General features: G+C 34.2%; 2 protein-coding genes across 2 annotated transcripts; both read left to right on the top strand.

Annotated features, from left to right (window-relative positions):
- Positions 1–21,565: 21,565 nt before the first annotated feature.
- LOC124082207 (transmembrane protease serine 11G-like) lies at positions 21,566–51,824 on the top strand (the record flags this gene model as incomplete). Its single annotated transcript, XM_046428663.2, has 9 exons — positions 21,566–21,689; positions 22,696–22,814; positions 25,801–25,868; positions 28,793–28,953; positions 38,524–38,562; positions 39,446–39,617; positions 46,315–46,574; positions 49,161–49,303; positions 51,222–51,824. Coding segments are annotated over 9 exons (1,248 nt in total), but the record flags the coding sequence as incomplete, so codon positions are not given.
- A 22,894-nt stretch (positions 51,825–74,718) lies between these two features.
- Positions 74,719–126,579, top strand: LOC124082246 (transmembrane protease serine 11A). The gene is made up of 10 exons (XM_046428720.1): positions 74,719–74,726; positions 86,718–86,839; positions 88,776–88,894; positions 101,932–101,999; positions 104,895–105,055; positions 109,704–109,742; positions 111,653–111,824; positions 115,789–116,048; positions 119,527–119,669; positions 126,418–126,579. The coding sequence occupies exons 1-10, from the start codon at positions 74,719–74,721 to the stop codon at positions 126,577–126,579; spliced, it is 1,254 nt and encodes a 417-aa protein (XP_046284676.1).
- Positions 126,580–143,897: the final 17,318 nt, after the last annotated feature.

The raw sequence follows: 143,897 nt of genomic DNA, 5'->3' as shown, positions 1-143,897 counted from the left end.
ATTGATCCTTGGTTTAATTTATTGCACTTTGGGGGTCTTTGTCTTGGTGAATTCTTGGTGAATGTTAAGGAAGTTGGTGCCAATATTTAGGTGATGGAGTTTTAACCCTATGTTTTCTTCTAGCACTTGTTAAGTTTCTAGTCTAATTCCTAAGTCTTTGATTCATTTCAATTTGAGTTTTGTGCAGGTGTGAGAGAAGGGTCTGATTTCATTTTTCTACATATAGCTATCCTGTTTTCTAGGCACCATTTGCTTAAAAGCTTGTCTTTTCTACAATATATATTTTTGGAACCTTTGTCAAATATCAGATGGCTATAGATATGTAGATTTGTCTCTGTGTCTTCTATTATATTTCATTGGTCTTCATGTCTATTTTGATGCCTATACCATGCTGTTTTGTCACTATAACTCTGTAGTATAATTTCAGATCATGTATTGTGATGCGTCTGCTTCACTTTTTTTGCTTGGTGTTGCTTTGCCTCTTCTGAGTCTCATTCTTCCAAATTAATTTAAGACTTGTTTTTCTAATTCTGTGAAGAATGTCATTGGTGTTCTGATGTGAATTGCACTGAATCTGTATATTGCTTTTGGTAGCATGGCCATTTTGACAACATCGCTTCTACCTATCCAAGAATATGGAATGTCTTTCCATTTTCTAAGGTCTTCTTCAGTTTCTTCAGTGTTTGACAATTTTGATTGTCGAGCTCTTTTACCTCCTTGGTTAGATTAATTTCCAGTTATTTAATCATTTTGAGGTTATTGTGAATGAGACTATTTTCCCGGTTTCTTCCTTGGCTGAGTCACTGTTGTAATACAGGAAAGTTATTGATTTATGGTGTTATCTCATGTCTTTGCTATGCTGTTAAACTCATTTGTAAGCTCTAGAAGTCTTCTAATGGGTTTTTTTTTTTTGGGGGGGGGTGGTTCTAGATAGTATCATATCATCAGCTAAAAGAGATACTTTCATTTCTTCTTTTCCTATTTATATCCATTTGATTCCCTTTTCTTGCCTGATTGTTCTGACTAATGTTTCAAGTACTATATTGAATAAGAGTATGAGAATGGATAGCCTTGTCTTGTTCCTAATTTTATAGGAAATGCTTTTAGTTTTTCTCCATTTAGTATGATGTTGGTTTGGGATTTGTCATAAATGGCCTTTATGATGTTGAGGTAAGTGCCTTTGATCCCTGGTTTCTATAGCATTTTTAATATGAATGGTTGTCAAATTTTTATCAAAGAGCTTTTTTGCATCTGTTGAAATGATCATGTAAATTTTGTCCTCAATTCTGTTTAAGTGATGAATTACAAGTATTGATTTGCATATGTTGAACCAAACTTGCATCACTAGAATGAAACCCACTTTATCATGGTATATTATCTTTTTGATGTGTTTTTTGATGCATTTTGCTAATATTTTATTAAGGATTTTTGTGTCGATGTTTCACGGATATTGGTCTGTATAGTTTTCTTTCATTGATGCACCTTTGTCTGGTTTTGGTATCAAAGTTATATTGGCTTCATTAAATGTATTTGGGAGTGTTTCTTCTCTTTAAATTTCATGGAATAATTTGAGAAAGACTGGTGTTATTTCTTCTATAAAGGCCTGATGGAACTCAACTGAGAATTCCAGATGGCTCCTCATCAACTTTCTGAGGCAAGTTGAGATACCGAGCATGCTTTTTTTGAGCACCAGCACACACTGAAGCCTCTGGATCACTAAGATTAAGCAGCATTTTTTATCTCAGCCTTCTCTGTACAAAACTATGTCCCCGCCACTACACTCTATAGTATATCTGCAACTGCAGTGCTTCTGGGGCAACCAGGTTGGCTCCGATGTATTCTTTGTTTATTGTATCCAAACTTCTGTATCCCTAAGCCACTTTGAATGTCCAATATTAAAATTTATGAAAATACCTCTTTCACCCACATCACTGAGAAGCTGCACACCCACTGATTTGGTTTCACACTGTAGTTGTAGCTTGGGATGCAGCTTTCCTCTACTCCACCATCTTCCAAGTCAGTCTCATTTTCTTGATGTGCAAGAATTTTATAATTTTCCTCCTCCTGTTTTCTATTTTAAATTCTCTTTTGCAATTTCTGCCTCATTCTTCATTTTAAAAAAGCATTTAAAAATTTGTGCTTTTTTAAAGCCTAATGCACTACAAAATCCATATTCATAGACATTCTTTCTTCCTTATGACTCTATGCAAGTTTTTTTCTGAAACTATTTTACCAATTTATCATGTCTCTGAAATATGGGAATGCCAATTTTTAATTAAAATTAGCTAGCATTATTAGATGTATAATTAAAAGCATATAAAATAGCATTTGTTTTGGTATTATAGTAGACAATTCGGAAAAAAATCCTGCAAGATCTTCTACCTAAATCCCACTACCTAAATCCCAAAGGTATATACCCTTGATCATGTTACATTGCATAGCAAAAGAGATTTAATAAATTTGATTACCTAAATCCCACTACCTAAATCCCAAAGGTATATACCCTTGATAATGTTACATTGCATAGCAAAAGAGATTTAATAAATTTGATTAAAGTTACTATTTAATTGTGTTAGAGTTGCAATAACAAAAAGATAATAAACAACAAACATGTATTGCTCACAGTTCATGTTAGAGTCTGTAAACAAGTCTGGATGGCGCCTGGCAAAATGCCAGAGGGAATGGTTTGTGAAGTAATGCCAGCCAGCCATTAAGTATGGAGATTCCTTATTGGTTGACTGCTGTATCTAGTTTATGTTAATTAAGATAAGCTGTGCGAAATGTATAAATACCTCTGTTGTCCTACAATAAAGGGCTCCCACTCCTGCTGTATTGATCTACACAAGTCGTTCGTCACCCCTCAGTTATTTTGCTGCAGCCGGACTGTGGCAAGTTCAAAAGTCTGGGAAGCATCATGTCAAAAGACTAACAGATTCAGTCTGTTATATAGACATATATGTGCACCTTCTCACATGGTAGAAGGGATAAGGCAGCTCTTGGGGTTGCTTTTGTAAGCATCATTTAGAACTTTTAAGCATCTTCATATCTAATTAGCTCCCAAAGTCTGCCTCCTAATACCATCACTTTGGTGGTCAACTTTTTATCATATAAATTTGCAGCAGAGGTGGGGAACACAAATATTCAGATCATAGCAGTTACTAATAGTTTGACTTTAAGTTAATCAAAAGGGATTTTATCCAATGGGTCTAATGTAGTATGTTATAAATAAAGCAATTTAGAATTATATGCTTTTTCTAGTAGCAGAAAAAGAAATTCCAAGTGTGAGAAGATGTACTATTGTTTTGTTGAAGGGGCCATGTGATAAGGCATATTGGTATTGGCAGCATGTAGAAGCTGAGGACAGCTCTGACTCACAGTATGCAAGGAAAGAGGGCCCTTACTCCTTCTACAAGGAACTAAATTCTGCCTTTGGCTGAATGAGTTTGGAAGTGATTTTTCACCGTAGTCAGGTATATAATTTTCTTTCCAATTTCTGAGAACCTAAGCAGAAAACAAACTTGAGCTATACAAACTTATCTATACTTCTGATTTATAGAATAAAAGTAAATAATTTTTAGATGGAGAGGTTATGGTAAGTTGTCAAACAATAATAGAAAAATGACAAAAACGTAGAATTTTAAATTTATTAGCCAGTTTGAATATTTTCCTCTCTATATTAATTTATTAATTGTAATTATAACCTGTCCCTGTTCTGTCAAAAACATTTTTTCAAATGAAGGAGTAGAGAAATAAATAGGAACATTAACTGCCAGAATGATGACCAGAAAGACTCAATAAGTACAGAATGCCTTAGTATTTGCAAGAGTACTAGGAAGTGCTTTGGAAGACATCACAACTTTAATTTTCAAATCATTCACTAATGGAAGAAATGTGTTCAAAAACCCTAAAATAAGCAAACTAAAGTTAGAAGCTCCCTTGAAGGAAAAGTGTGGGTAAAGCATTGTCCAGGTTGTGTGATGTTTAGGGTAATTAGAGGAAAGAACATTCTAGAGAAATTACCTTAGAGACTTTCAGTCTATGGAGCCAGTGCAGAAAGATCCTAATTAAATATATGAATTGACACTAACAGTGAAGTGGATTTTGAGTTGCAGACTGTAACATAAAGAAAAGACGTTTTTTCACATGCAAGACAAAAACTCAAAGGGACAAAAAGATTGGATGGAGAGAACTTGACTAATTCAAAGAAAGTAGACAATAAATAATGTGGCTGAAAAGTTGAGCATGCATAGATGATTAGATGGTGAAGACCTTAAGATGACCGTTGGTTCAATATATGTATTACTTTTTCCACCTTAAAAAGAATCCACCTTTAGAATAGATACAAATGAACCACTGGGCCAGATATAATGAGCACTGTCCTATTTATTGCACTAGTCAAGAGCATTAAAGATTCATGAAAGCTGATTTTATTTCAGACTTGCCTCCTGTAGAGATGGATGGCTGGGCCAGAGATCAGACTTGCACTGACTCAGAAGGAAGACTGCTACCTTTTGAAAAGCAAATACAAAACTCCTCAAAGCATCAAAGGGTGTGGCTTAGGGTTTAGACTTGAAATTGTTTCTCACTTAATTTTAATTAGCCAGAACCAGGAAATTCTTAACTTCCTGTAACAAAGATTTATCAAGTGAGTCTTCACCTCAAACCATACTATTGGTTAATATTTACCCTTCCCAACTTGTAAAACTAGTTTTTTTTTAAATCCTTAAGTATTCTTAACTTCAGTCAGCTTACAAATATGAAAGAGTACCTGGGATACTACTCATTTGACAAGAAATCACAAAGCAGCACAGTGGTGGTGGAGGAGTTTACATTCTCAACAGTGTGTGATGTATCAGTAAGTTTAATTTTATTTCATGTTTGAAAGATTTTTTTTTAATGTTTGTGGTTGCCAATGCAAATTGGAAATTATTTTGAGTTGGCAATCTAATCATTTTTGCTCTTTTATTAGAGAAAATGCCATAGTAATAATACTCTATCAGGAAGCTATGCTAATGATTTTTACATTTAAGTTTTAAAAACTTAATATTGGATCAGTCTAAAATTTAATTTACTGTTGAATTTTTAATTGAAAAGTTTAATGTGACAATGAGATAATCAGAGAAAGGGAGAGAGAGGAAAAACAGAGCCAGGCATGTATTTGTAAGTTTATAGCAGTGAAATGGCACAAGGAAGGAAGTGTTTCTCAAGTTTACTCAAGAGTTTAGAACATGTAATACTATTTGTGATCTTCCTAAATTGTGCATTAAATTGGTTCATGAAAAAGAAAGGAAATATCCAGACGTATAGGAAATATTGTACTTAATCCCATTCTGAAACTGATAAATATAACTGAAACTCAAAAAATAGAATTTTAATTTAAAGATGTACTTTGCTATTTAAAATTTAAAAATTAAGAAATAATATAAGAATAATTTTATATAAGCATATAAAAAGTGAGAAGCAAATATAATTGCAAGATTCTTGTAAATTAATAGATTTTGAAATCTATAGAAATATACCTTAAACATATTTTAGCCCTCATTTTCCTTTATGATCCATTCTGCATTTTTAAAAATATTTTTTGACATTATTGAACATTAGTTCTTCACCTACAAATATGAAATAAATTAGTAAAACCTACTCAGGATAATAAGGGAATTTCAGATGTTTTTTTAATAAGCAGAGTTATTGCATTTTTTCTTCATTATTAATAAATGGATATTTGTATATAAAATTCAATGAAACAAGTGGATTTTCAGACCACAATCTTCTTAAGAGTTAATTTTATTCTTCCAAATGATCTAAGATGTTCTCCTTTTGTGAAATTGACCAAAGTATCTTACATGCATGCATGAATATACCACAATGAATCTTTTATGTATAATATAATGCACCAATTAAAAAATAAAATAAATAGATAATACAAAATGTTTCCCTTTCTACCTGCTCTTCTTTTTTCACCACAAATTAAGGTTTATTTTGTTAAAAGAAAAACATCTTTCTATTTTTACTTAAAAGGATCTCTAATCCATAGGGGGAAAAATAATGATGCCATACCAATAAAAATAATTTAATTAATCCATTTTCTCTTTCACATCTGTGCATTGATTCAAGTACTATTATGTGCTAGGAGCCATTCTTGTCCTGAGAGACATGCAATAATTATGTTTCTATTAGGACTTATCTAAATATTAATTTTGTACTACAACTAAATAAAGGTCAAATAAATCCACAAGAAAGGTAGACAGACAAGTGTTAGTGACATAAAAGGAAGGAAACTGGGGAAATGGAGTGAAATAAAACTCTGGGAAAGCAGAAGACCTATGTCTAGTTAATAGGCCTGGCAATCATTTAGGCTTGTATATTTCTGTTACCTTCTATTTCAAAATTTTCAAAACTGTCCTCTCCAGGGCAAAGATTCTTGAAAATTCCACAGTCTTACTTTCTAGTTATATAATTAGTATGCTCACATAATATATTTTTTGCAGTGTCAGGTTTGTTTTCCTTTTTGTGGTTCAGAGGGAAGTGAAGGGTGAAGTTGTGAGGATGGGTGCAGAGGTGTTGAAAAGCCATTTCTCCTCTTCCCATTAATAATCAGTGCTTCGGAGGGTTTTCTCCATTTGGAACACACAAACAGATCTTTATTAGTTTTTGTCACCTGAGAGTAACGTGAAGAAAATATTATCTTATTTTTTGTTGTACATGCCAGTATTGAGTACAATGTTTGGCACACATTTTAGGGAATTACTTAATTGTTCTTCAAATTTATTTAGACTAATTTCCATTGAACAATGCATCTCCTGGTTGTTTGGGTCTCATCCATTTCACACAAATAGATTTTATACCATTTTTATGGCTACATTTTATGTAGAAATATTTTATTCATTTTCTAGGAAACCATTTTGTATTTAAAATGATGTCAATAAGCATAAATACATTGATAGCATCTAATTCTTATTTGCTTTCCTAAAAATGAGTAACTATAATATAGACTCTTAAGATGATTTCATTTCTACAATAAAGGTTGGAGTAATTTTACATTTCTCTTTTCCTCATATAGAAATATTAGAGTCTCTTTTCATATAGTAACACCCAAGAAGTGAATTTTAATTTATTTTCCATATAGATTATTAAAAATCAAGATTGTTGATTTAACAACAGACATAAAAAGATTTTGTCAAGTGAAAAAGGTATAAATGTAGAACACAGGATCTAGTAATTTAAATCTAGAGACCAAATTTGCCATGTGAGAAACTTCCCTTGTCTTTTATGATAGGGCCTTGGGTCATAGGAGTTCAGTAGTGTCAGTGTAGCACTAGATGAAAAATGAGAAGATGGACCCAAACCAAACAAGAGTAATTAATATTGCTGAAGTAGCATTATTTCAAGTTTAAAAGTGCAACTGTAACTATATCAGAACATATATATATACATACACATATGAATGTACATATGTATATTCACATATATTTTTAAATAAGACACAAATATATCTGTGTTAATTTGTGATTAGGTATTTTTACAGGAAAGTGTCATGAAAATACTTTAATGTATTCATTTTTTAAAATTTTTCAATAGAATTGAAGTCAGTATTACACTTATTCATATATTATAATCATTATTATCTTAGTAATAAATATCCCCCTGGATAATGTTTGCCTAGTCAAAATTGGCTCCTAAAGACAAATTCTTTTCTGCATAAACAATTTCACAATTCCTGAAATGCCATTCCATGATTAACATGATAAATTTCTTTGTTTCATTGACTACTCCCTATAATAATCCCCTGGACAACTGAAATATAGTTCTTTCCTCAGGACATATTTTTTTTTTTTTTGATACCAGGGATTGAACTCAGGGGCACTCAACCACTAAGCCACATTCCCATCCCTATTTTGTATTTTATTTAGAGACAGGTCTCACCGGGTTGCTTAGTGCCTCCCTGTTGCTGAAGCTGGCTTCGAACTCTCCATCCTCATGCCTCTCGATTCCCAAGCTGCTGGGAATACTGGTGTGCACCACTGTGCCTGGATCAGGATATAATTCTTTATGGCCTTCTCACATAAGTGTTTTTCATTCTCCCAAGAATTCAAGATAACTTCTTGGTTGAGTGTTTGATCTTTGCTATCCTTGTCATTGACCATTACTCTCTACAGCCTTGTAAAATTATCTATTTTGAGGTTCATATAATTTTACTGTCCTTGCTCAATGTTAACCTGATAGCACCCCCCCCGCCCCGGTTATGCCCCCTATTTATTGAAGACTTTTGCACTTCCTTCCCAAACTCCTTTTCCACTCCAATTCCTACATTTGCCCTAGGTAGCATCAGTGCCTGTGGTAGGTACACAATAACCTAGTCATTTATTTCCTTGATGTTCTCATCTGTATAATCTATTCAAACACTACTCTCATATCCCCACCCTGTAGTTGTCATGACTGGAAATGATTCTATCTGAATCATAACTTTGGATTTCTATCACAGTTCCAAACTTCCTTCTTACAGTCTTGCTTCTAATGGTCCAGAGTTTTTAAAAACTCACTTATTCTTCTAATTTTTAAATTCCTTATATGTATCAGCTGCCACCCTCAATACACACACACACACATATACACACACACATTTGTACACATGTCCACACACATCTTTGTTTCTCTTGTGATTCTTAGTTTCCTTATTTAAACAAATTCTTTATTGGTATCATGAACTCCAATAAGTTCTCTTGCCAATTTCTCTTTCATCATTCACGCTATTCCAACTTCTCTATCTTCCTAAAATTTCCAGTTCCCATCACCTGCTGTCTCATATTCTACTACTTCAAAGAAATAAAGTTGTTGATCAACTAGATAAAAATGCCTTCAACTTCCTCACATCAAACCAACAAACCTATCTGCTCACATTTTTACTCATATTTTCAAGAGGACCTTACAGTTATACAAGTTTCCCCAATTTATTAGATTGGGTCAGATGAAAATGTCAATATATGACTACTTTTTTTTCTTGATAGAGAGAATTGAGCCCACGGGTGCTTAACCACTAAACTACATCCCCAGCCTTTTTTATTGTTTTTTTGTTTGTTTTTTGAGACAAGGTCTTGCTAAGTTGCCAGGCTGGCCTTGAATGTATAATCCTCCTTTCTCAGCCTCCCAAATTGCTGGAATTACAGGTCTGTGTCACTGCACCCAGTTTATATATGACCACTTTTAAACTACATAGAAGATAAATTTCATATTAGTGAAACTAATAGTTTATAATTCATGAACATTAAAAATGCTCTGCACCCAATGCCCTTCCTAACTTCAGAATTAGTTAGTTTTAATTAGTTAGCTGGTTAGTTTTTGTCATGGAAGGAGACCCTCAGAGTTATACAAAAGTACATACAAGAGGAAGTGAGGGGAAAGGGAAAAATAATACAAGGGGGACAAATGAATGTCAGTAGAGGGGGCAGAGAGAGAAGAGGGGAGGGGAGGGGAGGGGAGGGGGGATAGTAGAGGATAGGAAAGGCAGCAGAACACAACAGACACTAGTATGGCAATATGTAAACCAATGGATGTGTAACTGATGTGATTCTGCAATCTGTATATGAGGTAAAAATGGGAGCTCATAACCCACTTGAATCAAAGTGTGAAATATGATATATCAAGAACTATGTAATGTTTTGAACAGCCAACAATAAAAAATTAAAAAAAAACTCAAAAAAAAAATAAAGTATATTTTAAACTCTCCAAACCAGAAGAAAATAAATTTCTCTATCAACCTCACATTCATAGATGACTTGTCTCCCTCTTCCCATCCACAGGAAAACTCTAAAATTTGTTGGTACCCACTGTCCCAAGTCATTTTTAAAATTTTTTCCTGACGATATTTTTACCATATTTTTTCATTTGGATTCCTATTCAGAATTTTGAGAACAAACCCAACAGAATAGCTTCTTGTGTTCTGTTTGCAAGTGAACTAATTTTCTTCCCTAAAAGGTTTTAGCTTCTTCAAAAGGAATAAATATTTCCTAGCATCCTCCTTTTGGGGGTGACCTGAAGGTCACTGTCTAGACAGTGTCCTCACTCTCTTAAGACATATACCATGTGACCAAGGCCTGCCTCTCTCTCAAGGTCTGCTGAGCAGCCCCAGCAGATATCCTTGATTGCCATGGCAACCACAGACAATACTAGTGCTCTTACTTTTGACCATCCATCACTTTCATAAGTCTGGAATTCTTTCAAATCTACTGAAAATAATAAAATTATGTCTTAATATAATTCTGCTCAGCAAAATTTATTCCCAGTTTGCAAGCTTCTGTTTTTCTAATGTGTCCCTTTGGAGTGGTAATTTTGCATTAGAAAGTACAAAGGAAAGTATTAATAAACAGAAGATATGGAATTTAGGTGGGATCCATTAGTTATTGCTCTTACTTTCTTGGGAAAATTTCTTTAGCCTCAATAGCCTCAATTGAAAAATGGGCATAACAATATTTACCATATGAATTTCACATAGTTGTTGGGTAAATCAAGAGTTATGGAGCATGTTAAGTACTTTATAAACTGTAAAGTGCTTCATAAATGAAAGCTACTAATTATCATTGTTATTATTAGTAGTACAACCTATGCTTTACCTCTATACCTCACCTGTTGTTCTCTCAAACCTGTTTGAAATAAGGTGGGGCAACCTTGAGTAAAAGACCACTCCCTTCCTTTTCTGGGGCCTTAAGACACTTGAAAACCTCTCTTAAGAGGCTCTGATTATACCAGGCAGAATGCATCAGGCAGAAAGAGTTCCCACCAATTAGGATAGCTTATCAGATGTATGCAAATGACGTTTATGTTTAGCTGAGGTAACAGTCACCCTCTGGCTGGTATCTTGCCACTAAAATGCAAGGGTGAGTAAGAGGAAAGTGGGGATAAAAGAATTATCTAGACAGAGATCCCTTGATTACAATGTTGACAGGAAACTCCAAAATGAGAAAGACTTTTTTTTAAAAGAGAGAGAGAGAAAGAGAGAGAGAATTTTTAATATTTATTTTTTTTAGTTATCGGCGGACACAACATCTTTGTTGGTATGTGGTGCTGATGATCGAATCCTGGCCGCATGCATGCCAGACGAGCGTGCTACCGCTTGAGCCACATCCCCAGCCCTTTTTTTATGGCTTATCCATCTTGATCAGAGCAGCTATCAACTGTTAAACTTTTTAAAACCATCAAATTCTATTCCACGGTTCAATCAGTCACAGATACTTCTTTAATCAAGTCTGATGATTGCTAACATTGAGGGAACACTTCCCATATCTTCTTTCTCACAACAGCCTTAAAGAGATTATCTCCATTTTTACAGAATAACCTCAGGCACTGACATGTGAGGCTAGGTCACACCTCTTGTGAGTACTAAGGAATCCTGTCTGAAAATAACCCAGGTTCTTCCTATCACATACACAACCTCTTGGAGAGCTAGTAAGGCTGCTTCAACCACCTTTAAGAAAAAAAAGTAACATGGAAGAAATCTTGCCTACTTTCTCTTCAACATTTTGTGAGAGTTGCCAAATTGGATGAAAGAGGTTGAATATCATTATTACTTATTTTCCCCAGAACCCATTGATAATTAGAATAGTGTATTAGCTCATTGTCTTCAGACATCTTTCTTATATGTCTGGCACATTAGAGTGCTCAATGTTCAGTAAATCTAATATACAATATAGGACTTATACTGTATTATATCATTAAAATTTTCTGCAGAGTAAGTAATAATTGTTCTCACCATACACACATAAAAATGGCAACTCTATGGAGCACTAGAAATGTTAATTAGCTTGTTTGTGGTAGTAATTTCACAATGTATACATATATCAAACGTCATATTATATACCTTAAATATATACAACTTTTGTCAATATCTTAATAAAGCTCAGCAGGAAAATGCAAAGGAGTAAATAGGCAACTATCAGTCTTGTTCTTGCTCAAAAGAAAACATCAACCTAGATAATAATCCTAATAGGAGACAGATCCCAAAGAGACAACAATATGCAGATCAGTGGAACATCAAGAAAACTATCTGGCAATTAAGAGAATGTTCCAGCTTTTCATCTTAATTATCTAGATAATTGTCTTAATTCTTGACTTTCCTTTTCAAAGTGATTCAGAGCAAGAGAGTGTGGGTTTGAGGTTGTATGTCAGACAATGAGTATAATGAGAGCCCATGGGATTTATGCTAGGAAAGAAGAGTGATACTGACTTGAGAGTAATGAGGGAGATAGAGTGCAAAGGTGGTAGGATCAATGAGTTAAAGGCCCACTAGGACTAAAAACAAGGTATAAGGCAGTAGTAAGTGGAACCTCGGTAAAGGTTTATATTATGGAAAAATTGAAGCTATTGGTAATGACAAGATATAGGGCCTAACTATGGGACTGAGCAGCTTAAAGTAGATAGAAGGGGAAGCTCAGTGACACAAGTATACAGAATAGAAGACAGGACATGACCAATATGATAATATGAGGAGCAACAAAAAATAACAGAAAACTTCAAGAGAGTTAACTGTGCAGGATCCATGAAAGGAAATGGCTCTTAAAATAAGGAGAAGGCATTAGAACAGCACATTGAAAGATTTCCAGAAATGTTAATGCAGGCAGCCGGGGAAAGAGGAGAGTGGGTATTTCAGATGGAGGAGGTGTTGTGAGCAAAGCACTAGGTTGGGTGAATGTAAGGAACATAATAGCACAGGTGAAGGGAAGCACTGTGCATTAAGAGCACTAAAGTCAGTTCAACTCAGCAAATGAAAGAACTTTCTTTTAAACAAGTAAATTACATTCACCTCTCTCACTCATTTAAAGCTACCCAATGGATTTTTTAGAATTAGTATCACCTTGCCTTTACCTCTCAGAGCCCCTGAGATCTGATCCTTTGTGGCCAACTTCCCCCACCCTTCCTGGAACTCACTGCAGTTCAGCCACATTGGCTTCATTTACTGAAGAAATTCAACAAGCTCACTCTTGTCCTGCTCTCAGAACTTTCTGCCTCCTGGTTGCTCATTCCCCAGCTTTTCTTAAGCCTGTTTCCTTCCAATTCACCTCTCAGCTCAAATGACATTTCTTCACGGATGACTCCTGCTACTTAGTCTAGCACCCCATACTCCCAGCCCCCAGCCTCTGGTTTCAGTCACGCATTGATGAATTTTACTTTCACCTGTCAAAACTGATGATTTTTATTTGTTCATTTTGGTCTCCTCTAATAACTATGAGCTCCATGACAGCGGGGATCTTGTCTGTGCTCTTCGTGACAGTTTTCCTGGCAGTCATCACAGTTTTTAGTACATAATGAGATATCTATAATTATTTATTGTACTTTTAGGTAAAAGAGTTTACAGCCTACATGAGAACATAAGGTTTTTGAATAAAGAAAATCACATCATCAGAATTTATGTTTAAAAGATAATTCAATTAGTGACAACATATCTGGAAATAGAGACCAGTTAATGTCTCCTGTAATTGTACAGGGAAAATATATTGAATGCCTGAGGTAGGATGGATTAGGGAAATGCAGAGACACATAGGGAAAACAAGTCAGAGGTGGACTGATAAGATGAAGGAGACCTGGAGAGGGAAATACTATATGATTTCAAAGTTCAGAGAGCAGGTAATCGGGAAAGGCCTGTTTTTGTTTTAAAACCTGTAACTAAAGGGAATATAAAGGGAGCTTGGAAGAGGGATAAGAAATGTGATCTGAGAAGAAATGAACAGACTAAGGTAGAAAGAATAACACAAGGGCTGAGGTTGTGGCTCAGTGGTAGATACAGTGCTCACCTAGCATGTGCGGGGCACTGGGTTCGATCCTCAGTACCACATAAAAATAAACTAAAGGTATTGTGTTCAATAACAACTAAAAAGACAAAGTATAATATATATATTATATATATATATATATATATATATATATATATAATAAAAACAAGTTAGAAGAAAAGAGAGACAGAAACTTCTGTGGAACAGCAAAAGGAAAGAAAAGATTGGCAAAGATGTGGAGTATTTATTACATTATTCATTGTTGATGGAATTGTAAAATGATACAGGCTCTTTGAAAAAGTCTAGCAGTTCCACTACAAGTTAAATTGAATTATCCTGTGACCCAGAAATTCCACTTAGATTTATAATCTAAAGTAATGAAAACATGTATTCTGTACAAAACTTTAGCATAAACATTAATAGCAGCATTATTCATAGTAGCCAAAAAGCAGAAACAACCTAAATATCTATCTGTTGATGAATCGATAAATAAAATCTGGAAAATTCATAAAATCGAATATTATTTGGCAATAAAAAGAAATTAAGTCCTGATACCTTCTACAACATGGATGAATTTTAAAAACTTTATATTAAATGAAAGAAATTAGATACAAAAGACAACATGTTTATATGATCCTATTAATATAAAGTGTCCATAATTGAGACAGAAAGTGGGATGGTGGCTGCCTACTGTTAAGGTAAATGGGTAGTGACTATTAATAACTATGAAATTTCTGTTGGAAGAAGATGAAATACTAAAACTAGATTATGAAGCCTGACGTGGTAGCATGTACCTATAGTCCCAGCTACTAAGGAGGCTGAGGCAGGACATTTTAAGTTCCAGACCAGCCTGCATAACATGGCAAGATCTTGTCTCTCAAACAATAAATATAATAATAAACTAAGAAATAAAAAAAGACTGTGATAATGGTTGCACAGCCATGTGAATATACTGAAAGCCATTGAAAATGTACACTTTAAATTGTTAAGCCCTATAGTTAGGAAACAAGATGCATACTTTGTCAGAACCCCAAACAAAAGAAATATGTGAATTATATCTCAATAAAGTTGTTAAAGAAATAAAAGAAGAAAATGGGGAAAAGAATACAGGGAAGAAAGACAAGAAGGAAGAGATGGAAACCCTCTAGAGACTCAAGTTTTCATTGAATGTAAAAGCTCTCCACAGCTATTATTCTGGAGTTGTCAAATCCATGATCTGTCATGATCCTTCCTTTCTCGGCATTTGTGTGAATATTCCAGCAGTTTCAAATACTTCTTTCAAAAGTTCTTTCTCGCTCAAGGAAGACCTTGGTTGATTTTCTTTTCAAGCTTCAAATTTTAATTTTTAAATAAAAACGATTTCCCAACTGTTTGAATTTTCAAAACAAGCCCTGCTTTCTTGTAGAGATTGAAATTCATTGTATAATGGCAGTAGGACAAAAGGTTTTTAAGGATGAATGAAGCTTAGTAGAAAACATTAATAGAAAAGCAGGACTTCCCCCACCCACCCTGCAATTAAACAAAACAAAAATAAGCAATATTGACAGAAATGCTAGAGAGGAATTTAACAGTCATGATGTCTTCAATAGTTTCTGTCAATAGTATGTATGACCTTTTTGGTCCTTATTGGGTTTTAAATATCTCAATTCTCTGAAATTTCCTTATACTATTTTCCTAAGATGATTCCAATAAGTTTGTATTAATGCACAGAGGATTTGGGTAGCACTACTCTCTGACCTTGATTATTCCCTTTTGAACTCTTATCTATTAAACATCAGTTATTTTAATAATATTTTAATTTCTGCCACCTGGTTGCTCATTCCCCAGCTTTTCTTAACCCTGTTTCCTTCCAACTTTTCAGCTATGAAATATTATGTCTTTCTTATTTGCGCACTCTGGAGCTATGAAAACAAGGTACACAGCTTGCCAGAACATGAAAAGTAAAAGAAAACACAAGTCTCATTTAAAACAAGTCTCATTTACTCTTTCCATGACTTTTAGTGTTTGTGACCACATGACCAATTTTATGAAAGTCTCACTGTATGCCTTCATTCTTCATCTCTAAATCACTAGGTGACAGCATTTTGGTTAAATAGCATTTGAAAATCTGCAGGAGCTAGAACAGGTGCAAGATTTATCTAAGGGAAAAGAACCTGAAGATGTACCTTAGTAAAGTATGGTAACATTGAAAGAAAGTGACATATTGAAGAAGCGAGAAGAGTGCTTTTTATTCTGCTGAAGTTTGTTTCTATAAAAACAGACCCTGAGACAGTTTAGACAGTGAATCACTTGGAATTTAAATGAAGGTAGGGATGGGATTAAAAGGAGAATGCTTTTCAAAAATGCTTTGACTCTTTGTCAATGGATAGTTTTTATCATGCTTACCTTCATGGTGGTATGAATACACCGTGTAAGGATGAGGTCACTTATGGCTTTTCCTTTTTTGTGTATCAGATGTTATGCTAAGGCTAGAATTTCCTCTGCTACAATGAATCCACTTAGTCTTCTCACTGGCATAGTCTGACCAAAGCTAAATGCTTGGAAATGAAAGGATTAGAGGAAGGCAAAAGCCAAGAAGAAAAGAAAAGAGAATGATTTTTATAAATAAAATTATAATTGTAACTTGATTCCAGATAAATGCTTACTTTCATCTTCCTCCTGCCATGGATAAAGAAATTTATCTCCAGTAAAACTCTATGATTTTGTGTTACAAATAGCTTATGACTGTCTCCTACTTTATTGTACATTCTTTATTCAGTAGACAAATATTTATCAAGTTCCTAAGAGGCATATGCTTCCCCCTGTCTAGAACAGCCACTGAAATTAGCCACTGTTCATATATACACAATGGAATATACTCAGCAATAAAAGAGAATAAAATCATGGCATTTGCAGGTAAATAGATGGAGTTAGAGAAGATAATTTTAAGTGAAGTTAGCCAATCTCCCAAAAAAACAAATGCCAAATGCTTACTTTGATATAAGGAGGCTGATTCATAGTGGGACAGAGAGAGGGAGCATGGGAGAAATAGACGAACTCCAGATAGGGCAGAGGGGTTAGAGGGGAAGGGAGGGGGCATGGAGTTATTAATGATGGTGGAATGTGATGACCATTATTATCCAAAGTACAGGTATAGAGACACGAATTGGTGTAAACATATTATGTATACAACCAGAGATATGAAAATTTGTGCTCTATATGTGCAATGAGAATTGAAATACATTCTGTTATCATATATAAATATATATTTATTCTATTATCATATATAAATATATATATATACTCCAAAATATTTATTCCTTTTTTTAAATAAAATATTTTTCTCCCTATTTTTTTTTTTTAATTTTTTATTGTTGGCTGTTCAAAACATTACATAGTTCTTGATATATCATATTTCACAATTTGATTCAAGTGGGTTATGAGCTCCCATTTTTACCCCATATACAGATTGCAGAATCACATCAGTTACACATCCATTGATTTACCTATTGCCATACTAGTGTCTGTTGTATTCTGCTGCCTTTCCTATCCTCTACTATCCCCCCTCCCCTCCCCTCCCCTCCCCTCTTCTCTCTCTGCTCCCTCTACTGACATTCGTTTGTCCCCCTTATATTATTCTTCCCCTTCCCCTCACTTCCTCTTGTATGTACTTTTGTATAACTCTGAGGGTCTCCTTCCATTTCCATGCATTTTCCCTTCTCTCTCCCTTTCCCTCCCACCTCTCATCCCTGTTTAATGTTAATCTTCTTCTCCTGCTCTTCGACCCTACTCTGTTCTTAGTTACTCTCCTTATATCAAAGAAGACATTTGGCATTTGTTTTTTAGGGATTGGCTAGCTTCACTTAGCATAATCTGCTCTAATGCCATCCATTTCCCTGTAAATTCTATGATTTTGTCATTTTTTAATGCAGAGTAATACTCCATTGTGTATAAATGCCACATTTTTTTTATCCATTCATCCATTGAAGGGCATCTAGGTTGGTTCCACAGTCTAGCTATTGTGAATTGTGCTGCTATGAACATAGATGTAGCAGTGTCCCTGTAGCATGCTCTTTTTAGGTCTTTAGGGAATAGACCGAGAAGGGGAATAGCTGGGTCAAATGGTGGCTCCATTCCCAGCTTTCCAAGAAATCTCCATACTGCTTTCCAAATTGGCTGCACCAATTTGCAGTCCCACCAGCAATGTACAAGTGTACCCTTTTCCCCACATCCTCGCCAGCACTTGTTGTTGTTTGACTTCATAATGGCTGCCAATCTAACTGGAGTGAGATGGTATCTTAGGGTGGTTTTGATTTGCATTTCTCTGACTGCTAGAGATGGTGAGCATTTTTTCATGTACTTGTTGATTGACTGTATGTCCTCCTCTGAGAAGTGTCTGTTCAGGTCCTTGGCCCATTTGTTGATTGGGTTGTTTGTTCTCTTATTGTCTAATTTTTTGAGTTCTTTGTATACTCTGGATATTAGGGCTCTATCTGAAGTGTGAGGAGTAAAGATTTGTTCCCAGGATGTAGGCTCTCTATTTACCTCTCTTATTGTATTTTTTGCTGAGAAAAAACTTTTTAGTTTGAGTAAGTCCCATTTGTTGATTCTAGTTATTAACTTTTGTGCTATGGGTGTCCTATTGAGGAATTTGGAGCCCGACCCCACAGTATGTATTTTTAAATAAAATATTTTTCTCCCTATTTTTTTAATAAGAACCTGTTTAACTTAAACAGTAGCTAATATCTTTTTTGTTATATATATAAATATTTATATATATATATATTTATATAAATATTTATATTTATATTATCTAAATACATATAAATATTTATATTATTTATATTTATATATAAATATATTTATAAATATTTATATTTATTTATAGCCACTGTTTAAGTTAAACAGGTTCTTATTAAAAAATATAAATATTTATTTATAGCCACTGTTTAAGTTAAACAGGTTCTTATTAAAAAAATAGGGAGAAAAATATTTTATTTAAAAAAATAGGAATAAATATTTTGGAGTGTCTCTGCATGGTTAAGGAAATAAACTGGAACATTTTCTCACTTGTGACAACTAAGACTGCAGTTTAGTCACAGTGATGTTTCTGGTGTTAGAAGCATAATAATTCAATAGCTAATCATATCCTTTGGAAGATATAAATGTTGTTGCAAAACAAGATCCCTCTTTATGAATTGTTTTCTATATCTGACTCAGAGACAAACACATTAAGAGGGTGGGGACAGTGTTTTTAAACTTTAAAAAAAATATTAATTTTTTTAGTCATTGTTTTAGTCAGCTTTGTTACTGCTGTAACCAAAAAGCTGACAAGATTAATTTTAGAGGAGGAAAAGTTTATTTGGGGGGTCACAGTTTCAGGGGTTTCAGGTCCACAGATGTCCACTCCGTTCCTTTGGGCCTGAGGTGAGACAGGACATTATGGCAAAAGAATGTGGCAGAGGAAAGCTGCTCAGGACATGGCCACCAGGAAGCAGAGAAAGACTACGGTCAGCATACCAAGAACAAAATCTAGACCCCAAAGGCATGTCCCTAGTGACCTATCTCCTCCAGCCACACTATCTGCCTATAGTGATCACCCAGTTAATCCATTTAAGTGGATTAACGCGCCAATTAGTTAAGGCTCTCACAAGCCAATCATTTCACCTCTAGACTTTCTTGTGCTGTCTCTGCATGAGCTTTTGTGAGACACCTCATATGGAAACTATAATGGCTTTTATATACTTCCTCTAAAAAGGAAGTATTGGTTCTTCTCTGGAATTCTCTTAGAAATTTTCTGCAATTCTGGTAGCATTTTGTGAACACTGTACTCCTCCTTTATTCCTCTAAGAGAAGAGCTACTGAAGATTCTTCTCTATCTTCTCCTATGTTTTGTATATAATAACTCTTGATGAATACCTGTTGAGCCAGTTAATAAATAAGTGTATTAATTAAGTCTTCCTACCATCTCATCTGCATATTCCATTTTCTTGAATTTGTCCTAGGTTCTCATGTCCCCTTGTCTTTGCTTATGCAGTTCTCTCTTCCTGAGGTACATGTTGGCCTTGCAGTTAATTCTTCCTCATCAGCCTTCAAAGCTTAGTTCACCTGACAACTTCTCTAAGGCAAAAACCATTTGTATCCATTCATCTTGATAGTGTTTTGGGCATAATTCCACAATAACATATAGCACTTTTATTATAGTAGTTATTCCATGTGCCTCGATTATACATCATAAAATATAAGAGAATGTATCTTTATTATTTTGAATCTGTAGCAGATGATTAATTGGCATGCAAAAGAAACTCACTAAAGATTAACTGAATGAGTTCATGATTGCCATGGCTTCTATTAATAAAGGAGATATGTATTTCCATCAGCTTTTGCTTGTGCCTAGCTTCATTCCCATTCTTCTTAAGACACTTCAGATGTTTGCAGATTGTTATGCTTTTGTCTTGCTGCCAACCAAAAAGTTACAGGCCAGTGTGACTCTAGATCTTTTCAGAAACCCAGCTGAACTCAGAATTAGTGCTACCTGACTACTTAGCAGAGCTCTAGTTGATGGTTGTGGTATAGAAAGAAAACCTATGAATTCCCCTTTGCCCAAATCCAAGGACATCAGGGACATTTTCACCCCTTCCAATTTATTGTTGCCTAAAGGAGTAACTCAACTGATTCCTTCAGTTATTTATTGGGGCCTGCTTTCCTCTTTACTATTACCAGGCATTAATCCAAGAAAAATAATTCCTTTTTCTTCATGTATAATTTTGACAGAGCAAAAACCAGCACCTCGAATTCTCAGAACCATATTCCTATCCACTTTCCCTATGGTTTAGACCTCATATGGACAACCCGTATTGGCATTATGTGAGCCTGCCTCAACTCCGTAATTGTTCATATTTTTCTTTCAGACTGTTGGCCCTGCCACTGGCATGGGACAGAACTTTGTCACATTACCCTGTTTCCATTGGGTCTCCAAAATATCAATCAATTTGCTTAACACCTTTTTTTAACCACATATGAAACAGTAGTTACTGAAACTATTATTGCCTTAATATTTTTCTTTAAATTTATTTTATGCTTACTCAAATAAATGTGACTTTATCCTAAGCAATATCATCTATAAAAATCACATGCTTGAAATGTAACCCTATGTGATAGATAACTCATTATATCATACCAGAGTACCTGGGTCCAATGTCTTAAGTTAACACTATTGACTTGTTTGTTCATAATATCAGTAACTTTCTCTTGTTTTTTTCTTCATAATTTTCTTCTATTTTATTTTCTTAAACCTCCTCAATTTTAGATGTTTTTCATATGCATCATAGATTGTACCTCCTACAAATGGGAGCCATAGGTTTAAGTATAAAGGTACGAAACAAAGTTCTAACAGCCCAATATTTCTGGCTTTGTCAATATTTAACTAGATTTCAGTAATCTCTGTACTTCTGTCTGTTTATGTTAGAATTAGAAGAGTGACTGAGATGCTTTTGTTCCCTGAGGTTCATCTGAAGCATATGAGCCAAATATATGATATTAGTTTGTTAACAAAAATACTGAAATTCAGAACATCTAGTATTATGGACCAGAAAGTATGTAAAATAAGAATTCATTGTAGTATACTGCTGACTTTGTAAAGTCAAAATATAAAGTTAAATGCCAATTCAACTTTTCATAGAATTTTTTTCCAGTAGTCTACAGAATAACACATCCAAATGTTAACAAATATAATATGAACCAAGAATTCCAGAAAACAATATTCTATACCAAAAAGAATAATTATAAAGTCCTATTTTGTTTTTAATATATATATCTTTCTCAAAAGACCAGGGATACTGAGTGGAAGAAGAAGTTCATTGAAACCATGGGTGATTGCCATTATTATCACAACAGTCGTATTAGCTCTGGCAATAATTGTTGGTCTCCTTGTTTATTTTTTGGCATATGGTAAGTATCTATCCAATTGTATTATTTTGGAAATCTGATGTTCTATTTCAAAACCTTAATATTTTCTAATATTTCAGAATGAAATTTGCATTTGAATAATTTTAAATACATTTGGGAAATAATAATCCTTAATGATAAAAATTATTTCTAGCACTTAAAATCTAGTGTGGTTCAAACAATATTATATCTCAATGCACATATTTACATGCTGTTACTTTATGGTACAATAATATTCAACATGCTGGGAGAAAAAATTTTTTAGTAGAAATTTTAACTTTGAGGTCAATTTATGAGACATTCCATCACTAATTAGTAGCTTGAAAGTATGAATGATCACAACCAGGTGTCAGGATACAACTTAAAACCATGGTGACTAGGAAAACATATGATCTTAAAAAAGGGTTAGGGGAAGATATTTTTCATAGCTATTGAATGCTTAATATTTAGGAGTTCATCAATTATACAACTGCCTTAGTTTGCTTAGTGTTGCTATAACAAAGTAGCTGAAGCTGAGTACTTTAAAAAGAGACTATTTTGGCTCACTATTCTGAAGCCTATATTGGGTGAGTGTACCTGATAAGAGACCCTTGGTCACATAACAACATAGTGGACAGCATTGGAGTACATATAAGAGGTGAGTAGTGCCTGCAGAAGAGATTATGGAGCAAGAGAGAAAGCAAGAAACCAGGGGGGTGGCAGTCTTGATCCTTTGTAACAACCCACTTTCACAAGAATTAATCCAGTCCTCTGAAAACTAACCCATTCTTCAAGACCAGAATTAATCTCTTCTCAAGAGCAGTCATGATCCAATTGCCTCCTACTAAGCCCCACCTGTACAGGTCCTCCCATGCTTCAATACTGCGACATTGAGAATAAGATTTCCAGCATAGGAATCTATGGGGGATAAATCATATCCCCCATATTTTTTGTTTTCATTCCCTATACTTACGTATATACAACTCAAATACACTAGACATAAGTATTTTGTTTCTGTTTTCACTTCCAGATCAGAAGTTTCAGTATTACCAGGCCTCCTTCCGGATTCCCAATATTGAATATAGTCCTGATTTTTCTGTAGAACACTCAAAAATTAGGACCAACCTGAAAAATAAAATCAATAATGAGGTAAGTCTGAGCTTTCCTGGCATCATTGCTACTCTGAAATTTTCATTGTTGTGGTAGTGGGGTGGAAAACAGGGCAGATTACAGAATATTTTGTTAGAGAAAGTAATACATTGAATGGGAGACGGCCCAAACTTAAAAGTCAGAAAAATCTAGATTTATGTCCCAATTTTTTGATAGCAAGAGGCAAATTGAGAGTGTTTAATTGAGTTGCCAATTAAAATATTCAATACCCAGTTAAATTTCAGGACCTCCTAAAAATATCTTAATGTAGTATTTGAAAGATACTTGTAGTTTAAAAATCATTCATTGTTTATCTGAAATTCAAATTTAACTTTATTTTTATTTCCCAAGTAAAGCAATTCTAACCAATTTTGTCTCAGGAAGTCTAGAAAAAAATACATTAAACAAAAGATAATTGCACTGAGAGATTAAAACACATAAGTCCAACAGAAAAATGAATAGCTGGAATATAAAACATATTATGAGTCATCTAAAAACAACTGAATCATTTAGGTACAAACAACATTACCACACACCATTTATTAAGACATTCTGTGGATGACCCTGATGCCCTTCCTATTAGGCAACTTACCTCGAACACCTACTCTGGAAAATATTACCCCAGAAACACACCGAACAGCTCTTTCCCTGAAGATTTTAGCTATATCCACAGGCTTGACTGAATTCAGCATTGATGAGAGATGGAACATCATTCCTGCCTTATTTAAAATATTTCTTCACTCATTTCACAATCAGAAGTAGAAGCTGATGAAATGAGTTGAACAATGTAATTCAGTAAGATGGGAATTTCTTTTCAAAACCAAATCCTAAGAAATTTTGATTGGAGGAGAAGAAAAAAAGCAGGATAGCATTTGTAATATTTTTATATATGAAACTAATATATTGAACCCAAATCCATGGAGTCAGAAACATCTAGATTTACATTACAATCTTATTCTGCCACCCTAACAACTTTTAAAAAAAGTGATTTGACTCCTCAAATTTTCAACTCTAAACTGGAGATAAAGTTACCCACCTCTCAAGAGTTTTCTAAGGATAAATACATACATTTAATAAAAATCACAAAATGTCTTAATAGATGTTAGCATCTCACAAAAATTTCATATCCCTTTTCTAGAGCACTTAACACCTTACAGTAATATATTATTGATTATGCCTGTGCCCCCTCTGGACTTGTGAATTCATTCAGGCTGGGGCTGTCTCCTTCTAGTATTTCTGATGCCTCTCAGTACCTGTCATATGGTACGATTTCATCAAGGGGATAACTAATAACTAAATGACCAATTCATTATTATTTTTCCTGCCCCTTAAAGTATAAGTGGAGATAATATAGAAAGGGAAGTGCAATAATTTAGACCAGAAGTCAGAAAATGTTTTCGTAAAATGCAAAATAATAAATATTTTTGGCTTTGCAATTATATAGTCTTTGTGTAATTACAGCTGTCATTGTAGTGTAAAAGCAGTCACAGAAAATACATAAGAAAACTTTATTATGAACACTGGAAAAATTTGAACTTTGTAAAAATGTTGAATGTCAGAAAATATTATTTTTCTTCTGAATTTTTTTTAACTATTAAAAAAATGTGAAGACCATTCTTAGACCATGGGGAAAAAAAGCAATGGCAGGACATAGTTGACCTTTGATTATAGTTTACTGACTCCTGATTTACAGTATAAGTTATAGCTACAGTAAATATTTTCCTAAAATAAATGATTAAAACAAATACCTAAAGTGAATTTTATAGATTTCTTCTGAAGTTCAATAATGTAGACAATATTCTATATAACAGTATATAACAATAATGTGTATGTATGTTAAATATGGACGTGCATATTCCAAAAACATAAATAATAGTTTCTTTAGACTGTGATTTACAGGTGGTATTAATGCTTTTTATTATAGTTTTATATATTGATTACTTTATAAATATTTTTATAATGCATATGTATTAGTTTTGTTATATAATATATATATATATATATATATATATATATATATATATATATATATAACTGTTTCTTTTAAAAAGTTTCCCTTCATGGTCAAAAAGAAAACACATGGCCATTTGTTTTTTAATGAATATTGATTTCTTAATAAACTTCTTACCAACCTGTCCAGTATGATATCACACAACATTTCTCTATGAAAGTTACAAATATTGAATTAGATGAGTGGAAAGCATACTTTTTTGACACACAGTCTGTTTCACAACTTTGCAGCTCTTTACTGATTTGTACAATTAGTATTCAAACTTGGGTTCACATAATGTTTGGCATATGATCAGTTGTTTTCTTGAGAAGCCGGCTCAATGAGCCAATGGTAATACACAGGCTTGTAAGACCACAGGTCCTATACAAGCTACAATTTTATGAGGGTATCACAGAGAAATTACCTCATGAGGAAATCTAAAATAACACACAAGTGGCATTCATAATCTTATCTAAGTAATCATTTCATGCATTTCTCACGCTAAATACTTGATTTTTGAGAAATGTCCAATACCTACATGTTCTCCTCCCCTCCTCATTTACCACAGAATCCAAATTTGACCTAAATTGTTTCACTAAAACCTAAAACCTGATCCTTCAGTCACGTCCACAAGACTGATAACTGAGTTTGAATAACATTGACTGATGAGCAGGTAATGAGTCCATGTATATCAAGTTGTCAAAGCTACTCATTCTCCAATGCTTTGTATATGTTATAATGATTGTTGAAATACTTAACTCTTTATTTTGATCATCTTTGAACATATGGAAAGTTGTTCAAATATCAATATCCATTACAGGGATGATTTTATGAAAACGAGATTATGCCCAAATGAGCTCTTTGGTAATAACAAACAATATCGAAGTAAATAATATTTGTATCACAGTAGACGTTAAATAAGCATTTTGTGATGTTTTGAAATGCTTCAAATTCATATTTAACACAATTGTATTCTGATTTTTGTTCTTTCTTCAGATAGATAAGATATTTCAAACTTCCAATTTAAAGCATCATTACATCAAGTCTCATGCTGTCAACTTTAGGTAATTACAAATAATTAATTTGTATGATAGAAAAGCCAACTTTGAGTTATCACATTTCTTACATTATTTTCTTTGTGGACAAGACCTAAAGATCTCAGAAACCCAAGAGAAAAACTAGCATAGTATTATTAAATTGTTATTCTTCATATACAATGTATTTATGTGGGAGTGTTTCTTGAGTAATTATGAAATATATTCTATTGGTTGTCCTTTTGAGACTTTAGCATTTTAATTGAAGATTCTGAAAATCATTAAGTACTTTTCTCATTTTACTGAATTTTTTTACAATAAGCAACTATTATTTTTTATAAACATGAGTGTATATTCACATGTATAAGATATACATACAAAATTAGTTGATTTAACAAGCATTTTTTATTTATTTTTTTATTAGTTGTTCAAAACATTACAAAGCTCTTGACATATCATATTTCATACATTAGATTCAAGTGGGTTATGAACTCCCATTTTTACCCCAAATACAGATTGCAGAATCACATCGGTTACACATCCACATTTTTACATAATGCCATATTAGTAACTGTTGTATTCTGCTACCTTTCCTATCCTCTACTATCCCCCCTCCCCTCCCCTCCCATCTTCTCTCTCTACCCCATCTACTGTAATTCATTTCTCTCCTTGTTTTTTTCCCATTCCCCTCACAACCTCTTATATGTAATTTTGTGTAACAATGAGGGTCTCCTTCCATTTCCATGCAATTTCCCTTTTCTCTCCCTTTCCCTCCCACCTCATGTCTCTGTTTAATGTTAATCTTTTCCTCCTGCTCTTCCTCCCTGCTCTGTTCTTAGTTGCTCTCATTATATCAAAGAAGACATTTGGCATTTGTTTTTTAGGGATTGGCTAGCTTCACTTAGCATAATCTGCTCTAATGCCATCCATTTCCCTGCAAATTCCATGATTTTGTCATTTTTTAGTACAGAGTAATACTCCATTGTGTATAAATGCCACATTTTTTTATCCATTCATCTATTGAAGGGCATCTGGGTTGGTTCCACAGTCTAGCTGCTGTGAACATCGATGTGGCAGTATCCCTGTAGTACGCTCTTTTAAGGTCTTCAGGGATAGTCCGAGAAGGGCAATAGCTGGGTCAAATGGTGGTTCCATTCCCAGCTTTCCCAGGAATCTCCATACTGCTTTCCAAAATGGATCAAGGAGCTTGATATCAAATCAGAGACTCCACGTCTGATAGAAGAAAAAGTTGGCTCCGATCTACATATTGTGGGGTCGGGCTCCAAATTCCTTAATAGGACACCCATAGCACAAGAGTTAATAACTAGAATCAACAAATGGGACTTACTCAAACTAAAAAGTTTTTTCTCAGCAAAAGAAACAATAAGAGAGGTAAATAGGGAACCTACATCCTGGGAACAAATCTTTACTCCTCACACTTCAGATAGAGCCCTAATATCCAGAGTATACAAAGAACTCAAAAAATTAAACAATAAGAAAACAAATAACCCAATCAACAAATGGGCCAAGGACCTGAACACACACTTCTCAGAGGAGGACATACAATCAATCAACAAGTACATGAAAAAATGCTCACCATCTCTAGCAGTCAGAGAAATGCAAATCAAAACCACCCTAAGATACCATCTCACTCCAGTAAGATTGGCAGCCATTATGAAGTCAAACAACAGCAAGTGCTGGCGAGGATGTGGGGAAAAGGGTACACTTGTACATTACTGGTGGGACTGCAAATTGGTACAGCCAATTTGGAAAGCAGTATAGAGATTTCTTGGAAAGCTGGGAATGGAACCACCATTTGACCCAGCTATTCCCCTTCTCGTTCTATTCCCTAAAGACCTAAAAAGAGCATGCTACAGGGACACTGCTACATCGATGTTCATAGCAGCACAATTCACAATAGCAAGACTGTGGAACCAACCTAGATGCCCTTCAATAGACGAATGGATAAAAAAAATGTGGCATTTATACACAATGGAGTATTACTCTGCATTAAAAAATGACAAAATCATAGAATTTGCAGGGAAATGGATGGCATTAGAACAGATTATGCTAAGTGAAGCTAGCCAAATGCCAAATGTTTTCTTTGATATAAGGAGAGTAACTAAGAACAGAGTTGGGAGGAAGAGCATGAGAAGAAGATTAACATTAAACAGGGGTGAGAGGTGGGAGGGAAAAGGAAAGAGAAGGGAAATTGCATGGAAATGCAAGGAGACCCTCATGGTTATACAAAATTACATACAAGAGGAAGTGAGGGGAAAGGGGAAAAAAACAAGGGGGAAAAATGAATTACAGTAGATGGGGTAGAGAGAGAAGATGGGAGGGGAGGGGATGGGGGATAGTAGAGGATAGGAAAGGCAGCAGAATACAACAGAGACTAGTATGGCAATATGTAAATCAGTGGATGTGCAACCGATGTGATGCTGCAATCTGTATACAGGGTAAAAATGGGAGTTCATAACCCACTTGAATCAAAGTGTGAAATATGATATGTCAAGAACTATGTAATGTTTTGAACAACCAATGATAAAAATTAAAGGAAAAATAAATAAATAAATGGAAAAAAGAGAGGTAAATAGGGAGCCTACATCATGGGAACAAATTTTTACTCCTCACACTTCAGAAAAGGGTACTCTTGTACATTGCTGGTGGGACTCCAAATTGGTGCAGCCAATTTGGAAAGCATTTTTTATTTATTTACCAGGAAAAATTTTAGAAGTTTTAGAAACTCTCCTCTCCCTGAATGTCATCAAGTTTTCTAAGCAAGGAACAATACAGGAATTGATATCTGTTTAATATAGAAAGTAGAAAAATCACAACAATAAAATGCCTAGAATATTTATGTTGTACTTTCTTAAAGATATTTAAGTATAAATGTAGGACATAATAATTACTATGACTATGACCTCACTCATTCTGGTGTCTTTGTTTTTCAGGCCAAGTGATAAGGGTTTGAAAGTGGATGTACTGCTTAAATTTCAGTTTACTTCTAACAGTGCAAACACTATAAAAAGGCAGGCTGATGACATTTTACACAGGATGTTGAACTCAAATGAGAGCTTCTTGAAGAAAGACCCTTCATTACCTTATCTTAGAGGCAAGAAATACTGCTTTTTTTCTTCTCTTATGATGGTTAATGATTTTAACAATCTGCTCATTAACAGAAATTATCTTTATTTCATCATAAAATGAAACCACTTTCATTTAAGGATCTTAGTGACTTGATAATAAAGAAATCTCCACACAACACCAAAGATTATCTTCCTTCTTCTAGTCTGGAAATAAATACAAAAAAGAATTGTGTGATGATACAATGGTACTTATTCCCTTTTAACTAATGTTAGTGAAATTCTTTGGAGTAAGGATGCATGGGGTACAAACCTACATTCTGCTTTTGATACAGTAATCTGTTAAGACTGGCTATTTTCCAATGCTTTCTCTAATCTGAATCCATAATTTAAGAGTGATGTAGACACATGAACTACAATATATGGAAAATGAACATGATATAGGCTCAAGTAGAAAAAAAAAACAGATGATTTTAGATTACCCTATCACATTCTTCCTATATCACACAGGATAGGATTAGGTCAGGACATGGAGTTGGCAGGAGAAAAGAGATGCCAGACACTGATAGGCCCTGTCTCAAGCATAAATACGCTATCTCACTTTAGACACAGACATAAAAAGCTGGTTGATAAATGTTTGGGGTATGAGATTCAACAAAGTTCATTATAATTTGCAGATGGTTGCTAGCCTATGAATTATCTTCAAAGTTGTCATATTTTACCAGAACTTATTTAAGTTATAAAACAAGATTGGAAGTCTGATAGAAAATTACAAGCTACCAATAAATCTTCCTTCTGTACTTTTTCCCCCGAAAAGGCTTCAGAGGGTTAGAGCCTTTACGTTAATAAGGGAGAAAATTACATTACATATTTGGCCAAAGTCAGAATGAAGAAAAAAATATCTTGAAGATAAGAACTTGAGGTCTCTGTAATGCCCAACATCTAGTTCTATTAGTCATGCAGCTAAAACATAGTGGACTCTCAATCTATGCACTGAACTTTAGACAGCAGAGATAAGACTTCCTCAAGGAAAGATTTTGTTGAGAAGATGCAGATATGTGTGAAAAAGTAACTTTACTTTTAAGAACTTTAATTTTGATGTTGAGCTCCTGTTAAGTCAAATGTTAGAAACATAAATTCCTCATTTCTGAATCTACTCCCACCCCTAGGATATTATGGGAATCTACGCCCTTCACAATGTTGCTGGATGAGGGTTGGGGGGTTTAGGTCGCAGTTATTGGTTCATGCAGGCATCTGCTGATCTCTTTACTGCCATATCCTCAGTTGCCTATCTAAACAAGTTGTTAGACATCCCCATTCCCATCAAAAGCCCCTCAGAGTGATAATTCTTCCTAATACTTCTATGCTTCACAAGGATGCTTGGCAATTTGGATTGCATGTTTTTGTTTCATCTCTTTGCAAAAGCCTATAATTCCTTGAACGTAGGAACTGTGACTTCTGTAGTCATAAGACCATCCCAAAATTAGAATAACACTCCACATAGGGTACGAACTCAGTATTTGTAAAATGTTTGATTTTTAACTCTGTAAATTAACACAGTCCCTTGAAAGTGGGCAAGAAAAAAAAGGAGTCTTTTAAAATTAGTAATGTAAAGAACATGAGTAATCTGAAATCATTCCTTTTTCCACAGTCTTAGAAATGTATTAAAAAAAACAAGTGAGATATTTATACTTTAATATTTTTTTACACAAACTTGAGTTTTATTAAGTAAATACATTTAAATATATTTCATTCCTTGGTATTCTTGGGAGATTGGTTCCAGTACCCTCCACAGACCCCAGATACCAAAATCTGGAAATGCTTTAGTCCCTTATATAAAATACAGTAGTATTTGCATATAACCTATGCATAATGTTCCCTATGGTTTAAATTATTTCTAGGTTGCTTATAATACCTAATACCCTATAAATGGTATATAAATAATTGTCATACTGTATTTTCTAGGGAATAATGACAAGAAAAAAGTCTGTATGTGTTCAGTACAGACACAAATTTTTTTCTGCGTATTTTTTATTTTCCATTACTTGAATCTTCAGAAGTGAAACCTGCAGGTGTGAAGGGCCTACTGCATATAGTATAGAGAAACAAATGCATGAAATGTACTGTAGGAGAGACTGAGTGATGGAGGAAAATACCCTAGATCAAAACTCAGAAGACCTGTATCCCCACAGTAAATCAATAGTAGGTTAGTTAAGAGAAGTTGATGAAACATCATGTCTCAGTGTCTGCTTTACAAAATGAAGATCATTAATAACTATGGAACTAATTCTTTAAGAAGGTGTAAAAAAAAAAAACTCAGAAAGGTTCTAAAGACAAATAAATTGATTTAATATATTGTTTACATATTTTCTCATGTATCTATTTTTAACAATCTTGATTCTGGGAAGTTAGAGAACTGATTAACTTGTCTTTGAAAGATAAGTGAAGAGATAAAACACATACATGGGCCCACAAATGGATATTATAAGAGTTATCTGGATACAAAGCTCAACACAAAGAAACAATATATAAATGTATTAAGCTAAATCATTTAAAATGTTTTTATAAGATTATAATAAAGAATGAGGGTCAGTTTGAGTTTAGTTTTCTGAGGTAATATAACGTAGATTACAGAAACAGTTGTCTGTATCTTTGAAGAAACACTGCAGATTAAACATAATTAATTTTAACTTTAAAATAAAGTTAAGACTTTATTTTAACATTTATTATATGTGAACATTTATTTTCATTTTGTAGAAGTTACAATTCACCCCAGTGGTTCCAAGTGACTAAGTTAAAAAGAAGATCAACAAAAAAGAGAAAACAATTAGTTAAAGAGCAAATCAGCCAAAATTGTTAATTATTTTTTAAATCTGTATTTTGAGTTGTTGCTTTTGTTTTTTATAATCTTTCATGAAATTTTTGGATAATTATTTTATTGATCCTAAAATATATATTCATTTCTTTTCATCATTCAAGTGCACATAATATATTAGAAAAAAACACATAGAATTCATTTTAGGAAAAGCGAGAAGTGGTAATTTTGGGGTTGCTTTTAAAAATGACTATATTTTTACAGAAGTTTCTAGTTTACACCATAATCAAAAGAAAAATAGATTGTATGGAGATAGTGGTCATAAAAACTTCATTTTATGTCAACTATGTTTGTTCTATGTCATATAATGTTTAAGCTCTTCCTCTAAATCTATCAGAATCACTTCAGATACAAACATCAAAAATCTAAATATAAAATAATATTTGGTATTACTTTTATTCAAAATACCATAATCTAAAAGTTTTTAAGTTTTTACAATAATACTGCTATTTGCAGTTTTCAGTCACTGACACTTTTACCTTCTAAATTTTGTATTTACCATATTTATAGCAGCTTTAACATTAGAGTAGGTTAACTAAAAACATTAATCTTTAATATTTCATTTGTCTCATTTTGTGGTTCTATTTCAAACAAAAATAGTGCTATTTTTCAGTTGGATTGGATACTTCATCCACTATTTATTTAAATTTTGTTAGGTAGGAAAATGAATATTTAGTAGAACTGAAAGAAATCGTAACAAATCAAAAAATTAAAACTAATATTCTAAATTACATACTAACTATCAAGAAAAAAAATTCTCTTTTCAGATGTATGTATGTCTCAGTAATATTTTACCATTTTCCCCTTACTTTTTTCTTACTTTTTTCTTTTTTTGACCGCATACGCTTGAATTTCCCCTTCAAATGACAATACTTTGGGAACATTTTCTATAAAAAGAGTAGGAAAATAATTCAGACTTTCTACTACTATGCTTAATTTCTTAAAGTTTTATTTGGAAATAATTATGGATTCACACGAAGTTACAAATTTACAGGAAAACCTCATTCCCTTGCACCCTTTCCCTTGTATACGTAGAGAAATCTGTAACACTGCATGTATATGCTAAATTTTTTGTGAGAATTTTTTATCTAAATTCAGGAGCAAAGGTAAATTTTTTTCCTGTTTGTCTGATTTTGGTATCAGAGTAATACTGGGCTTCCCAAATGAGCTCGGAAAAAAATTTCTTCTTTGAATACTGTTGTAAAAATTCTCCTGTGAAAGTGGACCTTAAGATTCTTTTTATTACAAATGCAATTTCTTTACTAGTAGCAATATTAAGTTTATCTATACCATCTTTGCAAGTTTTAATAGTTTGTGATTTTTATTTATTTATTTATTTATTTAGTACTGGGGTTAGAACTCAGGGGCACTCCATCACTGAGCCACATCCCCAGCCCTATTTTGTAATTTTATTTAGAGACAGAGTCTCACTTGCTTAGTGCCTCACCATTGCTGAGTCTGGCTTTGAACTCTTGATCCTCCTGCCTCAGCCTCCCAAACTGCTGGGATTGACAGTTTGTGATTTTAAAGCAATTTGTTCATCTGGACTTCTAAGCTATCTAACTTATGAAGTTACTTGTAGTATTTCTTAATTAATAATGAATATTATTTTCTCATTAAGCTCTTTTATCATATCCCCTCATTTTACTCTTGATATTGGTGATTTCAATCTTCTCTATTTCTTTGTCATTTTTCCCAGAGGTTTATAGATTTTCTTGAATTTTTTGTAACATGTTTTCTGTGTGTCATGATTTTTTTCTCTATTTTTTCTGTTTTCAGTTTCATTAAGATTTTTATCTGGATTGCTTTTTATCTTTATTATTTCCTTTCTCTTCTTTACTTTAGGTCTATTCTTTTATGTTGCTAGTTTTTTGAAATAGGAATTTAGAATATTAATATCAGTATTCATTTATAATGTATAAAACATTAAGTGTTATAAATTTCTCTCTCCAAACTGTTTTATCTGCATCCAACAATAATTGGCATGCTTTATTTTCAGATTCATTCTGTTCCCTGTAATTTTTATTTTCTTTGAGATTTCTTGTTGGACCAATGATCTATTTTGTAGTGTATTTTAATTTCCAAGCATTTGGAGATTTTCCGATTATTTTTATGGTTTTGATTCTCAGTTTGACTCCATTATGGACAGAGTAGATGATCTGTTCAGTACTTTCAAGTATGTTGAGGACTATGACTCAGGATATGTCTACTAGAAGAATATTCCCATGAGTGTTTTGAGTATATTCTTGCTATTGTTGTGCAAAGTATTTTTAAGTTCTATTAGATATTATTGATTGCTAATGTCATTAGTTCTATATCCTTGCAAATTTTCTGTGTAATAATTAATTATTGAAATTGGGGTATAATGAAGTTCCTATCTATAATTGTGGATTTTTCTATATTTCTTTTCATCTCTTTCAGCTTTTGCTTCATTTATTTAGAAATTGTGTTGTGTAATTTACAAACATAGATTGCTACATATTCTTGGTATATTTATCCTTCCATTGTTATATAAGTTCCCTATTTGTCCCTCGTAATTTCTTTGTTCTGAAGTTCAGAGCAAAGAAATATCAATATCAATAGCAAAATCAAAATCTAATATCAATATCAAAATCTAATATCAATATAGTTATTCCTGCTTTTTATGGATTATTGTTATACTGTTTTCTTTCTTTTCACATTCAGATATGTAGATATGTCTGAAATGAGTTTCTTGTAGATAGCACAGAGTTGAGTCATATTTTTCAATTCCTTTCTTCCAATCTGTCTCTTAATTGTAGTGTTTAAACTATTTACATATTAAAATGACTATGGATATGTTAAGGCTTAAATCTTTCACTTCATCATTTGTTTTCTGCTTGTACAGTATCTTGCTCCAGAGTTCCTCACTTTTTGCTTCCCTATGGGTAACTGGAACATTTTTTTTTTTGCAGTTTCATTTTGATTTACTTATAGACTGCTGCAAGTGTCATCACATACACATGTAACTAACACAGCCTATAAGTATCAACATTGTACCACTTCAAATTAAATGTAAAAACTTCACTTCCATTTGGGTATCTTTACTCTCTCCACTTTTTAAATATACTTTTCCGAAGTATTTCGTCACCATACATCCAACACAACATCAGTTGTGTTTTGTTTGAACCATAAAATATGTTTAAAGAAATTCATGAAGTAAAAAATAGTCTTCTATGTTTATTTGTACATTTATTCATTCTGTGCCTTTCCTTTCTGAAAGTTTTAACCCTCTTTGGTTATAATTTGCTTTTCTGTTTGGACAGTTTTCTTAGCCATATTTAAGATAGATCTGTTAGAAACATATTACTTCAGTTTCTGTTTGCTCATCTAGGAATATATTTATTTCCTCTCCATTCTTTAAGGATATTTTCACGTGATATACAACTTAGGGTTGATAGTTATTTCTTTTCAGAACTTGAAAAATACTATGCAATAATTTTGGCTTCCATGACTTCAGATGAGAAAACCACTGTCACTTAATATAATGTACCTTCATAGATAATGTATCATATTTCTGTTTTTAAGAATTTTTTCTTTGTCTTTAGTTTTTAGTAATTTAATTATAATGGATAATGAGGTAAATTTCTTTGAATTTATCCTCTTTGGCATTTTCTCATCTTCTTGAATCTGTAAAGCTCTGTATTTCACCAAATTTGAAGAATTTTCAACCATTTTTTAAAAATTACTATTTAAGTCCCATATTCTTCCTCCACTTTTTCTAGTTATCTGATTACATAACTCCTAGATTTTTTAATTATTATCCCACCTATCCCAGAAGTTTTGTTCATTTCACTCTGATTTATTTTTGCTCTGCTCTTCACACTGAGTACATTCTACTGACTTGATTTCAGGTTCACTGATTCTAGTCTCTATCATTTTCCCTATACTGTTGGCATAATCCACCAAACTGGTTATTACTGTTATTGTTGTTATCAGTATTATTATCATGGTTATTATATTTCTCAGTCCTATAATTTTTCATGGTTATTTATTACTTGTATTGCTTTGTTGATAGTTTCTATTTTCATTTGTTTCAAGATAATTTATACTTGATTTCTGAATGAATTTTTAGCAGTTCTTTAAAATCCATATCATATACTTCTAACATCTTATTTGACTCAAAATTAGCATTGGTAGTTATCTTATTCACATTATCCTTTTTCTGTTTTAGGGTATGGAAAGTAAATTTTTTATATCCTGAATATTTTAATTATTATTTTAGGAGACCCTTAATCCTATTTAATTCTTCCATTTTACCAGTCAATGTACTTAGGTGAGGAGTATAGATTCTTTCTTACTTTTGTTATTTCAATGACAGTTCAGTTTTCAGATCTTTGCAGGGCTACCCTGTTATGCTGGGGCTTCCTCTCAATCACTGTTGTCAGTGCCATCTGTGAGAGTAGAATATGCTTTTCTTGGCTACCTGAATCAGTAGGCTTCCCTCTATGGAGGCTGAACTGGGCTTGAGTTTCCTTACACCAGTGGGTGGATGCAGGTATCTGCTGACACTGTCTCTGTGGGTACTTCAGTTTGCCTGCCAGTGGCTTGGTTTTAACATAGGATTGGAATGGTGAAGGTTTTGATTACTGTTTCTAGAAGAATTAACTACCAGGCTTAAATTGTAACGTAAGATCTCTGTTGTCTTTACCTCTTCCCATTATTTTGGATAGAGAGAATAGAGTACTCTCGGGATATTTTATCTATGCTTGTTAATAATGACAGATTGTAGGCCTTTCTGGTCCCCAGTCTAGGCTATATTTAAAACAAAAAGAAAACCAAAAAATTCCACCATTTGTCCTTCCTCAAATTTTGAAGACTTTAACTATACTTTGTGTTTCTAGCTTATTGCTATCTAACAAAGAATTTTCAGAATATAGTTGTCTCTCAGTAGCAATTCCCTTACATAAAGTGGCTTAGTGTTTGCATATAACCTACCCAATCCTCAAATGTATTTTAACTCATATCTAGATTACTTATAATACCTAATACACAGCAAATACTGTGCAAATACTTGTTATACTGTATTATTTAGGTAAGGATGACAGGAAACAACGTATATGTTGTAATATACAACTTTTTCAAATATTTTTGATCCAAAGTTGGTTGAATTTACAGATACACAACCCACAAATATAGAATGCCAATGGCAATTATATTTATAGAAAAGTAGGGAAAAGTTGGTTTATACAATCTTATTCTAGAACTGAAGCTGTTCAATTTTTCATTCTGAAAGAGGTGTACATCTACTATATAATGTTCATACATAAGATATAGCCCTTTCATAGAAGTTGATCAAAAATTTCTGAATGCACAGCAATGAATTTAGGGTTAAATTAAAATTATTTGTGAACTAACCATAACCCCACCGCTCTAGTGCATAGGGCTCAGTAAATTAGTAGTTGTTATTATTGTTCATTTTTTCACTTAGCAAGTATGTATTGGAAGTCTATTTGATACAGGAACAGAAGTCTCTGTCCTCATACAACTAATATTCTAATTGCAGTAAGAAAGATAATGACCAAAAAAGTAATTAAATAAACAAGGTAATATCAAACACTGAAACCCCATGCAGAGAGCAGAAAATAGGAGACTATGTTAGATTTGGTTGTCATGGAAAGTCTCTCTGAGGGATTTTTAAGTTGTAATATGATTGACAACCATAAAAAGACCAAGGGAAAACATTTCTGATGAAGGGGTCATCATGAAGAAAAACTGAAGGTAATGACAACCTCCACACAGTCAAGAAACAGAAATGCCAAGGTGGCCACTGAGTAATGGCTCAGAGCAAGAGCTATTCAGAATGACATCAAGAACATAAATGGTGACCATGTCACATAGTCTAGGAAGGAAGGCTGTGTTTATTCTAAAGGCTAGGGAAGCCATTAGGGAATTGTTACTATTGTTGGCAAAATCTAACTCCAAGATTTACTCAAACTCCCTAAGCATAGTACTTTCAGATGATCTTAATGTTCCTCTTTAGAGTCTGACCTATATTAAAGACTTATTCCTTTGCAGGCTTACCAAAAGTCTAGCCCAGCTTTCATCTTAACACAGTATGGGTCTGAATTCTCATTATACTGGGCGGCATAAGGAACAATAAAAGTAACTTGGGGAAACAGTCACAGATTGTATTCTTTCTCTGTTTTAGTTTATGAACAATAAGACTAACAAGGTAACATGTTTTGAGGATTTATTAGTATACTGGTGGATTTGGATTCCATAGGGAGCACACAATACCTTTATTTTGCTTCTTTGGACCAAACTTAGATATCAGGCTTCAAGGATGCCTTAAATAGCTTCACTATAACCCAACCATGCAAATGAAGATAGAAAGAAATGGTCTCTAGATATATAAGAGTAAGCATGGGACATTGGTCTTACACCTTGTTTAACTTCTGTTTTTATAAATTAGTATGGTGTTAATTAAGTCAATGGAATTCTCCTTCATGAAAAACAATATCCTACTCTATGCCCATGATTTTATATTCATGAGCCAGGATGTTCCTAGAGTCCACATGTGTCAGAAGAATTTAATTTACATGTAGGTCACTTGTTTGGGTAGAATTTTATTCTACTAAATTTAAATTAAGAATTTCCTGACTAATGCAGTTCTTCCCAGTCAGCAAAAATCATGTTAAGTATGCATAGTGTTTTAAATTAAAACAGTTCCATCACCAAGCAATGAATTTGTTTTTTTTTCCAGAAATGAATGGAGCACAAGCAGAACATATTCTGAACAGTTGTAAGTTCAAAAATATCATGGAGATTTTTATAAATCAAAGAATAAAGCACAACATTCTTAGCCTTTCTGTATTTCCATGTTTACAGTTTCTCAAATGCATATATTATCTCTAAATTGTTATGTAATTTGATTATATTCAAGGGAAACAATTACTACTAATAGTTTGGGAATTGTTCTTTGACAATATTTTCTCTTCTCCCAAGAAAATTTCACTGATGACTTCTTTAACAATTTCCTTGTATTTTTTTCTTTTTTTAATAATATATTTTCAACCTTTCTTTTTTTATTCTTTTTTTTTTGTTTATTTATTTTTATGTGGTGTTGAGGATCGAACCCAGTGTCTCACACGTGCAAGGCAAGCACTCTATTGCTGAGCTACAACCCCAGCCCCAATTTTCTTGTATTTTTTCATATTTATTTTTATTTGGCTCCCTTTCTTAGAGTAGAATTTTTTTCTTAACGTTAAATTATATCCACCAACTTTAATATAGAAGCTTAAATTTATGCTATAGTAGTGTATTTTAAAGTATTTCAAGAGCACAATTGTTTTTCTGCAATAAATAACACTCAAATATATTCAATATCACTGAGATAAATTGTTACACATTGAGAACATGATCCAGGAAAATATGAAAAAAAATTGTAAAGGAAATTGCTTTAAAAACATAAAATCTGGTATTAAGTAATTATTAAAATGTTATTAATTATTCAAAATAGGAACATCCCACTTTCAATGTAAATAGTTATTATTATATGTAATGTTAATGTCAATGAAATTTTTAAGGAAAGTCCCATCTAAAAATGTTTCTAACTTTAATTATGTACCAAACATACCTAGACACGTCTATAACTCTGGAATTAAACATCTTTTTCCTTCTGACAGGTTGTGGTTTAGGGAAGGAGTACCCACCCATGGAAAGAATTGCTAATGGCCAAGTAGCAAATAAAGCTGACTGGCCATGGCAAGCCAGCCTGCAGATAGATGGGGGCCATTTCTGCGGAGCATCTTTGATCAGCGAAGAGTGGCTACTGACAGCTGCTCACTGTTTTGAACTGTAAGTCCTCAATCCATACCACAGGATGGCCAAGTTCAGCTCTTTTTCTCATTTCCAAAGACAATAATTCTTATCTTCTTTTCATTTCCTTCATGAACACCCAGAACCTCCCAATGGCACTTATGATTGCCCACAGGCTTGCAAAGAGTGGCGATTACTAAGGAGTAGCAGAAAATTTATAGACAATCTTCAGCTCCATCCAAAAATACATTCTCTAGTGATCTCAATTTTAACAAGAAACAAGCCAACACTGGAAAAAATTAAACACTTTCACTAGTTTTCCTGAGATATACTATAGATATTTTAAAGCTCTGTTAATACTATTTATATCTGATTAACCCAAAAGAACATCTTTATTTTTTTAATTTATTTTTTTCCTTTAATTTTTATTGTTGGTTGTTCAAAACATTACATAGTTCTTGATATATCATATTTCACACTTTGATTCAAGTGGATTATGAACTCCCATATTTACCCCGTATACAGATTGCAGAATCACACCAGTTACACATCCACTGATTTACATATTGCCATACTAGTCTCTGTTGTATTCTGCTGCCTTTCCTATCCTCTACTATCCCCCATCCCCTCCCCTCCCATCTTCTCTCTCTACCCCATCTACTGTAATTCATTTCTCCCCCTTGTTTTTTTTTCCCCCTTTCCCCTCACTTCCTCTTGTATGTAATTTTGTATAACCATGAGGGTCTCCTTCCATTTCCATGCAATTTCCCTTCTCTTTCCTTTTCCCTCCCACCTCTCACCCCTGTTTAATATTAATCTTCTTCTCATGCTCTTCCTCCCAACTCTGTTCTTAGTTACTCTCCTTATATCAAAGAAAACATTTGGCATTTGTTTTTTAGGGATTGGCTAGCTTCACTTAGCATAATCTGTTCTAATGCCATCCATTTCCCTGCAAATTCTATGATTTTGTCATTTTTTAATGCAGAGTAATACTCCATTGTGTATAAATGCCACATTTTTTTTTATCCATTCGTCTATTGAAGGGCATCTAGGTTGGTTCCACAGTCTTGCTATTGTGAATTGTGCTGCTATGAACATCGATGTAGCAGTGTCCCTGTAGCATGCTCTTTTTAGGTGTTTAGGGAATAGAACGAGAAGGGGAATAGCTGGGTCAAATGGTGGTTCCATTCCCAGCTTTCCAAGAAATCTCCATACTGCTTTCCAAATTGACTGTACCAATTTGCAGTCCCACCAGCAATGTATAAGTGTACCCTTTTCCCGACATCCTCGCCAGCACTTGTTGTTGTTTGACTTCATAATGGCTGCCAATCTTACTGGAGTGAGATGGTATCTTAGGGTGGTTTTGATTTGCATTTCTCTGACTGCTAGAGATGGTGAGCATTTTTTCATGTACTTGTTGATTGATTGTATGTCCTCCTCTGAGAAGTGTCTGTTCAGGTCCTTGGCCCATTTGTTGATTGGGTTATTTGTTTTCTTATTGTTTAATTTTTTGAGTTCTTTGTATACTCTGGATATTTGGGCGCTATCTGAAGTGTGAGGAGTAAAGATTTGTTCCCAGGATGTAGGTTCCATATTTACCTCTCTTATTGTTTCTTTTGCTGAGAAAAAACTTTTTAGTTTGAGTACGTCCCTTTGTTGATTCTAGTTATTAAATCTTGTACTATGGGTGTCCTATTCAGGAATTTGGAGCCCGATCCTACAGTATGTAGATCGTTGCCAACTTTTTCTTGTATTGGATGCCCTGTCTAATTTGATATCAAGCTCCTTGATCCATTTTGAGTTAACTTTTGTGCATGGCGAGAGAAAGGGATTCAGTTTCATTTTGTTGCATATGGATTTCCAGTTTTCCCAGCACCATTTGTTGAAGATGCTATCCTTCCTCCATTTCATGCTTTTAGCCCCTTTATCAAATATAAGATAGTTGTAGTTTTGTGGATTGGTTTCTGTGTCCTCTATTCTGTACCATTGGTCCACCTGCCTGTTTTGGTACCAGTACCATGCTGTTTTTGTTACTATTGCTCTGTAGTATAGTTTGAGGTCTGGTATTGCTATACCGCCTGATTCACACTTCCTGCTTAGAGTTGTTTTTGCTATTCTGGGTCTTTTATTTTTCCATATGAATTTAATAATTGCTTTATCTATTTCTACAAGAAATGCCGTTGGGATTTTGATTGGCATTGCATTAAACCTATAGAGAACTTTTGGAAATATCGCCATTTTGATGATGTTAGTTCTGCCTATCCATGAACAGGGTATATTTTTCCATCTTCTAAGATCTTCTTCTATTTCTCTCTTTAGGGTTCTGTAGTTTTCATTGTATAAGTCTTTCACCTCTTTTGTTAGGTTGATTCCCAAGTATTTTATTTTTTTTGAGGATATTGTGAATGGAGTGGTTGTCCTCATTTCCATTTCAGAGGATTTGTCACTGATATACAGGAATGCCTTTGATTTATGTGTGTTGATTTTATATCCTGCCACTTTGCTGAATTCATTTATTAGCTCTAATAGTTTCTTTGTAGACCCTTTTGGGTCTGCTAGGTATAGAATCATGTCATCTGCAAATAGTGATAATTTAAGTTCTTCTTTTCCTATTTTTATGCCTTTAATTTCTTTCGTCTGTCTAATTGCTCTGGCCAGTGTTTCGAGAACTATGTTGAACAGAAGTGGTGAGAGAGGGCATCCCTGTCTTGTTCCAGATTTTAGAGGAATGCCTTCAATTTTTCTCCATTCAGAATGATGCTAGCCTGAGGCTTAGCATAGATTGCTTTTACAATTTTGAGGTATGTTCCTGTTATCCCTAGATTTTTCTAGAGTTTTGAACATAAAGGGATGCTGTACTTTTTCGAATGCTTTTTCTGCGTCTATTGAGATGATCATATGGTTCTTATTTTTAAGTCTATTGATGTGGTGAATAACATTTATTGATTTCCGTATATTGAACCAGCCTTGCATCCCAGGGATGAATCCTACTTGATCATGGTGCACAATTTTTTTGATATGTTTTTGTATCCGATTCGCAGAATATTATTGAGGATTTTTGCATCTAGGTTCATTAGAGATATTGGTCTGTAGTTTTCTTTCTTTGAAGTGTCTTTGTCTGGTTTAGGAATTGGGGTGATGTTGGCCTCGTAGAATGAATTTGGAAGTTCTCCCTCTTTTTCTATTTCCTAACATAGCTTGAAAAGTATTGGTATTAGTTCCTCTTTAAAGGTTTTGTAAAACTCTGCTGTATACCCATCCAGTCTTGGGCTTTTCTTAGTTGGTAGTCTTTTGATGGTTTCTTCTATTTCCTCAATTGATATTGTTCTCTTTAGGTTGTCTATATCCTCCTGACTCAATCTGGGCAGATCATATGACTTAAGAAATTTATCTATGCCTTCACTATCTTCTATTTTATTGGAGTATAAGGATTCAAAATAATTTCTGATTATCTTCTGTATTTCTGAAGTGTCTGTTGTGATATTGCCTTTTTCATCCCGTATGCTAGTAATTTGAGTTCTCTCTCTTCTTCTCTTCATTAGCATGGCTAAAGGTCTGTCGATTTTATTTATTTTTTCAAAGAACCAACTTTTAGTTTTGTCAATTTTTTCAATTGTTTCTTTTGTTTTGATTTCATTAATTTCAGCTCTGATTTTAATTATTTCTTGCCTTCTACTTCTTTTGCTGTTGTTTTGCTCTTCTTTTTCTAGGATTTTGAGATGAAATATGAGATCATTTATTTGTTGGTTTTTTTTCTTTTTTTTAAGGAATGAACTCCAAGCAATGAATTTTCCTCTTAGAACTGCTTTCAATGTGTCCCATAGATTCCGATATGTTGTGTCTGTGTTTTCATTTATCTCTAAGAATTTTTTAATTTCCTCCTTGATGTCTTCTATAACCCATTGATCATTCAGTAACCTATTGTTCATTCTCCAAGTGATGCATGATTTTTCCTTCCTTCTTTTATCATTGATTTTCAGTTTCATTCCATTATGATCAGATAAGATGCATGGTATTATCTCTACTCCTTTATATTGTCTAAGAGTTGCCCTGTGACATAATATATGATCTATTTTTGAGAAGGATCCATGTGCTGCTGAGAAAAACGTGTAACTGCTTGATGTTGGGTGGTATATTCTATATATGTCAATTAAGTCTAGGTTATTAATTGTGTTATTGAGTTCTATAGTTTCCTTATTCAACTTTTGTTTGGAAGATCAGTCCAGTGGCGAGAGAGGTGTGTTGAAGTCTCCCATGATTATGGTATGGTGGTCTATTAGACTCTTGAAGTTGAGAAGAGTTTGTTTGACGAACATAGCTGCACCATTGTTTGGGGCATAAATATTTATGATTGTTATGTCTTGTTGGTGTATGGTTCCCTTAAGCAGTATGTAGTGTCCCTCTTTAACCCTTTTGATTAACTTTGGCTTGAAATCTATTTTATTTGATATGAGTATGGACACTCCTGCTTGTTTCCGAAGTCCATATGAGTGATATGATTTTTCCCAACCTTTCACCTTCAGTCTATGTATGTCTTTTCCTATCAAATGTGTCTCCTGTAGGCAGCATATTGTTGGGTCTTGTTTTGTGATCCATTCTACTAGCCTGTGTCTCTTAATTGGTGAGTTTAAGCCATTAACATTTAGGGTTATTATTGAGATATGGGTTGTTCTTCCAGCCATATTTGTTTATTTCTGTTACTAAACATGGCTTGTTTTCCTCTTTGATTATTTTTCCCCCCTTTACTGTCCTACCTCCCACTGTTGGTTTTCATTGTTATTTTCCATTTCCTCTTCCTGTAATGTTTTGGCGAGGATGTTTTGAAGAGATGGTTTTCTAGCTGCGAATTCTTTAAACTTTTGTTTATCGTGGAAGGTTTTAATTTCATCTTCCATCCTGAAGCTTAATTTCGCTGGATACACAATTCTTGGTTGGAACCCATTTTCTTTCAGTGTTTGAAATATGTTATTCCAGGATCTTCTAGCTTTCAGAGTCTGTGTTGAAAGATCAGCTGTTATCCTGATTGGCTTATCCCTAAATGTAATCTGCTTCCTTTCTCTTGTAGCTTTTAAAATTCTCTCCTTATTCTGTATGTTGGGCATCTTCATTATAATGTGTCTAGGTGTGGATCTCTTATGATTTTGCACATTCGGCGTCCTGTAGGCTTCTAGGATTTGGGATTCTGTCTCATTCTTCAAGTCTGGGAAGTTTTCTCATATTATTTCATTGAATAGATTGCTCATTCCTTTGGTTTGGACCTCTGTACCTTCCTGTATCCCAATGACTCTTAAGTTTGGTCTCTTTATGTTATCCCTTATTTCTTGGATGTTCTGCTCAAGGTTTCTTAACAGTCTTGCTGAGCTGTCTATGTTCTTTTCAAGTTGAAATAGTTTGTCTTCATTGTCTGATGTTCTGTCTTCTAAGTGTTCTACTCTGCTGGTAGTATTCTCAATTGAGTTTTTAAGTTGGTTTATTGCTTCCTGCATTTCTAGGATTTCTGTTTGTTTGTTTTTTATAACCTCTATCTCCCTGTATAGTTGATCTTTTGCTTCTTGGATTTGTTTATGTAATTCATTGTCGAAGTGATCTTTCATTGTCTGATTTGGCTGTCTAATGTCTTCCTTGAGACTCCAGATCATCTGAAGCATGTATATCCTGAATTCTTTATCTGACATTCCATCTGCTGCAGATATTACCTCTTCTAACGTTGAGTTGAACTGCATTGCTTGTGGTCCTTTCTTTCCTTGTCTTTTCATACTGTTCGCGTTTCTTTCTGCTTGGTGAAACTGTTGTGTTATTGAATTTTCCCCCTATATATTTATATTGCTCTCGTATGGTTGCAAAGTCTCCCTCGCAGGCGCGGGCAGTGGCTCTGCCCCTCCTCCAATTGGGGCAATGTGCCTACCATGCTGGCTGGCCGCTGGGCCTGTTCTGCCGGTCGGTAGCAGGTCCGCCTACCTTGCAGGCGCGTGTGGCAGCTCTGCCCCTCCCCCAAACGGGGCGATGTGTCTACCATGCTGGCAGGTCGCTGGGCCTGTTCTGCCGGTGGGTCGCAGGTCCGCCTACCTTCCAAATTAACATCTTTAGTGCTGTACTTTTACCCATGTATGCTTTTTCAAGTTTTAACATCTGAGACCATTGGAGATAATGAAGATATACAGTAACCATAGTGAAACTCACATAAATGGGATCATATTCTGGTTAAAATGCTAAATAGAAAGGGAGCAAGAGAAAACAATACATAACATATATATCTCTAAGATATCTTTCTCAGCCCGACTCAGTTTTTTCCCCCTTTGTCTTTCTCTCCATAGCTATGTATATATTTATATAGCTATACAAGGATACATGAGTACTTGTTTGTGTATGTGAAAATATGTAGGCAAATATGTCTCCTATTTATTTATTTATATTTTCTTCAATTAATCAGTATTATTTCATAATCAAAATGGCAAAATATGTTTTTTCCTTTAAAAAATACAAACTCCCCTCAAACTCTTGCTCAGGGAGTAATTTAAGCTACCTGAGAATGAGGACTGTTGAAATAATCCGCTAGTTGAAAGTAAAGCTGTTCTAGGAGAGAAGCCTCAAATAAGAAGGTGAGAAGGTTCCACTCAACCATTACATTCAAAAATGTGCCCTTTTTTCACACTAGTGCCCCATGCCATCCAGAGTCCGGGCAACTCTAGACTATATCATAAGTGAACACACTGTGCTCCTTTTAATCTATGATCAGTTACAAAAACCCCAAACTATGGACGGCAAGTTTTGGAACAACCCTGAATCCTCCACTGATGAGAAGACAGGTGCAGTCAATCATTGTTCACGAAAACTACGCTGCCCACAAGCGTGATGATGACATCGCTGTGGTGAAGCTCTCCACCCCAGTCCTATTTTCTGAAGATGTGCACAGAGTCTGTCTCCCAAATACTACATTTGAAGTCTTGCCTAAGAGTAAAGTGTTTGTCACTGGATGGGGAGCATTAAAGGCAAATGGTGAGTATCTCAGTAAAAACAACAAAGCAAAAAATACAAACTTGGACCTAGCTTCCTTTTTCATAAATATATGAAATAAAGCATAAAATCAAAATATCAAAACACCTCATGTCAAATACACCAAAATCAAAACAATTAAAACAGATATGATGGATTTTGAAAACTTCATTACTATTAGTAAAACACAATACCTATATTTATTGTCATTTTTACACACTATTTTGGAAACATGTTGGAACCATCTTTTCAAAATGAACAAAGCATATCTTCTCACATAATGTTTTTCTTTATTTATCATCTTTCATATGTAAAGATTCTACCATGGCTGCATGATTTCTAAAGTATACAATTTGCAAGCACTGGTATGATAAACTTCAGTATCATGCAACTAAGCAGAAACAGCCCAAGCAAGGGATCTGAATTGTTCTTTACCCAGCACAGAGTACTAAATGGGGTTCTTCTGACTCATGTACCTATACAGCTATTCTTGAGTATGAGACTTCATAATTTTACTTTATTATTAAAGTCTGAAACTACATTTTTATATTTTACTCCACTTAATGACAGACAATAAATTGCAAAAATAATCTTTTAAATCTTGATGAGTCTTCAGTTCCTGTGCTTTTTAGCTGAATGTTTTCTTACCTATGGTTTATTCTGCCCTTAGATTACTGATTCTTATTCTAGGCTATTAATAAATTTTGCTTATTTATGTACTACTCACAGCATAGCTTTGATCTACTAAATTTTTATCAGTTGAGTTTTATAGAAACTTACTTCCTTACAAATGCACTTAACAATTCTAAACTTCAATCCAGGCTGATACACTATTGCCATATCTTGAAGAGTTCTTTTCCTCATGTCTGAGGCATTTGCATTGTTCTATAGGAAATGTGATAAGAAGGAAGAGGAATTAAATCCTTTGAGTTTTAAAGCCATTTGAGTCACAGTAGAAATGGAAAACATCTACCACTTGAGTAGCACCATTACACTTTCTTTACATGTAAAATTAGTAACTCATCAATACAGAGTTATACTTTGGGAGTAATTTGATATTTCATTATGAATTCTTTAAAGTCCAATAGTATGCAGGTTAGTGTACCTATTTATTCTAATAAGTTGCATATTTTCAGATATAACATTATGAACTTGTAAGACAACAGACTAACGTTAACTGCATACATATACATATTTTATTATGGTTTCTTTCTGCATTTTAAAGCTGATATGGACTACTCAATTTTTTCTCTTCCCTCCTCAAAATTATTCAGTCTTTCTAGATAGAAATCTTCTTACTAGATAGTTTATAAAACTAAAATTTCTATTTTCTAGATAGTTTCTTCCTTGAGTAGTTGATAATATAGAATAACTTTTTATATTGTTAGGCACTTTAATTGAAATTTTTAAAGTTGAGATTTAAAAATTATAAGCATTTGCAATTTAAAACTAGCATCGTTGACAATTAGCTAAACTAAATATTGTTACACAAAAATTACTAGTTGGAATGCAGTTGATTAAACCCTGGGGATATCTAAAATTTTTTAAATGCCATTACAGACAGCAAAATAGTACTAAATATTGCTGAAGCACTTACACAATAAATAGATCAGACTGTGTAAAAAACTGTACAAAGAGCAGTTTGTGATTAAATTCTCTCTCTAGGAGCATTTCAAGCAAAATCAGAGATGGAGAGAAGAGAAAATGTTCAATGACCCTTCCATGCTTAAAGATAATGACTGAGGTAAAAAATTTCACTAGACTCCAGATAATCTTTAAAGAATGTAGAGAAATGGAACTTAATTTTTAAGCAAGCCAGTCAATATTAGGAGCGTGTACTTGCAAGTTTCAAAACAGAGAATTGGATTTCTGTATTCAAAAGTTTCTTACAAAAACCCCAGAAATCTAGGTCAACTCTTAGAAGAGCTCTAACTTTCTAACTATCCATCATTAACACTGAAGTGCAGCTTCAAGACCATGAGAATTTTATTTACATTACCCTAATATCTTCAATTCATCATAATAACTTTCATTTATTGAGAACTGAATGTGGGTAAGTTACCACCATAACTGATTTTATGTATCATATTTTACTCCCACAAAAAACATGAGATAGGTATCATTTTATCCTGTCTACAGGTGAGTACAGAGATCCTTAATAACTTTTCCAAGGTCACATAGCTCTTAAATTGTGCAAATAGTGTTCAAACTTACATCTGCCAACTCTAAGACCAGGATTCTTAAGCATAGAATTGCCCTGACTCACTGCTCAAATTACTACTCAAATGAATCCCTCATCTTCTCCTTTGTCTTTGAATCTGTTTCAGAGATCTATCTTTATGTGAATTATTAATATAATTTTAAAATAGAAGGTATTAGGTAGGAAAGGAAAATATAATGGCTAAAACAATATGTATGCAACAAAATAATACTTTTAATATTATAATGAATTAACAAATGCGTAGTTAATTAATAAAACATGATCATTTCTTGTCCTAGAATTAGTAACTTGTTCTAGTATTTGTTCTGAAAAGCAAGTCAAGCTGTTTTCAGAGTAAATATAGTCTATTTACCTTTTTCCTCATTTAGGTCCCCTTTCAAATACACTGAGACAAGTTGAAGTAGAGATCATAAGTAATGATATATGTAATCAAGTTAAGGTGTATGGTGGTGCTGTATCATCAGGAATGATATGTGCTGGATTCTTGACAGGAAAACTCGATGCCTGTGAGGTAAGAATAGTCTCAAATCAAAAAAAAAAGACTCTGTTGAATAAAGATGATCTTACTAACCACAGACCAATGTCACATCACACAATTCTATGATATTAACTTATGGAGGAGAGGAGAGTATAAAAAGAAGAGATGAAAGAATCATAAGACATATACCTTATTTAATACTTTACAGACCATGTAAAATAAAAAGTAATCAGTTGCAAAGTAGAGCTTTGATTAGAGAGAAGTAATACAAACAGATAGTAGAAACTAATCTAGAAAGCATATATTCAGTGTTTCAAGGCATGTTCATATCCAAGATTTAGGTATCTAATCACTACTAAAAGCAAGCTGCTGTGAGATGAGATCTGCAAATATCTCCGTGGCCAATGAAGTTTTTACCTCATTGGTACCTAAATATTTGACCGTAAGTAATGTACATCCAGATAGAATTACATTATTTAGAAACCAATAAAAAATAATGTATTTATGTACATTTATTCCTTATAATGTGCTATCTCATTGATCATATCTAAAAACTAAAAGATGCACTTAGCATTTTCCCCAACAAAACATTAATTTTAGGCAATAAGCATAATTTAAGGAGAATGTCAAAATTTGTTATTTAAAGGACTAAACCCAAATAACTAAAATAATAAAGATTTTACCTACAGTATTTGAAACTGAGTACAACAATTTAGTGATTTTTTTTGAAGAATAACATCCCTTTGAGAATTTGAGTTATATGTGCACATTTCTTACATGCAAACATGCCACTATTGATCTGCTTTTGACTGTCATGTGAGGGTAATAAACATTCTTTCACTTATTCATTCAAAAAAATTTTGACTTGTAAGGCACTTGGAAGTTGTTGAAAGAAACAAACACCTTAGAAGAATCATAATGCATTTACAATCTAGCACACAAGTAACTTAAACAAAGGAAGAGATGTCAGAATTTGCCTAAATATACCAAAATACAGGGTATTATTAACACTCACTTTACTTCCCAAGAGAGAGAAACAACATGGTGGTCAAAAATAAAACTCAATTATGACTTAGAGAAGAAACATACACATGTATATGTATATACAGATGTTCTTTTTTTCATGAGTTCACTCTGCCTTGCTTTCTTTCACTATTAGCCCAGTAAAATAGCGAGGACCTAAATTAGGAAGTGGGCCTGAGGGAACTAAGAGTCAAGGGGTTTTTTTTTCTGGTAGAACAGGATTTTCATACTCTATGCACCAGGGAAAAATGGGATGAAAATAGAAGGGACCGGACTAAAGACATAAGACTCTAGAACTCCTTGCCTGCTCAAACAGGATCATTTCTCTTATTTAAGAAATTTACAGTGGACTTTCATATGACAATTGTTTTGGATGAACTGGTCCATTGCTAAAAGACACACTTAACATCCTTTGACTAAACCCTGGTTTAAAGATAACACAGAGAAGTTCTCATGATTTAGATACTTTACACTGGTTCGTTAGGGGTAGAGATTCCACCTTAGTTTCAAGCAAAATCCTTTCAGTAATAAATAGTGCACATTTGATACAACATTCCAGACACCTTTCTATTAACTAGTGTGATTAGAACAAAGTGAGATACTAATTCAAAAGTAAGAGATTATATTCCTAGCTAATAGAGTTTGGAGTGTCTTCATAGAGAAAGTGACATGTTAGTTGAATTTTTAGGTCATTGCTTATGAAAGAATTGCCTATCTAGATAGTTCTCGTTGTGGTTCCTATTTAGACAGAGAAAAAGGCATTAGCAAACATTAAGAAATAGATTATCGTATTAATAGTAATGGGAAGTATAATAAAATTCGTTTCACATATTTCAGTCCAAATTATTGATTTTCTTTAGATGCCAATTGACTTTCATTTCTGGCACCCTTTCATTTATCACATTGACCATATTTTCTTCTTCTTCAGGGTGATTCTGGAGGACCTCTGGTTATTGCACAGGGTAGAAACATCTGGTATCTAATTGGAATAGTAAGCTGGGGAATAGACTGTGGAAAAGAAAACAAACCTGGACTTTATACCAGAGTGACTCATTATCGGGACTGGATTAAATCTAAAACCAACATCTAATATAACAACTAGCTCAACAACTAAACTGCAGTTGTCATATGTGGTCTCTAGCAACATGTATTCAGTGTGTGTTGTCTTGTGTATTATCATAAAGTTCAAGATGCAAATAAGTGTGGTCTGATGCCCTTCCCCTTAAAAATGAAGAAAGGATATTTTCAAGTCACCTGAAGTGATTTGCTGACCATGAGTGCAGATCATACTGTTAGCTCCACAAAAATCTGCCATTCCTGAAAAGTCTCTGATTATCTCTTGCTCATCTTTCTTTTCCCACAATTCATTTTAGAGTAATCTGGCAGTTTAACCAGATAAGTACAAACTGACAAGGGATTCTCTACTTTTTTCTGACAGAGCATTCTTTCCTTCCCTGATGACTCCAAGTTTTTGTCTTCATCAAATAATCCTCAAAAAGAATCTCTTGATCCACTGACTAGACAAGATAATTTTAGCTGATGTTGACACAAATGAAAGAGGAAGCACTAGACCTGAAACTAAGACTTAATAATTGAGTTGGCACTGCTGTGAAACCATCCCCTTTTGCCCTTAGATGTGCATTTAACTTTTCTTTGAAACTTGGAAATAAATTGATATTTATATTTTCATTCAATGGTGCAAATTTTAAATTTTTTTAAATAAACTGAGGTATATCTTTAAGCACTGACTAAATCCTTGGATCAGAGAGCAGGAGAATAGTCACATACTGCCTTTCACCGGATTCTTCTCTAAACTATGTAAAAATACCTTTGGTGTTAAGTAATTAAAGGCAAATTTGCTTGGACTTTTCATTGATTGAAAATGTAAAGATGCAAGGATTTAATAAGAAGCAGCTATTTTCTGCTCTAAAAGGAAGATATGTTCCAATCCTTGTGTAAATTTAATTTTCACTTGTATTTCATTATCTCTTTTAAAAAAACATGTATTTTTTTAGTTGTAGGTGGACACAATATCTTTATTTTATTTTTATTTAGTGCTGTGGATTGAACCCAGTGCCTCACACGAGATAGGTGAGCACTCTACCACTGAGCCACAACCCTGTCTCATTATCTCTTAATTCATTTTATTTAAATGGTTTTATTTTTATTTTTAAATAACTTCAGAACAATTAATAGGCCTGAAGATTTGGATGTAAATATAATTTGGATATTCATAACTTGCATGGGAAACCAAAATAAAGTTATATATTCATAAACAATTTGCTATGAGATTTTGGTAAAGACATTATTGTATAGTATTTTAATTTAGTTTTAAAATGGCAGGCACATTTTGAAGAATTGTATTTACAGAAAATATTGAGATAATAAGAAAGCATTTTTGGAATAGCTTAATTTTATGATAAAATTATCATTTTCATATGTATTTAATTGCATATCTTATAGTATTGTACATGACTATAGACTAGTATTAAACAAAATTTAAACTTATTCTGTACATCTAAATCTTTATCCCCTCTTTTTATAATAATTTAGCTAATAATATAACTGTGGTCTAAGGTTTTCTTTGGGGTTTTATATTCAGTAAGAATCTCTCTTACCCCATGAAATATAATATTTCATATTATATTTTATATATGTTAGAATATATTTATGATAATAAACTCAAACTCATCCTCTCTGATCATCAATGTAATATATGTAGGGTTTCTCAGCCTTTGTGGTATTGTCATTTTGTCACAAATAATTCTTTATTTAGAAGTGGGGAAAAGGCTGCTATATTTATTATAGAATGCCTAGCAACATTCCTTACCTCTATTCAGTAACTGCTGGTAGTACATCACCAAGTTTTAACAACCAAAAGTTTTTTGTTTTTTTTTTCCTTTTGAACAAGTTTTTTATTATGTTAAAGACAAGACATGACAGATAACATGCTTGTTTCTACTTATAAGAAAAGTAACAAGTAACAGAAGCTAGGCTAGTGGTCAAAAGACCTTCATCAAGCTAATGACCTTGGATAAGTCATTTCGTCTCCCTGGGGGTGTTTTTCATTTGCAAAACATTACCAGAATGTAACAGTTTTATAGTCCCTTACATCTCTAATTTTCTGAGGTTCTGTGATTCTTTCTTCTTCACCAAATATTATGTTTGTTCTTAGGTTTTAAAACATGCTCTTTTTTGGGCTGGGGCTATAGCTCAGTGGTAGAGTGCTTGCCTAGCAGGTTCGAGGCCCTGGGTTCGATCCTCAGCACCAAACAAAAATAAATACATAAAATAAAGGTATTGTGTCCAACTACAACCAAAAAACAAATATAAAAATAAAATAAAATAAAGGTATAGTGTCCATCTACAACTAAAAAAGATGCTCTTTTAGAATTTTTTTTCATTTAGTTTCATTTGAGATAGTTGAATTTTAAGTGCCTTTTCAGTATACATTACACTGATAAAGATTTTATTATTTCTTATTAGTGTAATGTGTTTGGTAACTGTTAAATCAACTTTATACTTCTGGAATTGCTTGAATAATTCTTCAAAATTTCTTTATTCAATTATTTTAAAGATTTTAAAAGGATTTTACACCAATATAAATAAATAAAAATCTCCTAAATTTTCTTACTTTATCTGCTTTTTATTTCTTTAATTAAAAATCAAAATCATGGCGTGGGGTTGTGGCTCAGTGGTAGAGCACTTGCCTAGCATGTGTGAGGTACTAGGTTCGATACTCAGAACTGCATACAAATAAATGAATAAAGTAAAGGTTCATCAACATCTAAAAAAAATTTTTTTAAGTAAAAATCATATTTACTTCAGCATGTAAATTGGTATCTTAACTGTTATTTTTATTTTTTTATTTTTATTTTTTTTATTTTTTTTTAGGGAGGGAGGGAGGGAGAGAGAGAGAGAATTTTTAATATTTATTTTCTAGTTTTCGGCGGACACAACATCCCTGTTTGTATGTGGTGCTGAGGATTGAACCCGGGCCGCACGCATGCCAGGCGAGCGCGCTACCGCTTGAGCCACCAAAAGTTTTAACAACCAAAAGTAACTCCTCTAGGGAGCAAGATAATCTTCAGTTAAGAGCCACTACAATAGGTCAATAATTGTTTGGGAAAAGTCACTATTTAAAATAATGCACTCACAATTTCCAACATGCATTTGAAAATAATTTTATTCTCTTCATTTTTATAATGCTGATGCATTAAAATGATAAAATAAAATCTATCATCACTCATATCTATAAAATTCCAAACAAATTAAGATCATTTGGAAACTGAACCTGGTTGCAGAAGCTGGAGAAAAAACACTGAAGGCTGAACTATGATAGAATCTATCTCCCCCACCATCTCTCTGTCTGTCTCTCTCTCTCTCTATCTATCTATCTATCCATAATGGAGAGAGAGAGAGACAGAGAGATGGTGGGATAGAGAGAGAGAGAGAGAGAGAGAGAGAGAGAGAGAGAGAGAGAGAGACAGAGAGATGGTGGGATAGATAGATAGAGAGAGAGAGAGAGACAGAGAGATGGTGGGGATATATATATATATATATATGGCTTATTTGTCAAATGCCTAAATCCTGCTTCAAGTGTATCTGTATACTATCTTCAGAATGTTTAAATACATACCACTTGAAGAGGTTTATGAATTCAACTGAGGCAGAATCTACTAACATGTAGAATGGAGAACAGAACAACACTGAGCACCAAAACTGTAGTCTCCAATATGGTAGCCATTAGCCAGATGAAGCTATTTAGATTTAAATTTATTAAATTTAAGTAACTTTAAAATTAATTTCTTTATTCATACTAATGACATTTCAAGCACAAAATAGCCACATGTGACTAGTGGCTATAGAATACTTCCATAAATACAGAAAATTCCACTGAACATCACTGACCTAGAGCACTCTAGGCAACCACTTACATAATCACCTTATGTGCATCTAACAAACACTTCTTGAACTTCTTTGTGTTAGGTACTGAGTACTCTAGACATTAAATACACATTGTATATAAAATCAAGTCCCAACTCTCAAGGCCATATGAAGAGGCAAAAGTCTTCTTAACAACTGCTTTTGAAAGTAGGAGACTTATGGAGAATAAGATTAGCCCCACATGGCATGATCGTTTTTTGACTTTCCTCCCTCAAGTGTCCCAGTCAATTAGAAATAAATAAATAGGAACTGTGTGAGTTACAGCAGGCCTGCAGGAATCGCAGGTAAGGCTGAGGTGATCAGAAGCTGGTTTTTCAACCTGCCTTAGAAAAAGATCCCAGAATATTTCCAATTAACAGAACATTACAGAATCAAAAAATGCTTATATTGTTGTTTTTTTTTAATTGATGGAATATTTCTTATAACTCAGGAAGATATATTAGTGGCAATTAAAGAAAAGGATAACAACCATTGGAAGAACATTAGGTGACTTAGTCACACAGATTAAAAACAGCTAATGACATTTTAAGCAAGCAGCCAATACAAACAGGAATTGAATCATACAGTCTGTGAATGTTATTTTATTATAGCTAAATGCAGAAAATGGGGAAACAGCAGGTCACCAAGACTCACACTAGTGTGCAGGAAGGAGAGTAAAAACACTTAGACCAAATATGCTACTATGCTGCCATCTTCTGGTCCAGATTATTTTCAAAACGCAGTTTATTGTAATTTAATTTCAATGTATATTTCCCAATACAGGGTAGTAGTACAAATAAAAATCTGGCAATCTTTCACAAATATTGTCCTAAGCAAATTGAAACATAAGGTTTTGTATATCCTTTTACATTGTTCTATTATGTTACAAACATAAACAAATACATCTATTCACTTATAAAGGATCTATCCAATTTGTTTCAAAAAAATAGATAATTTTATAAATGCACATAATTTTATAAATCCAAATAAGTGTATGTGTATGTGTGAATGCGAGAGAGAGAAAGAGAGAGAGAGAGAAAGAGAAGTGTGTGTAGGCTTTTGTTTCTACCAAAATGGTGGCCTGGAACAGTATATTTGCTCCATCCTCTAAAATCCCAGATAAATTACAGAAAAAAATGAAGTAAACATAGAATACTGGGTCAGAACTGGAAAAGAGGCTATCCTGAATTGGAGTATATAAGGAGAGAAGGTGGCTGAAATCAAGGATAGAATAAGAACACAGTTAAGAGAAAAGCTTTTTAAGTTTTTTATCAAAAACTAGTCTCAGTAATCATAAATTCAGCAAAGTAGCAGGATATAAAATCAATACCCATAAATCAAATGCATTTCTATGCATTAGTGATGAATCCTCTGAAAGAGAAATTAGAAAAACTACCCCATTCTCAAAAAAAAAATAATAATATACTTGGGAATGAACTTACCAAAAGAGGTGAAAGACCTCTACAGAACACTAAAGAAATAAATTGAAGAAGTCCTTAGAAGATGTAAAGATCTCCCATGCTCATGGATAGGCAAAATTAATATTGTCAAAATGGCCATATTCTATACTACAGAGTAATAGTAACAAAAACAGCATGGTATTGGCACCAAAACACACTGGTAGATCAATGGTACAGAATAGAAGACACAGAGACTAACCCACAAAATTACAATTATCTTTATATTAGACAAAGGTGCAAAAAACATACATTGGAGAAAAGATAGCCTCTTCAACAAATGGTGCTGGCAAAACTGGAAACCCATACGCAACAAAATTAAATTAAACCACTATCTCTCACCATTCACAAAATTCAACTTAAAGTGGATCAAGGACCTAGGAATAAAACCAGAGACCCTGCATCTAATAGAAGAAAAAGTAGGCCCTAATCTCCATCATGTGGTATTAGGCCCCAATTGCCTTAATAAGACTCATATAGCGCAAGAATTAAAATCAAGAATCAATAAATCAGATGGATTCAAACTAAAAATTTTCTTCTCAGTAAAAGAAACAATCTGTGAGGTGAATAGAGAGTCTATATCTTGGGAGCAAATTTTTACCCCTCACATATCAGATAGAGCATTAATCTCTAGGGTATATAAAAAACTCAAAAAGCTAAACACCAAAAAAAATAATAATAATCCAATCAATAAATGGGCCAAGGACCTGAACAGACACTTCTCAGAAGAGGATATATAGTAAATCAACAAATATATGAAAAAATGTTCATCATCACTAGCAATTAGAGAAATGCAAGTCAAAACTACTCTAAGATTCCATTGCACTCCTGTTAGAATGACAGCTATTATGAAAAAAAAAAAAAAGTGTTGGCGAGGATGTGGGGGAAAAGGTACACTCATACATTTTGCTGGTGGGACTGCAAATTGGTACAACCAATATGGAAAGCAGTATGGAGATTCCTTGGAAAACTGGGAATGGAACCACAATTTGACCTAGCTATCCTACTCCTCAGTCTATACCCAAAGAACTTAAAAATAGCATACTACAATTTATAATAGCTAAACTGTGAAACCAACATAGACGCCCTTCAATAGATGAATGGATAACAAAAAATGTGGCATATATACACACACAATGGAATATTACTCAGCAATAAAGGAGAATAAAATCATGGCATTTGCAGATAAATGGATGGAGTTAGAGAAGACAATGCTAAGTAAAATTAGCCAATCCCAAAAATACAAATGCTGAATGTTTTCTCTGATATAAGGAGGCCAATTCATAGTGGGGTAGGGAGGGGGAGCATGGGAGGAATAGAGGAACTCTAGATAGGGCAGAGGGGTGGGAAGTTGTATATGTTGTGTAATAATCAAATCAAGCAATTAGTGTGGGGAGCAGTGAATGAATCATTGCTTTGAACCCTGTGGCCCTGGACAGCCAGATAAGGCTTCTAGAAATCTTTCAGTGAGATGGTAGTGAGGGAGACACCCATTCACAGGTGGCTGCTGTTAATGGGGTAGATCCTATGCCTGGCACAGAATTTATAGGTTTCGTAGCTTTTAGTTCAAAAGCCTTTCACCCAGGGGTAAGAGAAATACCGTTGTGATCAACATCTTTGATGCACCATTTGCCCAGAGCTAGAGAAGATGTGGCCCAAGTAGATAAACCCCAAGTAGCCTGTTCCTGCTTAACCTCCCTTTCATTTACCTTGAAGAAGCTTTCTTTCAATAAATCCTTTTGATGTTTAAACATATTGTTATGCTCGAGTTCTGGACCCCCAAAAGACCACCAGAGACCAAGATCCATGTAAGCTCGGTCCTCCGCACCCACAGCAACTAGTGACACTGAGAGGCCCTGAGCCCAGGGTTTGCAGCAGTTTTATACACTCTTTGGGGAAGGTAGGGACTTTACATATATTATAGCATCTCTTAGCAAATCATCATGCACCGTGGGAAAATCATAAAACAACTCTAAAACATAATTAGCACATTCACTGGGGGAACAAGTTGAGTAAGGGTGATTGGCTAGTACGAGAGGGAGATTCATTTGAACTGTTTGGTTTAAGCCATGAGGGGAGTATGTGCTGAACTACATAGTTTCCCAACATGTTATCAACCACCATAAACTACTGAGAGGGTCATCTGGCATCCCAGGTATTTCCCTGTCTCATGCTGATTGATGGCTGCTAGGGGGTTGCTATGGGTCCCCATCTAGCCTGACTGAGTCAGAGACACCTAGCGCAGCAGATCTCTCCTGTTATTTGTAGATGAACAACTCAGCAGGGTGGGTATGTGCCTAGGAGTGCTCTGTGGGTCTTTCCAAGGACAAAGGTTAAGCCCTATTCCTTGGACAGGCTTTGCTCTGAGGTAGAGGCTGGTTTTTCAATTTCAGATGATAAAGGTTTCAGGTACTCAGAGAATACTGGGCTCAATTAGTTAAGCAAAAGCAACTCAGCCTTGTTCTTAAAATAAATGGAAAAAATTTTAAAGGGGTCATTGATACTGGGACAGATTTCTCTGTAACCTCTACAAGATACTGGCCTAAAGGATGGGCATTACATAGAAGTCCTGCTGACTTAGAAAGCATAGGGCATATTTCTCAGCCTGCCCATCGTGCATAATATCTCTAATGGCAAGATGAGGAAGGCAACACAGGACTTTTTAAACCTTATGTCTTTAAGAGTTTGCCAGTGAATTTATGGGGTTGTGATATACAAGAAAATGGGAATTTTATTAATGAGCTAATTCAGTGGTTATTTCTCAAATGCTAAATAAACGATATATCCCCACTAAGAGACTGGGAAAAAAATTAACATGAAGGTGTTCACCTGTAACATAGTCCTTTCAACAAGGATGATAATAATTAGGATAGTCGTCGAATTTACCTTTTCAATTGGGATGTTGATATCTTCTCTGGCCCATAAAATGGCAGAAAAAAGTAATTGGCTGTCTGATGATCCTGTCTGGGTTGATCAGTGTCCCCTTACAATGGAAAAACTTCAAGTGGCTCATATGTTAATTCAAGAACGGCTTCAAGCTGGTCATAATGAGCCTACTAATACTACTATTTCTGTAAAAAAGAAAAAAATCTGGTAAATGGAGACTGTTAAAAGATTTTGGAGAAATTAATCATACTATGGAGTTAATGGGTGCTTTGCAGCCTGTGCTTTCTTTTCCTACAGCTATTCTTCTTGATTATTATTTAATAGTAATAGATTTAAATAATTGTTTTTTCACTATACCTTTACATCCAGCTGATTATAAAAGTTTTGCTTTTAGCATTCCAGCTATAAATTTCTAAGAGTCAGGAAAGAGATACTTCTGGAAGGTCTTGCCCCAGGAAATGGCTAACAGCCCCACCTTGTGTCAGAATTTTATAGTGCAAACTATTGCTCCATATTGTTCACTATATGGATGATATACTTTGGGCACATTCTAATTCTGATATGCTTTAAAATTTTTTGCTCTCTTAGAAACTTCATTTACCACAGTAAATTTATACATAGCACCTGAAAAAGTATAAAAAGTCCTCCTTTTCAGTATCAAGGCAACTTAATTAAAGGACACATGATTCATCCACAGAATTTACAAATTAGAACTGATTTTTTATATACTCTTAATGATCTTAAAAAGTTGTTCAGAGATATTAATTGGCTTTGGCCTACTCTAAAATTATTTACTGTTGGAATAACTTTCAGTTTACAGCTAGCAGCTAGCAGCTATGAGCAGCTCGGCGTGCTTGAAGAATCTACGCTCGTTCAGGCCTGATAGGAACGCCTGCAGGATGGGATGCTCTGCTCTAGCGAGCCTTTAGTGAAACCGCATCCTTAGTACCTGTGGTTAGTGTTGCCAAGCTGCCAGGCCAGGAAACTGATAGCCAGGAGCTTCAGACATGGAACTCTTAACTTAGAAACCCCCTCCCCTAGGGACAAAGACCTTTCTGATGATTGCAACATTTAGAGCATCCTCATAGTGAGGTTACATTAGGCATAAGATGATTGGCTTATGGATACTGTCTTGCTTGTGTATGTTTGATGGGCATGCCCCACTCGAACCCTATAACAACTGTATGCATTTCAAAAATAAACTGAGCTACTGGATGACGACCTGAGGTGGGTCTCCAGCCAGTTCTCTCACCAGCTCCTGGAGTCTGTGTGTTGATTCCTTGTCTCTAGCCCCCGAGACAAGGTAGCCAAGCAACTAATTGACCACATCAGTGACCAGAACCACAGCAATTTACTGCAGATTTAAGTCCTTTATTTGATACTTTATGTAGAGATCCTACACCTTCTTCTCCTCAACAGTTTACTGAAGAAGCAAAGGCTGCACTAACAAAGGGTGAAGCTGCCCTCAAGACTGCACAACTTACTAGAATTAATTTACAATAATCTATATATGTGTTAATATTTCCCATTACTCATACTCCCACAGGAGCAGTATGGCAGTCTTCAGGAGTTATTGAATGGTTTCACCTTGCTTGTTCTCCTCCAAAGTCTTTAACTCCATTGCATGATTTTGTTGCCCAACTTCAAAGGCAAAGTCCAAGTTATACAATTAATAGGATCTGAGCCCACTCTTATAATTCCTTTCTCTGATCAACAACAAAGTTGGCTTTGGCAAACTTTAAATACTTGGCAAATAGCTTTTGTTAATTCTCATGGTCAAGTAGAATGTTATTATCTTTGTGATAAACTTACTCAATTTACTACTTTAACCTCTTTTTCTCCCCCAAAGATCGTATGTACTCAGCCAATAGCTGGGGCAGTCACAGTATTCACCAATGACTCCAGTTCAACAAAAGTTCATTTTTATAGCCATGCTATAAGGTGGTATAGACTCCCTACAACTTTACACAGCAAGCAGAGCTTCAAGCTCTCATTTGGCCTTTCTTCATTTTGCTAATGAGCCAGTTAATATCTACAATGACAGTGCCTATACAATAGAAGTCACTACACACATTGAAACAGCTACTATTGGACCTTCAGAGTCAGAAGAATTATTTCATTTATTCCATACTTTACAAAAAGCAATTCAAGTACATCACTATACTGGTTCTATTGGTCATATTAGAGCTTATTTCAAACTTCCAGATCCTTTAACATCAGGTAATGCTAAAGTTGATCATCTTGTTGCAGCCAATCATCAGTTGTCTCCATATGACTGCACTCAAGCTTCTCATTCTTTACATCATCAGAATGCTTCCAGCTTGTACAGGAAATTTCATATTACTCAAGAACAAGCTTGCCAAATCGTTCTTCAGTGCATTGTGTAGTGCACACTCCAGTATCACCCACTGGGGTTAATCCCCATGGTCTTTGGCCAAACCAACTGTGGCAGATGGATGTAATGCACATCCCTTAATTTGCTAAACAGTGTTATGTTCATGTTATTTTTGATACTTGTTCTCATTTAATTTTTGCCACTGCTTATACAGGAGAAAATACTCATCAAGTTCTTTATCATTGCTTAGCTGCTTTTGCAGTGCTGGGCCACACTCTACAAATTAAAACTGATAATGCCCCAGCTTATACTAGTTCTTCTTTTCAACAGTTTTGTTCTTTTGCAGAACTATTAGGGCTGTATGGTAATTGTGGACGCTCTGTGGGAAGGACTTACTCCCCTAATAGTTCTTCAGTAGAATTTGGTACCTTTCCTATGTAGATGGAATATACAAATACCTTGCTAATACAGCATAAAGTCTCAAGAAGTGGTGGTGGATATATTTTGGATTGGTCTCCAAGAATTGATGAGAGAGCTATGTCAGGATTCCATGACTCCTGGAGGATTTGTTGGTAATGTCCTGACTTTCAGTGGTGGTGGCATGCAAAAAGATCTGAGGCATTTAATAGCTGTCTTGGATTTTATCCATTATACAGATGGCCCCATGATTAACTTTGTAGACCTGCAAAAAGGGTTCCTACTATGGCCTGCGGACTTATGTTCAATCTCCTTATGTTTCGATTTCTGGAAATTTAAAAGTACAAGTAAAAAGAATAGGAGAAAAATATCATGTGACTTGTAAGAGAGGTAATCTGACCAACTGCATTACTAGATATAATAAGAGAAAGAGTATACTTGTAGTGTATCAGCCTTCTTTGGTTTACGCCCAACCACATTTCAGGGCCTTGGTATGCTGATGATGGATTTTAAGTCTTATGACACATGAATGCCCAACTAAGTGTCCCCAGCATGCTGTTGGTCTTATTGTACTTGGAGTAGTCACTTTAATATCTTTTTTGGTTTCTAACATGACAGCTTCTGTGGCCTTATCTTAAAACATTCGAAATGCTCATTTTCCTAATAATCTGGCTCAAAATACTTCCAAAGCTCTACACCATCAGGTAAATATTGATGAAAAGATTGACACTAACTTAAATGCTTTGGAAGCTACTATCATAAATATCAGAAATGAACTTGCTGATCTCAAATTTAAGCAAAGGCTTCCATGCCATGCCAGTTATAAATATGTCTGTGTTACTGTAGCCAACTAGGTTTCCCAATGGGATTGGGTAAAGGTTAAAAATCACTTGGGCATTTGGCATAGAAATAATGACAATCTGGATCTTATGGAGTTACATCATCACATCCAGGATATTCAGGAAAGCAGAAACAATCTCATGGATCCTGCATTACTTGCTAAATGGATACTTCATAATTTAAATGGTTTTAATCCAGGAAATATGTTGAAACATTCCATGTGATATATTTTTGGAATATGATTCCTCTTGTTCTGAGGCTTCAGCCTCTTGGTCTGTGCAGCTACTAATTCCTTCAGCTGTCCAGCATGCAGATGGCCATTGTAGACTATCTATCTTCTGGTCGTGTAAACCAATCTAATAAATCCCCTTTTAATAATCATACTTCCTATTGATTCTTTTTTTTTTTTTTTTTTTAGGTTCAAACAGCAACTCTTTATTCCCGAACTCTCACGGGCACTCTACACACACTTCCCAGGAGCACACTACCTCCACCGGGCTCCACATGCCAATTCCCAGCGAGAACTCAACGGTATTTGCCGCAGTCTGGCTGGGCACAAAATAACCGAGCCCCCACAAAGCCTCGTAGGTTCAAACAGCAACTCTTTATTCCCGAACTCTCACTGGCACTCTACACACACTTCCCGGGAGCACACTACCTCCACCGGGCTCCACATGCCAATTCTCTTCCTATTGATTCTGTTCCTCTAGAGAACCCTAATACAACAGTGCATTATTGTTAACTACATTCATTCTATTCTGTGACAGACCAAAAATTCCTCCTATCTAAATGTAACATTGTACCCATTGACCAACCTCTTCCTAACTCCTTTCCCCGTACTTTCTTCAGTCTCTGCTCACCCCTATTTTATTCTCAACTCCTATTAGATCAACATTTTTAGATTTTGCATAAGAGTTGTAGCCTTATGCAGGAAACAAGGCTATTTAACAGTAACCAACCAATTACCCTATATTTTTAAAAGGCATTCCTTCCTCCTATTCTTGCACTCTCAGAATCATTGTACCTGCAATAGTGACTTCTCAACCTGAAGCACCAGGAAGTTTCCCCACTAACTTTTGGTGAAATCTTTAGCAAATCAGCTGCTACGCTTTGCCAGGGATTATCTTTAATACAAAGCCACTTAGGATGGTATCCTCTTTGTCCAGCAGTCAGTGAAGTAAGTTAATCCATCCTAAATATTCTGGGATCACTCTATCAGATCACAAGATAATATTAGAAGTGCAAGAAGTTCATTAGAGGGAGATTTATGTGATGAAAATGACATTTACATGAAGAAAGTGACTACACACTAGAGGAGTCAGAGAGACTTCAGAATTCACTGCAGGTCTGACCCTTGTGAAATAGAGAAGGAAGGAAGAAAAGGTGGATAGGAAGAGTTCCATATGATGGTGCAGTTCCAAGAAAATTTGACCAAGCCTTTGGGAGTCCTCAAGTCAAAGTTATCTCTGAGGAATCCTGTCTTTCATCTATAGACCTGCCTTAACAACTCAGCTGTGCTTAGACATTGGCTGAGAGGAGCCAGTGAGAGGTGCTGCTTTAGTAATAGTGCAAATATTGGCTTGCAGCCCACTGGCTAGGCCACTTGTCAATTATATTTATTCCCCAAAGCAGCAGGTCTGAGAGGCATATTTTCGTGATCACCTTAATTGCAAATCCTTGCCAAAAATTATACACAAAAAGTAGATTCCAAAAATGGATTAGAAACCTAAGTGAGAAAGGAAGAAACCAATCATATTAATATAAGAAATGGAAGAATGTCTTTCAACTTAGGATAAGGAATAATTTGTTAAAACAAATCATCAAAAGAATTAAGTGTAAGCTGGGCATGGTGGAACATACCTGTCATCCTAGTGACTCAAGAGGTTGAGGCAGGAGAATCTTGAGTTCAAAGCCAACCTCAGTAACTTAGCAAGACCCTAAGCAATTTAGCAAGGTCCTGTCTCAAAATTTTAAAACATGGGGGTTGGCTGGGAATGTGGCAGTGGTTAAGGATTATACTTCAATTCCAAGTATAAAAAATAAAAAGTATAAAGAATAGATGCATTTGGCCTTGACTGTTTCTGTCTTGCAATTAACAATGTGGATAGGTTTAAAGCTATCTTAAATGCCTAAAATTGACAAGGCAGGATATCTAGAATATATAAAACACTCCTGGAAATCAACAAGAAAAGTAGTACTGTCAGTAGAAATGTAGTCAAAGAATATGAAAAGGCAATATATAAAAAGGAAAAAAAGAATTTCCAAAAGATAGCCCGTATATAAAGAAATGTTCAAAAAATTAGTGTCCAAAGAAATCCAATTAAAATCAAAGTAAGGCATCACTTTATACCTAATAGACAAGTATAAATGTCAAGTGTAGGCAAGGATGTAGAGCCCTCATTGAGTGCTGGCACAGCACTCAGTTCTAGTTAAATTACTTGTATGCATGTCCCATGCACCAGATATTCTGTTACATTCTACATCATGTGCTAAGTCAGTTTCAAATTGAATATTTTCTTCAGATTAGACTAATGATCAAGATCCACTCTATTTAATTGCTAAAAGGAGAGGAGAGGAGTTGTTTTTTTTTTTTCAAACTGAATAAATTTTTCAAGGTTTTTAAACTAAAAGTTTATATTCTTGCATTCTATGTAAAATAAAAAAATATATATGATTGATCTCTCCCATTGCAGGCAGATGACAGAAAATCTTTTGAACATTAATCTTTTCATTTCAATAAATTTTCATATTTATAACAAATACTTGTAACTCATTGCACTAACTGGTAACTTTGATTGGAATAAGCACAAAATTAACACATTTCCATCTTTCTGTTCTACTTAATTAAAAGCACAAATAGTATGATACTCATCACTGTGATGTTCCTAGATCTTTATCAAGCCATATCCTTTTGTTTTATGTGGAACAGGGAAAACAGGCTCCTCCTTAAACCTCAAGGATAAGAGTTGTCACATGCACCATCACTCAGGAGTTAGAGATGCTGGTTAGGTGGGATTCTAGGTATGCCCTGCCCACTTCAACCAGAACTGCTTTAATGTGATTTGTTTTATGTGTTTAGCTTCAGAATAAATTTCAGTTAGAATAAATGATTCCACTGTTACTCCTCCCTTCAAAAGCTTATATTGTAATTCATTATTTGTTATATTTTGTGACTCAAGTTTAATATTGATAAGAACAAAGGTAAGGTATAGATTCTTGTGTAAATAGGAGAGAGATTTGGAGGATAATTCAATGGATATGAGAACACGTGAATGAATATGGGAGATAAGAACAATTCAATGGATATGAGATATAAAGGAATGGATGAAGGGGAGTTTGACAATAATGTCTAATTTGCACAGATCAAATTTGAGATGTCAGAAACACAGAATTTCAGGAGGCAGATGAGAATGCAGAACTTTAGTGTAGAATTTAATATCAAATGTGTATAGAAATTTATAGGTCAAATGAAATAGACCACCAAATGAGAAAAAAAGTACTCAGGAAAACTGGAGTTAGAATAGTGCCATAGAAATATAAAGGAAAACCAAAAAGTTGTGTTCTGTGAAACTAAAGAAGGGAATTTTATGAGGAATGAATTATTTTAAGAGAAGATCAAGACGGGCTGGGGATGTGACTCAAGCGGTTGTGCGCTCGCCTGGTATGCGTGCGGCCCAGGTTCGATCCTCAGCACCACATACAAACAAAGATGTTGTGTCCGCCGAAAACTAAAAAATAAATATTAAAATTCTCTCTCTCTCTCTCTCTCTCTCTCTCTCTCTCTCTCTCTCTCTCTCTCTTTTAAAAAAAGAGAAGATCAAGAAAGGCAAGGACTAAGAAAAATGCCTGTGAATTTGACACTAGATGCAATTGACTGGCTTCTTAAATTTTTTTTTCAATTATATGGTATGAATAGGGGAAATAGGGGAAAATAGGTATGAATAGGGGTTTTTGTTGTTATTGTTTGTTTGTTAAATGGAATTTTAGAAATAGAGGATACTGGAAATCACTCATTACAACCAGATTATATTAGTCAACTCATGATTCCATAACAAAATATCGTATTAAAAATACTGAATGATGTTAGGCATTGGGTCATGGAAGTTTTTTAAAAATATTTATTCATATTTTCTATAAATGTGTAAATATATATATATATATATGATATATACATATATGTGTATTCATGTTATATTAATAATTAAAATTAAAGTTATATGAGACACAATTTTTTTACATTGATATGCGATTAAAATCTAAGGCTTCCCAGTTATTGAATTGTTTAGTATCAGTCATGTCTCTTCTTTGAATGTTTTGCAAATTACTTTACCTCTTTGCTAGTTTCACAAAATTTCCTTTGGACTTATTAGGCAAAGACCTTAAATTACCCCCAATGACTTTTTTGCAGAATTAAAAAAATCCTTTCTAAAATTCAAAGGACCCTATATGTCTAAAACAATCTAAAATGGAAGAAAGTGGGATGATTCACATTTCCTGATTTCAAAACTTGGTACAGATCTAAACAAGACGGTGGTACTTGAAGAAAGACAAAGACAGTAATGGAATGGAAAAGAGGGTCCAGACAAGCCCTTGTATAAATGATCAAATGATTTTCAACAAGGTACCAAAACCATCCAAAGGGAAATATAATAGAATTTTTCAACAAATAGTACTGTGAAACCTCGATATATACATGCCAAAAAATGAACCTGTACCTTTGTTTTATACCACGTGCAAAAATTAACTCAAATGGAATCTAAGACATAAAAGTAAGAGCTAAAAGTGCAAAACCTTTGGAAGAAAACATAGAGGGAATCTTCATGACATTAGATCTGGTAATGGTTTGTCATTTATGATACCAAAAGCACTGATGACAAAAGAACAAAAAGAAAATTGTACTATCCCAAAATTTAAAAATTTTGTGCATCTGAGCACACTATAAGATAAGCGAAAAGACCCCTTAGAATGGGAGAAAATATTTGCAAATCATATGTCTGTTAAGGATTCATATCCAGAATATAAGAAGAACTCCTACAACTCAATAATTAAAAAATAAACAACACATTAAAAAGTGACCAAAGCACTAAATAGACATTTTTCAAATGAAGATATACAAATGACCATAAGCACTTGAAGCATGTTAAAACATCACTAATCATTAGGGAATATAAATTTAAAAACACAATAAGATTTCACTTTGTACCTAAATTGATCTGTTTTGCTTCCATTATAACAAAATAACTGAGATTGAGCACTTTATAAAGAAAAGAGATTTATTTAGCTCACAGTTTCAGAAGTGGAAAGTTCAAATAGCATGATGCTGGTTCTGATGAGGGTCACTTGGTTGCATCAGACCATTGTGGTCAATGGCATCATAATGGGAGTGTATGCGTAAGAGAGAGATCATATGGTGATTCAAGAAGTCAGACAGCCAGAGACAACCAAGGCATGCTCTTTTGTAACAGCCTTTTCATGAAACCCCACCAGGGTGCCATAACAACTACATCAGTTCTCTTCAAGGGCAGCACTGCAGGACCTAAGAACTTCTCACTAGGTCCCACCTCTAAAAGGTTCTACATCACCTCTCAACACTTCCATGTAGAGTACCAATTTCCAATACATGAAGTCTTGAAAGATGCACTCAAACCATATGCAAACCATAGCAGTACCTGATGGAATGAGGAAAAGATAGCAAGTATGGGAAAAGATGTGGAGAAACTAAAACTCAAGAATTTAGGAATGTAAAATGATAGGAATGTAAAATGTTATAGCTATTGCAAAAATGGTATGACAGCTGCTTTCTCAAAAAATTTAACATAAGCCACGCATGGTGGCACTTGCCTATAATCCCAGCAGCTTGGAAGGCTGAAGCAGGAGGATCACAAGTTCATAGTCAGCCTCAGCAAAAGTGATATGCTAAACAACTCAGGGAGATCCTATCTCTAAATAAAATTCAAAATAAGGCTGAGGATGTGGCTCAGTGGTCGAGTGCCCTGAGTTCAATTCCGAGTAGCAAAAAAAGAAAAAAGAAAAATTTTAAAATAAAATTAGTTTATAAGCCAGTGATTCCACTTCTGGATATATAATCAAAAGAAGTGAAAGCAGGGACTTGAACAAATATTTGTACACCCATTTCATTACAGGATTGGTTACAATAGTCAAAATGAAAGTAAATCAAGATTCTATTGATAGATGAATGAACAAAGTCTGGATACATATACGAACATTTATATAATGTGTTATAGATATACTATATTATATATATATATATATATATGTGTGTGTGTGTGTGTGTGTGTGTGTGTTATATATATGATACATATCACAATGGAATATTACTCAACCATAAAAAGGACAGAAATGTTGACATGCTATAACATGAATGAACCTTAAGGACTTTATGTTATATGAAATTAGCCAGTCACAAATACTATATGATTCTCCCTAAATTACGTAACTAGTCAAATTATATTGTTTCATGCTAAGAAGTAGAATAGTAGTGGCTAGAGGCCAGGGGTATGGAAGAATAGGTATTTAGTGTTCAATGGATATGCAGTTTTGGTTTAGGAAAATGAAAAAACTTGAGAGACAGATAGTGGTAGTAGCTGTAGAATACGGTGAATATGAATGTATTTAATACCAGAAAACTATATCCTTAAAAGTGTTAAAATGGTAAATTTTATTATGTATATTTTGTCCAAAAAAAAAAGAAGAAAAAATTAAACAGAGACATAAAAGGAAAGGACACAGAGAGAACAGAGGAGAGAGCCCTGAAAAGATGGAGGGAGAGACTTATCAGACACAAGCCAAGGAACTCCTAGAGCCACCGAAGCTAGAAGAAGCAAGGAATGAGTTTTTTCTAGAGAGTTTGGAATGAGTCTTTTCTAAAGAGTTTGCTGACACCTTGATTTGGGACTTATGGTTTTCAGAACATTACATCTCAAGGACCTAGATAAAAAACAAACCAACACCAATATTTGTAGAAAACAGAAATGATTAAAATCAGAGCCAAATCAATGAAATTAAAATTTTAAATACTTCAAAAAATAAACAAAACAAAAAGTTGGTTCTTTGAAAAAATAAACAAAATAGATAAACCCTTAGCCAAGCTAAAAAAAAGAGGAAAAAACCTCAAATTATTAAAATTTTTGATAAAAAAGAAAATATCACCTCAGATACTACTGAAATACAGAGGATAATGAGAAACTTTTGAAAATTTATACTCTAATAAAATAGAAAATCTTGAAGACATTGACAAATGTTTAGAGACATATGACCTACACAAATTGAAACAGGAAGACATAGAAAATTCAAAGAGATCAATGTCAAGTAATGAATTTGAATGTCATCAAAAGCCTAACAACAAAGTAAAGCCCAGGACCAGATGGATTCTCAGCTGAGTTCCACCAGACCTTTAAAGAAGAACTAACACCAATCCTCCTCAAATTATTCCATGAAATAGAAAAGTAGGTAACCCTTCCAAACTCATTCCATGAAGCTAGTATTATCCTGATACTGAAATCAGACACAGACACACACAAGGAAAGAAAACTCCAGACATAAATACTGTTATCTAGACATACATACCAAAAACATACATTGCCGAAATGATAGACTCTTCAATAAATGGTGCTTGGAAAACTGGAAATCAGTAGTAGAATGAAATTTAACCCCGATCTCTCACCCTGCATAAATTCAACTCAAACTAGATCAAATACCTAGGAACTGGGATAGAAACCCTGCATCTACTAGAAGAAAATGAAGGCCCAACACTTCAACATGTCAGCTGAGAAATGAACTTCCTCAACAACATTCCTAAAGCAGAAGAAGTAAAATCAAAAATCAATAAATGAAATGGTACAAAATTAAAAAGCTTCTTCACAGCAAAAGACATAATTAAGAGCATGAAGAGAGAGCCTATAACACTCAAATAAGGCATTATATTTCCAGGATATAAAAAGAACTCAAGAAGCTTAACACCAAAAAAAAAAAAAAAAACAAATAACCCAATCAATAAGTGGGCAAAGGAACTAAATAGACACTTCTCAAAAGAAGAAATATATGAAAAATATTCAACGTCTGTAGCAATTAGAGAAAATCAAATTAAAACTACACTGAAATCTTACTTCACTCCAACTAGAATAGCAATTATTAAGAATATAAGTAACAATAAATGATGGCAAGGAGGTGGGGAAAAGGATACACTCACACATTGTTCGTTGGATTTCAAGTTACTGCAACTACTCCAGAAAGCAGTATGGAGACTCCTCAGAAAACTTAGAATGGAACCACCTTTTGACCCAGTTATCCCACTCCTTGGTATATATCCAAAGGAGTTAAAATCAGCACACTACAGTGATGCATCCACATCAATGTTTATAGCAGCACAATTCACAGTAGCTAAGCATGAACCCCACCTAGATGCCCATCAAAAGAAGAATGGATAAATAAATTGTAGTACATATACACAATAGATTATTTCTTGGCTATAAAGGAGAATGAATTTATGACATTCGCTGGTAAATGGATGGATCTGTTGCTATCATGCTAAATGAAATAAGCCAATCCCAAAAACAAAGGTCGAATGTTCTCTCTCATATGTGGATGCTCATCCACAACAAGCAGGGATAGGGGTAGGGGGGCGTGGTTAAAAATAGAAGTTCAATGGATTAGGCAAAGAAGAATGAAGGGAAGGGAGAAGGGATAGGAATAGGAAAGACAGTGAAAGAATCTGAAATGACTTTCCTATGTACACATATGAACAAACCACAGTCAATCTCAACATCATGTACATCCACAAGAATGGGATTCTAATTAAAATAAGATATATCCCATGCTTGTGTAAATATATCAAAACATATTCTACTATCATGTGTAACTAAAAAGAACAAATTTTTAAAAGAATAGTTTTTTTATTGCTTTTAACCCATTAAATTTGTGGCAATTTATTAAGGCAGTCACAGGAAACTAGTACAGTGATGGAGGAAGCAAGGACATCAAGTCAGAATGAGAATGGGAGAATAAGTGAAGGAGTTTAAGACAAGACCAGAGGTGTGAAATTGTTGCCCAAGAGGGTGGGAAAGTAAATAGGCCAGAAAGTATAAAATGACTTTCTAGAGCATTAGGAATCCTTTGGGATCATGTCCAGGAATTTAAAATTAAATCAGTCAACTTGTATGTTTTTCTCCATCTCTGTGTGTCTGCACAAGAGCATAGGTGAAGAATCACAGAAATTTGAATTTACCTAGTTATCTTTTCATCAAAAGAGTATGAAGTAAAGAGAAATAAAGGAGTTGATGACACATTTAAGGAAATGAGTTTAATGATTGTCCTTTTTAAGCTGCTCTAATATCCAAGTACATCTTAGGAACATCCATAGCAACCAAGCAAATATCTGTTTAATGAGTTACCAAGTACTGTGATGTTTAGCATACTAAGCTGCTCTGAAATCCCATAACACAATACAGTGTAAGCTACTACATGCATTGACCCCTAAGCTATGTGATATTATTCACCTCTTCATTTTTCAACATGATAACACTTGTTTGTCACCTGGTATCAATTTTGTAGTGTCACTCTGCAAGAGAGAACAGTAACATTAACTAAAGAAAAATCTCAGAGAAATATCTTACATCTCTCTCAAGGGAGGTATGTTTTTATTGCCTCATCATGTAATGCTTATGCACTGTAAGTTTTCATCATAATGTCACATTAATTTGAGACAATAGCGAAGCAGCAATATGCATATTTCAGTTACATTGAAAATTTTAAAAACTCCCAAACTTAAGAATTTCTTCAATAAATTTCAAATAGAAGTAAAGACTTAGTCAAAAATGGCTCTGAAAATTTATAGATGTTATGAATTTATGTGATCTATTTAAGTAGATGCCTAAAGTGAAGCAAAAATTAAGATCATCTATACTAAAAATATGATAGTTGACAATCACATTTTCCTCTTTGTCCCTAACACATCAGAGAAATTAACTAGGACATTGTAGTTGTTTTAAATGATAAAACATAAAAGGTAGATTAGAATAGTGACTAAGGGCTGCTGGTCACCACCTTCAACTCCAAGGGTAGCTACTCAATTCTGGAATATAAACTAATATTGAGCCATTTAATTTTCTAATCTTCAATAACCTAGGGAACTATGAGCCAGATGACATGAGGGTTAAGATTTTTCTCTCTTAAACATATACAAATAAACTGAAGTTTTAATAATAATGGACAATATTTCTGTAGTGCCTCCATCACACGAGGTACTATTCTGAGTATTTTAAATTTATTAACTCACTCACATTTCTCCATTTACTAGTATTATTTTACCGACCTAGAAGCTGCAAAGATTTGAACCCTGGCAATCTAATTCTAGAGTCTCTGCATTTGAATTACTATGTTGTACCTAGATTATTTCAAATGTACTTTACCAAAGTGTTAAAAGCAATGACGGCTGAAAACCTTCATTTAGAGTACTGGCTTTCTTTAAATGGGTAACATTTTGTTGTCAGCCAAAGCTAAACATTAAATATTTTCATAGATCAAGTAGTTGACTAAAAGAATAAAGTTGATCTAGATCATCTCCCAAAATAGAAAGATCTTCAAAATATTAAGTGAAGAAAAACCACATTGTACAAGAATATATATAATAAACTTTTTAATTAAGATTTTTAATTTAACATGCTCTTTCTGAGGATGTGTGTACATTTGTGTATGTATATGTATAAATGCTTAGGATGTTCTATGGAAAGATAGACTCTAATAACACCAATTGTTTCTGAAAAGAAGGAAAGGGACCAAGATCAGGACACAGTCAAACAGGGCTTCAGTCTCATTTCTAAGGTTTAAAACTCACAAAGATCATGTACACGTGTGTTCTTTGTCTAATTGAAAGTATTTGCTTCTTCTCTTTCAATTTTATTCATTCTGATAAAAACTTTTAAAAATACATTTATTACATTAAATCATTTTGGGAAAAATCTGATTTGATATTCATTTATTTGTTCTCTCAGAAGTAAATATTTTTAAAATAACTTAGTACATATTAATAAATTTACTGTGTCCCTGTGAAACATGGAGATACTTGTTCAATAATTTATTAATTATTTGTTGAGTTATATAATAAATGTGGCTTTTAAGAATATTTAATTGTTTTTATTGAGTTTTTGTGACGTCTTCTTCAAGATATTTGTAAGCCTACCAATAATCTTCTTTAAACTCTTAATCCAGTGCATACCTAAGATATTTATCATTCAATCTTCACAACCAGTTTATTCTTTTTTAACAAAATTAGTCAATACCAAAAAAAAAAAAAAAAGAAAAATCATGAAGAAGAAGAAAGAAAACCTATTTCTTTCTTGTTGAGACTATGTTTTCTTCAAGCTGTTCTTTGGGCTGAGGCTTCTCTGTTCAAACTTGTCAAACTAGTTTCATTTCAACTACTTGTAATTTGTTTCCTTATTTCTTTGAGCCGTAAACCTCTAACATATCTAGAAATGTCATAGAGTTGATTAGATAGTCCAGTTCAGTGTGTGCAGACGTACAAGATCATACTCCTTCTGGTGATGATGTATCGGTAAGTTAGTTTTGTTTTGTAAACGGTCATTGCTATTTTGTCTGTCAACAGCTAGATTCCCATGTCAGAGGGCTGCTGGTGAGGTATCCTTAATGGATTCAACCAGCATTGGAGCCTGTGACATTTCTGGACTTTTCATAGCTGTCTGTATTAATTAACTTCTGTGTTTAAAAACAATGTTTTATGTGAAAAATCATCATCAGAATTACTTCACATTGTCAAGTTCAATAGTGGGATTTTAAAAGAAGTTAACAAAAAACTGTATTACACTGTGTCCTGATTCATTCTGAATTGGGAGGGAGGGTTCATGTTTTTTAAGAAAACCTTCCCTTGAACGATCTGACAAAATTTTACTTCTCTACTACTTTCTCTTTAGCCCTTTTTTCCTCGTACTTTAGGGGTAGTTCTGTGGATTGGGAAGTTGATAGCTGCAGAGGCACTTATCTCCTAGTGATTTTAAAAGCTATGGCAGTAATAATATTTTAGTGCTATTTCGATTTATGCTATTTTAAAAATATTTTTGTATATGTTATTTCATTTATAAGCTAAGACAGTCTTGTGAGCTCAGTAGAATAGGTATCATTAATGCCCATTTTTAAGGATGGCATCTTAGTGAAACAGAAGTTACGAGATATCTCCAGATCTACAGAGCTGTCAGATTCCAGAATCAAAGGTGTATTTCTCAGAGCCCTCAACATCTTACAGTTCAGTTTTCCTTAGTAACTACTGCCTCTCTAGGTGGCAAGAATAACACTGAGAAATTCAGAGATGACAATTTAATACTAGATTGGCCACTAACTTGGTGAACTTCCCTGGGCTTCTTTTTACACTCATAAAATACATAGTTATATCAGTCCTAGCACATAGTACCTGCCTCTGAGCCTCTTAGAAAGAATCTTTAATGTTTCACACATAATCAATACTCTATAAATATTTATTGAACAAATAAATAAACAAACAAATGTAAATATCTAGCATTGATGTTTTGCTTATTTATTAAAACTCACTGAATTTGAAAATTCATACACCATGTTTATGGAAATCATGATACTATAAAATGGAATCTCCAACTTCTCATATTTCACATTCCCCAAATTATTTATTTAAATATCAAGTTTCATTATTATAGGCATCAAAAGCATTTTTTTGTAATGAACATATGTATTTATAGGAATGTTTGCAGTTTAATGGAAGCAAAAAACTGTATTACACTGTGTCCTGATTCATTCTGAATTGGGAGGGAGGCGTAATGATGGTTGTTGGTTTGTGTCATTGTTCTGGATATTCGTGAAACATGTTAATAAAGAAAAGAGACAATGGGAAACACTAAATGGTCATATTTTCTTTAAGCCTAATTCATGGTATAATATTTCAGAATTTGGAAGGTTTATAGGAGAAAGAAGGTCACACCAATAGGCATAGGATTGGAGAAAAGCAAATGCTCAATATTAATGTCCTAAGTCATCTCACTTACACTCATCTCACCTACACTCATTCAAAAATATATTCATATTCATGCTCAACATTCTTATTTCTCCATTAATAGGAAAACAACATATAGAAACTTATCAAAATGTATTTGATTCATACTCTTGTTGTTTGTGCTATTATGACCTTGAATTTCTCCTTTATAGGTTTTGTGACCCTCTTCTTTGTATGGCAGATTGATTTTAGTTTAACAACTTTTTGGAACTCTACTCTATTTGCATTTGCCTGTAGAAATAGCCATACTCCTACTCTCTCAGATAGTCTTTAATAGTGCTTCACTCACTTTAAAACCTTGATTTCAAAATATCCCTAAAAAGATAAATCTTTTTAATAAAAGATAAAATCTCCCTATAAAAGATTTTTAAATCTCCCTATAAAAGATAAAATACCAATTGAATTCTTCATTCAAGATTTTGATCCTAATCTCATGAGCCTAATGTCTCTCCCTTCTTATAACTCTTTATTTGAGGCATTGATTGTTAATAAATGTAAAAATTAATTCCTCCTCTTCATTATCATCTTTAGAGAAAAATGTAGTTGTAGTTTTAGTCAAGTCTTTCGTAAGAATTCATGTTTTACATTTAATTTTGTTTTGGGTAATTGCTTCAGTTAACTTGTGAATTTGTCAAGATTATTCCCTAAAATATTTTAAAGCTAAACTTTTAGAATTAAAATCAAAATAGCAAAGTAAAGTCTCCATATTAATTATTGACTGTTAAATGTGGTAAAAAATTTCAATTGAAAATTTGTGTTATTTTTTAGCAAAGTCATAATGCTTTATGTGCCACATTTACATTACATTAGCTCATTTAATTCTCCCAGAAATCCTTTGACTTTGCTACTGCTATTAACTTCATTTTATAGAAGAAGAAAGTAACTAGCCCAACATACTAAGCTAATGGGTAGAACAGCTAGAATTTGAACTGGAAGTGGAGCCAGAGCCTGGAATTAACTAATAGGCTGCATTTTCCTCTTTTGGATAATTTTTGAGAGGAAAAAAATTGTTTTTAATTTAAAATTTGAATATAACATTCACAGTACTTGTCATTCAGTAGGATTCTAACTGTAGTTGATAGTGTGAAATATGTATACATCTCATTGATACTTAAAGGGTGATTTATAATATTCTCTTCTTGGTTGTGCTTTCCTTTTCTAATTGGTATGTAGGAAATAATTTTGGTAGGATGGCAGACACATATATATGTTATTTGGAAACTAAGATTTCAGGAATTTATGATCAGATAATTTTATAATTCCAGAGTGGTTGGCATGTATTTGTAATGATTATAATACAACTAATTCATTATCTATTTAGTAAATATGAAACATTTTGCATGTATAATTTCATTTATGCTTTACAATTCTGATATTAGTTAGGTCTGAGATTACCCTATATTACAGGAGGGAAAGTAGTTGCCCCAGATCACAGTTACAGAATTTTAAAATGAAGCTATCTACAACTTTCTATCCCCTCCATATTCACACATATGTCTCTGAAATATCTTGAGCATTGACATGGAATTGATAATATAAAATACAATGACAAGAGTTGGTAAAAAAATAACATAAACAACATTTGAATAGCATTTTACTGAACACTTTCACGTTCATTATCAGAGTGGTCTGGTTACAAACATATAGCTTTAAAGATAGACATGGTTTCCCTTAGCTCTGTGACTTGCGTTGCCTTTCTTTATTAGTGAAGTGGTAACAATAATGTCTAACTCACCAAGATGTAGCATAATGACATGAGATCATCTACAAGAAAATTCCATAGACACAGAGTAGGACTTGCTATTTGTTAGAGCCCCTTGTTTACTTACTTCATGATTTCACACCTCCAAGTAGTATTTATTATCACCATTTTACAGGGGAGCTCAGAGAGGTTTGGGAAACTTCTCAAAATATAAAATCCAAAATGCAACTGGTAACAAAATTACCTACAATATATATTCTTGTACTAAAGTGCTCACATTCTCAACATGACTGACTTCTATTGAGTAAGAATAATGACAAAAAAGATTGGTAATAGCTTGCTTACATTTACAAAATATAATATTATAGGGCTGGGGCTGTAGGTCAGTGGTAAAGCACCGGCATCACATTTGTGAGGCACTGGGTTCAATTCTCGGCACCACATAAAAATAAATAAAGATACTGTGTGTTTACTCATTTTTGTTTACATAATGAAAATTTGTTATTCATGCTATTTTAAATATTTGTAGAGAAGTTTTCAATAGTTCCTTATTTCCTTTCATTTCCCATAGCACAGATTGAAGGAAAAGTATTAAAGATTGCACTATGAGTTGCAGGAAGATAGAAACCATGTCTTGTTTGTTCTACTTTAGTAAGTCCAGCATGATGCCCCAAACCATAACAGCAGCTCGATAAAAGATTGTGGAGAACAAATACAATGAATTCAACAATATTTTTTTAAAAACCTTAGCAGACATAAACTAGCACCATAGAACTCCATTTTGCTGTTATCTCAAAGTGAGAGTTAAGTGCCAATTTTATCTTAGGATAAATCTGGAAAAGACTCTTTTTCTGAATAAAGGCAGAAAGATTCCAAAAGGGTAAGAATCTGAAGTTAATACCACTGATGGAAGAACAAATAAAAGGGCAAACAAAGGAGAAATGAGATAATACCTGATAGCTTCTTGGAAGTCATTTGTTAGGACATATTTACATCATACAAGGTTCTGACAGAGATTTGAATATGAATAATTCATTTTGCATACATGTATATTATCCAAGCCTGACTTTTAATCTCTAATCCTTACAAATTTTAATAGGTGAGGCTGTAACTTTTACTAAAAGTGTATTAGGGCTAAGAACATGCATGTGTGTGCCCGCACACACACATATACCTTCCACATAACAACATTACATACTACCTATTTTTTTTGTTGTAGAATATTCCATGATGAAGTTTTGTTCAACTCTCATTTGCTCAAACCTTTATTCCTTTATTTTACTTGTTCAAAAGTATCTTTATTTTATTGTGTCATGGTAGGCCACAATAAAACACATTTTTGGTGATTAATGGTATATTAAAAATAACCTGAGTACTTCCTGATACCTATCTAAGCGCATATCTGTGGGGCTTTAAAATCCCAAATGCAACTGGTAACAAAATTACCTACAATATATATTTTTGTACTAAAGTGCTCATATTCTCAACATGACTGATTTCTATTGAGTAAGAATAATGACAAAAAAGATTGATAATAGCTTACATTTACAAATTATTTACTATGTGCTCGTCACTTTACATGTATTAATGCATTTAATCCTATGAAGTAAGTATTAATTTAATTTCCATTTTACAAATAGGGGAATTAACACAGAGAAAGGCCAAATATTCTGCCTAACATTGCAGAGCTAGCAAGTGGCAAGGCTGGGATTTGACTCAATAACTTCAGAGATTGGGCTTTTATTCTTAATGCTATACATTCTCAGGAGTCAGTTCAAACATTTTGCATGAATTTAAACTACATGTGATTATGTTTTATCATGAAACAAAAATCTAAATTCAACAATATTTTTTTTAAACAGACATAAATTAGCACAATAGAACTCCATTTTGCTGTTATCTCAAAGTGAGAGTTAAGTGCCAGTTTTATCTTAGGATAAATCTGGAAAAGGCCCTTTACTAATAAAGACAGAAAGATTCCAAAAGGGTAAGAATCTGAAGTTAATACCACTGATTAGGGTTGGGCAGATGTAAGAGAAAAGACAGGGCTTAAAGAACTTGGAGTAAATCCAGCTCAGCAGGCTATAAACTGCATACCTGTCAGAAGGTGGCAGGGGACAGGAGTACAACCTGTGCCTCCATGAGGATGAGGTACATAGATGTTGTAGAAAGGTGTTCTCAATTCCCTTCAGTTTTTGTTCTCTTCTGCCAGCCTCAAGCTTCTCTCAGCTATACTCCTTTTCCCATTCTCCCATGCCATTTTGCCCAATTTTAATACCTGTGAACACAATGAAAGCATTTCCCTAGATAGATAAGGAATTCAAGTCTCTCTTTTCTGAGTTTTTGATTTTTCTTCTTTGAGTCCCCTGAACTCAGCTCAGCCTGAATCTCTTCATCTTTTCTACAGAAAAGTTATCTTTGGTCTGGACACACAATGAAATTTTATCCAATACTTTACCTCCCTCTAAGCCTAGTCCTCACTGTCACCCACAGAAGAAATATGTTTCCTTGATTTCTTCATGGAGCAACACACTGGTGAAAAGACAACTAAAGCAATGTCTTCAAAATTCTTCTATGCAACAGGAGCATCCCAAGAAATATTAGGAGATATGGTGGTAAACAGCGTACTTGTAAAACATGTTTTAATCCAATTCAACCATCAGTTTTCAAGTATCTAAGAGCTAGGATTCTAACAGTTTCCAGGATAGATAGAAACCAGGACAGAAATGTTTTACTCTCATTTGAAATCATCAAAGGGCCTAAGACTTTAAGAAGTGAGGATCCTATTTAACATACTTAAGTTGTTTTAAGTAATTAATAGCCTATATGAATATGGGAAACATCCCTTCCCCTCACTTACTCAGGAACACTGCGTAAGAGATGCCCCAGTAGTAAATGACTTATTCACTGTTTTCAAGATCTTGTGCACTTTAGGGGAAGAAGATGTGTGTACACATAACATATCAAGAATTAAAATAGATCATTTGGCACCATAAAAATCAGTATCAAGTTAAAAATAAAATCTTTCTAAGCCTACAGACAACCCCAAGTATGTTCATGAGTTTTCCTGTACACACATCCTCATAGCCCTTTTTATTTCCACATTGTCTCTGCCACTATTGTGAAAGCCTCTCTGGGTTAGGGAAAGAAGGGGATTTTAATATTTTGAAGTACATACAAATTTAAATCCAATGGAAAGGGGGGAGATATAAAAGCAAAATCAAACTCAAGACTTAAGCATGAGGAAGATTGGAATAACTTCTGGCCAGTAAAATAACCACTACTTGCAGTTCACTAAACTTCTCATTTATCTTATAAGATCATTAATTCCACAGATTATTGGGGGAGGGGAGTAATGTAATCCTGTTTTAAAAATTTAAAAAAAATGTTCAAAAGTCAATTTTATATAATAGAAACAATGGATGTCTGAGTTCAGCCATTAGAGGAAGGATGGTTAATGGACCCAGTGTGCAGTTGGACAGGATTCCTCCTATATAGCACAGCAGGGTAACTTTGGTTGACAACAATCAATAAAGTATTTTAAAATAGCTGGTAGAGGTCAGTCATGGTGGCACAAACCTGTAATCCAAGCGGCTCAGGAGACTGAGGCAGAAGGAACAGGAGTTCAAAGTCAGGCTTAGCAAAAGCGGGGTGCTAAACTCAGTGAGACCCTGTCTCTAAATAAAATACAAAATAGATCCAGGATATGGCTCAGTGGTCAAGTGCCCCTAAGTTCAATCCCCAGTACCACCACCTCTACCAAAAAAATTAGCTGATAGAATTTTGAATGTTTCCAACCCAAAGAAATGATAAAAATCTGAGGTCATCAATATACAGTTACTCTGATATGATCATTATATATTGTGTACATGTAGTGAAATGTCACACTGTATCCCATAAACATGTCAACTTACTACACATTGGATAAAAATAAAAATAAATTTTTTTATAAAGCTGAATCCTAACTTTGCATACTGAGCAAGTTATTTATCCATCAGTTATTCACCTGTGAAATGACAAGAGTGTTTGAAGAAGGAAATGTGATAATATACCAATAAAATAGTAGCTCTTGCTCCTATTACTTTTGGTATTAAATATTCATTCTCAGAGACTTATAGAATACCCAGATATCAATGTATCAGAACATATAAAGTTGTCATGAAAGACTGCTGTCCTTGTAGGAAATGACTGATTTAGTGGCTCAGAGGGAATCACAATTTTCACTGGTGGAAGAAGAGTCAGCACTTTGGTTCATTGGCCCCAGGCTAGGAAAAGGAAAGCAAAGTTTTCTGCATGCATTGGCTTCCTTGAGTACATTTAGCATCTTTGTTCAGTTACATTAGGAGTTAAGTAGACTTGTAGGTTGACCTGGTAAGCTGTGCAACAATTTATTCCTTTTTATATCTGACAGTGTAATCTGAACTTCAAAATACTTTTTATTAAGGGTTGTGGGAACATAACCAATCTATACATGGGAATTTGTATAATAGTCACATGCACCTGCATTTGTATAATGATAACATATATCTGCAAGAAAGCAGAAAACTAAACCTGAAAGAAGAAAGATTTGGAGCATATAGATAAAATGATAAAGGGCATATGGTTGAAATAGTGGCTGTCTTTTATCGAAAAAGCAGATCCCTGTGGGGAGGGGTCTCATAATATCCTTTGCTTAACTCAAGTTATCTTTGAACTCACATATAGGAAAATTACTGAGAAATTGCATATTCCAACTATGATCCTCAACAATCCATATTGTTCTCTGTATTCTTCAAAGTGTGTCTCTTTTAGTTTTTAAGATTTTAGAATGTAAATTCACAAAATCAATTATTACCATGGTTCTTTGACAGAGTCTTAAGAAAAAAAACATGACATGAATACACCCTTATACCATCTTAATAATATTGCCTGAATGAAGGCTTAGTAAATATGATAAATTGGATCTCACAGAAATTATAGATTGTGTTGCTCAGAATAAGAATCATTTATACTTTCCCTTTCCTTTAAAGAATGCAGAGTGCCAATGCAGAGTACACCTCATGATTAGGGATTACCTTTAGATCTATTTCCATTTCAATTGCCAACGGTTCAATTTGTATTCATGAAATTATTACCTGAATGAAATATCCCCCTTGTCTTTTTAAGTTTTCTCCCCAGGATAGAATTCTGTTTTTCTGGAATAGTTCCCCTCTATAAAAATTAAAGAAGCTTAACTCTCACATGCTTTCTTTGAAGGTTACAGTTTTCCATCAATTTTCAGTAAAGTCAATATTTTTAGCTATGGTCAGCAAAATTCTAAGATGGCTACAAGATCCCTATCCTATAGTATACATACACCTCCTAGAGTTATTGAATCTAGCACTAATCTAGAGACCTCAGTTCAGCTTCAGAGAACTGAGTTCTGCTTTTACTTGAGTGAGCTTGGAAGAGGATCATAAATCTCAGATGAAAAAAGCAGCTCCAACATCACCTTGATTTTAGCTGTATGAGAGCTTGAGAAGAGCTCTCATACAACCATGCCACATACAGAACTGGGAGCTAATAAATGGATATTTCTTTACAGTGCAAAATAAAGTGGTAATTTTTGACATGGCATCAGAAAATCAGTACACCTGTGCTTGTTTTATGGGTGTGAGTAAAGCAGGAAAAAAAATACACAAACAAAATGCTCCAAATTGTGCTTTCAAATAGGCTTGATTCCAGAAGTCTTTACTAAGTTTATGTCTTTTCAAATCTGAAATGATTTTAAGCAAATGACTAACACACTTTCCCCAGAATAGGAAAGTGATGACACATTTTTGTTTCCATGCATTGCATGTTTATATCCATAAACTTTCAGTAGTAAGCTGAATGTTTATTCATAAAGAATTAAATAGCTATAGCTTTAATGCATCGCTTCTTCAGATTTTACAGTTCAATGTTGTGCATGGCCTGTATTCCCCAAGGTGTTCTTATAAGGACAAACAGTCTAAATATCAGCTTTTTTTTTTTTTAAGAGACAGAGAGAGAGAGAGAGAGAGAGAGAGAGAGAGAGAATTTTAATATTTATTTTTTAGGTTTTTTTTTTTTGGTGGACACAACATCTTTGTTTGTATGTGGTGCTGAGGATCGAACCTGGCCGCATGCATGCCAGGCGAGCGCGATACCGCTTAAGCCACATCCCCAGCCCCAAAATATCAGTTTTTAACACTAGTTTTTGGTAAACATTTTCCACCAGATGCTCACAGCTCCCTTTATGGGATTTTAAGATTTGACCTCTGTGGTACTTGAGCAGAGTGTCAACAATATTGAATCACTCTTCTCATGACCCATGATTTAGTCCATAAGAATGTGCCCAGTTTCCTGGGCAGCAGGGTTGTAAGCTTTCTGTTATCCACTTTCTCCATTTGTTCAACTCAGAGAAACAGTACTATAAACAGGAGATGCGTAAAAAGCTTGTAAATATCCTTGAGTTCTAGCCTTTTGTTTTTTCATTTTGTTTTTGTTTTCCAATGTCTTGAAGTCACACTGCTAAGATTCTCTGAGAAAAGGAAAGATCTAACAAGTAGAAAATATATGAGTGAGTGAAAAGATGAATACATAACTGATAAATGTATTCAAGATTTAAAATGCAGTCAGTGGAAAGGCAGTCTAGCACTGAGAATAAATTTGTGTCCCAAAAGGTAGAAGACCTGAGTTTCAGAAACTACAAATTCTATTTTATGGGAGAAACCATTTAGTATCTCTGAACCTCAGTTTCCTCATTTGGAAAGTGATTAAATTATACTAAATAATCTCTAATTTTTGTTTATTCCTGAGTTTGGGTTTTAAGCCATTTAGGGGATTACATAATGTCATACCCTGTGGACCTTCCATCTGTTGTTATATTTGAAAGTATTTAGCTTGTCTATCAGAGGACACAATGCCTTTTCACAGCCAATTCTCTAGATCATTTTTAATCAATTAGTGCTCATATGGTTGGCTATTTTCTATACTCAACAGAATTCAGGTCTTTCAAATTCTATTTGGTTTATTGGCTACATTCATTTCTTATGCTCAATCTATTATTTTCTTAGCAATTTAGGCAAATTATTTGTACCTTTTATCTTGGCATTTGTATAAAATGGTTTATTTTCAAAAGAAAAATTTCTTGTAAATCAACAAATATTTATTAAAGTATACTTAGCACAAAACATTGCAATAAATCCTGTGAAGAAAATATGAGAAATATCTTTTGTTCCACTAGAAATTTGGTTGTTAATATACACACATGAAATGATAAACTAATAAAGTGGGCCTCCTAAGGCACTTGACTCTAACAAAGCAGGTATCTCTCCTAACCTCTGTTATTTAATATATATGATTGGTATAATACCTGCCTGACATCCATAGATTAATCAAATTCTTACTCTATATCAAGCACCTGTCTAGGATTTAATAGTAAAAGATGAACAATATCTGTGCAGCCTATTGAGGAGTTCCAGTTAAATAGTCATGCAAACAAATAAGCATTCAAGCAAACAAATACTTGATAAACATAACTGTTAATTACAAGGTGCTAAAAGAAGAAAAGCAGAGTTATTTTTTTTCCCTCCAAAATTGGAGTTTCCTCCATTCCTGGTGTGATACAATAAGGCAGCATTGCATTTGAAGTAGCCTTGCCAAATGTATTTAACCAAAATCAAATCAAGGCTTTAGATCTAACTTCCAGCTTACAGGAAATGATAGAGATAGAACAGCAAGTTAATTAACACCACAAGAAAGCACTCAGACAAGTCCATAAATCCGGGCATTCTAAAGGACCATTAGTTTGATCTCTTCAACAAGCCATTGTAATTAAAAATTAAAAGGGCACCCACATGTGGTGGTAATCCCAGTGGCTTGGGAGGCTGAGGCAGAAAGATCACAAGTTTAAAGTCAGCCTCAGCAATTTAATAAGACCCTACCTCAAAATAAAAAGTAAAAAGGTCTGGGGATATGACTGAGTGGTTAAGCTCCCATGAGTTAAATCCCTAATACAAAAAATTAAAAATTAAAAATAATTTAAGGAAGCAGGACTCCTTTAGATTAAGACACTTAAAAAATATAATGACCATATTTACTACATGGTCCTTGATTATATCTCTACAAATCATTAGTAAATATAATGAGGACAATAAAGCAAACATAAAGACCAAATGAGTTTTAGAAGATATTGGAGAAGAATTAATTTTTCAGGAATTTTAATGAGGTACTGATTTTGTTAGACACATTCTAACTGATTCTAGTAATGATTTAGCAAAAAAGTAGTGATGTCTGATTTCACAGTATAATGCAGCAGCAAAAAATGAAGTAAATACAGCAACAATATTAACAATTGATAAAAAGAGGTGATTGACATATAGATGTTTAAATATAATTCTAACTTTGTATATGTCTGAAATTTTTCATATTTCAAAATAAAATAAGGTAAGAAATATAGTATATTTGAAGTCACTGTGTAAATCCTAAAAGAATAGATAAAAAGAGATGACAAAACACTGGAGAAAGGAGGAATGGTCTTTTTTCAAGAAGCACGTGTGCTACTTTGTACCACATTGCTAAGAGCAGTCAGACCTGGCCACCAAGTGCCTATAGAAATAGAAACAAGGAACAGCATTAGGATTTTCAGATCCTGATTCTTTTAACTAATACCTCCCCTCAGGCCAAGATGACCTTAACCAAAATAAAAGACAAATGTCCTCTTTCTGTAAAAGGTGGGCTAGAGCAACATGAATTTATCCAAGGAGAATCAGTAAATCTATACCCATTGAAATGTGAAAATAACCATTGGGCTTCTCTTTTTGCAGACCTGTAGGATTTGGCACCCAAAACAGAAAGCTAAAGCCATGGATGATTGCGCTTCTCATTTTGTTGTCACTGACAGTGGTAGCACTGACCATTGGCCTTCTGACTCACTTCTTAGTCTCTGGTGAGTAAAATTAGGTATTTCACTCAATTTTATTTCATTTATCTGCAAAGCTTCATTTGTGTGTATGGAAGTAAAATTTATACTTTTATCTGTACATGTCCCCATTCAGAGTTTTAAAAATTTACTCTGTAATTTCATTAGAAATAGTTACTAAATATCTATTTCATACAAATACTTTTCTGTGTGCTCTGGATATAGCATTAAGCAAAGTAGATGAATCTTCTATTCCATTAGAGTTCCCAATCCAGTATTATTCTAAGAATCTACATAAAATGTCAAAAATTTTCATTCTTAAATTTAGTTTACTAGTAACCATAGAAAACAACTCTCACCATCTATTATATATTGAATAAAAAACTGTGATGAATTTGTCATGAAAATTGACTCTTTTACTCATGATCACCATTTTCTGCCCACTAGTATTTCTAGGTTAAAAGAAAAACATGTCTCCGATGAAAAAATGAATTTCAAAATAATGTATAAAGTATGACATGATGTCATCACTAAGTTTTAAAGAAAAAAATTATTCTTTCAAAACAATATGCAAGGATTATATTTTTATTACCTAGTATGTTTGTGATTACACAAGTACCACATTAGGAAATTTTCTTTTTCTTTGCCATCTCTCTGTGGGCAGAATAAAAACCATTTACATTTTTTTTTTGACAAATCTCTAAAGCCATTCTCATATGAATGTATGTGGTAAAATAAGTAGCCCAGGCTGCTTACTTGAATGGTATTGTCTCTTTCCACCTTCCACAGACTTGAGGAGGGAGTGACATTGCCATTAGGAGACTAAACATGCTTATTATGACCATATTCCTGGGCCTTATGTAATGAGTCCAACTGTAGTTTATGGGAATGACTAAAAATTTATTTGATTGCACAAAAGCCCCTTTTCTATGAGAGTAAGGTTTGATATGGATTATATTAGATAAGTAATCAAGAAGAGAAAAATATTACATGGTCAAGAGATGTTCAATTTAGGAGACAGTCCTAAGATTCCTCTTTCCTGATTCTTTTAACTAATACCTTCCCTCAGGTCAAGATGACCTTAACCAAAATAAAAGACAAAATGTCCTCTTTCTGTAAAAGGAAGGCTAGAGCAACATGAATTTATCCAAAGAGAATCAGAAAATCTGTACCCATTGAAATGTGAAAGTTAGTCAGGAAACCCATTGTTTTCTACTTGAACTGGGATGCCCAAGAACCCAGATTTTTTAAAGGTTACTCCATTCTCTGTCATGAATTTTTTGTTGCTTTCTTGACCTCTCTGAGCCTTTCTCCTAAGGTTACCAAATTTGTCAGGAGTCTCCAATGCTCTCTCTTTTCTTACCTTTCCTGATAGCCAAGCAGGAATCTGAATGACTTATCTCTGTTACAATGGTTTTCACTGCAACCTCAGACTGCTTTTTTCCTTAGTTTTTCTTTTCATGTTTTCTTAGCTATACCTGGTCTGTCATTACAAATCAGAATTTATAGGATGTCCATTTAATCTACTTTCAGTAGAATATGTATGGTGGTTTACATTTCAGTTCAGCAAGGGGAAATGAAGTAATGAACATTCACACTCTAGGGCCAGACCAATTAGGGTTCAAAACTTGAATAGGTCACCTAATAGTTGTATAACATAGAGCAAGTTACTTAATACCACTGTATTTTACTTTCTTCATCTGTTAAATGGAGTGATGCCAATCTTAGCTGGTGTAAGGCTCAGATGAGTTAATAAAGTAAACAGAACAGTGCCAGGCACATAGTTACTACTTAATAAATGCAAGACAATGTTATTAACATAAAACTTAATTGTAATTTTTATGAAATTAGAAAGAAGCTCATGATATTTTATGACTTCATATTAGCTCTATTGAAATTATGTCTTAGATCCTGAAATATTTGCCCAAATACTTTAATTTCCTACTTCCCATTTTCATCACAGGTGAGAAAATGGAATACTATCATGGCACCTTTAAAATTTCAGATCTTCAAGTCAATAGCAATTCTGGACAAAAGAGCACATACCAGTTGGAGCGCTTACGGGAGATGAGCGAAATTTTGGTAAATCTGTTAAGATTCTTTTTATTGAAGAATGATGCAAGTGGAAGAAATTTTATGAAGACATTTTCTTTATTTCCAAAAACATGATTTTCAGACCACATGCATGAAAATCAATTTGCAGATTCTTTGGTTACACACCAGACTTGCCAAATTGATATGTGCTAGGATGAGTAGGTGGAGATAGAGAAGTAAGGGAACCTGCCTGACTAGCGAATGGGTGATTCTGATAAACCATTTCTAACTCAACCATTTCATTTAAAGATGAGAGACTTGAGGCCTCATTGTTCTTCCAATTCCATTATTATGTTTCCCTAAGGAAAAGCCTAACTATACCATAAATAATTATTTCTAAAACTATGTGATTTTTATTTTCCTAAAACTACATTTTAAGATTTAGGAAGTTTTTGAAGAATATGAGAAAAGAAAGGGCAACAAAAATGTTAACATTACCTGTATATGTATTATTTTTTTCTTTTTTAAAATTTTTATGTGTCTTAATTAGTTATACATAACAGTAGAATGCACTTTGATACATTATATGTAATGGAGTATAATTTCTCATTCTTCTGGTTGTACATGATATAGAATCCCACTGGTGGTACAGTTATACATGTACATTGGGTAATAATGTCTGATTCATTCTACTAACCTTCCTATCCCCATACCACTCCCCTCCCTTCACACCCCTCTACCTAAAGTAACTCTATTCTTCCCTAGCACGCCCCCATTGTGAATTAGCATCCACATATGAGAGAAAATGTTCAGCTTTGGTTTTTATGGATTGGTTATTTCACTTAGCATGATATTCTCCAGCTCCATCCACTTACTGGCAAATGCTATAATTTCATTCTTCTTTAAGGTTAATATAAATATATACATAAATATATATACATTATATATGCATAAAAATTGTGAGACATATATATATATATGTGAGACATATATATATATATATATAAATTGTGAGATATATATATATATATAATATATATATATATATGTCTCACAATTTTATGCATTTATCTGTTGAAGGGCACCTAGGTTGGTTCCATAATTTAGCTATTGTGAATTCATTTGCTATAAACATTGATGTGGCTGTATCACTGTACTATGCAGATTTAAGTCCTTTGGTTATAGACCAAGAAGTGGGATAGCTGGGTCAAATGGTGGTTCCATTCTGAATTTTCTGAGGAATCTCCATACTGCTTTCCATAATGGTTGCACCAATTTGCAGTCCCACCAGCAAAGTATGAGTGTACCTTTTCCCCCACATCCTCACCAAAATTCATTGTTGTTTTATTTTTAATAATTGCCATTCTGACTGGAATGAGATGGAATTTCAGTGTAGTTTTTATTTGCATTTCTCTAATTGCTAAAGATGTTGAACACTTTTTCATATATTTGTTGATCTATTGTAATTCTTCTTCTATGAAGTGTCTGTTCAGTTACTTAGCCCATTTATTGATTGGGTTATTTGTATTTTTAGTGTTAAGTTTTTTGAATTGTTTATATGTCCTGGAGATTAATGCTCTGAGGTGCATGTGGTAAAGATTTTCTCCCATTCTGTAGGCTCTCTCTTCATGTTATTGATTGTTTCCTTTGCTGAGAAGCTTTTTAGTTTAAATCCATCCCATTTATTGATTCTTGATTTTACTCCTTATGCTTTAGGAGTCTTGATAAGGAAGTCACATTCCAAGCCAACATGGTGAAGATTTGGGCCTACTTTTTCTTCTGTTAAGCACAGTGTCTCTGGTCTAATGCCTAAGTCTTTGATCCACTTTGAGTTGAGTTTAATGCAGGGTGAGAGATAAGAGTTTAATTTCATTTTGTTAGATGTGGATTTCCAATTGTTCCAGCACTATTTATTGAATAGGCTACCTTTTCTCCACTGAATGTTTTAGGTGCCTTTGTCTAGTATAAGATAACTGCATTTATGTGGGTTTGTCTCTGTCTTCTATTCTGTACCACTGGTCTATGTGTCTGTTTTGGTTCCAATACCATGCTGCTTTTGTTACTATGGCTCTGTAGTGTAGTTTAGGGTCTGGTATTATGATGCCTCTGACTTCACTTTTCTTGCTAAGGATTGCTTTGGCTATTCTGGGTTTTTTATTTTTCCAAATAAATTTTGTGATTGCTTTTTCTAGTTCTATGAAGAATGTCATTGTGATTTTAATTGGAATTGCATTAAATCTGTATAAATATATAAAATATATAAAAATATAAAATAGTTCGGCCATTTTGAAAACATTAATTCTGCCTATCCAGGAGCATGAGAGGTCTTTCCATCTTCTAAGGTCTTCTTCAATTTCTTTCCTTAGTGTCCTGTAGTTTGCATTGTAGAGGTCTTTTACCTTTTTTGTTAGATTGATTTCCAAGTATTTTATTTTTTCTGAAGCTATCATGAATGGGGTAGTTTTCATAATTCCTCTTTCAGTGGATTTGTCACTGCTATATAGAAACATGTTTGATTTATGGGTGTTAATTTTATAACCTGCTACTTTGCTGAATTTGTTTGAGTTTTAGAAGTTTTCTGATGGAATTTTTTGTTAATATCACCTGTATATATATTATTAATGACAGAAAACCCAGACCTAACATGTAACATTCAAGTTAAATGCTAGCAATTTTTATTAAAATGCAGCATTTTCCCCCAAAGCATTTTGCACTCCACTGGGTGCAAAATATACACCCAATTGTATAAAGTTCTGCTTAGGATTCTCATGAACCATCACTCAAAATTGGTACAGGTTAATTTCCTGATAAAGAAGCACACAGACACAAAGTTATTTTAAAAGGGAAGAAATATCAGGTATATGGTTTGTTTTTGTCAAAAAATACTTTTCCTCCCACAACATTTTATTTCTTTCTGCACTTAATTGTCGTTTTTCTATGTCACCATCTGCTCCTTGTCTATAGTGTACTCAATTGCAATGTATTTACAATAATATGCTTATTACTGATGGTGTTTATAATCTATATTTTCAATCAATATTAAATTGTGCACCTTTTTTATCTTGCAGTCTCATCCCCCAATCAATAACTAATGTTTACAGATTAATGGTTCCTTCCATTCTTTTATATTCAGAGCATCTTAGAAAATGATATTTCCAATCAATTCTTGAGGAATGACAAAATGAACCTGAAGCCTGCATGTGCATGTATATCCCAATATCTTCTCTACTCCTCTTATCCTAAATGACTTCATATAACCTCCTCAATGTAAAAAAGAAAGAATCTAAAAATGCTTTAATGAAAAAGATAAATTCTTTGAATAAAAAGAAATGTATAATTTGTTGAGAAGCTCAAAATCTATTTTCTTTTACATTATTGCTATTTTAAATTAACTAAAATTCTGTCTATTAAAATAAATAGGAATAGAATATGTCTTAAAAGAAGTGAGAGAAAGGCAGGGGTATATCTATAATGGAAACTGTGTTAAAAGTGGACTTTTGAGTTTCAGTTTAGCATGTGTTTCTAAGAATGCAGGAACTTCAGGGATAGAGGCTGAGTTAAGTGACATGTTATCAGAAAGGTATATGCAAGACCCTTCCATTGTTCTCATGTTTATTTATTCTTCTTCATCGAACAAGCCCATACTGCTGCCCCTGCAAGCAACCATTAGCAACTATTCTGCTTCATGACTATTGTTTTATTTGTATTCATTCTTATAAAAATACATTTTGTTTTATGTATGTGCACAGGCTTTAATCTTTTGTTTTATAAATCACTCTGTCTCACCATTTTTACCCAGAACCTTATTTATTTATTTATTTGTATTTTATTTAGAGACAGGTTCTCCCTGAGTTACTTAGCACCTCATTTTTGCTGAGGCTGGCTTTGAACTCATGATCCTCATACCTTATCCTTCCAAGCTGCTGGGATGCTCAGAACTTTTTTAAAAAGATCTACCCATATCACTAACTGCACATCTAATTCATTGCTATTAACTGTTACATGATAATTACTAATTAAATCTGCCATATCTTGCCTGCACATTTACCTGTCACCCCAAGAATCAGACTCTTACTGATCCCTTTAAATATCCATGAAAGCACTTTTAGGGCAGAATTATTGGGTTGTTGGACATGTGCACACTTAATTCAACAAAAGGATACATAATTGCTCTTCAGAATGACTGAATCAGTGTATACTCTCATATGCAATGAATAAAGTTTCATATGTCCCACACCTTTGCTAACAATTGCGTATCTTAGTCTTTTATGGCTGCTACAAAAATATATATTTCATAAAATGGATGACTTAAACTACAAACATTTATTTCAAACAGTTCAGAAGGTTCAGGAGTCCAAGACGAAGGTACCAACAAATACAATGTCCAGTGAGGGCCTGCTTCCTAGTTCACCAAAGAGCATCTTCTTGCTGTGTTCTCACATGGTGAAAGGGGCAAGAAAACTTCCTTTTATACAGACATTATTCTCTTGAGGGCTCCATCTTCATAGCCAAATCACCTCCCTATCATTCCATCACCTAATACTATCACCTGGAAAATTAGGTTTGCAAAATATGAATTTAGGGTACACAAACATTCATTCCAAAGTATTTGGTATTATTTGGCTTTTTTTTTTCTTTTCTGGATATTATTTGTCAGGCTATCAGGCATCAAGTAGTATTGTACTCATTATTTAATTTGCATTTTTTTAATTACTAATGAGTTTGTGCATTATTACCTTTACTTACCCACCTTTTGGGCTTTTGTGTCTATAAATTGCTTGAATATATTCTTTGCCTTTTTGTTCTATTAGAACCATTTTTTAAATTCATATTGCTTTGTAAGAATTCTTTATAATTTTTAGATATTAATGTGTCAGTTGTTGACATTTTGCTTCTACTAATACTTACCAAGAAACAGAAATCCATAAGTTTGAAGTAATCATATCTATTGATTTTCTTTGCCTTACAAATGTGGTTGAAGTTTCTTTTAAAGAGGTTCCTCCCTCTTTATATATCACAAAAATATTTTAGTATATTTTCTCCTATTAAGTTTATAATTTTATTCTTTTTATTAGGTCTTTAATGCTCCTAGAGAATACTTTGAATGTGATATTAGATATGAATCCAAGTGTCTTTTAAAAATATAACCAACTAAACAATCTAAGTTTTCCCAAATATATAGTATAATTATTGAGCTCACTGAATTTCTTGTCACCTGGATCTACTATAGAGGAAATATGATCTGTCATCTCAAATTGTTCCCAATCTTTTTGGAGAGATGTGAGTAACACACATGAAATTGAACAGCATGACATGATATAATTAAGGATTAAATTGTAGGTTGAAGGAAATAAGTGCAGAAGATTTTCAAAGAAAGAGAAGATGAAGGAGAGTTCCCATGGTTCATATTATTTTACACTCCTTTAAAGGAGGCAGGTGTTCTTCTCCCCCGACCTCCGCCCTCTACAAAGTTTGCTTTAGAAGAATTATAGGAAGGATTCATGCCTCCTTCTGAGTCACTCCTGTTTATTGTTGCTAAATCCTAATGAATACAACCAGATTCTTTTCTCTCTCCTGTATGGGTGCTAATTAGATCATCAAGAAAGACAGGTTGCAGGCCCTGTTCTCCCACATAATTCTGGCTTTGTTGATTTGAATGTAAATAGAGATGCAAAAGAAAATGAGTTTGTGCTCACATACTGCTAAAATTCATCCCAGTTCCCTGAGATGGTGGAACAGACTATTTCTTCCCTCATATCATCTTTCAGAGAAGACTTTAGTAACCAGATACTAGTAAAAATGTTCCTAAATTTATGATCAGCTTACCTCCCAATAAATTCATTAAAAATATCATAGGCTGGAAATGCACTGAATATATTTAACCTACCAAATATCACAACTTAGCCAGGTCTACCCTAAAAATGCTCAGAACACTTACATTAGCCTAAAGTTGGCACAAATTTTCTACTACAAAGACTATTTAATAAGAAAGGGTTGGATGCCTCATGTAATTTATGGAAGGTTAATTTACTGAAGGAAATAAAACTAGCAAATGATACAGGGTTAGCATTTGAAAGTAAGCATTCTGATTTGAAATTCTATGTTCCAATACTAACTGCTATCCTCCAAGCTGCTTATCATCCAAAAGAATCATCTGCATGATTTTACTTCCCATCTATCATGCCACAAAATACTAGAGGAATCATTATTATATTAACAAGAGACAAAGACCACTATCTGCATTAACAATGGCAACAGCTGAATTTACTTAGGATTTTCTCTCCCTAAAAACACTACTCCTGGGTTAAGGAAGTTCTAAATTTTATTTTCTTTGTACTCAGGAACACCAGAAATAGGCCCACAAATCATCCTCAAAATATATGTGTAGAGTTGTAGAGACAACAAACTTGGAAACAGAAAGTGATACAAAGAGATACATGCAGTTTAGGAACACTCTCTATTAGAAGGGAAAGGCAAGATATTGGATTCCTCCGACAGGCACTGCAGCAGGAAAGTATACTGAGAAAGAGATACTAGGTCAAAGTAAACTTAGCAAAGGTGTGAAAGATTACCTGAAATTTGGAATAGGAGAAGGAAAGGAGAGTGAAAGATGTCCAATGTTTGGAGTCAGGCTATGGTCCTATGCCTAGAAAGACTGAATTTGAAAACTTGGAGAAAAGATAAATAATAAGAATAAGCAGAACTGGGTGTGATGGCACACACCTGTAATCCCAGTGGCTCCGGAGGCTAAGGCAGGAGGATCTTGATTTCAAAGCCAGCCTCAGCAATTTATCAAGACCCTAAGTAACTCAGTGAGACCCTGTCTCTAAATAAAATATATTTTTAAAAAACGGCCGGAGATGTGGCTCAGTGGTTAAGTACCTGGGTTCAATACCCAATACCTAAAAAAAAAAGAATAAGCAGAGACTTGCAAGAAACTTTCTGCTTAGAGGTTAGAAAAACTGTATGTAGAAAGTGGCTGCGTTATTTGAGAGCTCAAACTTGCACTCATCCTGTAATTGAATATTAGGTGTGACTGAAAATGGGTGATATGTATGACTACTTCCACTTTCAAAGTGTCTCATTTGATTCCTGACAGGAAAAGCTATTTGTTGTACATTTCATGTCTAACCCATAATATTAACACTGAAAGTAAGGTATTATTATCCCCACCTTATAAATAAAGAACTGAGATCTGAAATTACAAATAGTAAATGATGGAGGGGAAGTTTAAAGTTATATAGATAATTCTAAACATGTACTCTTTCAACTAAATCAATCTAATTGTCAGGAAGAAATTCAGCTATGATAGGAGATAAAATTATTAAAACTATATCAATTCATCTTTCATTTAAATTTTTAAACCCACAAAGATTATAAATCCTCTGTGCTTTATTTTATCATGTTTTCTTAATATATTGGGTTTATATTATAGAAAGATGTCTTCATCCTCATTTCCTTGTATCAATTTTTCAATGATGAAGGCAACAATAGGAGCAACTATAACAGACAGGAAGGAAGTTAATGGATTTATTTGCATATGTAAGTTTAACAAAATCCACAGTTGGAAGAAGGGTATAGATGGGTGTGCTTTTTTGTGGAAAGTTTTTTTGTGTGTGACAAGAAGCAATATGAACCATCTCTAAACTTCTCGATAAAGTTGTGAATATAGCATAGTCTCCACTCTGCCAAGTTATCTGTTTAGCTTATCATTCATCATTCAGTAAATGCAGCATTGTATTAGGCCCTATGAAAAATATCCCCCCTTCCTCCTTTCCTTTTTCCCACTTTCTCTCAAAATAATCAAACTTAGAGTTTAAAAAAACAACACACTTGGAAACGACATGAACTTTCTAAATAATGACCTTTCCTTGCTTTGAGCATTCTGGTCTTAAATACATTTAGTACAATTTTTTAATATATCCAAATTAGATATTTTTCTTTTAGAAATATAATTTGCCTACTTAAGTTATTATGGCACACTGAAAGCTGATACTTTATCCTTTAAATCTTTCATTACAAACTATTTTTTACAAATTTACCTTGCTTCCCAGTCTCGGGAATATTAATCAATTTAGGATAATATTGTTCAGTATATTGTTATTGTAATATATGTGATTAGTTATTAGTCTGTTTCCTTTTAACATTCCACAAAAAAAAAAAAAGAAGAAGAAGAAGAAGAAGAAGAAGAAGAAGGACTAGCAGCAATCAAAAAAAAATGACTGGTAACATGATAAAATATTTAACCTTATTTGGTGATTTCATTACCTCCTGGTTTAAGGTAATCATATAGCACTCTTCTCACAAGTCCACAGACCTCAAATGATGCTGGATCCAGCTCCTTTCTCCAGTAGACATAGCAATAGGTTCAAAGCTATGGGTGTTGGACTTTATCCCTGGAAGGCCAACAAGCCTTAAAATCCTGTGAGCATCTCTAGGTGTTCAGGCTAATGATATCCTATCCAGGCTTGAGAGAATGACTACAGTTCATTTCTTCAATCAAAATTATCTGGGCCGGGCACAGTGGTGCACACCTATAATCCCAAGAACTCAGGAGGCTGAGAAAGGAGGATCACAAGTTAAATGCCAGCCTCAGCAACTTAGCAAGATCCTGTCTCTAAATAAAATATTTTTTTTTTTAAGAAAAAAGGACTGGGGATGTGGCTCAGTGGTTAAGCACCCCTGTATTCAATTTCAGCTACCCCAAACAAACAAACATATAAACCAAAAATCTGGAGATCTAAATAGATTCAATAAAAACTTTAATGGATTGTAACAAAAGCTACCAAGATTATGGTCCTTATTTTTGGAAGTGTTCTTGCAGTTTCAGGTGCACTTGGGCACCACTCGCAGCCTGTCAGTGGGCAGCAGTTCTTGGTGGTAGCCAACCTATGTGATGACTCTGAGGTCAGCACTACAAGGACATTAACAAGCTCAGAAGCTGGATGGCCTTTACTTCAGTCCTGGCTCTGTGGCTTACAACTGTGTCATCTTGGGCAAGTCACTTCCTCATCCATATAATATGAATAATAGAGATTCACTTCAGATGGTTGATGTTAAAAACAAATGGGCTCAAATACAAGGGAGTTTGTATTTGATGCACAGTTGGCAAACAACAGTGATAATTACTCCTTTTGTTATAACACTTGTAGCCTCACCAATGAGCTTTCCACAAGAAATCAAACAGCCTAAAAATGTCCACAAGGAAAAAAATTTCCCTTCTAATAATTCAGGGGCAATTTCTTTTTTTCTCTAGGAGCCTTAATCACAATTTGATGTATAAAATACAGTAAAAATCCTTGGAATTATTTCCTAGTAAATGCAATCATTTCTGAGAAATAAATTTTCACATTGATTCATTTAAAAAAAAGGTGCATACCTATCATAGGCAAAGCACTATGCTAGATACTGCAGAATATCTCTATGCACAAAGAGTTTGCAGTTTAGTAAAGGACATCCTACCTTTACATAAAGAGTAAGAAAGTTTGAGAGGGATAAGAAAAATTGAGACAAAATAAGGAGAGTGCAAAATTAGTCTGAGGATGAAAAACTAACCCTGAAGAAGGTATTATCTGGAATGGATCTTAAGAAGAATTGTGATTCAGAAAAGTAGAGCTAGCAGAGGGTGTTACAAACCAAAGGAATGGCCTGAAAAGGACAAGTACACAGAAAAATGAGGGCCATGCCTGTGAGTTACTGGTATCTAGAAGCCTGAGCAGGCAAGCTGGTGACAGATGGTGAAGCCTTTAAATGTTTGGCATTATGAACAACAGCTCAACTGCAATTACACCGTACTCTCTATTCCCACCTTGATTTCAGCCCTGTAGCAATGTAACTTCAATCAAGTCTTATTTAAACCTAAAGGTGTGTTTTTAAAAGTGTATCTTATACTATCCTTTGTATGGTATCCTTAATATAATTAAGAGAAAGCCACTGAATCTAAAGTTTTTTGTAGAGTATTTTCAGTTCCTTTCCTTCTCAGGAAGTCATCTGGTGTTGATAGAATCAAGAGCTTTATATTCCATTTGCCAACCTTCATTGGCAAGTCTCTTTGAAACTCACAGTCTCAGCCCTGCAATACCCCTTATGTGAACGTACAGAAAGCTGGTCGGGAAGCATGTGATAGAGAAAGGCAGCAACATGTGTAAACATAGATCTGTTTAGTACAGGAATGAGAGCTGAATGGCAGGGTGTATCTGTTTGTTTGAGTTGACAACCTCTCCCCAACTCTTTAATTAAACACCCAACTAACCTTCAATTGACCTCTTAGAACTTAATCTCAGTGCAACTTCCAGCAATCCAAAATCAACAAGCAGAAAGAAGTATCAACCTACCTGAAAAGAGGTCTTTGTTCAATGTTAGGAGATAAATTACAGATCTCTCCAAATGCCCAAAAATGAGAGGTAGGAAAGATTTACAAATCACTAACTCTACTAAGTTGCATAAATAGCAATAAATTTATAAGTAACTGGTGCACAGGTTTGAAAAAAAAATGTTCTCTAAAACTATTGGGAACTTGGAATGCTATAATGTGCACAGAAAGAATGTTTCTGATGATGTAAGCATTAACTTGTCAGGCAAACACAATTTCAGGGTCTCTTGAAAGCTCATTTATGAATAAACTCCATTCAGCAATAAGTTTTTTATGTTTGTGTTTTCTTGGATTATCCCTCTGTTGTAACTTCATTAACATAAGAACTCTTTCTACCAATTTTTGAACTTCTTTTCTCAAAGTGTTGTCTTCAGACTGCCTGTATCACCTCAAGATCCCTGAGCCTCATCCCAGATTGAATTAATGAGTCTTTTTAGAGACAGAGTCCTAGAATTTGAATTATAAAGAAGAAAATTTTTTATTATTGTGATCACATAGGTTATTTCTACTTAGATTCTTTCTACATTATTCTTTCAGTTACTATCTTCCCAGAGAACCTAACTGTTAAAAGATGGAATTAATACTGTGTCTAGCTGTTTTTTTCCACAGGCATGTTCCAGATGGATGCTATCATACACGGAGTTGAAAATTATCCACAAGTTACAAATGGCCAAGAATCAATTGCACATGGAACTTACTCAGGGGATAATTGCCAACCAAACTTCTTTAAATATCCAAGTGCCATTTACTTTTAATCCTTTTAAAATTTATTGCTTTTCTCCCTGTTTCTTTTGGTTTGTCTTCTCTTTTCTTTTTTTTTTCCAGACTTTCCTCCCATTACCAAGGAATAGTATTGACTGTGGGTAAAAAGAAATGAATATGCCATTGTCACTCTTGCAAAAACACATCTTGTAAAATAGTTTCATTTCTAGAATACAAGCTGCAAACCACCAAATTTATTCTTTTCTTATGTATGTACAGATAAGGGCATATTTTAAATACTAACAATTTATTCTTTAAATACTGCCTTTGAACTTATGTTTAAAGCTATTATCAAGTATATGTTTTACAAGTATTATACCATGTTATCTTGATCAATCAACTACATGAAAGCTTATTGCTATGTGTTCTAGGAAATAAATTGAAGTAAAATTAGTATTATATTTAACAAAGAGGCAAGACCTGAGTTTAATCCTTGTTTGTCATTATTTAAGTCCTTGTTTTTCATTATCTGTGTAAAGCCAGGAAAAGTCACATAATGTCTCTAATTCAGTTTCCTCTTTTAGTAAAACAGTGAACAATAATTCTTTTTACCATAAATAACTTTAAGGATTAAGGAAATAATTAATATTTTGGTTCCAAGTGAAGCATCTATGAATTCCTGATGGTCCTAACTTATTCCTTGATCCCTAAGACACACTTCCATTCATTGTTTTTGTTTATTTTATTTATTTATTTATTTATTTATTTATTTATTTATTTTTAGTTAGTGGGTTTTCCTGCCCCTTCCTTCCGGATTTAGGATCCCCTGCCCCATCCACACATTCGGCTCATCTGTTGTCTACCATGACCTCTGGTACTTGCATTAAGATGACATTTTTGCCACCAAGTGGTTACTAGGGGATATTGTCAGGCAAACTCTAGGTGTGACAGACCACAACAGCATGATGCTGTGTGGCAGGCAGTTAAAACTGTTGCATATGTTCCAAAGTCATTTGCTTTTATTCTTCTTTTTCTTTGGTGACATAAACTAAATAGTGTAATTCTTTTATTTATCTATTTATTTTTTGAATACTGAGATTGAACTCAGGGGCACTCAACCACTGAGCCATATCCCCTGCCTTATTTTGTATTTTATTTAGAGACAGGGTATCACTGAGTTTCTTACTGCCTCGCTTTGAACTCGAGATCCTCCTGCCTCAGCCTCCCAAACCTCTGGGATTATAGGCGTGCACCACCAAGCTGGCTAAGAGTACAATGTGATCTGTTATTGTAACACTATCTTACTTTCTCTTCCTTTGTTATTTACCCTAAAGTTGATAATCAACCATTTAAAAATCTTTGTCTCCTAAGTCCCTAGTGCCTCCACCTTGTCTCTTACAACCAAAGACCTGCAGAGAAGTTAAGACCTACAATGTCAGAATTGGGGGTAGGGAACCACCAGCAACTACCTATCAAAACAATCCTGAAATTTTATGTGTTTCATCTTCCTAGCCTTGCGAGTGACATACCACTATCTTTGTCTTACAGGTTAGGAAATACGCTCACATTGGTTCAGTCACTTTTCCAAGGCTGCCCGGTTCATGAGCAAGAGAATAGGTTCAAACCCAGGATGGAGATAAAGTCCTCTCTACCACTTCTCAAAGCCTTGTTCTATGTTCCATCTCTATGGTGCCTTTCTACTAAGAAAAAATGTATAGTGATATCTTCTATTACAAATATCACTCCAAACATTAGAAATTTATGGGAAGACTTTTAAAAATATGATTGTCTAGGTTTCTGTAAGACCAATTGAAACCAAAATTCTGGAAGATGAACCCCCAAATCATGTTTTTAATTGAGCAAATAATTCTGTTGTAAAGTTTGAGGATTGCTGATTTAAATGATGATGTTACTCCTGTGAAATTGTATTTCTGTTGTTTTAACATTTATTCAAGAGTATAGTATTATTACAAGATATCTTATTAACAATAGTTTTTCTCTGTAATCACAGGTGGATGAAATATTTATTAATTCAGCCTTGAACAAGCACTATATCAAGAACCAAATAATCAGACTAACGTATGTATGTTTGGGCAAAGGGATAGTCACAAGCCTGGAGGGACAAAGGGCAAATGACACAGGAGCCTCATATATGTGACCGTTTGTACTAGGTTATTGGCTAGGATTCTTCATAAACATTACCTCCAATAATCTCAAGATATAGGACTGACCACCATTTTGTAAACTAAAAAAAAAACAAAACTAAGATTTGGGGATCAGGGTAAATGATGTGTTCAAAGTTCCCCAATGGACAGTTCTGCCCCAAGTGACAGAACCAGGACACAGACCCCACTGATGATTTATGAGCTGGAATCTGTCAAAACCCAAAGCCTCAAGAAAATCCAGCAGCATGTCATTGCATGCACCGAGTTATATGCTTTTGACAGATAAGTCATTTCAAAAACATTAAAAAGACAAAATTGACTACAAAAGGTAATCATGAGTTTTACCTATAATAAAACACTAGTTACAGGAGGCATGTCCAAACAAAAAGATCTTCCTGCATAAATAAATGTTCTTTTGTTATGGTGGAGAGAAAAGACTCTTATCAGTTGTAGATATTGTCCAAAGGTTTCAACTGTGTTATTTCGAAAATCATGCAACAGAACATATATGTCATATGCACAAACCCATGAACATGCATAGCTCATGTTCTTTTTTGGGGTGGGAGGTACTTGGGATTGAACTCAGGGGCACTCGACCACTAAGTCACATCCCCAGCCCTATTTTGTATTTTATTTAGAGACAGGGTCTCACTGAGTTGCTTAGCATCTCGCTTTTGCTGAGGCTGGCTTTGAACTCACGATCCTCGTGTCTCAGCCTCCTGAGCCACTGGGATTACAGGCCTGTGCCACAGTGCCTGAGTCATGCCTCATGTTCTTAGGGAAAAAGAATCTATTCAGACATGAATTTATTTGAAGGAAATAATAATCACTTTTATTACCAATAGACTAATAATGCCTTATTGATAGACTTATTCCAAGTTTTTACATTTTTACTGATATCTAGGGACTTCCATAAGGATTATATAATACAAATTAGACAATTTAAAAGATAAAAGCATTCCTAGATTTCTAACTTTGTTTGCCATAGCATTCTAGCATTATCATCACTGCATGAATTCCTTTGGATTTGTAGCCACTACCATTATGCAATATTTTGTGGGGAATCCAGAGAAATTCTATATGGTAAACAGTATTAATTCCTCTGATTTAATATGAAAAATCACTTGGTTACCTGTTTTCCAATTTGACATAAAATTCTGATGATTTATATGTCTATATTCCAGAGCCTAAATGGACCACAACACATAAAATGTTTCAGAATTAATATAATTTACTCTTTTCAGTCAAAAATTCAGGAAGATAGGCTTCCAATGTTTTTTAGAGCTTTGATCTTTTGTAGCATAAAAATAAGAGACATGGCAGATTAATACATATTAATTTTAGTTTTTAAAAAGACCTTGAATTAATTTGGTTTTCCTATTTGAAGAGAGTGTAATACTTCAGTTCCACTGGACTGCAGATTAGTACAATCACTTTGGAAAGAAATATGGAGATTCCTTAAAAAACTAAGACTAGAATCACCATATGACTCAGATATCCTCCTCATTGGTATTTATCCAAATGAGCTAAACCAGCATACTATAGTGATACATGCATACAATTGTTTATAGAAGCACAATTACTATAGCCAAATTATGGAACCAGCCATCAACAGACAAATGGATAAAGAAAATCTGGTACATATACACAATGATGTTTCATTCAGCTATAAAGAAGAATGAAAATGTGTCACTTGCTGGAGAACATCATGCTGACTGAAACAAATCAGACTCAGAAGTGTCATATGCATTCTCTCATACGTAGAAGTTAGAGAGATAGAAAGAAAGGAATAAAAAAATGGTAGGAGATGGGTCTAATGAAAGTAAGAAGAAGACTAATATAGTAGATGAACAGGATCAAGAGAGAGGGAGAAAGGGAGGGCATAGGGAAATACTGGGGAATGAAATATACCAAATTATACTATGTTCATGTTAGATTATACCACAATAAATATTGCTTTTGCATAAATTATACTGCATTAATTAAAATAATAATAACAGTGAAAGAGAGATCAGTAACGTAGAAAAAGTAGATCTAGGGAGGCAGGAAGGGAAAGAAAGGGAAGGAACCAAGGAATGTGATTGATCAAATTATGTGCACATTCCAATATTGCATAATGAATCCCACTATTATGTATAATCATAATGCACCATAAAAACAAATTTTAAAAACACTAAAAAAAAGTTCAGTTCCATAGGTGAAGAGTCTTGAACCACTTTGTATGAAAAATTCAAAAAACTGAGCATGCTTAATCTAGAGCATACTCAGGGACCACACTTTATTATCTTCAAATATTTATGTGGAAGAGGAAATTGATTCATTGTGTATGTTCCAGTTTCCCTTAAGCCTTAGGGAAAACATAAAGGGAGATATATTGCAACTTAAAATAAAGAACTCTTAGAATCGGAGTTGACCAGAGAGAAAACAGTCTCTTTGGGAAGTAAATTTTCCATTATTTTATGACTGCGTTGGGTTGGAGGACCACTTGTCATGGATGGTGTAGAGGTGGTTCATTTACCAAATGTATCATTGATTGACCTAAGAGAACAGGAAGGTTTCTTCCAACTTTCAGAATTTCTTACTTTGATGATGACTTTTTAATCTGAATCTCACCCAACTGCTGTAATAAAATAATAAAAGGCAAGAGGAAACATGTGAAATGGCATTAGGTAAGACAGTGACACATAGAAGAGTATGAATGTGAATTAACACTCATCAATTGAGTTATAATTCAGGAGAAAAAGATAAAGAGTGTAGGACAAAACCAGATGCATTCTTTGAATATGTACTTTTCTCTTGCATGTTATAGTCCAGAAGTAGATGGTGTAAAAGCAGACATCGTCATGGTGTTCCAGTTCCCTTCTACTGGGCAAAGAACTGTAAGAGAGAAGAAAATCCATAGCATCTTAAATCAGAAGATAAGAAATGAAAGAGCCTTGCCAATAGATGTTTCCTCAGTTCAAGTTAATGGTAAGTAGGTACTTTACCCATGATATGAAGTCTCTATTAGGTCTGTTTTTATATAATCAGAAACTTATTTGTCATTATTACCATTTCAAATAATAGCTCAAATTCATATGGAAAATTTTCTCAACTTAAGTGACCTTTCAAGGTTTTATTATCTTCTGATGAAAGCATATCTGAAGTTAGTCATCAGTGGTTTTCCTGGAAGAAATAAATTGACATTCATCCCCAAATAACCTTTACCACCAACAGAGGGTTAATGGTAAAGTCATTGCCTCCATGACTAATCAAGTGAAAATACCAAGAGTTAAGCGATAATTATATTTCTGGATGGGACCTTCCAAAAACAAAACTCATTTGTTGCCTTTATGGATAGTTTCTGTATATGGTGATGTTATTAATTTTTTGTTAAGTTTCTTCATATGAGCATTCTGGAAAATGGTAAACCAACTTTGAAACCCCGAAAGCCATCTGATAAATAATGCTTTAAAAAATCAGCAAATTATAAAAATATTCTCTAAAGCCATTTATACATAGTCCACTTTTCCCTTTTTGGTTCACCCTTAGTTCATTACACCACCATCACTTCCATAAATTAAAGAAACTTTTATCAAGACCCATCTCTACACCCTCTCTAATTCCATGCAGTATCTAATTTCTATATTCCAATGAGGTAGGGAAACTCAACTTCATAGATGTAAAAATTAGGCAAAAACAGTTAAGTAATCTAATAATTAAAGTGAGCTAAGATTCAAATCTAGACCTCTACCTTTTTGATAAACTTCATTTAAAAGGGGTTCTGTGTTCAAACACATTTTAGAAATTCTGTCCATGATATTTGTCTCTTGGAAAATTATCCCCTACATTAGCATATTAGAGATTCTGAGGAGTGTAGCTAGACAGAAACTTGTTTACCTTTGTATACCAAGCTGCTTCCATAGCACCTATTTCTGGGAGACAAGTACATATTTCCCCTACAAATTCCAATGTATACCAGACTTAAGAGTCACAAAAGAGAGTCAGAACAAGTGATTTATATTGGATGTGAAACAGGATACCCTGCCCTGTAGGATCTAGCTGACTCTTCAAGAGGAAATCTCACCAGGAAGTGAAAATCTGAGGTAATAGAATGGGCAGAAGTTTGCTGATGTGACAGTCAGCTATTCAGGGAATAAAACTGTGAACCTCTCCCAGAGAGGAAGGAGGAACCTGTCAAATACTTAATCCACCTTCTTTGTTAGGTAAGGAGGCACACAAATTGAGATTGTGAAATGGTGGCCATTCTGATAAGTTACATGTTGTTATATGTAATTTCCAGTAAAAAATTAATTTGCCAGGAACTTTAAAAGACTGAGCTATCTAAAACCAGAATGAAGCATTAAACAGTCATTATATAACTGACTTTTTGTACCTTATGGACTCAGCTTGTATGTTTCACCTTATTTTAATGATTGCACTAGATTAAAAGATAGGATGTACTGATGGAAAACTTGATTTGACAGCTACCTAACTAATTCTAACTCCACTGAGTCACTGCAGACACAAGTAATTGGCGTATACTATTGTGCCTATTTTCTCTTCTGTAAAGTTGCAATGATAATGTTTGTTCTTCCTGAAATCACAGAAATATAAGAATGCATAAGAAAATAGAAAACACAACATAGAACATTGAAGCTATTACTACTTAGGAACCTATTAAATTTGGCATATAATTTGGAAACCTGAAAGCATTAGTATGAGTGATTGGTAGTAGAAAGAGCTGGAACCTTTAAAGTTTCAGAATTTCCATTTACTCTCACCTAGGAAAGGTTCATATAGGGGAAAGCTCAGTAGCACCACTAAGGCAATTCCTATTGGCAAAAACAGTGCTTTCCAGAAATACTTCATCTTAGAACTTCCAAAAACAATAAAAATCTGAAAACATTCTAAGTCAATTCTTGAAATAACCCTGTAGCTCAACATTCAATCCATAATGTATCTAGAATCTGTCTTTTTGTTTTGACAAATAACCATGTGTGGGGAACTTCATTAGATAAATGTGTCAAAAATACACAATGAATATTACTCAGCATTAAAAGAGAATAAAATCAGGCATTTGCAGGTAAATGGATAGACCTGGAGAATATAATGCTAAGTGAAGTAAGCCAATCCCAAAAACCAAAGGCCAAAAGTTTTCTTTGATATGAGGATGCTGACTCATAATGGCAATGGGGGAGAGCATGGAAGGAATGGAGGAACTTTAGATGGGGCAAAAGGGAGGCAGTAAAAGGGAGGGGGCATGAGAGTAGGAAGCATGGTGGAATGAATTAGACATCATTACCCTAAGTACTTACGTGAAGACACGAATGGTGGGAAAATACTTTGTGTACAACCAGAGACTTGAAAAATTGTGCTCTATATGTGTAAAATGAAATGAATTGCATTCTGCCATCATATATAACAAATTAAAATTAAATAATTTAATTTTAAAAAGATAAGGGAAAAAAACAATAAACTACAAAAAATAACATTGTGTGTATTCTGGGTATCAAACTATAGCATGTAAAAAGAACTACTAATATATATATATATATATATATATATATATATATACAGTGTTAAAATTTAAATGTTTAAATATTTAATAAATAAGATCTGTGATTGAGACTAAAAAGAAAAAAGAAAAAAAAAAGACTGGGTCAGTGGTAAAATGTGCCTGGGTTCAATCCCCACTACAAAAAAAAAAGTTTTAACTTTGTAGAGTTCATCATCCTAATTTCCCACATGGAATTTATAGAAATTTCAACAAAAATTCTTTTTTTTTAATTTTTTATTGTTGGTTGTTCAAAACATTACATAGTTCTTGACATATCATATTTCACACTTTGATTCAAGTGGGTTATGAGCTCCCATTTTTACCCCATATACAGATTGCAGAATCACATCAGTTACACATCCATTGATTTACATATTGCCATACTAGTGTCTGTTGTGTTCTGCTGCCTTTCCTATCCTCTACTATCCCCCCTCCCCTCCCCTCCCCTCGCCTCTTCTCTCTCTGCCCCCTCTACTGACATTCATTTGTCCCCCTTGTATTATTTTTCCCTTTCCCCTCACTTCCTCTTGTATGTACTTTTGTATAACTCTGAGGGTCTCCTTCCATTTCCATGCCATTTCCCTTCTCTCTCCCTTTCCCTCCCACCTCTCATCCCTGTTTAATGTTAATCTTCTTCTCATGCTCTTCGACCCTACTCTGTTCTTAGTTACTCTCCTTATATCAAAGAAGACATTTGGCATTTGTTTTTTAGGGATTGGCTAGCTTCACTTAGCATAATCTGCTCTAATGCCATCCATTTCCCTGTAAATTCTATGATTTTGTCATTTTTTAATGCAGAGTAATACTCCATTGTGTATAAATGCCACATTTTTTTTATCCATTCATCTATTGAAGGGCATCTAGGTTGGTTCCACAGTCTTGCTATTGTGAATTGTGCTGCTATGAACATCGATGTCAACAAAAATTCTTATTTTGCACAAAGGGAAATATGGTACTGAGAATTTAAGTTTGAGAAACATGGCACTAGTAGAAAAAATAAGTTTATTATTATCTATTCAGTGAACCATTTAACCTGAATATCATTACAATTTTCATGTAAACTTCCTTATATCAATTTATTTTCTCTCAGTTTTACTGAAGTATAATTGACAACTAAAAATTATGTATATATACATATATATATACTCTGTACATGATATATGTTACATATGTGTTACACATATGTAACACATATGTGTGTTTTTAAATAATAGTATGTGTTTAAACATATGTTCAAATACTTAAATATATGTTTAAATATTCTTCCTTTATTAGATTCCTAATGATGTTGGAAATTGACAATAATTGACATTTACCAATATTTAGCAGATGTTAGATAAGAATACACTGTTTTAAAAAATAAAGCATTTTGATCATTTAAGAATTGTTTTAGAAGTATTTTTTTAAAGAAAGAGTGAGAGAAAGAGAAAGAGAGAAAGAGAGAGAGAATTTTTTAATATTTATTTTTTAGTTCTCGGCGGACACAACATCTTTGTTTGTATGTGGTGCTGAGGATCGAACCCGGGCTGCATGCATGCCAGGCGAGCGCGCTACCGCTTGAGCCACATCCCCAGCCCTAGAAGTATTTTAAATACAATTTTTTTGTGGGAATTTTCCAAGTTTTTTTCAACCTAAACGCTTAACCCAAAAGAAAGGCTTATGTGACATTTTAAGTAAAAGGGACAAAAGTCAACCTGGTCTGCTTGAGGCAAGCTTTGTGCCCTGGGACCCCTCTACTTACTTGCTTGTTCATGTCTCCTGAAGTGGAATACAAAAGAACTTTACCCTGCACCACTGGAAAGCCACAGTTCTGTATTAATAGAAAGTATTTGTGAATTTTAATCATCCACCATTTTTGTCTTTCACACTCCTTGATATATTATGTACTTAGTTAGAGGTTGCCTGTAAATCTCAACAAAAATGCACACATATATTGCTAAATCAGATAGCTAATCTCCTGAATCTCCTGCTCACCTATCTAGAATCCATATATGGCCAATGTCCTCTAATAATTCCTGGTCATTGAGAACAACCAAGAGAATAGCAAATTATCATTCTTTGTCCCATTTTGTTTTTCAGCAATGAGCTCATCAACAGGGAAGCTAACTGTCCAAGCATGTAAGTCTAGTTAGCTTATATAAACAAGTTGAATTTTCACATCATCAAAGCTATCTTCAAATATTAGCTCATAATTTCCCATTTATGTTTCATACTTTCTTTGGGAAAGAAAAACAACTTTGAAATAGATGTTAATACTGATTTTCAAATTCAATGACTGAAATTTTAAAGTCATGTTCAAGAAAAAACACTTTACATGTTAAAAATTCTAAAGAAAGTTTATATTTCTTGTTTGGAATAAGTTGGCTTGCTTTTCTAATTTTTTAAAGTGCTATGAAATATTCTTTCTTTCTGCTGAGAAATAAAATGATGAGATAGAGATACATAGGGAAAAGATAAACTCCATTATCTGAGACTGACCATACAAAATATACTTAATATCCTTACCTTCATAGATGACAGTGGCTTCACTAACTCACTTTAATTCACTGTGACTTGCATCTTGTAAATTTTTACAAAAATGAGGAAGAATTTGAGAAGTCATGTTTATGCTTTTGCCTCTGTGTCTTGAGAACACCCAAAATATGTTTATTCACTTATTCATTCATTCAATAAATATCTTTCAATATCTACCAAGTGCCAGAAAGTGTGCCTGGATGGTAGGTACCATTACAAATAAGACATGATCTTATTCAAACTTATAATTCCAAGATAAGGGAAGATAGAAATAAATTAAGAAATACTAAAATAGTGTGATAAATGTTTTCACAGAGAAAGAGCACAGTGCTATGAGAGTTAACCAGAGATTTACCTAACCTGGTCTTGTGGAGTTAGAAAGTGATCAAGTGACTGGGAGTAAGTGTTCTGGGCCAGGGGAGCAGAATATAAAATGTCTTTAAGTTAGTTAAAACATAGTCATTTTTTTATGAAAAATGTGAACATGGCTGAAATGCAGAATAAAATGGAGGGACTGAGGTGTGGTCAATATTAATTGAGGACCAGATCATATTGAACTATTTTTACTTTTTCTGGAGGACAATGAAGTGTGAAGTCTTCACACATTTCAGAAGGATCACTTGGCTTCCAGTATGAAGAACAGATTGGACAGGCAAACCTAGAAATAGTGGGATGAAGAAAAAAGCAGTTGTAGTTCTTCAGATGAGGAAAAATGACAGTCTAAACTAGAGAAATGACAGAGGGATGGAGATTTCTAAAACAGCTGGACATGTTTGAAGCGTATTTATTATCAGATAAATAAATTTTATTTTTTGATACTTAGTTGAAAAAAGAATTAATTGAACCTACCATATTTTCTTTATTAACATTGTGCTTAATAGTTCAGATTCCTAGCAGGACCCCTAAGTATGAGTAGCAGAAGCAGCAAAGTAATTTCTGGTGCACATGACAGAACACATCTTTATTTATGTCAATAGTGAATGTGATGTTTATATGGAAACTTCCATCTTGAAGAGTGAAGAACTGGTGATGCTACATTAATTCAAGCTCACCTTAGAAAGTAGTCACTCAGAGAAGTAGATGGGAGGGGAGTTTCAAAAAAGTAATAATATTAATAACAGGCAATTAGTTATCTGACCAGAGGGAGTTCTTCTGATGAGGAAGTCATGTCAAGTAACACTGCTGAATCACCCAAAACTAGGAAACAATATTAATGGGAGCTCCCAGAATAATTGGATAATTAACGTGTAAATTCACAGGCCCGATTTACCACTTTGTGGTGCGTAAGCTATATGCAGCTTAACAAAGCTTCAGTAGGCAACATATATCCACATCTACAAAGGGAGGGAGTAAGAAAAATATCAATATATCGAGAAATAAAGAGAATGGATGGTGATTTAGTGCATGCTTATACAATGATACATGCAATTATTGTATTGCAGTACTCTCTTAGGTTCTTTGTATAAACCATTAACTACACATTTCTTATAAGTTAATAATCTCATCTTTTTAAGGTTGCGGTAAACGAGCTGTTCCATTAATAGTCAATAGAATAATGTCTGGAGAACTTGCAGACAAGGGTGCCTGGCCTTGGCAAGCTTCCCTTCAGCGCAGTAACATCCATCAATGTGGAGCCACCTTGATTAGTGACAGGTGGCTTGTCACTGCAGCACACTGCTTTAAAAAGTAAGTTGACCTTCAACTAGACACCACTATTGTTAAAAATCCTTGAGTTTTTATCATATTCTGGGTAATAATTAGTGTCCCAAATATTACTGAAGTAAAATAAGAGAACTTTTCAGATCCTTTTCTAAAATAATGTTATACCTGCATATGTAAATTTAGAAAGGTTGGTGGGAATTAAGGAACTTATAATAATTATCCTAGTGTTCATTAATCAAGTCCTCAGAGTTTTAAATAAAGAAACTGTAAGAGAACAGAAGTGATCCTAACACAAAATATTTACTAACAATATATAAAATTAGTCCTATGTCAAACAATGCTCTCCATTTAATAATAGTACCTCTCTCTGCTAAACACTTGAGTCAATCTTATGCTGATAATAAATAATCAAATTAATTGCAAAATGAAACTGAAATCTTCCATGGATACAGGAAGTTGGTGACTGCGATGAGGGAGAATGGCACAAATCAAGTTATGTAGCATTATAATATGGAAATTGGGTAAAATTAGAGAAGTTCACAACCCAAATGAGTAATTAGCAGGAGGATAAGGATAGATACTAGATAAGAGATTCTCCTGAACGTTAAAGAATTAGAAGAGCTTCTTGAGCTACCCAATAAAACCTTGCATAATAGAGTACCTCTTGACAATACTGCTACAAAAGATAAGCCCAAGGCAAAATTAGTGTACTATCATGTAAGTTGTTTCAAATGAACAGTTAATAATTAATCAATTCTTTATTCATTGAGAGCATTATTGTACAACAAATTTTATTAAGTATAATATAAAATGACTTTTTAAAAAATAAGTTTATTTTTCAAGATAATAACCAGTTGGATTTTTTAATAACTATTGTATTTAAAATTTGGGGATTTCTTTCTAAGGAGATTAAATTTATGGCTGTTTTCCAGTATGAATTATGGCCATTACAAAGCTTTCTGAGTATCTCAGTAAAATGGGTAGCAGCAGATTTTGTGGGCAGAACATTCCAAGCCAGCTGAAGAGCTGGGTCAAATGCTTGTGGCCTTGGATTATTTATTGAACTTCACTGTATTAGGAAACAGATGAAAAACAAAAAGAGGAAATAGATTAACAAGATCATCTCACATTCCTTTAACCTATAAACCTTTTTAACCTGACTTTTGTTATCATAACACAATCCATCTTAGAGTATAAATCCATACAGAGATTCTTAATAGAATACATACATATCTTTATAACATTTAACACTAAATCTGAGCTCTAATAGATTTCAACACTAATATTTGCTGTTTCATCTGGAACAGCAGGAACCAAACTTATTTCTTCATCCATTGAACAGTTGTTCTTAGATTCTCTTTTTCAGGCCAAACATAAAAATGAATGAGAATTTCCAAATCATAAATGAAAACAAATATTATTGTTCTGTTTTCACAGAACCAACTTCAAGATGCCCTATCATATTGGTTCTTCTTCAAAAGTTTAGCTTTTGTCAGTGTCTCCCTTAAAATATACTTCCAAGGACTACACACCAAGATTGATAATATGACTAATTTCGTATATGAAAAAGTAAAATAGGAAACTATGGGACATAAAAATAATATAAATGTAATGCAAGGGTAATGGGTAACTTACTCAATACAATAACTCTATTCATAGGGTAATGATTCAGAATATCTTAAAATACAGAGGATAGTGAATGACCTACCTAAGAAATCCAGCCTCCCCATGTCCTAGATAGTATATTTTCTAGAACTGACAGATGATATGGAAGTTGTGTTCACCAAATTAGCTGATAATATAAGGCTGGAAGAGAAATGGATGTTTGGGTAAGAGAAATTTTAAACTCTTAGTTATATTAATGAGCAAGAACTAAATGATTAATTTTAGCAAGTATACATGTAAGGCTCTAACTTGGGTCAGAAAAAAAGAGTATCATTACGAAAAGCAGAAATATGCTTTAAAGTAAAAATTATTAAGAAATTTTTATCAGAAAATAGCTTAATTGGAGTCAGTTGTCTACAACACTTTATTGTGATTTAGATTTCACTTTTTAAAAATTGGAGCTCAGAATAAACTAGATGTTAGACTCTTTGTTTCTCAGAGCTGACTTGGGATAGTAAATTCTCTCCTGGATGACACACTTAAAGAGCACTTCACAAAACAAAATGCTTTCAGAGTAGAGATTCTTGGAAGGTAAAGCAAAGGGATGGTTTATTCATAGTCTCACTATTCAAAATATGGTCCACAATCCAGCAGCCCTTACACTGCTATGGAATTTGTTAGAAAGGAAAGAATTGAAGATCTATTCCAGAACTACAGAATCAGGAACTGCACTTTAACAATATTTTCTAATTATTTGTATGCACATCAAAAGTTGAGAAATATTGCCCTAGAAGATGGAAATTTTTCCTGAGAAAGCTTTGGTACAGATGATAATTGTTTTAATAGATCTGAAGTACTCTCATGTAGAAGAGATTTAAGGAATCAAGAAAGAACTCGCAAAGAGCTGCTCACAGATGAAAGGAATTCCAAGATAAAGAAAGTGATTCTAAGGCAAAGAACATGCCTCCATCTGCAGAAGAGCTCAGGCACAGACAATCACTACTTGAGAGTGTTTTTGTAGCAATGACTAGCAACAAGTATTAAGCTCCATTATGCTATGAACATTTTGTTAGGTGCTTAAGAATTCTTTTATATAATTCTTATATTCATTCTGTTAATAAGCCCTAATTGGTTAAGCCCTTTCTCAATGGGGGGGATAAGAAAATTTAAGAAACTTGTCCATAGTCACAAAGTTAGGAGAGGGCAGAATGGAAAACAAGCATATATATTCCTGATGCCAAGACTCATCTTTCAAACACTGGATCAGAGGGAGAACTAAACAATTTTTATGACCTCTCCCACCCTGAGATTGTTTGATATTATTTCAGTCTGATATAGAGTTAATACTTAAGAAAATTCATCACATATTTGTTATTTTAAAAATAATAATGAAATTTTCAGATTGTTTTTTAGGAATGGCTCCCAGGCCAGGTGTTACCATTTTGGATTTTTGCAGTTTACTTTGGAATCTAAATTCCTACACATTTATGTTTATCATCATTAATTAGCATTGATTTTCATCTGGTGGATTTGAGCTCAGGTTAGAAGGTTAAAAGTTTAGAAAGCATAGTAATGTTTTAGTGTATCTCATTTGAGTTTTTTTCAGATTTATTATCATCTACAAATGTTATAAAATACAAGGTCTATTAAATAGATCCAACAATCTAGTTTCCAGAAAGAACCTATGTGATTTTTTTGAAAATGTAAATGAGACTACATAATTCCCTTCCTTGAAAACATCAAGTGGATTCCTACTTGAATAAAATTTAAGCACTCTGTCATGTCCTATAAGATACTCCATTGCCTGTCTACCTTTCTAATCTCATCGTCCACCATCCTTAACTTCATGTTCTAAATCAAAGCCCATCTGGTCCAAGATCTTCGGATGTTTGCCTGGAAACCTGACTCCTTTATCCTCTCATTGCTTACTCCTCATCTGCCATGTCTCAACCTAAAAGTATTGTTCTCCCAAAAAAGTCTTCCCTAAATATATATCCCTATTTTATTCATAACCTTTCATTGAAGTTATTTATCTACTTTTTAATTTGTTTTGATTTTTTTCCTTTCCTCAAACCTAATAGTCCTCTCATCTAAAAACATATCTTGTTCGTCTCTTTGTCACTAGCATTTTGATAACATATAGTTTCTCAACAAGTATTTGCTGAAGGAATAGGTGAATAATACTGTATGTGCCATATAGATATTTGCATATATTTATCCTTAAAAAATACTAGCAATAGACTGTTCAAATTATCAAAGACAGATATAATTGCAACCAAGTATTATTAAGATGGTATTTTCTCTTTTATTGGCCTAAATGCAATTAATGTTGTTCATATGTTCTGGTAGTTCATATATTCCGCTAATTTCTAACCTTTTCCAGTAATGCAAATCCACGTCAATGGACTGTTACTTTTGGAACAACAATAAACCCTCCCTTAATGAAAAGAGAAATAAAGAGAATCATTGTCCATGAGCGATATCACTCCCCAGCAAGGGAGTATGACATTGCCGTTGTGCAGTTCTATCCTAGAGTCACCTTTTCAGATGACATACGCCGGATTTGTTTGCCAGAAGCTTCTGCATCCTTCCCACCAAATTCAACTGTCTACATCACAGGATTTGGAGCACTTTATTATGGTGGTAGGTATCTCATAAAAGCTAAAGAAAGGCTAAGTCCTTTTAGGGCAGTGTGATTTAATCTCCACTAGTATCATCCTGCCAGTCATTTCCACAGTTTGGTTTTGTTAGTCAGGGGCTCTTATTTTGCAAGTGACTGAAATTCAATTCAAATGAATCAAAGCAGAAACAAAGACAAAACAAATAAACAAACAAAAACAGCAAATGTTTTTTATACCTTTGAAGTCAATAGTGGTAAGAAGTGACTTTTGACACAGCTAGATCCAATGAGTTTATATGGTGTCATTGAGCTCTCAATCTTGGAAACTGTATTTCTTGGCTCTATTGTCCCTAGTTAGCTTCATTTGGAGGGATTCTAGCTCCACTTAGTGGCAAACATTGCCAACAGCAGGCCTATTGATGCTCCTATTGAATGACCAACTCAAATACTCAAATACTATAGCAAAGTTTTCTATAATTTTCTAAAATTTTCTAAATTTTCTAAAATTTACTTAAGAGGTTAATTTGAGGGTAACTGTGAATAAGAAGAGCTTCGAGATAAATCACCAAAACATATTTTCTTCTCTAAAATTATTCAACTTGATATACTAACAATCTCTTAGGAAATAATAATGACTTGGTTATTGACTGTTTTGGGACATTCCCAGGCACACTCTGGATTCTATAAGGTAGTCCAGGCACATATATTTAACAATAGTTAGAGGGTTTCTTTAACTCCAGATTTGAGAAGGTGAAAAAGGATTTCTGAGAAAGATAAAATACATTATCAGAAATCTATACAATTTATTTATATACAACAAAATATGAGGAATACGCCTGTAATTCTCAGCTCCATTAAGGGACAAGGAATACTCTTTAACATAGCCAAGAATAGGATTTGTGGTCTCTAGAGTTTCTCCAAATACTCTATGTACATACTGAATATTCATCACTTTCTTTAAGGTCTTATTGCCAATCACAGAAAATGCTACCCACAGGTTATCTATTCCAATAGATTAAAGGGGCAAGCCTGATACCTCACTATGTCTACACTGTTTCTGATGGGTTTCCTCTTAAGAAAGGGTTTGCAGTCTCTGCTTCATAATTATGAGAGAAGCATCATGAATTCCCTTTGGCTTTGTAGAAAAATTCATTTTCTCTCAGTAGTTTGAGGTTAGCATAGAAAAATACCTGCCATAATACTTTGTTAATAACAATAGAATCTGGTATTTGTAGAACATTTCATCAAAAAACAGCAGTATACACGTTAAGTATCAGTCAACACCAGATCACAAAGCAAATCTTAACAAACACAAAGAAACTGAAATCACATGAAGTATGTTCTCTGACCATGAGATTCAAATTAGAAATCACCAATGGAAAAATAACAGGAAAATCTCCAAATGCTTAACAATTAGTCCACATACCCATAAATAAGAGGAAGTCACAGGCAAATATTTAAAATACATTAAACTGAATGAATACTGAATCCTGTATGCAGGATGCAGTAAAATAAAGAGAGAATGCATAGCAAATCCTTGCATTAGTGAAGAAGAAACATGTCAAATCAATAATCTACGTTCCCACCTCAAGAAACTAGTATAGAAGAGAAAAATAAACCTAAAACAAGCAGAAGTAAGTAAATAATAAAGAAAAGAATATAAATGAATAAAATTTAAAACAATAAAGAAAATTGATATGTAAAACCTGATTCTTTGATAAAAATTGATACTTCGTAAAAAATGTTTTTAAGTATTTCCCCAGTATATAAAATATAGTGAGGGATATCCAAAATTTATGGGATATGCTTTTTATAATTGTGAAATATTTACCAACTAATTTGCTGGAAAAGTTATGAATTTACAGTATCACCTACAAAGTACAGATTGTCAGGTTCACTTTACCCTTCCCAGCACTGTATGGGATAATGTAGTAGGCAAAATAATTGTATTCAAAGAACAAAATCACTTTTAAAATTCCTTAATATATTTCTGAATTATTCACTTATATGCTATATGTGCAAATAGTTCTCCAAAAATAAATCTTAAAATGATCTTGAAAATCTTGAGATGGTATCTGTATTAGATTTCGATTACTGCATAACAAATTAGTACAAATGTCACGGCTTACAATAGCACCCATTTACTTTTATCTCATCATGTCCATGGGTCACAAGCTCAGACTCACCTTAGTGGGGTCTTCTCCTCAGAGACTCACAAAACTGCAATCAAGATATCAACTGGGATATGGTCTCAGCTGTGGCTCAGGATTCCCTTCTAAGCTTACCTGTTGTAAGCAGATTTCTGTTTCTTGCAGCTTTAGATCTCATGGCAGCTTGCTTCCTCAATGCCACTGGGAAAGTATCTCTGAACTCAGGGAAATTCCAAGTTCTTTCTGGAAAGCCTTCCCTAGTTTGGTCAGGCCTACCTTAGATAATTTGCCTTTAGATTAACTCAACGTCAATCTGATGAGTGATCTTACTTTCAACTGTAAAATTCACACACTTTTGCCATAAAACATTAACCTAATCATGAGAATGATGTCTATTATATTAACAGGTTTTACACATGCTTCTGATGTGGGGGGGGGTGGAGAATCACACCACAATTTGGCGGACCATCCCAGAAATCTAGCAACCAGTGTGTCATGGTTTCTGAAGCAATACATATTTTGATATAAGGAATCCCATAACGCATGGGCTATTTTTAGTCTTATACAAAGTCTGCCTATAATAATATTGACTTCAGGGGGCTTATAACCTGGAGTACCTAACTTATATAAGAAATGCCATCTTGTCAATTAATTTTATATGTGAAAGCTCTTTATAAAATGTAAAGGATAAGGGGTGGAGTTGTGGCTCAGTGGTAGAGTGCTTGCTTAGCATGTGTGAGGCACTGGGTTCGATTTTCAGCACCACATGCAAATCAATGAATAAAAACAAAGGTTCATCCTTTGTTTTACAAAAGTTTTTTAATGTAAAGGATAAAATAAATGTGTATGGTATGATAGTTATTTTATGAAGCAGAGAGAGAAAACTAAGCATATAAAGTTTCTGGGAACAATCTGAAATCCACAAATACAGACTTCATAAAAAATGAAATGCCTTTTTAAAAATTTAAGCTGATTTTTTCTTGTGGTATTAGGGATAGAACCCAAACTCAGGCTCAAGATTACATCCATAGTTCTTTTTTTTTTTTTTTTTTTTTGGCCGAGATAGGCCTCAAACTTGTGATCCTTCTGGCTTTACCTCCCAAATCACTGGGATTACAGGTATGGACCAAAAGGTTTTCTTGCTTGTAGAGTTATTTATAAAAATGTTATAGAAAATAATGATCCCTAAATGTACCAAATTTTAATTAGAATTTTTTTCTCTAGGACTGCTTATGTTAACCTCATTCTATATTGACAGTTTTAGAATGAAGATTAGAAACAAGTCTTCTCAACATTGCTCTAGGTAAGGATGATCATTATACAAATTAAAACTGCTTTGTTTTCTCTTCAGGGGAATCCCAAAACAATCTACGAGAAGCCAAAGTGAAGATCATAAGTAATGATGTGTGCAAGCAACCACAGGTGTATGGCAATGATATAAAATTTGGAATGTTCTGTGCTGGATATCTGGAAGGAATTTATGATGCTTGCAGGGTAGGTTGGAGAGAGAAAACAATGTAAATTTCATAACCTCCCAAAAAAGAATTTTTATCTTACCCAGAAAATATTCTATATTTTTTATATTAGTACAAGATATCACATCAGCTCCAAAAAGTTCTAAATGTAAATTTTATAGCAAATACATGGTTTAAAATGTTTTAGTAAGCCAAATAAAATAAGTAAAATGTTTCTTTAATGCTATCAAACAAACCAATAAAATTAAAATTTCTTAATAACCAGAAATCCAAAGATTAATAAAGCAAAGTATCTTTTCTTAAAGGGCTCACATCCTAAAAATGGAAATACTATGATGTTATAAATAACATAATGGGGAACAAATATTTTCTCCCTGAAGGGAACATTTTTGGAGCTAGTGTCAGAGAGATGATATTTCAATATGTTCCAAAGAACAAATAGTACTTGCCCAATTGCAGAATAAGAAAAGAACATTATAGAAAAGAGAAAGAGCATAGCCAAACTATAAAGGTATAATTACAAATCATACTTCAAGGCATCCCATGTAATTTTGGGGGAATCAGCATAAAGAGCATATGTGGTTAAAGGGCTAATTAACAATGAAAAGATTGGATTAGACCAAGTTGGCAGTAGCCTGAAGTTCTTTCCAGTGCCTTTCTCTGTCCTCTACCATCTATCTGGCATATATATATTTCTGACAAAGGTAAGAGTGTTCATCTTCCTAGAGGCATTTGGTTTTTAATATGATATTCTTGAAAACTCCAACAAGGTGACTCTATGTGGCTAAAAAATAGGTATAGTATTGACATCAAGTGGCAGAAAACCCTGTCCAGAATCATCAAAACTGCACAGCATGGGCAACATCTGTTAGAAAAGGAGCAGTGAGTTTTGTACCATAAAGGCTTTATGAGCAGGATCTGGCACATGTTTAACTTCAGTTGCCAAGAATGTGTGGAGGAAGGCAGCCAGAATTGAGGGATTCCAGCAAGGATGACATCATGGGAAACAAGTGGAAGGTATCATCAGTAGATTTGGAGAAGAAGGATGAGAGTTCAATTAGTGAGATTACTGAGAAGCCTCAGAAGTATTGGTGGTCCTAGGGAAGCCTCAGTGGATTGGAGCAGAGGTAAAATTCCTGCCTGTCTGGGCAAATTAATAATGAAACAAACCTATACAAAACTAGGGTAAGTTCTCAGGGAAGTGACTCAGGCTTAAGGATCCAAGACACAAGTACAGTGATTTTTACTGGGGTATGTGGTAATAAAATAGAAGTTCAAGCATCAATGGCATATTGATCTGGAACTCAATAAATTCCATGCCTGATATGCAGAATAAGAAGAGAGAGAACTTAATTTCTCCACCAGAAATCTAGTGAGGAAAGATCCAAACCCAAATGACAAAGGATCAGAACTGCTGATATCAAAGCCAGAAATGGAAAGTTTTCACAACTTAGTGCAGTTTTGTGATTTTGCTACTGTTTATAGTTCAACCAAGAGTTACAAAAAGAAAAATTTCTAGTTCTAACAACCATCCAGGCACTGATGGGTAAGTTCTCTCAATATGGCCTTCAAAATCATTCCAGAAAACAGTAGATGGGTTTTGGCAATAGTTTCTGGAGGAAGCATAATTCAAATTCTGGTAGTTGGGAACATAAAAATTAGTCCAGAATTTTCCCTGGTAATTGTTTTATTCATTCTGTGTCTCCTATTTGTTCAAAAAGGCTTAAACTCCCTACTTTGTGCCATGCATCATACCAACTACTACACGGAACCTGCTTTCAGGGAACTGACTGTTACGTACATAGATGTGTGTTAATACAGAATATACAGTAATGAAAGGAAGATGCCTGCAGTAGAGTGCTTGGAAGAAAAAGGACATATTTCTATAAGAATATATGAAAATAAACACACTATTAAGAGAGGTGAAGCTAAAGTTGAAGGGTAGCTAGAGTTGAATTAGCAGAAAAGAGAAGGGCTGTAATGATGAAGTGGCTAGGGAGAGCTTAGGAACTGAAGAAGACCTTTAGAATATTACAGAACATATAGGCTCAATGTTGCCAAGTGAGGCAAGAGGATTTCCTGGCAGGGCAATCAGCAACTGAAGTATTTTGCCCTTTTTCCTAAAAGCAATGGAAAGCACTAAAATTTTTAATCAGGGGGTTTATACTAAATTAGTTAATATGTATAAAGTTCCCAAAACACTTCCTGAGTAGTATTATTCGTTTGTTAAGTTAAAAGAGTTTTTCAATCAAATTTGAACATTTTGAAAATCATTCTGCTCACAGTAAGGAGAAAATCTGGATATGGCCATAGTGGATAAGTTAGCCTGTGTAACAAAAATCCAGATGAAATATGGTAATTTGGACTAAGAAGGTAGCATGTAGACAAAGCTAGATAAAGAAGTTAGGAGCTAAAATTGACAAGTGAAGGGATAATTTTGATATGATTGGAGAAAGTAGGTATCAAAACATGATATCTAAATTTCTGGCTAAAAAATTAAAATAATTCAATTTCTGGTTTAAATAATTTGAAAAAATGTGGTAAACATGTCAGGGCAAAGTTACACATCCTACAGAGATCTGAGTCCAACATCAGCCATGTGGAGTTTGAGGTGCTTTTGAGACACTCACATGAGGAACTGCTAATGCACCCTCATCCATACCACTTCCTCGTCAAGGATGTCATCTGTCCTCCTACCTACTGAGAGCCCACAAGTGTTGTGTTAGTTTGTATATTACATTTTATATATTTTATATAATTTGTATTACTTTTATTGTTCTAAATTCATTTTTTATTAGTTTGTTTTTAATATTAACTCATACTAATATTACTTTTCTTATTATATTATTTATACATATATATTATATTTTATAAACCTTATTTGTCTTTTTCTTCTGGATTGTAAGAGCATATTTGATTTTTAAATGGAAAATATATAGTAAATAAGAAATGTATATAATTTGACATACATATTATAATGATTATCACAATAAAATTAATCTATTCAGCACCATCCATGCTATACATTATATTACCAGGATTTGGTCATCTTATAATTCAAAATTTATACCCTTTGATCAACATTTCTCCCACAGTCCTTGGAAACTACCAATGTACTCTGTTTCAGTGAGTTTGACTTTTTAGATTCCACACGTAAGTGAGATAATACTCTGTTTTCCTATGTCTGACTTATTTCATGTAATAATGTCCTCCAATTTCATTGTGTTATCACAAATAGCAGGTTCTTTTAAAAATAGCTGAATAATGTTCAGAGGTGTGTGTGTGTGTGTGTGTGTGTGTGTGTGCGTGTGTGTCTTCTTTAGCCAACCATTCATTAATAAACACTTAGGTAGATCATGTCTTGGATACTCTGAATAATACTGCAGTGTGCAGATGTCTCTTTGAGTTACTGATTTAGTTTGCTTCACTTAAATACTTAGAAGTGGGATCATTGGATCATGTGGTAGTCTTAATTTTAACTTTTTTGAGGAATCGTACTTTTTCATACAGGCTGTACCAATTTACATTCTCACCAACTACATACAAGGGTTCTCATCCTCTTCAACTGATGTTGTATCTTGACTTTTTGGTAATATCCATCCTAATAGGTGTGGAGTGATATCTCATGATTTTGATTGCATTTCTCTAATGATTAGTGATCTTAACATCTTATATTATACTATTGGCCATTTGTATGTCTCCTTTTTAGAAATGTCTATTCAGGTTATATGCCCAATTTTCATTGCATTATTCATTATTTGATACTGAGGTATGTAAAGTTTTGTATATTTTGAATATTAACCCTTTATCATATATATGACTTGCAAATATTTTCTCTAATTTTGTAGATTACCTTTTCATTTTGTTGTTTATTACCTTTGTTGCACAGAAGCTTTTTAGTCTGATGTAGTCCCATTTATTTATTTTCTCTTTTGTTGATTGTCCTTTCAATGTCAAATCTAAAAAAATCATTAACAAGATCAGTGTCAAGGAGCATTTTCCTTGAGAGTTTTATAATTTCAGGGCTTACATTTGTGTCTTTAATCCATTTTAAGTTAACTCTTTTAAGCTACGTAAGGGTCCAGTTTCATTATTTTGCTTGAAGCTACCTAATTTTCCCAACACTGTTTACTGAAGAGACTATCCTTTCCTTTCTATACTGCATATTCTTGGTTCTCTTGTCAAATAGTAGTTGACTCTGGATGTGTAGGTTTATTTCTGGGCTCTCAATTCTATTCCATTGATTTTTTGTGTCTGTTTTAATGCCAGGATCATATAGTTTGGATTACTATGGCTTTGTGATATACTTTGAAATCAGGATTTACAATGCTTTTAATTTTGTTCTTCTTGTTCAATACTGATTTAGCAATTTTAGTCTCTTGTAATTCCATATGAATCTTAGGATTTTGTTTTTGTTTTTTTCTATTTCTTTGAAGAATGCCATTGGAATTTGGGCAGAGATTTCATTGACTGTATAAATCACTTTGGGTTGTATGGACATTTTAGCAATACTTATTTTTTCAGTCCATGCACATTGAATATCTTTCCATTTATTTGTACTTCTTGCAATCCTTTCATCAGTGTTTTATAATTTTTAGAATAAAGATCTTTCTCTTTTTAATATATTATAACCAGTTATAAATGACAACAGAATGTTCTTCAATTCGTTGTACACAAATGGAGCACAATTTTTCACTTCTCTGTTTATACACAAAGTAGAGTCACACCATTCCTGCAATCATACATGTACCTAGGGTAATGATGTCTGTCTCATTCTACCATCTTTCCTAACCCATGCCCCCACCCTTTCTCTCGCTCCCCTTTGCCCAATCCAAAGTTTTTCCACTCATCACATCCCCTGCCCCGTTATGGACCAGCATCCGCTTATCAGAGAAAACATTCAGCCTTTGGTTTTTGGGAGGCTGGCTTACTTCACTTAGCATGATATTCTCCAACTCCATCATTTACCTGCAAGTTCCATATTTTTATTCTCTTTTGATGCTGAATAATATTCCATTGTATATATGTATTACCATTTCTTTATCCATTCATCTATTTAAGGGTATCTAGGTTATATATATATATATATATATATTATTTTATAAATTTTATTTTTAAAGAGCATAAATCCTCTTTTTATGTGTGTGTGTGTTTGAAAGCTTCTAAGTCTACCCCCACTATGTTCTTTGTCTCTGTTCTCTTCTGTTACTAACTGGGCCCTTTGTTTGGCACTTATAGTTTTCTGTAATATAGCACCTTGGTGCCTTTGTGCCCTGCCTTTTCAAACAGGTAATAAGAACTTTGGAAGCACCTCTTTCTTAGGAAACTCCCTGGTAGGATACTTTATCAAAATGAGGAAGAAAAATCAAGAAAATGGAAGTTAAGGAACCCAAAGCATTATGAAATCAACACAAAAGAATGGTGATGGCTACGCAGTCTCGGGATTATCTCTACACCAAGTTTAGAGTAACCAATCTAAGTCATTATAAAAGGAAGGGGTGTGTGTGTGTGTGTGTGTGTGTGTGTGTGTGTGAGTATGAAGGAAACAGAGGGAAATTGAGCAAGTATGTGTATGCTGAGATGGGGAACATCTTCAGAAGAAGTAAACAACTGATGTGTTCCTGTGGTGGCATAGCATATAATCACAGTGATTCAGGAGGCTAAGGTAAAAGAATCTCAAGTTTTAAGAGGCTCTAAGCAACTTAGAGAAATCCTGTCTTCAGATTAAAAATAAAAAGAGCTGGGAATGTACCTCAATGGTAAAGCACTCCTGGGCTCAGTCTCCAGAACTGACATGTTCTCTGATATCCTTGAGTACTAGTAAATATTACTGTTAGATCTACATAGATTTTTTGAAACATTAAACATTTGCCAAAGTACATGGAAAATTAGCCAAAGAATAGCCCAGAATGGTGTCACTTGCCAGTGACTCAGGAAGCTAAGGCAGGAGGATCACAAACTCAAGACCAACCTCAGGAACTTAGCAAGGACCTAAGCAACTTAGTGAGACCCTGTCTCAAAATGAATAATAATAATAAATTTTTTAAAAGGCTGAGGATATGGCTCAGTGGTTAAGCACCCCTAGGTTCAATCCCCAGTACCCACCCCGCACCCCCAAAACAAGGAAGAAGAAGGAGAAGAAGAAGAAAAAAAAGTGTATTATTAATTCTAGGAAACCAAACTCTGCCCAACAAATGTCAAATGTAACATAATCAAAATACGTTGCTTGATTCACTAATAAATGGCATTTACTAAGTGAGATTAAAGTAAACATAGTGTTTTAATTTAATCCAAAATGGAGATACATAACATGAAGATATGGTGAGGAAAAATTGTGAAGTGGTTGTAAAACAGCTAAATCTTCACCTATATAACAGAAAATAAATATATACAGTCTAAATCTATGAAATATTCATTTGAGCATATTATTTAGTGATAAGGAATCAGATATTCTAAGAAATTATTAAACCAGCATGAAGTGGCTACTCCTCGGGAAACAGGCTGAATAATGAAAGTGAGACATAAAATTCTTCATATTCATTTTTCCTTTTAACTATGTATTCTGTACAAAAAATAATAATATAAAGATATGGAAATTGAACCTTAAAGCTATTTATAATTTTTAATTTCATGTTTCAGTTAATTATTCTGCATTGTTAGCTATAATAAAATACTGTCTTCTGTCTAATAATAAAACGTAGTTCATTGAAATAAATAATAAGCTTAATGTCAACCTAATTTCTTTCTCCTTTTTTTTAAATTTTCAGGGTGATTCTGGGGGACCATTAGTTATAAAAGATCTTAAAGATACCTGGTATCTCATTGGAATTGTAAGCTGGGGAGATAACTGTGGTCAAAAGAACAAACCTGGAGTCTACACACAAGTAACTTATTACCGACGCTGGATTGCTTCAAAAACAGGCCTCTAACTCACCACAAAAGTTAAACAAAGAGCACTGTATACAGGTCATATATGTATGAGAATGTGGATATTCAGTGAGCTTAGTACAATGAAGTGATATTCAATGTTTGGATCTGGCAACATGAGATACAGAACATGATTTATTTTACAATCATTTTAGTTATTCAGTAATCTATAGCCAATTTATAAGGGATATTTATTTGTAAAGTAATGGGCCATTTTACCTGGCTTGAAAATTAGAGCAGAGATATTCAGCTCTTTAAAATTAATAAGTTGAAGTATACATGAACTGCAATACAATTTTTTTTAAGATCCCTTGTGATATAGTATGCTTTTGTCAGGATTTTCCCCTTAAATGAGAAGCTTTCTGAACTTTCAAGGAGTTCAAGGAATGTTTACATGATTTCCTGTCTCCTTTCCAGAGCTCATAAGCTTCACAAGTATTTTTTTTTTTTTAACTGCCATGTTCTCCCAGGTTTTCTGCCATGAGAAATAAATTTGCTATTCTAAATGCATTTAGGGGACTTTCCTAAAGGAAATTATATTTCACAAAGTCTGGTGGCAAATTAAGGCAATAATCTTCTAACTCATAGTTGTGAAAACTAAAAAAAAAAAAAATAGTTGTGAAAACTTTTCTTTTTTGTAATTTTTAACACGCACATTCATACTCATACACACACATATTCTCATACTACAGATATTCTAAAAAAATCCAATTAATGTTTGATATATATAGTAATTATCTAATCAAAAATGTATTTTGTTTTGAAAATTTGGTGGAGGGTGATAGTAGCTTTATGAGCAGTCTCAGGCCATTTTAAAATGACATTTTAAAGATACACTTACATGTTTTGATCACCAGGGGGAGATTTTGTCCTTTATTATTGTAAGGTAAAAGGCCTGAAAGTAATTGAGAATACTAATACCTAAAAGAATCAAAGAAAATTGTCTTTCTCCATAGAAAGAAAAATTTGTTCCCTTGTATTTCTACAACCAATGAGTTTCTAAAGCTCTTGACCTGAGTATTGCCATTTGGAATTCTAGTATTTAAAACAAGTTAAAAAAAAAAAAAGATTTTGAGAACATACCAATACAATTCACAAAGTTTTCTGAAAAAGAAAATACGCTCCCTAATTAAAGTGTCTCATGAATTGAAGAAGAAAGTTAGTCTTCCATATTTCATAACAGAATTAGTCAAATATTTTATGGAAATATTTCTAAGCTTGGCAGTACCCACGAATTATCAGGGTTTGCAGGCTTGGGAGACATTTATTTACTCATATAGTCCAAGTATAAATTATTCTGTATTATGGTGGTAATATGAATTTGAATGTTAAGATTCAGAAAATGATCTTATTTCTGAACTGTTGTGTAACATTTCATTTGAGGTCACATATAAGCAAATATTGATATATCATTTTAAATCTAATAAAGCTGATGATCAGAGCATCCTACAAACAGTTTTACTGGGTCTGTGTTAAACGAGAAGCATGAATCTTTCAACTGTTTTTAAGAATCATTTATTTTGAATACTAGTTTGGGTCTCTCTGAAGCAAGGTTTCCTAACCTTGGTGCTGCTGAAATTTGGGCCTGGAAAATTCTTTGTTTTATGGGGCTTCCCTGTTTATTGTAGACTATTTAGTAGCATTCTACCGGATGCCTGTAGCATATCACTTACAATAAATTATAATAACCAAAAATAACTCTAGATGTTGGCAAAAATGGGATAAAATTATGCTCTCTTGAGAACTGCTGTTTTAAAGACAGTTGATTTTTATAGAATTGTAAGAGACAACTCAAAGTAATGAGACTGATTATTCAAAAACTATAATATACCAATCAAGCTAAACATTCACTATAGTGTTCCTAAAAGAAATAGAAGAATAAATGACTAGTACTTTAGTCATTATCTACTTCAAATACAAACTGATCTCCCAGGATACACAATGTGCTCAGAGAATTTCCCTCTGCCTACCATGAACAAGGACCTGGGTTTGATCCCAAGCATTATTAAAAAAAAAAAAAAAAAAAAAAACAGAAAACAAAAACTTCTCTCATGCCTAAACTACAGTTATAAAGCATTGTGTGGGCTATCTCTCATTCAGCAAGGAGGTCCACGGAACAGGGTGGAGGAGAGTGTGGCTGCGGAGTCACAAATCAAGACCTCCAGAGATTTTATAGGTCTGATTTTATTGCGTAGTTACCATGTATATATACGGGCAGTAGCTAAACAGATTATAGGCAGCCACCAATAGAATTTCTGCCAACTGTCCTTGCAGCAACCAATCAAGGCATGGACCATGGAGTAAGTGTGACCTCACACCTAGAGCTGTGCCTATGGGATAAGCAGTTTGCTGCTGATGCGCCTAGAGAGAGGGAAGTGGTTTGCCACTCAGGCGCCCTTAACGTAGACCACATATGCAGTACTCCATGCACTTGTACCCACAGAGCACTATTAAAAATTACCATGAAGATGGAGTTTTATAAAGAATAATTCATAGTAAGAAATACTGCATATTTTTTCATCATAGTTCCATACACATATTATAGAAACTGTGAAAGAAGGTTCATAAAACATTAATTACCCTTACTAGATGCAATTAAATCTAACATTTGTATTGTATTCTATTACACATTTTAAAAAATACAGCACACCACCATCCCAGGTGAAGGGAAGATGGGAACTGCAATCATGGTGGTTCAAGCAGAATGGATAAAAAATACACCACCAACTAAATTGAGTTTACAAGCTATTGCATCATTATCTGAAATGCCTAAAGACATTGTGTTATAATCATTAACCATTATTAACATTCAATTGTTATTATCTCACCACACCATCATTCCTACCTCAAACCTCTCAATGTATTCACTTGGCAAATTGCTACCAGGTTATAATGCTATTCAATAATTTTATTCCCATAATCTCCATTTTCCCCATTGTTTGAAAAATAGAACCTAAATCCCTGCCCCCATAGCATTTAAGGTCCTTTAAAATCTGCCAGTAACCAACAGCATTTTTTCTTATGTTTGTATACTGCTTGATAACATGCCTGTTACATTTCATTTTCTAAACACACCCTTCTCTTTGATCATATGTTCTCTTCATCTACAAAATCAAGCTCAAGTATCATCTTTGTCAGGAATGCTTTTCTTATAATCCCAGGCAAAATTACTCTTCATTCAAACTTCTTTGAACATTTTTGTTTCTCCTTTAAAGCATTTCTAATACTCTACACTGTAGCATAGTTTTTACATACATGTATTATCTCTTAAAATATTTTTAAGTTCCATAAGATTTAAGACTATTTTATTTTTGTATTCCCTACAGTATTTAAAGCAAAAATCAGTATATATTTTAGGTTAATGTTTAGTGAAAGAATAAATTAACACAGAATTATGTCTATGAAATTGAGAAACCTGTTCTCAGTTGTTAAGACCTCGCACCTCATCATTGTACTGGGCTCTCAACCTATTTAGTCCTATTTATATTTTCTTCAACAATCCTAAAGACCATCTGCTCTTTGCCTACACCAGAAGTATCCAAAATACAGGCAGGCTCTAATGCATGACAATCCCTTCCCAGGAACCTTTCTAAGTCAAAATCTCTCCCCATATATCTTTAAATGATCACATCTCAAACCCATAGGTATATTTGGAAATAAAGCCAAAAAGTAAACCTTGGCTAAAAAGCAAGTCCCATTCCTTTTTTTCACTTTTATTTGATCTATCAGTGTGGTCCTTTGTTTTTTCTTCACCTAAGGACCTCACAAATCTTGGCACTTTCAATGGCCATACTAGATGTCCATGATTATACTCCCCTTATGGAGGCCATTCCTTACTGAATTTGCCTAATGGAAGATATTAAAGATAAAATTAGGAATCATACTTAATATCTCCTTTTTGATGTAGGTACACTCATACATTGCTGGTGGCACTGCAAATTGGTGCGACCACAATAGAAAGCAGTATGGAAATACCTCAGAAAACGTGGAACACCATTTGAGCCAGCTATCCCACTCCTCAGTTGATAACCATAGGACTTAAAATCATCATACTACAGTTACACAGCCACATCAATGTTTATAACAGCTCAATTCACAATAGCTAAACTATGGAGACTACCTAGATGCACTTCAATAGATGAATGGATAAAGAAAATGTGATACATACACACAGTGGAATACTACTGAGCCTTACAGAAGAATGAAATTATGGTATTTGCAGGTAAATGGATGAAATAGAGAAAACCATTGTAAGTGAAATAAGCCGTAGAGAATCTCACGGTAAAGTGAAATAAGCCAATCCCAAGAAAAAAAAGGTCAAGTGTTTTCTCTGGTAAGCAGATGCTAATCCATAGTGGGGTAGTGGGGCAGTTAGGAGAGGATGAAGGAACTTCGAATACTGTAGAGGGGAGTGAGAGGAGAGGTGAGCTGTGGGGATGGGAAGGACAGTAGAATGAAACAGACATTATAACCTTATATACATATATGATTAGACTACTGGTGTGACTCTATACCATGTTCAGCCAGAGGAATGAGAAGTTGTGCTCCATTACTGTACAATCTGCCAAAATGCATTCCACCGCTATGTTTAACTAATTAGAACAAATTAAAAAAATAGAAAGGAGATCAGTAGAATAGAAGAAGGAGAACAGGGGGAGGAATGGCAGGGAAAGGGAAGGTACTAGGGAATGAACTGATCAAATTATACTGTTTTATTGTATGCCCATATGAATATATTGTAACAAATAAAAAAATAGCTAATTCAATGTAAAAAAAATCTCCTTTTTGAAAACTCACAGAAATAAGGAAAACTGTTTTATAATAGATGGCATTTGGTTCTTACAGTTTAGATATCCATATAAGACTGTCCTTTTATTTCTATTAATAAACAAGATTTAATTGGTAATTTAACCTTTCCTATCCCCTACTATCCCCCCTCCCCTCCCCTCCCATCTTCTCTCTCTACCCCATCTACTGTAATTCATTTCTCTCCTTGTTTTTTTTCCCATTCCCCTCACAACCTCTTATATGTAATTTTGTGTAACAATGAGGGTCTCCTTCCATTTCCATGCAATTTCCCTTTTCTCTCCCTTTCCCTCCCACCTCATATCTCTGTTTAATGTTAATCTTTTCCTCCTGCTCTTCCTCCCTGCTCTGTTCTTAGTTGCTCTCATTATATCAAAGAAGACATTTGGCATTTGTTTTTTAGGGATTGGCTAGCTTCACTTAGCAAAATCTGCTCTAATGCCATCCATTTCCCTGCAAATTCCATGATTTTGTCATTTTTTACTGCTGCGTGATACTCCATTGTGTATAAATGCCACATTTTTTTTATCCATTCATCTATTGAAGGGCAATTGGGTTGGTTCCACAGTCTAGCTATTGTGAATTATGCTGCTATGAACATCGATGTGGCAGTATCCCTGTAGTACACTCTTTTAAGGTCTTCAGGGAATAGTCCGAGAAGGGTGGTTCCATTCCCAGCTTTCCCAGGAATCTCCATACTGTTTTCCAAATTGGCCACACCAATTCGCAGTCCCACCAGCAATGTAGAACAGTACCCTTTTCCCCACATCCTCGCCAGCACTTGTTGTTTGACTTCATAATGGCTGCCAATCTTACTGGAGTGAGATGATATCTTAGGGTGGTTTTGATTTGCATTTCTCTGACTGCTAGAGATGGTGAGCATTTTTTCATGTACTTGTTGATTGATTGTATGTCCTCCTCTGAGAAGTGTCTGTTCAGGTCCTTGGCCCATTTGTTGATTGGATTATTTGTTATCTTATTGTTTAATTTTTTGAGTTCTTTGTATACTCTGGATATTAGGGCTCTATCTGAAGTGTGAGGAGTAAAAATTTGTTCCCAGGATGTAGGCTCCCTATTTACCTCTCTTATTGTTTCTTTTGCTGAGACAAAAACTTTTTAGTTTAAGTAAGTCCCATTTGTTGATTCTTGTTATTAACTCTTGTGCTATGGGTGTCCTATTAAGGAATTTGGAGCCCGACCCCACAATATGTAGATCGGAGCCAACTTTTTCTTCTATCAGACGCAGAGTCTCTGATTTGATATCAAGCTCCTTGATCCATTTTCAGTTAACTTTTGTGCATGGCGAGAGAAGGGGATTCAGTTTCATTTTGTTGCATATGGATTTCCAGTTTTCTCAGCACCATTTGTTGAAGATGTTATCCTTCCTCCATTGCATGCTTTTAGCCCTTTTATCAAAAATAAGATAGTTGTAACTTTGTGAATTAGTCTCTGTGTCCTCTATTCTGTACCATTGGTCCACCTGCCTGTTTTGGTACCAGTACCATGCTGTTTTTGTTACTATTGCTCAGTAGTATAGTTTGAAATCTGGTATTGCTATGCCGCCTGATTCACACTTCCTGCTTAGAGTTGCTTTTGCTATTCTGGGTCTTTTATTTTTCCATATGAATTTCATGATTGCTTTATCTATTTCTACAAGAAATGCCATTGGGATTTTGATTGGCATTGCATTAAACCTATAGAGAACTTTTGGTAATATCGCCATTTTGATGATGATAGTTCTGCCTATCCATGAACAGGATATATTTTTCCATCTTCTAAGATCTTCTTCTATTTCTCTCTTTAGGGTTCTGTAGTTTTCATTGTATAAATCTTTCACCTCTTTTGTTAGGTTGATTCCCAAATATTTTTTTTTGAGGATATTGTGAATGAGGTGTTTTTCCTCATTTCCGTTTCAGAAGTTTTGTTGCTGATATACAGAAATGCCTTTGATTTATGCGTGTTGAATTTATATCCTGCCACTTTGCTGAATTCATTTATTAGTTCTAGTAGTTTCTTTGTAGACCCTTTTGGGTCTTCTAGGTGTAGAATCATTTCGTCTGCAAATAATAATAATTTAAGTTCTTCTTTTCCTATTTTTATGCCTTTAATTTCTTTCATCTGTCTAATTGCTCTGGCCAGTGTTTCAAGAACTATATTGAATAGAAGTGGTGATAGAGGGCATCCCTGTCTTGTTCCAGATTTTAGAGGGAATGCCTTCAGTTTTTCTCCATTCAGAATGATGCTAGCCTGAGGCTTAGCATAGATAGCTTTTACAATGTTGAGGTAAGTTCCAGTTATCCCTAGTTTTTCTAATGTTTTGAACATAAAGGGATGCTGTACTTTGTCGAATGCTTTTTCTGTGTCTATCGAGATGATCATATTGTTCTTATCTTTAAGTCTATTGATGTGGTGAATAACACTTATTGATTTCCATATATTGAACCATCCTTGCATCCCAGGGATGAATCCTACTTGATCATGGTGCACAATTTTTTTGATGTGTTTTTGTATCCGATTCGCCAGAATTTTATTGAGGATTTTTGCATCTAGGTTCATTAGAGATATTGGTCTGTAGTTTTCTTTCTTTGAGGTGTCTTTGTCTGGTTTCGGAATCAGGGTGATGTTGGCCTCATAGAATGAATTTGGAAGAGCTCCCTCTTTTTCTATTTCCTGAAATAACTTGAAAAGTAATTGGTATTAATTCTTCTTTAAAGGTTTTGTAAAACTCTGCTGTATACCCATCCGGTCCTGGGCTTTTCTTGGTTGGTAGTCTTTTGATTGCTTCTTCTATTTCATCCATTGATATTGGTCTGTTCAAATTGTGTGTATCCTCCTGACTCAGTCTGGGCAAATCATATGACTTAAGAAATTTATCAATGTCTTCACTACATTCTATTTTATTGGAATATAGGTTTTCAAAATAATTTCTAATTGTCTTCTGTATTTCTGTAGCATCTGTTGTGATATTGCCTTTTTCATCCCATATGTTAGTAATTTGAGTTCTCTCTCTTCTTCTCTTCGTTAGCATGGCTAAGGGTCTGTCGATCTTGTTTATTTTTTCGAAGAACCAACTTTTAGTTTTGTCAATTTTTTCAATAGTTTCTTTTGTTTCCATTTCGTTGATTTCCACTCTGATTTTAATTATTTCTTGCCTTCTGCTACATTTGCTGTTGTTTTGCTCTTCCTTTTCTAGGGCTTTGAGATGAAGTGTGAGCTCATTTATTTGTTGGTTTTTTTGTTTTTTTGAGGAATGACTTCCAGGCGATGAATTTCCCTCTTAAAACTGCTTTCATTGTGTCCCATAGATTCTGATATGTTGTGTCTGTATTTTCATTTATCTCTAAGAATTTTTTGATTTCCTCCTTTATGTCTTCTGTAACCCATTGATCATTCAGTTAACATATTGTTCATTTTCCATGTGATGTAGGATTTTTCCTTCCTTCTTTTATCATTGATTTCCAGTTTCATTCCATTATGATCAGATAAAATGCATGGTATTATCTCCACCCCTTTATATTTACTGAGGGTTGCCCTATGGCATAATATATGGCCTATTTTTGAGAAGGATCCATGTGCTACTGAGAAAAAAGTATATCCACTTGATGATGGTTGATATATTCTATATATGTCAGTTAAGTCTAGGTTATTGATTGTGATATTGAGTTCTATAGTTTCTTTATTCAACTTTTGTTTGGAGGATCTGTCCAATGGTGAGAGAGGAGTGTTGAAGTCACCCATAATTATTGTGTTGTGGTCTATTTGATTCTTGAACTTTAGGAGAGTTTGTTTTATGAACGTCGCAGCACCCTTATTTGGTGCATAAATATTGATAATTGTTATGTCTTGTTGGTGAATGGTTCCTTTAAATAGTATATAATGTCCTTCCTTATCCTTTTTGATTAACTTAGTCTTTAAGTCGATTTTATTCGATATGAGGATGGCCACCCCTGCTTGCTTACGAGGACCGTGTGCATGGTATATTTTTTCCCAACCTTTCACCTTCAGCCTGTGTATGTCTTTTCCAATAATATGTGTCTCCTGGAGGCAGCATATTGTTGGATTTGTTTTTTTAATCCATGTTACCAGCCTATGTCGCTTTATTGGAGAGTTTAAGCCATTAACGTTTAGAGTTACTATTGATATATGGTTTGTACTTCCAGCCATGTTTGATTATTTATCTTTTTTTTAAAAATTTAGTTTGTTTCTCCATGATTAGCTTTCCCCCCGCCCTCTGTCTTTACTGAGGTACTTCCCACTGTTGGTTTTGGTTATTGTTTTTCATTTCTTCCTCGTGTAGTGTTTTGCTCAAGATGCTTTGCAATGCTGGTTTTCTGGCTGCAAATTCTTTTAACTTTTGTTTATCATGAAAGATTTTTATTTTGTTGTTGAAGCTTAATTTTTCTGGATACAAAATTCTTGGTTGGCATCCATTGTCTTTCAGTGTTTGAAATATATTGTTCCAGGATCTTCTCGCTTTCAGCATATGTGATGAAAAATCCATTGTTAACCTTATTGGTTTACCCCTGAATGTAATCTGCCTCCTTTCTCTTATAGCTTTTAATATTTTCTCTTTGTTCTGTGTATTGGATATCTTCATAACAATGTGTCTTGGCGTTGGTCTACTGTGATTTTGTGTGCTGGGTGTCCTGTATGCATCTACAATTTGTATTTCCGTTTCCTTTTTTATTTCTGGAAAGTTTTCTATAATTATTTCATTCAGCAGGTTGCTCATTCCCTTGGTTTGAACCTCTACACCTTCCTCTATCCCGATGACTCTTAAGTTTGGTTTTTTTATGTTATCCCATATCTCTTGGATGTTTTTCTTGTGATTTTTTACCAGCCTTTCTGAGTTGGCTAGACTCTTTTCAAGATGATATATTTTGTCTTCATTATCTGACATTCTGGCTTCTACTTGCTCCACTCTGTTAGTGATACTCTCATTTGAGTTTTTAATTTGGTTTATAGTTTCCTTCATTTCTAGAATTATTGTTTGATTTTTTTATAATCTCTATCTCCTGATAAAGATGCTTATTTGCTTATTTTATCTGTTTATGTAATTCATTTTCAATGTGTTCTTTCACTGTTTGAATTTGCTGTCTCATATCCTCTTTAAGATTCCATTCCATCTGTCTAAGGTATTTCTTGAGTCTTTATTTGACCATTTTTCTGATGCCTCTAGGTCATCCTCAATATTTAGGCTCTCCTGCATTGCTTGTACTCCTTTTCTTTCTTGTTTTTTCATGCTGCTCATGTTACTTCTTGTTCTGTTTGACTGCTGAGTTACTGTTTACTCCTATAAATTTATTTGATGCTTGGGAGGAAAGGTATTAGAAGGGAAGGGAAGAAGTCACTAAAGAGAATGATAGTAAGCAGGTAGAATTCAAGGAAGGGGGGAATAAGAAAATTGAAAAGAAATGAAAAGACAAAAGAAAAAAATAGAAAATAAAGAAAAAAATTTAAAAAATAATCAAAAAATAAAAATTAAAATTAAAAAAATAATAAAAAATGTTTAAAAAATTTTTTTTTAAATAAAAAAAGGAAATGAAAAAAATCCCCAAATAACAATAAAAAAATTAATAAATGCAGTCTTAGAGTTTGATTAACTTCTCTTCCAGTAGGTGGAGCTGTGCCCACCGGGCCAAGCTTCTCCTCTCAATACGCGGGAACCAATCACTGTGCAGCAGCTCCTCCTCCCAGACTGGGCGGGTCTCCAATCCTGAGTGCCTAGGGCCTTCTCTTGTGTCTAGTCACTTCCCCACTTTTCCTCAAGCCAGGTCCCACTCACCGGTGACGCTCACCACTATACTGGCTACACGCCAGGTCTGCTGCTCCCGGGAGCCCTTATTTCTTGAACAACTGGGCACACTCTCCCTGTTTGCCATTCCCTCAGACCCTAAGTTTGTGGAGCTTGGGGCTGAGAACCCTCAGCGAATTTTGCTTGCCCTCCAGTAACCACGCCCCCGGTAGCTGGTGCAAGAGACCTCAGTTGTCAGCACTGGTGGGAGCGGTAGCCAGGGGTTCCACACCGTGGGTCCCGCGCCACTCCTGATTCCCTCGGTCTGACTATCGCGCTCACGGGAGAGCTGGGAGGGGCCCTTAAGGTTTCCCCGCTGTGTGGAGAGGGAGGGCTAGGGGGTTACACACCTGTCACCACTGGTTTCAATGAAGTTATCTCCTCCGCTGCATTCTGGTGACGCCAGTTCTCTGCCATGGTGGTATCCCATGCAAATGGCGACAGTTCGTTCCCTTTGCTGGGTGACCAATGCAACGGGTGGGTCCTGACTGGCTCTCCCAAGCCCCGTCTCAATCCTGTGGCCACTGCCTATGAAGGCTCGGTTGGTATTAACCTCCGCAGGTTCAGAAGGGCCGACCAGTTGTTAGAGCAGGATCGTTTAGTGCTGAGTCACAGCGGTTTGTCTGCGAGACGCAGGTGAACGGGAGCTTGAATTCAGCCGATCCGGGCTCGGTGTGTGTTCTGAGAGGCCCAGATTGTTCGCCCCAGAACCACGTCAGCTCAGCATTGCCTAGTGATCCTGAGCAAACAGCATTTAGATGGTTTATGACTCCCTATGCCTGCGCAGCTGAAGAGGTCAGAGACTTGATCTCTCCGCGCCCGCCACCATGTTGGATCTCCATATGTGGGTCTAATAATACATAATTCCTTTAGGGGAAAAGATTGGAATAATCCCTGTCATTATCTGTAAGAACTACATGACTACATGGCTACTTCTAGGGTTCCTGATAAAAACTCCTTCTCAGGAAAAAAAAAAAAAATGTTTAAGTGGCCAAAGCAGAGAAATGTGAAAAAATATGGTCACTAAGGAAAACAACCCAAGATTGTCTTTGAACAACCTTGAAGATTCTCACGTATAAAACTGTGGCCAATTATCTTACTAAAAACAAATTCTAGATGGACAGAGCATTCAAAGTTCTTCTCAGCTCTCTTTCCTGAAATTTTTAAAAGCAGTAATATAATCTGGCTCCATAACCTATCACATCACAGTGGTCCAGTGTAAGCTCTCACCTATGCTTCTAACACCCAAAGCTCCTTTGGCTTTCCCAAGATTCTGGATGGGCAACTAGGAAATACGATGTAATTACTTCTAGGCCAGCAGTCATACTCACAGAGAGCCACACCTCTGTCTCCTCATTCCCCCTGCTCTTGGCCCAAAAGCATAAACATTACTTTTGGCTTTTCATGAAAACTAAAAGTAGGCCTGTCCTCATGTTGGCGTTCACTGGGCCATATTACATATTCTATGGACCACTTCTGAGTATATCACCTCCTATTTGACTCAAATTCCTTATTTACTTCTCATATAGATGCTCCTGGAAAAAGCAGATCAATAAATTAACTCCCAAGACAAATAACACAAAAACACACTGACTAAATTCCAGGGTGAGCTAGATAGCTTATTTATGCTCTTTGACTGTAAATTGTTTCTTAATCCAGCCATCCATCATAGTATAAAATGTTTTTGTTCAAAAGCCCTCAAAACCTAAAAAAAAAACAAGGATGAAGCATCAATACTATTCTATTAAAGAACCACTTGGGTACATACTTTTTAAGAAAAAGTGAGAACTGTTATCTTTGTATGAGAAAGGTGTTAACGATACAATTTCATGGTTCTAATGACCTCAAGCACTTTTCAAATACCTCCCTGCAGTCACATAAATTTTATAGTTTGGTAAGTAAGTAAAACATTATATAAACCTGATCATCAATACTCATTGAACCAAATGGCTTATTGAATATAGGTTCAAATAACTTAAAATATTTATCAAAGATTACTACCAAATCACATATTTTGTGGATGCTGGGTAGTATAACATAGAGGTAAGTAATATGAAGTTAGTCAGAATTGGTTTAAATCTCAGCTCTAGGACTGAGGATGTGGCTTAGTGGTAGAATGCTTGCCTAGCATGCATGAAGCCCTGAGTTCAATCTCCAGCACCACAATCAATCAATCAATCAATCAATCCCAGCTTTATCACATGTTAGAAGAGTGACTATTGAGTCTGTTTTTAAACTCTATGATAGTATCAATTTGGCTGGGTCATGGTGCCTAGATATTGACTCAAACATTATTCTGGATGTTTATGGGAAGGTATTTTGGATCAAATTAATATTTGTATTGGTCTGGTTTTGGTTGGTAAAACAGAAAACCTGAAGCTGGGTAATTTATTGAGAACAGAGATTTATTTGGTTCATGGTTCTGGAGGCTGGGAAGTAACAAGTATGCTCATATGGGGCCAATATCAGGTAAAGGTCTTCTTGCTGCATCATAACATGACTGAGGACATCACATGGCTAGATAGAGCATATGTGCTAGCTCAGATCTCTTTTCCTCTTTTTATAGTCATTTATGCCATTATGGGGGCCCTACCCTCATGACCTCATCAAATCTTAGTTATCTCCCAAAGGCTTTACCTCCAAATATCATCAACATATAACTCCGGGGATTAACTTTGCAGCATGTGAATTCTGTGGAACACACCTAAACCATAGCAACATTTAAATCTATGGACTTGAAGTCAATAGACTGCCTTCCATAATATAATTGGATTTTTGCAGTCAGCAGAAGGCCTGAACAGAACCAAAAACAGACCTCCCCAGCTAAAAGACATTCTGCCAGCAGATGGCCTTCAGACTTGAACTTAAACATTGGCTCTTCCCCTGTCTCCAGTCTACTGGCCCACTCTGCAGATTTTAGACTTGCAAGTATCCATGATTACATGAGTCAGCTCCTTAAAATAAATAAATCTCTTTCTACATATACCCACACCCTATTAGCTGTATCTGTAGAACCCTGACTAACATAAATTCTATAAGTTTAAATTTCCTTCACTCAAAACTACAGACAAATACACCTATAATGTGTAGTGATGAGCACAATAAATGAAACTTATGGTCAATATTATGTATGGTGATATAAATGTAAATTTAACAAAAAAATCCTTGAAATATGGAAAAGTTGGTTAAAGCCAACATGAAAGTATTTTAAGTTTCTGTTGAAAATTCATAACTTCATTCCTTCTTTACTATTCCTCTGCATGGAACACTATTCCCCTAGATTTCCTATTTGGATCACAGAGTAGTATTATAGACAGAAGAAGCAGAAAATAAATAAACTATGGCAAAGAAATACATGGAAAATCAGGGACACCAGTTGGAGATCATTTTAGTAATCCAAGTGAGAGACAAAGTCTTGGACCAGCGCAGTGGCAGTAAGTTGGTAGACATTTTCCGTAGATAGTGCTGAGATTTGCTCAAGGGTTGGATGCAGAATGTGAAAGAAAGATACTATTACTCTTCTAATTCTTCTGCCTGTTTATGTCCTTGCCTCCTTCAGAACAACTAGAGCCACATTGTTAAAAAGTAATGCCAGTGCATGCCTGTAATCCTAGTGGCTTGGGAGGCTGAGGCAGGAGAATCATGAGTTCAAAGCCAGCCTCAGAAAAGTGACGCACTATGAACTCAGTGAGACCCTGTCTCTAAACAAAATACAAAATAGGGCTGATCGGGATGTTCAGTGCCCAAGTGCCCTGAGTTCAATCTCTGGTACAAAAAAAAAAAAAAGTAAGACATGATATGGAATTCCATTTCTCAGGAATTCCAATGACTTTTCATTCTTTTTTTTTAATTGCTTTTATTTTTTAAATATATGATAACAGAATGTATCACAATTCTTATTACACATACAGAACACAATTTTTCATATCTTTGTATATAAAGTACGTTCACGCCAATTCATGTCTTCATACATGTACTTTGGAAATGATGTCCATCACATTTCACTGTCCTTGATAACCCCCTGCCCCCTCCCTAACCCTCCCACCCCTCTGCCCTATATAGAGTTCCTCTATTCCTCCCATGCTCCCTCTCCCTACCCCATTATGAGTCAGTTATCTTATATGAGAGAAAATATTCACCATTTGTTTTTTTTGGGGATTGGCTAACTTCACTAAGCATTATCTTCTCTAACTGCATCCATTTACCTGCAAATGCCATGATTTTATTCTCTTTTATTGCTAAGTAAAATTCCATTGTGTATATATGCCACATTCTTTTAATCTATTCATCTACTTAAGGACATCTAGGTTGGTTCCACAGTGTAGCTATTGTGAATTGTGCTGCTATAAACATTGATGTGGCTGGGTCCCTGTAGTATGCTATTTTAGAAAAGAGGACACGGAGACTAACCCACAAAATTACAATTACTTTATATTAGACAAAGGTGCCAAAAACATGCATTGGAGAAAAGATAGCCTCTTCAACAAATGGTGCTGGGAAAACTGGAAATCCATATGCAACAAAGTGAAATTAAACTCCTACTTCTCACCATGCACAAAACTCAACTCAAAGTAGATCAAGGACCTAGGAATTAAACCAGAGACTCTCAGAAGAAAAAGTAGGCCCTAATTTACATTATGTGGGATTAGGCCACAACTTCCTTAATAAGACTCCTATAGAGCAAGAATTAAAACCAAGAATCAATAAATGGGATGGGCTTTTATTCTTCATCACAAAATTCACAACTGACTCCTGTTTTTTTTCCTAACCTCATGTCCTTCCATCTCATGCATACTGTGCTCTAGCATTTCCTCCTTCATATTCTTTGAACACATTGACACAGGTAGGAATATGAGATTGCTGTTTCCTCTATATAGAATAATTTACCTTTAGGTATCAACAGCTTTTCTCTCACCTCCTTCAAGTCCTTAGTCAAATATTTCTTCTTTCAGAGAGGACTTTCTTGACCATCCTATCTAAAAGTGCACATATCTACAACACTTTTGTGTTTTATTTTCCATTAACAATGCATTTTCCTAAAAAAGTTGCATACCAATTTTTTTACCAATTTTTTTTACCAATTCTGTGTAAGCAGAATTCCACCCCTCAACTTCTGCTATTCATCACTGTCATGCTATGCATATGTCATACTACACTGTAAATGGACTTTGCAGATATAATTAAGGTTTCTAGATATTTATATGTAATTAAGATACTCCTGAGTTATCTGAGTAGGTCCAAGGTAATAACAAGAATCCTTAAAAATGAAGAGAGATAAACAAATTTCACCAAATTTGAGAGATGCTGTTTAGATAGTTTTGTTTTAGTAGGCTACACACAACATAAGAAATTTACTTTGAGGATCCAAAGAACTCAAGCAGGAAAAATCCAAGTCAAAGAAATTTTTATGTAATGAAAAATCTAGTAGGATATGTTATGCATTTTTCAAGTTCAACAAGAACAACAAAACAGTATTTTCAAATACAAAGCTTAAATTGAAGATTATATAAACTTTTGGGGGCGCGGGAGTACTGGGATTGAATCAAGGCACTCTACCACTGAGCTAACCCATCCTCCACGGTTATAGGCAGGAGTCAGGATCCAATTCATGTTCCATGGAGTCAAATAAGCACCACAAATGCTGTCAAGATAAGCAAGAGAGCAGGAGTTTATTAAAAAAGGAAAGTGAGAGAATGATTCATGACTCTGCACACAGCGCCTGGGAGGGGCAAGAGCACCCTTTAAGTCTTATAGCGATCTTCTTTTGAAAGGCTTGTAAAGAGAAGTTGATAAGCTCCTCTTGATTGGTTTTTGATACTTCAATTGTCCCACTGCAGGCATGGGACAGGTTATGGATTATACAGTCGCTCTTGACAAAATGGAGATTTATGTCTTTTCTGAGAAATAGGAACTGTTTTATAACATGTCAGGGGATGTACAATGGCTGTTGTTGTGCTTGTCCTTTTGCTGACCTTTACATTTCCTTCCTACTTTTCACTGCTTATGCTTTTCTAACTCATCATTAGCTCTTTTAATTTTTGATTTTGAGTCAGGGTCTTGCTAAATTGCCCAAGATTTGCAATCTTCCTGCCTCAGCGCCCTGAGTTGCTGGTATTATAGGCCTGTGTGACCATGCCTAGCCTGGATAAACATTTTAAACTCTGAGTATTTGACTTATAGTCAACATGAGCAACCCTATATAGCTTATTCTAGAAAATATAGATCCAAAAGTTTATTTAGTTAAATACAATCTATAATTTCTCAAAGCCAAATGAGTATGTCTTAGTGTTCTATTGAGTAATTAAGCAAAATAATGTGGGCATTATGAAATTAACTGAATTTCAACATGCTCTATTCTTAGGAACAGCTAAGATTTAGGATATAATGTTCTTGAAATAGTATGATTTCAGAAAGTTGGGGGTTTGTTGTTTTTGGTAATGGGGATTGAAGCGAGGGGTACTAGGGGTGCGCTGAGCTGCATCTCCAATTTTTTTTTTTTTAATTTTGATACAGAATCTCACTAAGTAACTGAGCCTGGCATCAAACTTGTGATCTTCCTCTTTCAGGCTCCTAAGTCGCTAGGATTACAGATATGCACCTCCAAGCTTGGCTAGGAAAGTTTTTCAGTATGTGATGTTCTAACATTTTCCATGTCTATTTTTTTCTGTTCAAATTTCCTATTTCTTTAATCAATTTCAATAATTTATATTTTTTCATAAA

Source organism: Marmota monax, unplaced genomic scaffold (assembly GCF_021218885.2).
Source record: "Marmota monax isolate L192 unplaced genomic scaffold, Marmota_monax_Labrador192_F-V1.1 WCK01_AAM20220418_F8-fsc00132, whole genome shotgun sequence".
NCBI lineage: Eukaryota > Metazoa > Chordata > Mammalia > Rodentia > Sciuridae > Marmota > Marmota monax.
Note: the sequence above shows the minus strand (reverse complement) of the source record. Positions and strands in the feature narration are given on the sequence as shown.

Excerpts from the sequence above, each read along its gene's own strand:
- LOC124082246 (XM_046428720.1), top strand. Across the intron at positions 86,840-88,775 it reads GACTCACTTCTTAGTCTCTG|GTGAGAAAATGGAATACTAT; the intron begins GTGAGTAAAATT and ends TTTTCATCACAG. Across the intron at positions 88,895-101,931 it reads GGGAGATGAGCGAAATTTTG|GTGGATGAAATATTTATTAA; the intron begins GTAAATCTGTTA and ends CTGTAATCACAG.